The sequence below is a fragment of the Equus caballus genome, chromosome 7 (assembly GCF_041296265.1).
Source record: "Equus caballus isolate H_3958 breed thoroughbred chromosome 7, TB-T2T, whole genome shotgun sequence".
NCBI classification, from domain to species: Eukaryota; Metazoa; Chordata; class Mammalia; order Perissodactyla; family Equidae; genus Equus; species Equus caballus.
The window spans coordinates 38,984,523-39,115,124 of record NC_091690.1 but is presented as its reverse complement, the minus strand read 5'-3'; the positions used below and the strand labels follow the sequence as shown (position 1 = coordinate 39,115,124).

Genomic DNA, 130,602 nt, shown 5'->3' with positions numbered 1-130,602 from the left:
AACAAGATCAAATAAAATACCTTACATTAAAAAAAAGAAGAAAAAGAATCAGACTTTCTCATAAAAGAGTTATCTTCTTCTATCAGTACACTCTTAAGATGTGTACATTTCAGTGTTAGGAAAAAATGTACAGTTTATGTCCCTAAATGTATACCTATATGAGCAGCACTCACTCATTCATTTGGCCTATTTATTCAACCCTAATTCAGGTGAGGTCAACCGGCTAGAGTAGTTGCACCCAAATCATGACGCTTTTCTGAATCAACTAAGAAGTTTTATTAGAAGGCAAATTCCTGAGCTCCTACCTCAGAAATTCTGAATTACTAAGGCTAAGGTGTCATAAAGAGTCAGTTTACTATACTTTTTTAAAGCTCTGAAGGGGGGCTAGCCAGGTGTTGTAGCACTTAAATTCGTGTGTTCTACTTCAGCAGCCTGGGGGTTTGCCAGTTCGGATCCCAGGCACAGCTTATCAAGCCATGCTGTGGCAGGCATCCCACATGTAAAGTAGAGGAAGATGGGCACAGGTGTTAGCCCAGGGCCAGTCTTCCTCAGCAAAAGGAGGAGGATTGTTGGTGGATGTTAGCTCAGGTCCAATCTTCCTCAAAAAAAAAAAAGCTCTGCAGGGAATTCTAATGCACTAATACTTTTTCTTTTTTTTAAAGAGTGGCACCTGAGGGGCTGGTCCGCTGGAGCAGTGGTTAAGTGCACATGTTCCGCTTCTCGGCAGCCCAGGGGTCACAGCCCAGGGTTCACCGGTTTGGATCCCTGGTGCGGACGTGGCACCACTTGGCAAAAAGCCATGCTGTGGTAGGCGTCCCACATGTAAAGTAGAGGAAGATGGGCATGGATGTTAGCTCGGGGCCAGTCTTCCTCAGCAAAAAGAGGAGAATTGGCAGCAGTTAGCTCAGGGCTAATCTTCCTAAAAAAAATAAAAAATAAAATGACCAGTGTTTTGGTTTTCCAAATAAAACATTAAATTCAGACACAGCTGTGTATTATCACCACCGTTTCATTAAAGAAAGAACATTTAACAACAAAAGAAGTAAGAATGATCATAATTTTAAAATGTAAAAGTTGGATACAACTCACTACATTGCCTTTGTTTTCCCCGTTACAAATCAGAACGGGGAACACTTCACAATGGAACGGTCCTGGTCTAAGACAGGTGTTGGAACATTACCGTATGGGAAATAAACATGAATCGGTTATACACCTCGGTCCTGGCCTATAACTGTGCCGTTCCCAGAATGCATCCCTCCCCTGCCCCCAACCTACCACCCCGTCCAGGACTGACTTAGTGCGTAAGGCTTGATTCAAGTATCACGTGCTCACAGAATTTTTCTGCTCTTCCTTCTTCTCCAAGGCTGAGTTGCTGTACCTCCTTTCTGTCCCCAAAAACATTCTGTACGCACCTCTGACACACTATTTGTAAACCAAATATTAATTACTTATTTTCTTTACTGTCTCCTTAATTATACCCTACACTATTTGTAAACCGAATATTAATTACTTATTTTCTTTACTGTCTCCTTAATTATACCCTGAGTCCCTTGAGGGGAGGAACCACGTTTTGCTTATTTTTCATTCATTTCTGTACCTACAATCTGGCATAGTGGTTCTACTCAACAGGCATTCAAAAAATACTTGCTGAATGAACATGTAACTACATGAGCTTTACAATCCGGCAGAGAGGATAAGACTTGTGCATGCCTAAATAAAGTACTGGGTGGAAAGTCATAAATGGCCTAAGAGAAGAACTGCCTACATATTTTAGAAGTAAAACAAAGCAGGAAGTTAGGTACACCTGACTGGGGACTGCGGCAAGGATCATAGAGGAGATTATATCTGAGGTTTCCTGGGAACATACACCGCATGTGCATATACGGTGTCAGGAGAGGACAAGAAGCACGGAAGGAACAATGTGAGCAAAGGCACTGGAAAAACATGACACGTACGAGAGTATGTGAGTATTTCACTTAACTGCAGCAGAGGGTTTGTAAAAAATAGCAAAAGCAGGATGATTGGTGGGTTTACCTAAAGGATACTGAGGAGCCATAGAACTCTTTGGACAGAGATGTCATTGGAGTTGGCTTTTAGACAAATTGAGTGTGACAGCCATATGAGGGATGAACCAGAGGCTAGAGGCAAGGAGGCGAACTAGAAACCTCTTGTGATACTGGGGGAAAAGTCATATGGACAGAACTAAGAGAGATGCAGTGGGACTAGAAAGGAAACAGGTGCAAAAGGAAAGCCACTAGCCCCAGGCATCAGTGGAGGAGAAGGGGAGGAGGAATTAAAAGAACCTCGGGTGTTCAAACATCGTGCCAAACATAGTGGAGAATATGGTGATGACAATGCCATTGGCAGAAAGAGAGAAGAATAAGAAGATTATAGGGATGGGAGGAGAGTGCAGATGATGAAATGTCAGCAAAATCTCCAACACGAGATGCAGACTGGTTACTTGGGGAAAAGCTCAGAGAGAGGTTGGCATTAGAATTAGAATTTGGGGAATTACCTACCCAAAAGCTACTAGTTAAATCCATGAGATAGCCAGTGGGGACAGCAACAAGAGACATAGAAAGAAACCTAGAAGGCTACATTATTTTTCTGTATAACCAATGTTTATCATCACAGCATAGAGTTAAAAGCTAGAAAAGGCCAAGTAGGATGAGGAGTAAGAAAGGAACATTGAACTTCGAGACCGTTGAACTTGATCGTTAGTCGTTTCTTTGTAAAGATAAAATCTACTTGCGGGAAGTAAAGGTTTACGTGGCTCGTTGGGAAGAGCTCACAAGTACTGTCGTCTCTTCCAAGACGTGTCTTGTTAAGAGTGAACTAATAGAGTAGTCTTGTCGGGTATGGGTGGAGAGTTTTGTTGTCATTGTCGTTGCTGTTTGTCGTGGATAAGAAGGCACTGGGGGGAAGGGAAGAAATGGAAAATGCAAGAGAGACCATTGAGATTTGTAAGATGAGTATTATCTTCATTTTACAGATGAGAAAACAGGCTCAGAGAGGTTAAATAACTTGCCCCCAGCCTGAAGCCAGTAACTAACAGGCAAGGAAATTGAATCTTGTTTGTGTAACTCAGAGACTTAACATCTTCTGCTTACATCATGCTAACAGACTCCCCACCAGCTATTGGAAAATAATAGTCTAATAAATCCCTCGGTGGATGCATGGAAAAATGTATCAGTGGCTGGCCATTCTCTTTGCTTGCATTTTAATGTAACTTTGTAATATTCTGTAAAATCACACTTCTAGTAATAAATAGAGAAGCCACGCTATAAAAATGTGACACGAGGAGTTAGACAGTTACCTATTTTTCCCATATTTCTGTCCCGTACTTCCCTCCTGCCTAGAAGGCTTCCCTGTTCCCTCTGCCGCTGATGGTGAACAGGTGGAACCACTTCTCAGAGGAACGCCCTGCTCGAAGCAGAACAAGTTTAACTTTACATGATTTACACCTGTAGAACATAACGAAGTAATTAACATCTGACTTTCAAACAAGTCAAATAGACAAAAATATCAAGTACTTAATACAGAGCCTCCAAATTCGATATTGCCAGAGCAGGGTCTAGACATGAGAAAGAATTTGGCCCTAGAGCATACGTGTAAATATCTTTTGTTTTCAAAGATAATATTGATTTAACTGATTGCAATCTTGGTATGTAAGCGTGTCTGAAATACAATGCTTGAAAAACAACTTTAAACACACTACATCTATGCTAAGTTTTGTTTTGCTGGTAAACTGGTTTACAGGCTTGAAGCAAACAAGTTTTGTAACACCTAACACTTAAACAATCTTGGGTACCCTCCTAATGATGAACACGCAAGATTATTAGGGTCCCTGCCAGGGCCTTGGAGGAGACTGGAGCAGCGAGCAGCCCTGAAGCTTAATCTTCAACAGCTCTGCAGAAAAGCTGCTTCTGGCTGCACATCACTTTTGGAGGAGCTGTTGTTCCCTGTGGCCCAGCTTGTTTACCTTCCTTCGCTTGTTGTTATCCCTGAGTCTTCATTTGAACGACGCCATTCCATTCCTTGATCTGTTCTGCCTGGCTATGGCTATTTTCTCAGTGGCCCATAATGATACCACATTTTTTAGTACTCTTATTGGGTGCTACTTTGAATGATTTCTTCTGCCTTTAGTGCAGAAAATATAAAATGATGATAAAAACCTCAGTGCTAGGAACTACTTGCACTATAAGTTCTTATTTTTGGTGATTTCTACCTGGTACTTACTTTTCAGAAAAACTGATGTGAAATTACACAGCTTGAGAAGCCCCAAATCAAAGAGTTTGAAGATATTCAGATCATCTTTATACCCTGTGTAGAAGTCCGTTCTGCAACATCCATGATGGAAGAATGGAGAAACTCGTAGCTCTGAGGTTAGAAATTTTGTCTTTTTACTGAGCTTATCTTCATCCCATATTTAAAGATGGCTGTCATATGCCGTTCTGCCTTCTCTTCTCAGTCCTTTATTAAATGTAAACAGACTCATTCTATAACCATTTTACTTGTGATATTGTTTTCAGACCTTCTTACCATCTTCATACCTCTGTATACATTCCAATTTAACAATCAGCCTCTAAAAATGTGGACTCCAAAACTGAGCACAATGTTTCACATGCTATGTGGGATAATGGCCTTTTTCAAAACAGTGTGTATTTTATTAATACAACCTAACATTTGCTGATGAGACATCAATATGAAAGTCACATAATAATTCATTCAACAGATATTCATTTAGCACCTACAGTGTGCCATGTACTTTACTTGGGATATAAGGTGAAAAAAGATATGCTTCTTGTTCTCAATTTCCTTAATAAAGGCTCTTTGTTCAATGTTAAAAAAGTGTTATGGGGGCTGGCCTGGTGGTGCAGTGGTTAAGTTCGAACATTGCACTTCAACGGCGCAGGGTTTGCTGGTTCAAATCCCAAGTGTGGACATGGGACCGCTTGTCAAGCCATGCTGTGGTAGGCATCCCACATATAAAGTGGAGGAAGATGGGCACAGATGTTAGCTCAGGGCCAGTCTTCCTCAGCAAAAAGAGGAGGACTGGCAGCAGATGTTAGCTCAAGGCTAATCTTCCTTAAAAAAAAAAAAAAAAAAGTGTTATGATAACAAGGAAAACTTACCAGAGGAAAAGATGCTTTAACTGAGTTTGAAAAGCTAGCGGTAACTTAGACAAAGAAGGTGCCTGTGGCTAGCAGGTGTCAGCCAAGTCCAGGCATTGGGCTGGGTATGGACAGGGAAGCATGAAGCAGTGTGACACCACGTGGAAACAACAGAGAAAAGAGGGAGCATGAGAAATAAAGGTGCTCAGTTTTTGAGCACTATCTTGACTGCTATGGGGAACCACTAAATGTTGGTCAGATTTGCATTTTAGGAACATCACTGTTGGCGGTTTGAGGAACTAAGAGGTCATGGATAATGTGTAAAGGAGATGGATGGCTGAGAGCTGACTTGGTTTGTTTTTCATCAGACACCTCTGAACTCAAATTAGAATCGACTTATAGCTGAGTGATAGAAAACAGCAGAACTCAGGAATAAACCTTCAAAACATTTTTATAAAGAACTAACATGGTAGTTCTTGACTTTGCAGATCAGAAATTTGATCTTATCAGAACACACGAAGTACCATCCTAAGGTAACCAAACTCAGAAGAGATTGCCATGTAGAATGAAAAGATCGTACATCCGTTGTCAATGGGTTCCAGATTTCAGGAGACCAGAACACTCATACTAGCTATTTTGGGAACATCATTTCCAATATCGAGGGATATGAAAAACTGAAAATTATTTCATTTAATTTTTAATTTAATAGTCACAACTCTCTGAGGCTCAGAGAGACTACATAATTTGTTCCAGGTTACCTAGAAAATAGGTGGAAACAACAGGATTTGAACCCAGGCTGCCTCTTTCCAGAACTGTCTCTCTTAAGTACTAGACTTGACACATACTGCTTAAACACCACTAAATATTTTACTGTCCATTTGTTGGAAACGAGTGTTTCCAATATTTTCACCCACAACACTATTTCTTCTGCAGATGGCTACCCGAAATAAGTTTATGCTAACGCTCAGTAGCTTTGCTCTCAAAAGGTGACCTGGTACCCAAATTCTGAAGGCAACTTAATGTGGCACTGTCTCTGCTGACTCCTTATGAGAAGTTGTTCTGATCACATTTTCTGGCACACCTCCTTAAAAGCACAGTCAGCAGCATTCAAAGCAGCTCCCGGATGCCTGCCCTACTGAGACTTTTGATGATGTCTGTACAATTTTGAGATAAAAAGGGTTCTGCATCCAGCAGTCCAGAAACATATTCTAAATCAGCTTTTAAACCCCTCGTTACATTGTACTTGATGAAAGTGCTGAAGACTTGAGTTGTTTCCAAATGTGCTGTTGTAAACCAGATCTCGCTCCTTTTGGGGATTGGTTGCAGACCAGACAGGGCACTAATCACCACGTGATGACTAACCCCGCCATCATGCCATCAGATGTTGCTAGTGTCAGAATGACCAGATTTGCTCCAGCTCTTTTCAGAAAACCAGGATGGTACCATCTGTACTTTGCTGGTATTCACACACTAAATTACATAGCCATGATACAATATTATGAAACGAAAATTCATTTTGAGACATTTTGTTAAATTTGTTAGACATGACAATGGCATTATGGTTATGTGAGAAAAATATATATTTTTTCCTTTGAGATGTATGCTAAAAAGTATCTAGGGGTGAAACTGAAGAGTAAGAGATTGCCATTAAAAGAAGGACCCATGAAAAAATAAAAATAACATAAAATAAGAAACTGTGAGAGGCAGACAGAATTGAATATTTGATACAAGTAATTTGAAAAATGTATAACTGTTACTTGAATCTTTGAGATTTGACTACGTATGCAACCTTTCAGATCTGATAGAAATCATTTACACTGAACTGCGCAGAGAACAGTAAAGATAAACTACGCATAAGGCAAATGTATCAACTGACATATTTGGTGAGGATAAATGATACTTGAATATCACAAAATCAAGTTGACATCACCAAATAAAAAGATTGTAACAGTTTCAAGTCATAAAGACTGATGTATGGGGCAATAACCCATCCTTGCAAGAGAAGTTATTCTTGTAGTGGTTGTTTTTAATCTTTTGCTCTTGGCTGCTGCCCTATAGAGATTAAGCTTGAAGCTTTCAGGATCTGTGAGGCTGAATTTACAGTGACCAAGGGTGCAGATTGGTTTAAAGATTCTCGCTTTCAAAAATAGGTAAAGAATGGCTTTCTATCTAATTCTTCATCATGCCATTTGCTTAGTTCTTTATAAAAATTTTTTGAAGGTTCATTCCTAAATTCTATTGTTTTCTATTGCTAGCTGTAAGTCAATTCTTATTCTGAGTTCAGAGGTGTCTGATGAAAACCAAACCAAGTCAGCTCTCAACTATCCATCTACTTTACATGTTATCCATGACCTCTTAGTTCCTCAAACTGTTACCTCCATTTTTAGCCATTCCCTTGAGGAAATGCAAGGACTTTTTTTTTTTTTTTTTTTTTGTGCTGGGGAAGATTCATCCTGAGCTAACATCTGTTACCAATCTTCCTCTTTTTGCTTGAGGAAAAATCACCCTGGGCTAATATCTGTGCCAGTCTTCCCCTATTTTGAATGTGGGTTGCCGCCACAACATAGCCTCTGACGAGTGGTGTAGGTCTATGCCTGGGAACTGAACCTGGGCCACAGAAGTGGAGCACACTGAACTTAACCACTAGGCCATGGGACTGGCCCCAAGGACTTATTTTTTTTAAGTCATTTTACCCCTGCTTGAGAAATTCTGGCAAAGGAAGATTTGGGAGTGGGGCTGGCCCCATGGCATATTGGTTAAGTTCAGTGTGCTCTACTTCAGTGGCCCGGGTTTGTGGGTTTGGATCCCAGGCATGGACCTACACCACTTGTCAGCCATGCTGTGACAGTGACCCATCTATAAAGTGGAGGAAGATTGGCACAGATGTTAGCTCAGGGCTAATCTTCCTCAGCAAGAAAAAAAAAATTGGGGAGTGAGGAAAGCAAAGAAAGGGGCAGGTAAGACAGAAAAATCATGGTGAGACAATTAGTTAAAGTGAACTTTGGGGATTGTGGCTTTCCCTTAAAGTTCCACTTCTTATCGAAAATGAATGTAGTGCTGTTTAGCTTGTATATGCTTAACAAATACCTCAAAACCTCCTTAGAGTTAGTAGCTCTTTCTGCCACTGAGTCACTTTGAATCGTGGAGCATTAATTAACATTAAGGAAACTGAGGGGGCTGGCCTGGTGGTGTAGCAGTTAAGTTCAGACGTTCCACTTCGGTGGCCCCAGCTTTGACAGTTCAGATCACAGGGATAGACGTGACATTGCTTGACAAGCCATGCTGTGGTAGGCGTCCCACATATAAAGTAGAGGAAGATGGGCACGGGTGTTAGCTCAGGACCAGTCTTCCTCAGCAAAAAGAGGAGGATTGGCGGCAGATGTTAGCTCAGGGCTAATCGTCCTCTAAATAAACAAACAAACAAACAAACAAACAAATAAATACATAAAAAGGAAAACTGAAATTCTCAAGCAATTGCTGACACCTTAAACATTGACAGGTGATAGCTACTGAATTACTGGGCCTAAGATATTCTATATTTGCATGCTGATTATATTTTCTAAAACCGAGATTGAGACATGATCAGACAGTGAGATGAAATATTTTAAATCAGAACATTTAGCCACCACACATACTTGACAGTTAAAATAGTATTTTCCCTTCTCCCTCTTCTTAATTGCTTTTATTGTCGTGTGTTGGGCAGCCTTGACCTTAATCAAACCCTTCCATTAAGACAGAAAACAAAACAAAGAACAAGGGTTAAAGAGGGAAAAATGTGTAAAAATAAATAGCAGTAAAATAACTGGAAATCATGGTGCTTAGATATTTAATTTCTTCAGTAAGGCTAGGTCATTGCTTTTAATAGTCTTTCTTTTTTGGAACGTTGTTAGGCCATTTTTAACAACTGGTTTACAATTCTGGCAGGTCTGATTTGCAAGAACAAAAGAGAGAAGGGCAATCCTGCTATCTTCGGCACTGGGAAGATTATTCTTAGAGTATTGTGCACAATTTCAGTTTCCCTAATTGCAGAAAGATGTGCACAATTTGGGAGTAGTCCCAAAAAATCAACCAAAACATTAGAAAATAAGCCATATGGAATTTATCTTCCAGATATACTCACACAAATGGAAAATAATGAATGTTCAAGTTTATTCATTGTAGCATTCTTTATAATGACAAAAAAATTGGAAACCACCTAAAATTTTATCAGTAGGAGATTCGTTAGATGAATCATAGCACAGCCATACAAAAGAATTTACTGTAGCTGTAAAAATGATTGAGGAAACGCTTATATTGTGTTAGCCAAAGATCTCCAGGATATATTGTTAAGTGAAGCAGCAAATACAGAGCCGTGTCTGGAGTATGCTGCCATCACGTTACAAAGTAAAAGGAGGAGTAAAACGATAAAAATAGAAAAGCATAGAAAATATACTATGTATACTAAATATTATGTAATATAACATTTATATACAGATATAAAAGTATATATTTATATCTGCTCGTGTATGCATAAAAATAATCTCTGGAAGTATGCACAAGAACTCAGGGACGTTGACTGCTGGCAAAGGGTAGGTGGGAATTGGTTGGGAGATGGAGGGCTAAAGGGACTCTTTATATTATAGCTTTTTATACTTTTTGATTTTTGCAAATGTATTACTTAGTAAAAAACTAAATAGATACTTTTAAACCAACAGCAAAAAAGAAAAGAAACGATATGAAGGATGGAGAGAAGGATGAGAATTTAAATTGTGTCTACATTTGTGAAGAGCCCTAAGCAACACTTCTTAGCTATCTCCATAATTGCTGTGAATTACCAAATGTTAACTCAATTGCAAAGACAAACAATGAATGAATTGATTGTGCCATAATAGAGTTCACTCATGATTCAAAGACATAGCCCTAATTCACAGAAGATAAGATTGAATTAGTAACTGATTTTTCCAAAATGACAAAGAATTAGTCAATGAGAGAAGAATACAATTCACTATTCCCTGGACCTAATAATGTTTGTAAAGCACTTTATAGTTTGTAAACTGCTTTCACGTATATTATCTCATTTGATCCATCTTTACAAAAACATTATGTGGTATGTAGGACAAAAATTTCTATTTCTCATTTCACAAATGAGAAATGGAAATAAAGAGAAGATGAACACTTGCTGATGGTCTCATGCAATAGGACAGGATACTTGAAACCGGAACTAGCTTAAAAAATGAGGGACATATGATCACTAAGGGATTCCAAGTCATTGGACTCCTTAGAAGTACTCATAGCTTTAAAATTCTTCTACTTCTGCTTTTTGCCCAGAGTAATTTCTCAATTATTAATTTTTCCTTGTTCTGGTTCAGAGATTTAGCTGAATTTCTGACTCATCTTGTTTCTTCATAGTAAAAGGCATAGAAAACCTTTTCATCTTCCATCCACTCAGTCTTAAATTATAATGTGAGAATCATGGAAGAAAGTGAGTAGGAATGCAGATTTCTGGCACCCCTCTCCAAAGATTCTGAGTCGTTGGGTCTCAGGTGGAGCCTAGGGACATGCTTTTTTGTAAGCATGTGGCTGTACTTAACACAGGTGGTCTGCACGTTCCCATCAACAAGGACTGAGATTATCTGTAACTAGTAACTCTGTGTGGCTGATTGAAACCAAGGAGGTTTCTCAGATCCTCTCTCCAAGCTCATCACTGTTACTGCAAAGAGGCAAAGGTGAGGAGCTGGCAGCGACGATCAGCCTCCAGTGAGTTGAAGAGAAGTTAATGGTGACGACACACAGGGCTAATATTTGCCTACTATTCAGGGAAAGATTTACAACATTAAATGAAAACTCATCAGATGTATTTCTTTTGCCTCAGAAACTCTGAAGGAAGGAGATCGAACCTGTCTCGGAGGCTCTGAAACAAGCTGCCTGCTTGCTTCTAAGGAGAATTTTAAGTGTTGACCACGTCTATTAGAGACCTAAGTGGTTTGAGATTTGGTACCCTAGTGACGGCCTCTCTCCCTCTGCAGCGCTGCAGCACCTTGATATCCAGCAGGGCACCTCCTCTGACGGGCCCCAAAGTCTGTTTAGAGAAGAGGACCTGGAGCCAACAGAGACCTCATCCTGGAAGACCCTTGTTTACATAACTTCCTCCCCGCTCCAATCCTGGGGAAGCCCCTCCTTTGGCTTCCTTTGGAGTTTGGACCAACGTTTATCTTTCTTCAGCTGGCTCTCCATAAGAGTTTGTGAAAACTGCTTTAAAATTATTTAAAATGGCATAATGCCTGAAGTGCACATTTGTCATCAGCTGAAAGCTTTTATAGTTTTACAAAACTTTCTGAGTGTTTTTAACTTTATGCTCATGTCCCAAGGTAATTATTGCAAATGACATACTTCTGTTAATTAAAATAATAAATACTTTATAGGGATTTTAATAAAATGTGGTGATTTAAAGTTTAAATGGTATATTGAGTCATTCTAGAATTGCCAGAGAGCACACTTCTGTAAAAGCCAAATGCAAAAATACAGAGGGAGATTAAATCCAATGAAAAATTAAACAATGGTGCACTATGTGAGATGACGGAAAGAGTGGAGAGAATTGTTAAGAAAAATCTTCTCGTGAGTTTTGGGAAGACGTATGCACCAGAAATTTCACTTGCTAATGATTTTTCCTTGCTTCAAAGAGTAGCAGGTGCGAGCTTATCTTGTTGCCCTGCCAGTAGAGCATGTCCTCTACAAAAAGAAGAGTCATTATGAGCTACTGACTGCTTATTGACCTTGTGGAGCCACTGAATTGGCCAATTTCCTGCTCTCCCTACTCTGCATCTATTAGTTGACCATTAGTCTGATTTCCAAGAAGGAAATAGGTAGATGCAGTGACTAGAAGTTTGCCTGAGGATGAAACTGGATTACCTATTACATTTGCCTCAAATCCTCAAACTCTCTTTCACAAATAAACGTAACAAGGAGCCTTAGATGGGTGGATCCTCTTCTGTCTCTTGGTAAGATCTTCATCTGAAAATCTTCCAGCAGCTCGAAGGCGTGGGCCAGGACAGAGTGGCAGTCTCTAGGGGAGGGGAAGAGGCCTCTCGCCGGGTAGTTTTGTCTTCCTCATTCATCTATCACCCACTGTTTCCTCATTAGGAGTTGCATCTGCAGAAGTTTTTCAAAGCTAGGAAGATGAAAGTGGGAAATTTGGAAAGTGCAGGAAATGACCACAGCTGCTGCCCAGTGATTCCAGACCAGCACGATCCAGCAAGCTTTCTGAGATATGGACGTGTTCCGTGTCTGCGCTGTCCAACGCAGGAGTCACCAGCCACCTGTGACTACTGAGAACTTGGAAATGTGCCTAGTGTGACTGAGGAACTGAATTTTGTTTAATTTTAATAAATCTAACCTTGAAGAGCCACGTGTGGCCAGTGGCTGCTATATTGGACAGCGCAGTTTTAAACTTTCAGGAGGCTTTTTCAGATGTTAGAGGCCAAATCCAAATTTCTTGACTGGTTGAGTATTGAAGCCTTAACCTTAACCAACTCCTGAGTTTGAACCCAAACTAAAAAAAGTAGATAGCTGAAAAGGGAAAGGGTGGAAAGGGAAAAAGTACCCTTATCTACCATTGACATAGAAGGAGAGCACATGTGCGATTCTAAACCAAGTAGATAAAAAAGAAAAATTCGTTGATTGCCTAAACATTTGGTATCTATACAACACCAACAACCTACTTTGCCTTTTTTTTTTTAACTGAATCGGCAGACGAATTTGGCATTATGTAACATGGTGAAATATAAATGAAAAACAAACACCAGGCAGGCCTAAGTGGATGTGGATTAAATTAAATATTTACAGTCTACACAACAGATCTTTTGTCTTCGAAGAGAAGTTTTATAAACCAGAGTTTCAATAATAAAAGGGTGGTGGGAGTGGTTTTATTCATATAAAACCAGCCGTTTGACACATAGGCCAAAGGCGACCCAATCCAGCTGCCAGCAGGCGACTTAGGTATCACGAAATAAAGTAACTCAGTTGTGTTTAACTGTATAAATGAATAAAAAAGATGGGAGGCACAGATACCAATAAAGGTTGATAGTGATTATTTTGGTTAGGTTTTTGTTGTGGTTACTGCCTTTTTTCTTTTCTGTTTTCTACAGATTTTCAGCATTGAACAGAAACATTTTTTAAGGATTTTTGTTTTTCAAAAGAGAAATGTACAGGGGCCAGCCCAGTGGTGTAGTGGTTAAGTTCCCACTCTCCACTTCAGTGACCCAGGGTTTAAGGGTTTGGATCCCAGGTGCAGACCTACACACTGCTCATCAAGCTGTGCTGTAGCAGCGTCCCACACATGAAATAGAAGAAGACTGGCACAGATGTTAGCTCAGAGACAATCTTTCTCAAGCAAAAAGAGGAAGATTCGCAATGGATGCTAACTCTGGGCCAAACTTCCTCACCGAAAAAAAAAGAAAAAAGCATAGAGAATAATTATAATAAACATTCATGTGCCTGCCACCCAGATTGAACAATTGTTCGTAATTTGTTATATTTGCTTTGAATATTTCTTTTTTGGAAGGAATAGAACACCAGAGCTACAGCTGAAGCCCCTGTGTACCCTTCCGCAGTCCCTCTGCCCCTTTCTCCCCAGGAGCAACTATTAGCATGAGTTTAATGTGTTTTCTCACACATTTGAAGTACAGACAGGTGTCATTTAATGACAGGGACACATTCTCAGAAACGCGTTGTTAGGTGATTTCATCATTATGTGAACATCATAGAGTGCACTTACACAAATTTAGATAGTAGCCTACTACACACCTAGGCTATATGGTGCTAATCTTACGAGACCACTGTCGTATATGTGGTCCATCCTTGACTGAAACATCATTATGTGGTACATGGCTGTGCTCTTCCTATAAATGTATATATTCATGAATAACACATAGCACTGTTTTGTGTATTTTAAAATTCACAATATTTTCCCAAAAAGACATACAAATGGGCAACAGGTACATGAAAAGATGCTCAGCACCACTAATCACCAGGGAAATGCGAATCAAAACCACAAGGAGATATTGCTTCACACCTGTTGCAATGGCTGTTATCAAAAAGACAAGAGATAAGTGTTGGAGAGGATGTGGAGCAAAGGGAACCCTTGTGCACTGTTGGTGGGAATGTAAAGTGCACAGCCACTATGGAAAGCATATGGAGGTCCCTCAAAAAACCAAAAATAGAGACGCCATATGATCCAGTAATTCCATTTCTGGGTATATATCCAAAGAAAATGAAATCACTATCTCAGAGAGACATCTGCACCTCCACATTAATTGCAGCATTATTCACAATAGCCAAGACATGGAAACAACTTACGTGTCCATCCATGGATGAACGGATCAAAAAAAAGTAGGATACATATACAATGAAATATTATTCAGACATTAAAAAGAAGCAAATCCTGCCTTTTGTGATAACGTGGATAGACCTTGAGGGCATTATGTTAAATGAAATAAGTTAGACAAAGAAAGGCAAACACTGTATGATCTCACTTACACATAGAATCTAAAAATCTGAACTTATAGAAACAGAGAGTAGAGTGGTGGTTTCCAGGGACTTGGGGTGGGGAAATGGGATGTTGGTCAAAGGGTACAAACTTCCACTTATAAGATGAATAAGTTCTGGGTATCTAATGTACAACATGGTGACTATAGTTAACAATACTGTATTATATAATTGATTATATAATTTGAAGTTGCAAAAAGCAACCTCTGGTGTCTCTGTGGCGCAATTGGTTAGCGCGTTTGGTTGTTAATCGAAAGATTGGTGGTTCAAGCCCACCTAGAGATGAATGATGTGCTTTTGGGGCCGGCCCGGTGGCGCAGTGCTTAAGTGCGCATGTTCTGCTTCGGCGGCCTGGGGTTCGCCGGTTCGGATCCCAGGTGCGGACATGGCACCACTTGGCAAGCCATGCTGTGGTAGGCATCCCACATATAAAGTAGAGGAAGATGGGCACAGATGTTAGCTCAGGGCCAGTCTTCCTCAGCAAAAAGAGGAGGAATGGCAGCAGTTAGCTCAGGGCTAATCTTCCTCAAAAAAATAAAAAAGTTGCTAAGAAAGTGATCTTAAATTTTCTCACCACAAGAAAGAAATGGTAATTATGAGGTGATAGGCATGGTAAGTAACCCAACTGTAGTCATCATTTCACAATATGTAAGGGTATCAAATCATCACATCGTATACCTTAAATTTACACAGTGATGTATGTCAACTATATCTCAATAAAGCTAGAAAAATAAAATTCATAATGAATTACAATGTATATGTTTCTATAAATTACTCTTTTCATTCAATTTTATGTTTCTAAGAGACATTGAAACATACAAACATAACTTGATTAAACAAATTATTTTTTAAAAGGTGCTCCTTTAAAAACCACCACCAAGGTAATAAAAAGTAACGTTTTTTGCAGAATTGTATGGCATGTATTTTCAAGTTACCATGTTGAGCTTCACAACAACCTGGGAAGTGGATATTATTATCAATCCCATTTAACAGATAAAGAAACATAACTCAAGAAGTTCAGGAATTTGCTTAAGGCTCGATAGCTAACAAGAGGCAGAACCTGAATTCAGACCTTGGCTGCTGCAGGCAGGAGTTTTTGCCTCCCTTGTGCCTTGGGATGCTTGAGCCCTGGATTCTCATTTAGCCCAGCAGAGAGTGCAGAATGCTGGGCAGAATCCTCCCTTACTGATCAAGAAAAAGCAAGAGCAGAGAATCAATAAGGGGGAAAAAAAAATAGGGCAAGTGAGAAAAACAGAAAGAAGGGAGAAAAGGAGAGAAAAATGGTCATTTGGGTCAGGTATGCAGCGTTTCTAAATTTTGCTGTGAATGTGTGTAGCGTGGAAAAGACAGGCCGAGGTTTATGAAGATGGAGGGAAGCAGCCTTGAGGTCATTCCACCGGGGTTCGGTGCCCGGTTGACAGCCCCAGGGTTGGAGGCCGTGGCTGAAGGCAGCCCTTCAGCTCCCAGCATGGTGTTTCCCAAACTGCAGCAGATGCCAAAGATAATTGTAGACCTTACAGTGTAGATATTAGTTGAATGGCAGAGTGTGAAGGTGAGATCTTTTTAAGTTGTTTTAATTTTTATCCAGTTTATGGAACAGTCTGAGTCAAGTGGAGTACAAACATGAATGTTTTATTTTTCCCTTCCGCGATGCTCACTTGAATCTCTTTTTCTCATTATTTTGGGAAAGAAGGGAGAGGGGAGAAATGTCTCCTCCTTAAATGATGTCCAGCTCTCTCTTGGCTGCATTTCCGCTCTGGCTAAAAACTGATTGATCACTGATGCCCCTTGTTCTGGGCATCCGAGTTTTGATTCTCTCATTAGTGTGAGGGGAGTCCTGCGGTGGGCCCTGCGTAGTTCCCTTACATCGGAGGGTCACTCTGGCCTGACTGCTTCAACTGTCCCTCAGCATCCATTCCCAGGGATCGAGACTAGGGTCACGTCCTCATCCAAACTGCCAGGGGCACACCCAGGCTCCTGCGAGGTCTCTGTCTCTACACATGTTGGGTAGCAGCTCCAGGCAGGGAGACTGATTCCAACCTCCAGGGAGGTGGGGAGATGCCATCTCCTTCTTACTGTGCCCTGCTCTCGGTGGGTAATTCTCTTAGGCCCCCCACTGCCTGGGGGGAGGTAGCACTCCTCATCAGCTGAGTCACACACCTCACATCTGACCAGGCCTGGGGAGTCCCCAGCCCCTCTCCCCCCTCTCTCCCCGGGTATCTGCTTTGATGCACTTACAGGGGCATAGTGATAAAGGACAGGAGTGCCTCTGCCCCCTGAGAAGCCCTAAGAAGTTATCCAGCCTCAGTTGTTTTCAACTCTGTATAGATGCCGGGGGAAAAAAACCCTTCTTTGTTCTCAGCCTAGGATCCCAGGCGCCAGTTCTGCTCACAGGACATTCTCCCTTGGTGCTGGCATGTCTAAGTCACCTCTCTAACAATTCAGTCTCCTTTTCAAGTAGAGAGAGCATGCTTTCTTTAGACAACAACTTCTGCCTGCAAACTAAAATCAGTTGGATTTCCTTGTGTTTATTTTTAAAGTATATTTTATTTGACAAATGATACTGGTTTTCCATTGACCATAGTGATATAATGTTTTACTTTTAAGTAAAAACATGTTTTTTTAAAGTAATTTTGCTTAAAGAAAAATATTCAGTTGATAATTGTAACAGATGGTTAAATGGATACAGAAAAAATAGTGAAAGTTATATTTGAAAGGCCAAAGTTTGTGAAACTCAGACATGTGCCTTATAAGGGTTAAATGAGCCTAAATAGGAGTTAAACTGAGCTAAGCATGTAATGTGTTTCAAGTAGGTTACCAGGAAATGCTTGGTAAACGTTAGTGATTCGTTACAGCGCTGAGTATCTACTACATGCCTGACGGGTTTTTTGAAGCAGGTTTATTGACGTATAATTTATATACCATAAAATTCCACCACTTAAAATGTGTTTATTCAATAACTTTAGTGAATTTACAGAGTCATTCATCCATCCCCACAATCCAATTTCAGAGCATTTCCAGCACCTGGGAAAGACCCCCCCCCCTGCCCCGGCTCTCCCTCCCTGCCCCCAGCCCCAGGCAGCTCTAACCCTCTAAGTCCCCACGGCTGTGTCTTTTCTGGCCTTGCCTTTCCTCGTGTGAATGGACTTACATAATACGTGATCTTTTTTTGTCTGGCTTCTTTCACTTAGCATGAATAATGCTGCTATGAACATTCACACAGAAGTCTTTGTGGGGACATGTTTTCATTTCTCTTGGGTAGATGCCTAGGAGTAGAACTGCTGAGTTGTAGGGTAAATTTACATTTAACTTTTTAAGAAAGTCGAGCTGTTTTGCAAAGAGGCAGCGCCACTTTACATTCCTCCCCGCAGATCGTGAGAGCGCCAGGTGTTGTACATACATTATTTTGCATCGATATGTGTGGTCATATCATAACCACTATGTTATAGGTGGGAAACCTGAGGCCGAAAGAGGTTAACTGACTTTAGGAGGTCGCACAGCCTTGCCAAAGTCAGTACGTAACCGTATCTGACTCCAAATGCCATCGTTTTTCTACTGTGGGACTAGGCTCTGTGCTGGGGGTTGTTTTCCCTGGCAGAGAAGGGGGAGTGCTTCAGCGGATCTGCTTTTGGCTCACTCTGTGGAGCCACACAAGAGAGCAGGTGAGTAATGGAGCCCTGGGCTAGAGAAGGAGGTCTGGTCTTTTTGCCACCTGGTCCTGGATACCCAGCCCCGGAAGTGATTTACATGACTCACTTGTTTCTTTAACTTTAGGATGAAGCTTCACTCCTGCTTAATGGATGACACAGCAAATGAGCAAGCTGGGCAATAGAAAGAGGTCCCCATCACGGTGGACTTTGACAGTCTCGTAATTGCTTGGCTGGCCACAGAGCAGGGAGAGATTTCTGCTTTCCTCTTGTCTCTGAGTCAGCAAGTAGTTAGTTACTGAAATCATATCCGCTAACAGGTCCAGGCAACTGCTGACTGCATTGTTCTCGTTGCCTTGCTTTGTGGGATTGATCAAAACACAAACAGCAGGGTGTATAAGTTGATTACACAAAGACATGGGAGACAGCATAGTCAAATTGAAACCATCAAGCAAGAATTATTGCTTTCTCTAATCTTTACCTTCAGCAGGATTTTAATAAAAGTCTAACTTCTCTTATTCCTATCTTTCTACATCACTTTCGCCAGGGGCATTACGTTGGGGTAAACAAGCATGGAGTTTGGCATTTTCTTTCATTCATCCTTCACGGCAGGGGCCACGTCTTATTCAGCTTGGTGTCCCCTGCAGTGCTTAACATGATGTCCTATAACATCAGACCTTCATCATATGTCACCTGGACTATTGCAATCAATCTCCCAATGGTCACCCTCCTCTCATGTCTCCTCTGTGCAGTCCATTTTCCACACAGTCGCCTGAATTATGTTTCTAAAACACATTTTTTTATTCAACGAGAAATGATGACATTTTGTTATTTAATTAGATTCATGGTGTCACAAATATGGCAAAGGTTGTGCCATACATTTCTGTGCATTTGAAGATGCCCATGGATTTGTGGTATGGCCAAAAGAAAAGAAAAAAATACTTGAAAGCTGTCAATTGCTGTGGATAGTCCGTATTCTTTAGCAGGTTATAAGAGACCATTTGTAACCTGACTTAGCAACATGCAGCTTGATTTCTCATTATTCTCTTTCCATCTCTGCTCTATGTAAAAGGACCACATTCATCCTCCTTATATTTCTAGCACCTGTAGCAGACTGGAACATAAAGTAGTGTTCAATAAATACTTCTTGGTAGATTGATAGTTGTTTTGACCTGTTAAGAGCTATGTTAATTCTCTAAGGCTTCAAAGGAGACTTCTACTATTTCCTATGACGTTCTTCATAACAGATGAGGTATAAGAATGGTAAATAAATGGCGCTCTATTTTTTCTTCTCCTCCTAGTGGAACAACTGATTTGATCAATGCCTTAAGTTTTTTAAAGGTCAAATCTTTATTTTAAAATTGCAGAAGTGTCCTCCCCTCAAAGTAGAAGAAACTCATAAAGAAATAGTAAGAGGGCCAGTCCGTGGCCGAGTGGTTAAGTTCTCGCACTCTGCTTCGGTGGCCCAGTGTTTCGCTAGTTCGAATCCTGGGAGTAGACATGGCACATCTCATCAGGCCACGCTGAGGCGGCATCCCACATGCCACAACTAGAAGGACCCACAGCTAAAAATACACAACTATGTACTGGTGGGCTTTGGGAGAAAAAGAAAAAAAAAATTCTTTAAAAAAAAAAAAGAAATAGCAGAATGCTAATTTTCCTAACATTAGACAGTTTAGTGAAATGTAATTTGAGAGGCTTTAATGGTCATTTAAAGTTGAACTGCTAATTATTTTCATAAAAATAAATAAGAGAAAGAAAACGTAAATGAAAGTTCTCTATAGGATATTGAAGATTGCTCACACTTTACAAACTACATGGGAGTCAACATTTAATGATATATTAATGATTTTACCACCTAAATGTCCTATTCTGTGTATGACCACCCACATAAGCAAGTTGACTTATAATAGAATTAATGATCAATTTTTTAAAATTATATACATATAGGCATTATTTAAAAACTAAACCATGTACAAAAAAACTAGAAAAATTTGCAGCAAAATTTGACAACAAATTAATATATTGTTATATAAAAAGCTAGTAAGATGAGATAAAACACTGTCTCCAACAGTGTTGATGGGCAAAAGTCATTAAAGATACATTATAAAAGAGGTAACATGATTAATATATGTGGAAGAGTTACTCAATTTCAACTTCACCAGAAATCAAGATGCCACATTTTGTTGACCAAACTAGCCAAAGTTAAAGAAAAAATTAGTAATATCATCCATGGCTGGTGAATTTGTGATAAAACAAGGAACTAATATATTTCCTGTGGCAATACAAAATTGGGACAACCTTTTTGGAAAGCTATTTGGCGATATGTGTCAAGGATCTTAAAAATGCTCATGCTTTTCCGTAATTTTACTTTTGGGATCTATACTAAGGGAATAATCCTACATGAGGAAAGAAATAAATACGATATACAGAAAGGTATCTGTCAAAACATTATCTGTGGTTGCAAGCCACCAAATATTTAACAGTAGGAAAAAGCAAGAGAAATTATTGTATATTTATTTGATGAAATATAAGGCAAATATGAATTGACATGGATGACTCCCATAAACACAATATTGAGAAGAAAATAAGCAAGTTACAGAATATATAGTGTATGATGCTGATAATGTAAAGTTGGAGACGTGCAAATCGTACTACCTATTACTTAGGGATACATATGTGTGTGGTAAAAGAATAGAGAAATGCATGGACTGAGAGACAGGAAGCTGCTAGTGAGGACAATTACACAAAAGGTATCAATTGCCTTGGCAATAGTTTAGTTCTTAAGCTCTATCTGTGAAGATACATGGATTTTCATTTTACTATTTCTTATATCTTTTTGTCTTAAAAATTTCAGGATAAATTTAAAATATTGTGTTACTATCAAAAAGTTGCATATAAAGCCAATACAATAACATGGAAAATATTTGTGCTATAACATTAGGTCAAACAAATTACATATTGAAAATGATTGCAGCTATGCAAAAGCCTCCAAAAAAACTGACAAAGGAGTATTCCAAAAAGTTAACACCTTTCCCTTCGAATGGTGGTGGTATTACTACCTTATTCGTTTAAAATACTTTGTCTATTTTCTTCTATGATTGACATTGTACTATAACTGAAAAGTAATAAACCTATATGTAAAAACAAGCAGAGTCCACTTATTAGGCATTAAACCATTGGCACTGTTACATCGCGTTTGATTTGTAAGTTAAGGTTCTGCTTAGCCTGGAATCTAGCATCACGTGTGAGAGGTAGAAGGATGGAGAAAGCCGACTGGGGAGGGCTGAGGTTGACAGGTACCCAAGTTAGTCGACAAAGGGATGTGAAAGCTGGGTGGACCAAGGGTTGCTGCCACAGACTCCTGAAGTTTCTGAGGAGATTATTCTGATGGCTATGCATAATTGAGGCTGGCTTCCAGTGAGACTTGAGGTACCAGTAAGTTTCCTCATGTGCCAAGTGTACAATGTAAATTAACTTTGTTGAAAGAAAGAATAAATGAATGGAAGAATAAGTCGTGGTTAATACTGAAATTGAGGCTCTTAACCTCAGCTTAGACTTTAGAATATTTTCATTATTTCCAATGAACCTTAGGATTTTAAAATGGTCACGGGTCTTCGAGAGCGTCTGCTTTAACCTCCTCATGCTATATTTGAGCTAACTAAATTCCAGCCAAGTAAGCAAAAGAATCGAGTATTCTGACTTCTTTAATTGTATTAGTTCCTGTTGTCAAAACAAAAACAGTGCCCTCAAATTTCCACAGGAAAATAGACCCCAAATTCCTTGGCCTGCTCCTTTGGCAGTCAAAGAAAACCCTTGACAAGCCGGCTCCAACCTATCTTTCTACCTTATGTCCCACTAACCCTCCAGAAAAGCTTGGAGTTTCTGCTAGGCTCTGCTTTCTAGCTCTGCACCCGGGTGGACACCATTTTCTCCCTCACCAATAAGACCCTTGTCCCATCTCTTTAACTACCTAAAACAATTCATCTTTCAAGGTACAGCTAAAACAGTTGGTGGGTTGATATAATCCAGATGTAACGTAATGAGTGCCTTGATTTGACAGACAGATGTGGAAATAGAGTAGAATACAAAAGCTTGTGCTTCAGATGGGGAAGAATGAAGGAGCCATGGAGAATAACAATAATGATGATATTCACAATAACAACTACTAACATTTATTGCATGCTGACTAGTGTTAGACTCTGTGCTAACATTACTACACTTAATTATCACGCTTAATAATTACACTCATTATTACACTTAATAATACTCTCAATAACTGTGAAATAGTGTATCAGCTAGAATTGCATTATATGTAGTAGAAAACCCTATTATAAGAATTTGAAGAAGTCAGGTTTCTTTTCTTTCTTCTTCCATTCAATAAGGAGCCCAGTCCAGTTTTATGTGTGACTAAATGAGGTCACTAAGAATCCAGGCTCAGACAGAGAAAGACAAATACCGCATGATTTCACTCATACGTGGAAAATAAACAAACACATGGACAAAGAGAACAGATCAGCGGTTACCAGAGGGGAAGGGGTTGGAGGGTGGACATAAGGGGTAAAAGGGCACGTATATACGGTGACTGACAAATAATAATGTACAACTGAAATTTCACAATGTTATAAACTACTATGACCTCAATTAAAAAAAAAAAAGGAATCCAGCCTCCTTCTCATCTATTCTTCACTGTTCTTAGCATGTGTCTTTCATTTTCATGGCCATAATATCACTGATACTTCAGACACTGCACCTGCCTGCCAGAAAGAGGCCAATGGCTATCTCTTCTCGAGGACCTCCAGCAGGATGGAAGTCAGAACCATGTCTCATGGTCACCTTTAGTTTCAAGGGAGACTATGAGATCACCAAATAAAATTTTGTTAATAAAAGGAGGAATGGACATTTTGGTAGACAACCCACAACATTATCCTCATTTTATGGATGAGGGACATAAGGCATAAGAAGCTAAGAAACAGCAGAAGGAGGTCTGAGAGCAGAGCCCATGTTCTTAACTGTTTACACTACATGGCACTGTTTTAAAAATGGCTCTGGCCCCACTTATATGGTGATGGACAAGCAATAATGTACAATTGAATTTCACCAATGTTGCAAACTATTATGAACTCAATTTAAAAAAATGGCTCTGGCCCTACTCTCCACTTAAGAAGGGGTATAAACAACATGAGAACACACTTATGCTCTCTTCCCCTTCTTTGCTAGCTGCTCTTCTCTTTGCTGCTGTCTTTGCCCCTCAGATCTCAGAGAAGAGGCTGCAGTTTCTGGTTAGGGTTGGAGGGAAGAAAACTGATGTAGTTCTTTATTTTCTTTCCCCTTTAAATCCTGGATAACTTTATTATTTAAAAATAATTTTTTTCTTAAAGATTGGTCCTGAGCTAACACCTGTTGCCAATCTTCCTTTTTTTTTCTTCTTCTCCCCAAAGCACCGCCCCGCCTCCATACATAGTTGTATATTCTAGTTGTAGGTCCTGCTGGTTGTGGCATGTGGGACTTCGCCTCAGCATGGCCTGATGAGTGGTCCCATGTCCATGGCCAGGATCTGAACCAGTCAAACCCTGGGCCACCGAAGCGGAGTGTGTGAACTTAACCACTTGGCCACGGGGCCGCCCCAGTCTTAAGGTTTTGATCACAAGGTTGTTTGGGTCGTGGAAGATACATATTGATGCGGGATTGGTGAGCCGAGGAGTCGAAAGAAAGATTTCTTAGACTCTCAAGATCTGGCAGTAGCGCTCTTTTATTTAGAGAATAGTGTGGAATAGCATAGGGACAGGACCCATGGGCAGTCAGAGCTTCTGCTGCCGCCGCTTCTGCTGCCCCCGCTGGCATGGGGACAGGGCCCATGGGCAGGCAGAGCTGGTGCGTGGGGACAGGACCCACGGGCGGTCAGAGCTCCTGCTGCTGCCGCATGGGGACAGGACCCATGGGCAGTCAGAGCTCCTGCTGCCCTGAGTTGAGGGTTAGGGCTAATTTTATAAGGCATGGGTATGTGACTTATTTTTACTGGAAAAAAGAAAAGATGATGTAAAAAGTCATTAAATGATTTCAGTGCAGATGGGGTCTGGTTATTGTGCGGTCATATAACTTTAGATACGAATCTGGCCATATAGATCAGCATGCAGGTGAGGATGCCCTGGACTTCTCTCCCTGGGGCAGTCCTAATTCATACCATAAAAAAAGTCCACTGGGTCCTATAGTTTGGCATGTAGGCCAGGTCACCTTGGGCTTCTCTAGCTGGGGCAGCCTTAATCCAAATCACATATTAATAATAACAAAGTTTAACTTTCTGTGTTAAGTTTCAGATGTTGGCAAAACTCCCAGATAGGCATTGATAATCTTGGGTAAATCAGTCATAATAAGCAGATGAGAAGAAAAACAAGGTGAATGTATAAGAAAGAGATGATCCTGTCCCTATTGGAATAATAAAATGTATTGTTTGCCTATTTCTTAACCTGTTTATAACAAGGCTTTGTATGCCTGGGGATGAAAAAGCGAGGGCAATATTTCACAGTCTTGAAGATAGTGAAATGATGATAATTTTCTTCTTTTTAGTGGCCAGGAGCATCTTCAATTTATATCTATGTCTGCACTTGAAGAACAGACAGCATCTTATTAAACTCTTTCTATGGAACCAATTCTATGGTCTCGGGGTCGGGTAGGGGGGTGGAAGAAACACAAAAATAGAGAATTCAGTCAGAGAGTTTTCATGATGTATGACATCTGCAAAAATCAGCTTCAGACCTCTCAGTACTGGGGAATGGTATAACTTTTCACCACATGAATGCACCCTTTATTCCAAATATGGCAAAAGTCAATGTTGGTAAGTGTTTACTCTCCTGTCTTTGTTGGACATGAGGGTATATTGACAAACACAGTATTAGAATCTTCTTAATGGGTGAAATTTTCTGAACTCTACATAGGGCCCTCTTTAGGTGCGTCATATTTTTTGCTATTACTCAGACTGTGGTCCATGAACCAAATGTCCCCTTGGAATTTGTGGAAATGTAGAACCCCACTCCAGAACTTCTGAATCATAACCTGCATTTTAAATAGGATCCCTACTTCATTCCAATGCGAATTAAAATTTGAGAAGCACCGATGTAGCCAATTAAGAAAGTCTATGGAATTCAACATAAAAGTCCCTTGGTTTTCAGTAATTATTATAAGGCAATGATTCCTAGTCTTTGTGGTGAGGGGGAGCAGAATACACGACCCCAAAATGTGCCCCTTTGGCATATGGGTCATTTTAGGCTGAAGGCAATCAAGACCCAGCAGACGCAAGGAAAATTTCACCTCTCCCTTAACTACCTGAACAAAGTTTAGATAGGGAGCCTGGCCCAGAAAGAAGGCTATTACCAGGGATAGCTTTTCATCTGAGAGACCTGCCTGTGCGGCAGGGCAAGCATCCAGTTACCAGACATCTGCTCTTCTTACTGTGTGTGAATCGTCCTCCTCCCCTCTGAAGCCCAGGCCCCATCCCGATCCTTACCTCAGGGTGGCATATAAGCCTCAACCGCCCAACTTGCCCTTGAGTCTCATATCTTTGGGGCTCCCACACACACAAAATTAAATTTGTTTTTCTCCTGTTAATTTGTCTTAAGTCAATTTGACTATCAGACCAGCCAAGCAACCTAGAAGGGTAGAGGAAAAAATTTTCTACCCCTACAAAGTGATGTTGGACTCCTTGGAACATGCTGGAAACTATTGAATCTGCCCTCGAATGAAACACACAAGTGAATCTGAACACAGTACTTTGCATAAAAGTTGTAGAAGGTGTCACAGTCTCAAGGTTAAAAGCCAGGTCTTACTTTTCTTCTCTAACCTGGAAGAAGACTTTTCAACAATTCACATATTAATGGACTGAACAACTAGGGCATGAATACAACCTGAATAGTTGAGATGTTTGGTGTGGATGTAACTTTTGTGTGAAGAAATAAACAAAACTAAAAAGCCTTTTTTTTCCAGAAATCTTGTCACCAGCAATGGCGGCATTTGTAGGTATTAGTGATTAATGTTTCTTCCTGGAGATGAAATAACAAAATTTAAACTTAATTTTGATTTTGTCTTGACTAAAATGAAAAGAAATGTGATGCCTTGCTGGAATTTGAAAAGAATCCTTTCGGGGGAAGAATCCTGCTTAATTCTCAAGCTCTCTGTTATTTTAATACGATAAGGAAGAGAAGTTAAGAGCACATTTACATTCCAGGACCACAGGAGTAGAGTAAATAAAAAACACTGTTAAGGAGGAGAAAAGGTCTTACGTAAATTGAAATCTATGCAGGACTTGTCTCTCGTTAATGTTTCCTGAGAAAGAGCAAAAAGCTCAGGCAGTTAAAAATCCAAACACGAAGCACCATGGAAGTCGACAAAGTACAACGTGGTTTTCCCCTCATTTCTTACTCTCTCCTACTTTTAATAATCAGAGAAATGTAGTCCTCACTAACAGAAGATTGTTTCTCTAACTGATGGCACTTAGTGTCCTCTCCATCTTTGAAATCATGCATCCATGGCCTTGTTAACAACATCACAGTGTTTTACTCTTCTTTATTGCCACGTGTGCTAGAAAATCCATCCAAATTTTTTTCATCTGATTTGCATCAGCAATATCTACTTCTGAGGATTGTTCATGGATTACTCATAAATATTCAGTGCAATGTTTCTGTGGGTCTTAATCTTTGCTATATTTGGCTTAGGGTTTTGTTTTCTAAAAAAAATCTCCCATTTCCTTTCTCCCATCAGAATAAGACTGACCCCAGTTTACTGTCTGGTCAGCCCATAGATTTGCAGTCTCACTTAGATCACACGGGCCACGCGTGTGAAAGACTCAGCAGGCTGTAGGCACCATACAGAAAGGGGGGTTTAAGGCAAAGTGGAAATTGCCCTGCATTGATTTTTAAAATTAAGTGTAAGGTAAACCAAAAAAGGTACTCTGAAGGTTTCATTGGTAAAAATTCTTAGAAAGTATTTTAATGTTTTCTGGCAGCTATCTTTTTGAAAACTGGTCATTTACATCTCCTTAGTGTACTCCACTAAAGTTTTGTTTTTTCCATTTTACTCCATAATGCTACTTTTCCTACCACTGGCTTAAAATCTGCAGCTATCTTTATCTTCTATCCACTATGTCCTTCTGTCATTTTCCGCATCACTGCTCAGCTAGAGGTGAAGCCAAATCAAACACAGGAGGAAAAAGTTGGCAAAAGGCCACAGTTTTGGCCAAACAGTCTACACTGAACAGAGCCCTCGGCCTCTGCCTGGAAAGTCACCTTCTCTAATAACAACCAGCCACCCAGCTACTCCAGGAGTTTACCCACAGGAGACAGCAGACAGGGGCCACCATCTACAAACCACTTTGGAACCAAGCGGTGTGATCAGAAAAAAAGGAATCCTAGATTGCCCAGTTGTGTTCCCTGCTGTCAGAGCGGGGGTTCAGAGAGGATCAATAGTCACCTTGGCAAGAGAGCAGACCACAGGCAACGTGGTAAAGCAGGTCAAGTGTGCCTGGAGCAGAAGCCTGGACGCCTGGGACTCCAGAAAATCCTTTTGAATAATTGAGTCATGGCACACATCTCATTTCTTGAAAGACAAAGCTAAGTACATAATAGCCTCTCCATATCTATGTATTTTTCTGTGGTATTTCCTATGATTATCGTTACTATTTAGGAAAACTGTTAGTTCGTATTTAATTATTTCATGTCTAGTCGTCATTTCAAACTCTTCTAGGCTCAATTATAACACATCTCCTTTGGATTTCTGCAGATAACACTAACTTTGTTTTCTCCTTTCCAAAAATTATCTTTTATTTTTGTTTTATATTTTATTTCCTTGGTTTGAACTTCCAGAGCAGTGTTAAATAATTGCAATAAACGTGACATCGTTATCTCCTTTTAATAGAAATGCTTCAGTTGATTATTACAAGTTGGATACCGTAGTGGGTTGAATTATGTTCCCCAAAAAGATACGTTAAAGTCCTAACCTTTGGAACTTGTGGATGTGATGTTACTTGGGCATAAGGTCTTTGCAGACGTAATCAAGTTAAGGTGAGGTCACACGGGATTAGAGTGGGTCCTAAAGCCAATGATTGTTGTCCTTAAAAGGAGAGGGAGACTTGGGGACACACACATGCACACAGAAGGAAGACAGCCATGTCAAGATGGAGGCAGAAACTGGAGTAATAACAAGCCCAGGAATGCCAAGGATTGCCAGCCACCACCAGAAGCTGGAAGAGGCAAGGAAGGATTCACCCCAGAGCCTTCAGAGGGAGCATGACCTTGCCAATACCTTGGTTTTGGACTTCTAGCCTCCAGAACTGTAAAAGAATAGTTGTCTATCGTTTTAAGCCATTCAGTTTATGGTAATTTGTTCCTAGGAAATTAATACAGATAGTGTTCGTGTTTTTTTTTTAAAATGCATGTAATATTTTTATTATCACTAAGAGATTTCCTTTTATTTTATTTTATTTTTTGAGGAAGATTAGCTCTGAGCTAACATCTGCTGCCAATCCTCCTCTTTTTGCTGAGGAAGACTGGCCCTGAGCCAACATCCATGCCCATCTTCCTCTACATTATATGTGGGGTGCCTACCACAGCATGGCTTGACCAGCAGTGCATAGGTCCGCACCCAGGATCTGAACCAGTGAACCCCAGAGCACCGAAGCAGAACGTGCACACTTAACCGCTGTGCCACTGGGCTGGCCCCTGTTCATGTTTTAAAAGAGATATTTAAGAAGAACAATTCCACTTCTCCTTGATTATGATATATTAGAAAATTAACAAGCAATGAGCACTCTTTTATCTATTGAATACTTGCTAAATATTTATGTATTTTAGTTTTTAAATGTCTTCATATATATGCACATAGATTATTTTATATAAATCTATAAATATGATGATATGATATATCCTGGATTTTATGATTTTTTTATATTGCAGTCTTTTCTTTTTTTTTTTTAAAGATTTTATTTTTTCCTTTTTCTCCCCAAAGCCCCCCAGTACATAGTTGTATATTCTTCGTTGTGGATCCTTCTAGTTGTGGCATGTGGGACGCTGCCTCAGCGTGGTCTGATGAGCAGTGCCATGTCCGCGCCCAGGATTCGAACCAACGAAACACCGGGCCACCTGCAGCGGAGCACGCGAACTTAACCACTCGGCCACCGGGCCAGCCCCTTTTTTTTCTTTTTTTGCTTGGCACTCTCCTCCTCTTCTCCTGCCCTTCACCTGCCTCACCCTAACCCACATACCGAGATAACTATTAAATAGTTTTTCTCCTTGCTCAACCATATGCACAACACGTATGTGTTAAGCATATATTCACAAATGTACAGATATTTTCATATACATATAAAGTACAAACATAAATATACTAGGGTTTTCTCATTATATATTTTTCAAAATGAAATATTACACATGTGATGGTCAGTTATATGTGTCAACTTGGTTACTCCATCAACACTAATCTAGGCGTTGCTAAGAAGGTATTTTATAGATGTTATTAAAAGCCATAATCAGGGGCCGGCTCCGTGGCTGAGTGGTTAAGTTCGCGTGCTCTGCTGCGGCGGCCCAGGGTTCGGATCCTGGGCACGGACATGGCACCGCTCGTCAGGCCACGTTGAGGCGGCATCTCACATCCTACAACTAGAAGGACCTGCAACTAAGATATACAACTGTGTGTGTGGGGGGGGGGGGGGTGGGGGGTGGGGGGGGTTTGGGGAGATAAAGCAGTAAAAAAAAAAAAAAAAGATTGGCAAGAGTTGTTAGCGCAGGTGCCAATCCTTAAAAAAAAACAAAAAAAGCCATAATCAGTGACTTTAAGGAATATCCTAGATGATCTGGGTGGGCCTCATCCAATCAGTTGAAAGACCTTAAGAGCAGAACTGGGACTTCCAGGAAAAAGAAGAAATTCTCCGAGACTGAAGCTTCCCCCTGTTCCAGAGAGTTCCAGCCTGCCCTTCCGACAGCCTGCCCTGTGGACTTGCTTAGCGGCCCCCACAATCCTGTAAGCCAATTCCTGCCATAAATCCCTTAAGAGATGTTCCCACTGGTTCTGTTTCTCTAGTTGATTCCTGGCACAACACAATTTCTTCATGTTGGCTTTTTAATTCAACAATATTTCTTGGAAATCCCTCCAAGCCCACTGATAAATTTATCGTTCATTCTCTTTAATTGCTTCATACTGTTCTATGTGTAGATGTACCATTATGTTTTGATTGCTTCCAGTTTTATGACTTTATGAAAAATACTACATTAAACACCTTATATTGGTGCTTTTCTTTCTTCTGGAAAGAATCTCAGAATGGGGACTGCTGAATTAAACAATTATACAGGTATTACCTATAATATGTATCTACTTATATACATATTTAATTTTAATGGATGTTACTACCTTGCTTTCCAAAAAGACTGGAATGATTCATAAAGCCACTAACATCATAAGAAAGTGCTCTAACAGTAGGTGCTACTGTTCTTTTAAATTTTTTTCTGATGAATATAAAGTAATATCTAATAATTATTTTAATTTCCATTTCCCTGATGCTTAACGTTTGTGTATCTTGTAATATGGTTTTGGGCATTTGGATTTGCCCTTCCCTGAAGTTTTCTTTTCTTTTGGCTGGGAAAGATTCACTCTGAGCTAACATCTGTTGCCAATCTTCCTCTCTCTTCTTTTTTTCTCTCCAAAGCCCCAGTGCATAGTTGTATATCCTAGTTATAAGTCCTTCTAGTTCTTCTATGTGAGCCACCGCCACAGCATGGCTACTGACAGACGAGTGGTGTGGTTCCATGACTGGGAACTGACCCTGGGCCACCAAAGTGGAGCAGGCTGACCTTTAACCTATAGGCCATCAGGGCTACCTCTCCCTGAAGTTTTCTTAATACCCTTTGTCTGTTTTACCTTTGGGTTGTTTGCTTCTTATAAATTTCTAAGAAATTACTCCGTAATTGCTCTTTGTATAGCAAAAATTCTGATGTGTTGTTTATTGGCTTTGTTTATAGTATATATAGCCAAGGTTTTTATTTACATGTAATTAAAACATGTCTATTGTCTCCATTATAGTTTTTCTTCTTTTTTTTGGTGAGGAAGATCAGCCCTGAGCTAACATCTGTGCCAATCTTCCTCTGTTTTGTATGTGAGATGCCTCCACAGTCTGGCTCGATGAGTGGTGTGTAGGTCTGTGTCCAAGATCTGAACCTGTGACCTCCAGGACACTGAAATGAAGCATGCAAACTTAACCACTACGCCACTGGGCTAGCCCCTAGCTTTTTCTCCATTACAGCTTCTTGGTTTTTCAAGTCTTGGTGGAGAAGGTCACCAGTGTCCCTAGAAGAGACGGTATATATAGTATCCCAGATTGTTTTAGGAGATTTTTATTGTTTTATTGTTCTATTTAAGTCTTTCAGTATTTTTGTTTATATTATGTTTACCTAAAAAACCTTTGAGGGGCTAGCCCCATGGCTGAGTGGTCAAGTTTGCATGCTCCACTTCGGTGGCCCAGGGTTTTGCCGGTTTGGATCCTGGGCGAGGACAGGGCACCACTCATCAGGCCATGCTGAAGCAGCATCCCATATGTCATAACTGGAAGGACCCACAACTAAAAATACACAACTTTGTACCAGGGGGCTTTGGGGAGAAAAAGGAAAAATAAAACCTTAAAATAAACAAATAAAATAAAATAAAAATCCTTTGAGACTTTGGTAAATCCTAACCACATTATAAATAAATAGAGATTAAATTCTCCTTTTCAAATTCTTAACCAGTTAAAAAATTTTCTTGACTTATAATGGTTAGAAGTTCCAAAAACAATCTTAGCAGCTTTATTGAGCTATAACTGACACACATTAAACTGCACATGTTTAAGGTGGGCAGCTTAACAAGATTCAAAATATGTACACATCCATAACTCCATCACCACAATCAAGAAAAGGAACATAGTCATCATCTTCAGAAATTTCCTTTTGAACCTTTGTAATCCCTTCCCCTTCCCCCGCCCCACACTATCACTGATCTGCTTCCTACCTCTACAGATTAGTTGGCATTTTCTAGAATTTTATATAAATGGAATCATGAAGTATATACCTTTTTTTGGTCTGGCTTATTTTACTCAGCATAACTATTCTGATACTAATTTACATTGTTGCACGTGCTAATAGGTCATTTCTTTTTATTGCTGCATAGTACTCCGGAGCATTGTTTGAAACCGAGAGCAGGCTTTCCATACATTTTACGTTCATGTTACCTGTAGAGGTTCTTACATGTACAATAAGCAGCGTAATTTGAGAGAAGGTTTTTCCACCCTTAGTACATATATAGGGTGTCTCTCCTGTCTGAAGGTTATAATATTTAATGAAGTATAGTTTCTGCCTGAAGATTTTTGCACATTCATTGTACAGTCATGCGCTGCATAACAACATTTAGGTCAACAGACCACATATATAACAGTGGTCCCGTGAGATTAGTACCATACAGCCTAGGTGTGTAGTAGGCTACACCAGCTAGGTGTGTGTAAGTGCACCGTATGATGCTCACACATGATGAAATCGCCTAAAGATGCATTTCTCAGAACACGTTCCTGTCATTAAGCCACGCATGACTGTATTTATAGGGCATCTCTCAAACGGGAATTTTCATTTGCCACTGAATGCTTTCCCACCTTCCTTACAGGCATAGGGTTTATCTCCAGGATGACTTCTTTAGTGTCTAACGAGGCTTGATTTCTGAATAAAAGCTTTCTCACACCTACGACATTCACAAGATTTCTCTCTTGTATGGATTATTTGATGAATAATAAGGTTGTCCTTTAAGCTGAAGATTGTCCACGTTCTTTGCATTTATAGAGTTTCTTTCCAGGATGAATGTTTTGATCTTTAAGGAGGTTCTAGCTGAAGACACTTACACACTGATTACATTCAGGGGTTTCTTTCCAGTATGAATTTCCTCATGCTCTGTGAGATTTGATTTGCTCCTGAAGGCTTTCTCACTTTCCTTCCGCATGAACGGTTTCTCTTCAGCATGTCTTCTTTGGTGTCTACCAGTCTTGATATTTGAATAGAAGCTTTCCCACATTCATAAGGTTTCTCCCTAGAACAACGAGAATAAGTTTTTTCTGTTACAGCTGAAGGCTTTTCCACTGTTACACAGTTTTCTTCCTATATGGCTTCTTAAACGTAGGGCGAGGGAAGAGTCAAGAGAACACTTGAAAAAAAAAACACTTGACTACAGCAGCACATGCATGAATGCACACTCTCCATGACGGGTTTTCTCGTGATCTCTTAGGCATTGTGTCAGGCTAAAGGTTTTCCACATTTATTATCTGCATGACTTTTTCTCCAGTATGACCTTTTTTATGCTTAAGGAGATCTGATTTGGCTGGAGGCTTTCCAACATTCCTTACATGCTATAGTTCCTCTTTCATATTAATTCTCGGGTATCTGTTGACATTATATTTCTGAGAAGACTTTTCTCACGACAATTACCCTTAAATGAGATTACTACAAATAGGATGAACCATAGCATACTCATTACATTCATGATAATTCTTGCCTCCACAGCTTCCCTCATACTGAAATCTAAAATAGGGTCCAAATCTTTCAAACTAAGTCACATTCATAAAGGTGTTTTCTTGAAGTAACAACGTTTGGTGGAAAGTACTTTTCCATTTCACACACATCCTGTCTTTTTCCTTGACTGTATTTCATGGAGAAAGATGTAACTTAATTCAATCTTCATGCTGCTTTTCCCTCTGCTTATTAACTGTCCAGGCTTCTCCTGCACATCACCTCCTCTACGGTCCTTTCTCCAACATCCGTTACTCTAAGTGTTTGAACTGAAGATGATATCCAGTTTTGTGACTCAAGATTTCTAGGAGTCTGGGACACAATCAAAAGCAGATACACCATAACAGCAAGTTCTTCTGCAGTCATCTTATCTACATTTTTTTTTTAAAAGCTGATTTTATTTTCCACTCCACAATAAGTGTGTCTGATTTTATATAAAAATCACATTTTAAAATAATTACCTGCTCAATTCCTTAGGCTTTTCCTTTCAAATCTTTAAAAAAAAGCCAAACTGGTGCCGGCCCTGTGGCCGAGTGGTTGAGTTTGCATGCTCCACTTTGGTAGCCCAGGGTTTCCTCCGTTCGGATCCTGGGCACGGACATGGTATCGCTTATCAAGCCAGGCTGAGGCGGCATCCCACATAGCAGAACCAGAAGGACTTGCATGTAGTGTATACAACCACGTACTGGGGGGATTTGGAGAGAAGAAGAGAAGAAAGAAGAAGAAGAAGAAAAAAGATTGGCAACAGTTGTTAGCTCAAGTGCCAATCTTAAAAAAAATTATTGTTTAAATGCCCCCCAAACTGTTGCTATCTCATAAATGCTCATAATCCCAGCCATTCACATTCAGATACCCTGCCCACCCCCCTAGGATTTCATCTGCATAGAGTCTCACCCGCTTTATGATGTTGTCTTAGTTTCCTATGGCTGTCATAACAAAGCACCATAAACTAGGGAGCTTAAAACAATAGAAATTGACTCTCTCTCAGTTCTGAAGGCCAGGTGTCCGAAATGAAGGTGCTGGCAGGGCATGCTCCGGCTGAAGGCTCTAGGCAACCATCCTTCTCCTCTTCAAGCTTTTGGTGGTTGCTGGCAATCTTTGGTTTTCCTTGGCTTGTAGATGCATCATACTCCATTTCTGCCTCTGCCTTCATATGTCCTCCCCTTGTGTATCTGAGTCTTTGTTTTCTCTTCTTTTAAGAACACAAGTCATCGGGCTGGGCTCAACCTATTCAGTTTGACCTCATCTGAGCTAATTATATCTTCAAAGATCCTATTTCCAAATAAGGTCAGAGTCACAGGTCCCAGATATAAACTTTGGAGGATACTATTCAACCCAGTACAAACTCACACAGCCAGTTACACTCATAGTTACCCGCACTTGGACCCCGTTAGGCTTCTTCCTCAACCACCCTACCTAAGCGTGAAGCTCTGAACAACCCTGGCCTGGTCACCAACTCCTTGACTGTGTCTCTGCAGCCCACCCAGTTCCTATATGGGTCACCCCCTTTCGTCACAGGGCAGACCTGGAGCCAAATGACTGGCCTGTTTGTTTTTTTGACTATTATCTTGTTTTATTATTTTAAATTTGCAGAAAAGTTGCAAAAATATAACAAGAATTCTCATACACCTGCTATGCAGTTTCCGCATATGTTAACATTTTAATCATATGTATACATATTTTTTCTTTTTCTGTACTGTGTGAGAATAAGTTGCAGATACATTTCTCCTTTACTCTGTGTATATTTCCTAAAAGCAAGGATATACCTTTATAAATCCACAGTACAATCATCAAAATCAGGAAATTAACATTTATATAATATTATTACCTAATCTACAGATTTTATTCCAACGTGACCAACTGTCCCACTAATGTCCTTGATATATGTAAAAATGTTTTTTCCTGTTCCAGGATGCAATTCAGAGCATATATTGCACTTAGTTGTCATGTTTTTTTAGTCTCCTTTAGTCTGCAACAGTTTCTCAGGCTTTCTTTGTTTTTCATGACAATATTTCTTTTTTTTTTTTGAGGAAGATCAGCCCTGAGCTAACATCTGCTGCCGATCCTCCTCTTTTTGCTGAGGAAGACTGGCCCTGAGCTAACATCTGTGTCCATCTTCCTCTACTTTATATGGGGGACGCCTACTACAGCATGGCTTGCCAAGCGGTGCCATGTCCACACCTGGGATCCGAACCGGTGAACCCTGGGCAGCCAAAACAGAATGTGGGAACTTAACCGCTGTGCCACTGGGCCGGCCCCCATGACAATATTTTTAAGGTGATTACAGGCCCGTTATTTCGTAGAATGTTCCCCAATTTGGGTTTGCCTCTTGTTTCCTTATAATTAGATCCAGGTTGTTCATTTTTGGCAGCCATATTGCAGAGATGAAGTTGTGTCCTTTTCCGTGTATCATATGCAGAGGCACGTAGTATCTACTGTCCTATTCCTAAGCACGGTAACTTTGATCGCTATGATGGCATCTGCCAAATTTCTCTATGTAAAGTTATTATATTTTTCCTTTGTAATTAATAAGTATATTTTGTAGAGATATTTCAAGACCATGTTGATATCAAACCATCACATTCTCATCCATTAGTTTTAGCATCCATTGGTAATTCTTGCTTGAAAAAATTATATAACTGTTATAGTTGCTGCCAAATTATGTATTTTCTTTTTCTAGAATTCCTTTTTCTTTTATTAGATTGCTTTCCTCTGTAATTATGAGCTTTCCCTTTTTACTTTGTTTTTAACTTTTGTAGCTTCTTCTCTCTGCTGCCTGCTCTGTGATGCACTAAAGAAAAAGTCTCTTACAAATAGCGTATACAATATTTCAGTTTTTATTGGCCTATCTTATCTGCTATACTATTGGCAACAGATGTCACTCTTTGCCTCCCATTCTTTTTTCAGGCAACTCTTAATAAGTTTCCTAACGTTCCCCTGAAGCTGCCATTGACAAGTTACCAGCTCCTTCCACCTCCATCTTCCCAGACCCACAGGTTATCTGTCTTTATCTTTACCTCCCAGCAACAGTAGCTGCTGCATCCTTTTGAAACCCTTTCTTCCTTTGGATTCTCAGAGCCACCCTCGTCTGTGCTCCTCCTGTTTCACTGGCCTTCACAGTCTCTTTTGTTGGCTTCCCTGCTATCTCTCACCTCCAAATTCAGCAGCTCTCAAGAGCTCAGTCCCGGACCTTCTTGTCTTCTCCATATACACTCTCTCCATCATCTAATCCTCATTAGAAGGCCTTATCTCATTAGAATTCATGTAATCCTATGTATTTAAATACAATTTATAGTCTGATGAATCCTAAAATTGTATTGTAGCCCTGATCTCTCTTTGAATTCCAACTGCTGATACAGTAGGTCCAATTGGATTTCTAAGAGATATTAGAAACTTAACATGACTACAATAGAACTCTCAATTTTCTAACCCTTTCTTTCCCAGTCTTCCCAATCTCAGTTAAGGCAGCAACATTTACGTCACTCAAGTCTCAACTTCATAAGACACTCTTGATCATTCTCTTGTCATCACTAGAAACCCCTACTCTGTCCCATTATCTTCTCCATTTGCAAGTTCTGTGGCTTTATCTCCAACACATAGCTGGTGTCCATATACTTCTCTCCAATTACACTACTAGTTTAGTCAAGATCACTCTCATTTTGTGATTAGAGCATACTACAAGAGACCCCTAACTATCCTCCTTGTCTCTCGTTTCTTGTCCCCTCTCCCAACAGAATAAGCTTCCTACAGCAGCCAGAGTTATCTTTAAAAAAAAAAAAAAGTTGTGAGGCGGGCCCCATGGCTGAGTTGGTTAAGTTCGTGCACCTTGCTTCAGCGCTGGGTGTCGCCGGTCCAGATCTGGGGTGCAGACCTGGCACCGCTTGTCGGGTCGTGCTGAGGTGGCATCCCACATAGCAGAAATAGAAGGACCTACAACTAGAATATATAACTATGTCCTGGGGGGCTTTGGGGAGAAGAAGAAAAAAGAAAAACAAAACAAACAAACAAACAAAAAGATTGGCAACAGATGTTAACACAGGTGCCAATCTTAAAAAAAAAAAAAAGTTATATCATACCTCTGCTTAAAAATTCCAACTAGGGGTCAGCACGGTCGCGCAGTGGCTAAGTTCCCATGTTCCGCTTAAGTGGTCCAGGGTTCGCCGGTTCAGATTCTGGGTGCAGACATGGCACCGCTTGTCAAGCCATGCTGTGGCAGGCGTCCCACATATAAAGTAGAGGAAGATGGGCACGATGTTAGCTCTGGGCCAGTCTTCCTCAGCAAAAAGAGGAGGATTGGCGGCAGATGTTAGCTCAGGGCTAATCTTCCTCGAACAAACAAACAAAAGTCCAACTACTTTAAACTGCACTTAAAATACAATAACCACTCCCATACCATAGCCCTCAAAGCTTTAGGTGATCTGGCCCTTGCCTACTCCCCCAAGTTTTCTTGGATCACTATACTCCTTGTCCTGTGTTCCAGCAACTCTGGGCTTCTTACTGTTTTTCAGCGTGTTAGAGTGAAAGCTCCATGAAGGCAGGAATTTTTATGTGTTGTGTTTTTCCTTTTGTCTACAGGGTTAATTGACAAATCCCGAAGCACCTGGGACAGTGCCTGGAATATCACAAGCATTCAGTGAGTACTTTTTCAATGGAAGAAGAGATGAATATTTGTATGCCATGCTTCTTTTTCCCCCTCATGCCTTTTCATTTGCCATTCTCTCAGACTACAATGTTCTCCAAATCTTAGCACGGCTGGCTTTCTTTTTCATCACTCAGCTCAAATGTTAGTATCTTAGAAAGAACTTCTTTGGTCCCCTATTTAAATTGCCAGAATTTTCCTCTCTTTTGCATTTTCCTGCTTTATTTTCTTCATAGCACTTATTATCACCTGGAATTATTTTATTAATTTTCTTCTGTTGCCTTCACTAGAATGTAAGCTCCAAGATAGCAGAGACTTTGTTTTTGGTTCCCATTCTATCCTCATTGTTCAGAACAGTGATTGGTACACAGCACATATTCAAAAAATACTTGTATACTGAATGGAGTGAATTTTACTGTGTGAATTTAAGAATTAATTTAAAATTACATATAAAATGCAGATTCCTGAGGTTCACTCCAGCCTTCTGAATGAGAAAAATCTCTGGGGTGGTGTCCACCTGCAATATTTGTGCACTGGAAAGTTTTAGATCATTTCTCTAAGTCCAGGAGGGTAACGTGGGCTCTCCAGTCCAGATGGCCCTAGTCCTCATGTCAAGTTCTCCTTTTGGGGGTTCCTTGGTATCATTTGTTGTCAGCAGACCTCAGCTGGGACATCCTGCTCGAGATCTAGTTGCCGTTCGTATTAGGGCGGCTAACTGGAGCTGGGCGTCTGCCCCAAAGCTTGAGCTCATTTCTACGAGCACTTGGCTGCCCTTTGAGACGGCAATTTTAAGGGACGGTAGATGTGGAAGCCTGAGTGAGTTAAGAAATAAGCAAGTTAAGTCATTTGGTTAACCAGTGTTTAATAATACTTCTTCACGTTCCTGAAAACCATTTTTTTTTTTGGAAAATCATTTTTTTTTTTTTCAGAATGGTAAAAGGGAAAGCATCTTCCTTGGAGTAAGGCACACCCGGGTTTGGCAAGGACTGAGCAAAGACAAAGTCCGCCGGATCAGAGGTGGGGGGAAGCGCCGTCAGCCCCAGGAGGAGCGCTCGGGCTACGGTGCATGGCGAGGCTTGAACCTGAGGCCCGGGGAGACCTGGTGACCCCGGGGGCCTGCGGGGCGTTGGGGTTCCGTGGTAGCATCGGTCGGTTGAGCGCTCCGCAGGCAAGCAGGCCGCTCCAGGTGCAGACAGAGCGGGGCGCAGCTTCTCAAGGCTCGGGGCCTCTCGGCTGTGCGCGGGGCTGGCTCGGAACCCCGGCCGGCAGTCCACCTGGCGCGCCTGGGCCACACGTTTCCCCACCTTGGCGGCAGCGGGTCCTCGGAGCGGGCTAGACCCTGAATCCGAAGAGTCGGCTTTTCTGATTGGCTTAGAATACAAACGCAGCCGAGCGCCGCCTGAGACCCGCTCTTTGATTGGGTTTTACATGAACTGCAGAGCACGAAATAAAGAGGCCTTCAGTCATTGGGCCATTGTATGAATCTCCTTTTGGCTTCTCTGCCGCCTGAATAAGCGTCTCAGGATCTTCGTCATGACTCTTAAATCTGGGCCTGTCAGTTTGCCCCAGCCTTACTCGTCTCTAAGCAGGGCATGGGGTTTACAGAGTTCAACCAATCATATAACGCCGAGATCAGGTTGCCAGGCAGATTATGCTAACGAGACCCCGCCTTTTATGCTGCTCCCACTCTGCGGCGGGAAGAACCACCTGGAGGTGGCGGGGGGGGTTTGATTTCCATCACCCCTAGGGAGAGAGGACCGGGGACCCGCTGATCTTCCAGCTCCCCTCACCCAACGTCGTGTAAGTACCTAAAGGATTAAGGGAACCGGATAAGTCAGCGTCCAGAGTACCCCATCGACTGGGAGGGTGTTTCGTCTTTGCTTAGTCCCACCCAAAATGGCGCCAAGCTCTTTCCGCGTCTCAGAGCCCGGCCGGGGCCAACCGACCGCGGACCCGGGTGGGGGGGGAATTGATGGTGGTGGTGGGGGGGAGAAATCCCGGCGGCACCGCCCGATGGTACAGTCCAGCCGGGGCTGGGACAAGGCACCTCACTCGGGGTGGGGGGTCAAACCATCTGCACCTTCCAAGGGGAAAGGGGCAAAACCCCCTAATGGAGCCCCTTCTGGCGCTGCGTTCAGCGCCGGCCGCGGAGCCTCTTCGCCCCTGCCTTCCCCACGCGCGGCCTGCCCCTGCGCCCCCCGAGCGGCCCGCACGCTCCGCCGGCCGCGCGCTCCTCGCCTCCCCTGCCCGCGTTGGTTGGGCCGGGACGGCGGTTGGGCGCCTTGCGCGTCCCTGCTGCGGCGGTTGGGCCGGCGCTCGCGGCGCTGCGGGCCGTCTCCGTCGGCCGGGCGCGCGGGGCGGCGCGGGGGTGGCGGCGCGGCCCGGCCCGCGCGGCGGGGGCTCGGTCGGATGGGGCGCCCTGCTTTGTCGTGGGAGGCCGCGCCACCCCGTGCCATTGACTGCTGGTCCCCCCGCCCCGTCCCTTATTTACAAGGTGGCGTCGCCGGGACCCGGGAGGCCCCGCTCGCAGGGGCGTGGGCAGGGCACGTTGTGTCGGGCTCGGTAAACAGTCGGGGAGGCCGGGCCGAGTGCACAGGCGGGAGCCAGAGGCCTTTGGGAGCCGCTTGATGGTGTATGGTTTCCAGCCGATCATCAGCTTTCATGAAGCATTTTTCAGTCGGTAGCCAAGTCTTCGGTGCTCGATTAAGGAAAATGAGCGCAGCGCTGTTGAATTTTGTGTGCGTGCGTGTTTAGCCTTGCTTGGCGGATTTGTCGGATTTCAGTCAATTTTCAGTCAATGTTTGTGCACGCCTAAGCCCCAGGTGGGCTGGTTTTGGGGCTGTCAACGAGGATTAAATGTGTGATGAGTCCCACCCAGCTCAGCCCTGGGCTTAATTCTGCGCTTTCACCTGTTCAAATCTTGCCAGGCTCATCACCCTCAAAAGTTCTTTAGACTCAGCAGTTACTTAACTTTCATTAAAAAACAGCAAAATCACACGTGACTGTTTGTGGCCTCTTTTTTGAGCCGCTCTTTTGTTACCCCTCCACCTTTGGCTGTAAGCTCTGTGAAGGCAGGAAGGTGCGCCGGCTGCTTTGGGGCTCTCTTGCGCGCTGCACCCCAGCACCGCGGGGGCTTCTCCGGTGATGAACCGTACTTGCCGGTTGCTCTAGAATTGAGAAAACAAAATTAGAGGGGGAAAAAAAAAGGATTGGGGCAAAGCCGTGTTTAAGGCAGTGTTCATTCAATCTGGTATATTTAGAAAGTAACTTCTAGGTTTACTTTTTGAATTAATTGAGGTGAAATCGACAAAATGAACCACTTGAAAGTGAACAATTTAGTAGTAGATTTACGTTTTAACATTTTGGACCAAGACATTTTTCCCACTTGTGACTTCTCTTTATTCATTTATTCCTTGAGACCCATTCTTGTCTCTGCTCTGTTATTTGTTTTGCAAGGGTACTAAACTGCTCTGTTTTTCTAAAAAAGCCATTTTTTAGTTTTTAGCGTTTTGTAGTGTGCCCACCACGTATTAATGTGCGCGTCGAATATTGCACATGTCAATGTCATTCACTGGGCGCGTGTGATCGATAAGGTGGAGTCCGGTCTTCACCTGGCTGCTGCTTACTTAGAGGTTCCGGTGGTACAAAGGGTAGCATTTTAATCCAATATGATCCTAAATCGATTGGCACCGCCTTGATTTCCACTTGTCTAAATTTATTTTTTCTTCTAGTTTTAACTATAATAAATGATCATTGTAGAAACATAGAAAATATGGGAACAGTATAAAAGGTAAAAGTTACCCAAGAACAATTACCAGAGACCATACCTGCTGATGTTTTGGTGTGCTTCAAATCTTTGTGTGTGTATAAAACATTTTTACAGACTTGGCATCCTGATACGTGGTTTTCACATCTAGTTTTTTTCTTTTTTAAATGTAGATAGGTACCTAATGACTTCGCTGAAAATTTGCCACTTTTAGTAGTTTTCCCCATTACTAGAAGGAGGCATCATGAAATCCTCTGAAGTAAAAGAATTATATTTTATTTATTTCACTTTTAAAAGGCATAACCTAATGGAATATTTCTGAGTAACAAGCAGAATTGATCAGTGTTGAGAAGTATTGAGCCATAATTTTGGTTTCCTTAATTTTACATTTTATGCACTGGTAAACACATGGTAACTGCATACTTTCATTTGGTAAAAATGATAAACTATTAAACATCCTGTCATTGCAATATTTGAATTGTTTAGTCAGAGTTTGTTTTAAAGTGGAATGTTGATGGACTTTGACCTATTGCCACTAAAATACACAGGCTTCCCCCACCCAACCTCCATCCCGAAGAGTGTAATAGACACACCTTGTCCAGCAATTTGTATCTTTTTCACAAGTGGAATTTATTGATTACTGTTTAAATTTATCACAGATACTTTAGTATTAGCAAATGAGAATTTGGTCTGGAGTCTAGAAGGAGCCAGTAGTTAAGAAATAGGAAATGTTTGCTACCAAGTTTGCAGAATGGTCCCACTCAAATTCTCCTGGGGTATGGGGTAGGGGCAGGAAGGTGAAGGCGGAGCTTTTTCTGACTTTATTATTTTGGTCATTCTCTGTTGAAACCTTCCTCTCCCTCTTCTGGCATTACACTGTTTACATGATTTAGTTCAATCACTGCTAAAGGGTATCTGGCCTCTGTCCCTTTTTTATTCTCAGTGTTGTAACCCTAGTTCAAGACTTACATGGAACATTCTGAACTGGTGCCTTTCCAGTTTATTTCTTACAGCTCCTTCTGTAACACTGATACTTCACTATTAGTACTGAAACATTATTTCCATTCCCTTTCCAAAATCATTCAGTGGCTTCCCATTGCCCATAAATCTGTAGACTTTAAATTTGTTCTAGTTGTGGAAAGCACCTGGAAACAGGCTCTTTTTGGAAAACTTTGAAATAGTTTAGAGATTTCAGGGATAAGGAGAGAGCTTACGGATAATCCCAAGTCACAATTATAGCAAGACTAGTTAAAATGTGGTGAAAACAATCATTATAAAATCAGTACTGTCAGTGCTTTAAGAACCTCAAGTGTGTAGCTTGCTGAAAGATTACTGTCTGCTAAAATAGTCTATTATTGTTTGTTATTCATTTCTTGGTCGCACTCTCATTTATTTCAATGTTAGAATATTGGAGCTAAACGCTCTCTTTCTTTACCCATGTCTTTCACTTTGTCGGTGTGACTCTTCGGTTGCAATCCGTAGCCTCTTTCCTGCCGTAATCTTTGGAAGAGCAGTCCCTCACATCTCTGCTGTCTAGTGTGAGAGCCAGTGGCCACATGCGGCTGTGGAGCACTTGAAATATGGCTAGTGCTGTAAGGGTAAAATATGTGCCAAATTTGAGATTTAGTATGAAGAAATAAAATACTTCAATTTCTGAAATATTGATTACATGTTGAAATGATAATATGTTGCATATACTAGGTTAAATAAAATATATTGTTACAATTAATTTCACCTGTTTCTACTTTTAAAAAATGTGGCAACTAGAAGATTTAAAATTACATATGTGGCTTACATGTGTGGCTTGCAGGATATTTCTATTGACCAGTGCAGCTTTAGACTTAGTCGTGGGGTGGGGTGTTTGCAAATAGCAGGAAGTCATCGACAATGTATTATCTTTTTGTTTCTACAGTTTCAGCTAATAGATATTGCTACTATGTAGATATGTCTGATTTTTCTTAGTGCTTATGATAGTTCTCACAGAAACATCATTCTTTGGAAGAATATCTTACTTTTAAAACCACTTTCAGATAATTGAGTTAACTGTTATTGAATTAATATATTCAATTAATCATTTGAACTTAAAATAGTAAAATGACATCTGTTGAGTACATAATCCATTAAAAAAAATTGAACTAAGCATAATCAGCTGAATTTTCCCAAACTTGGTCTGCTACTTACTCATTGATTTTTATAATGTGCCATTTTTCAAAGATTTAAGAAATATTTTTGGGAGAAACTCGAAATTGAGAAAATCAAGCTCACAATTTTTTCTCCTGTGATTTAACGAAAGGCCACAATAGTCTGATTCTAAGTGTGGAACACTTTGGACCAGCTCATGGGACAGCTCTCCTTTTAAAAGCTGTTAAGGAATCAAAGCCTACACATAAAATCATATTCTTTTTACACCTATATTTGGAAACCTTGACAGTTTTGCCCTAAATGACCTTTGTAGATGTATTTCTCTCTCTTTTTTTTAGATTTACTTTTTTACTTTTTTGAGGAAGATTAGCCCTGAGCTAACATCTGCCACAAATCCTCCTCTTTTTGCTGAGGAAGACTGGCCCTGAGCTAACTTAACATCCGTGCCCATCTTCCTCTACTTTATATGTGGGACACCTGCCACAGCATGGCTTTCCAAAGGGTACCATGTCTGCACCTGGGATCCAAACCCGCGAACCCTGGACCGCCGAGAAGTGGAACGTGTACACTTAACCAGTGCGCCACCAGGCCAGCCCCTAGATGTGCTCTTTTTACTACCTGGTATGGAGGTTCGATATGGTGTAGCGGTTAACAGCATGGGCTCTACGGGCAAAGGGACCTTGATTCACGGGTCAGCTCAATTGACTGGCTGTGATCTTGGCGGTTAGTTAACTTCCATAAGCCTTAGTTTCGTTATCAAATCATTTAACTATTTTCTTAATTATTAATGGGGATAATAACAGTACCGATTTCACAGACTTGGTATGAGAATGCTTGTAATTACTCTCTCCAATAGTATAAATGACCCAGTAACAAAGCACATAGTAATCAGTGGCTCAGTATCTGTTTACCGATTTTAGACCTTCTGCTTCAGCCACATTGGTCTTCCCATTGTCCCTGTAATATTCTGGGGTTTTCCTTCATGTTTTCACTCCTTCATTTCTCAGATGGAATGTTTGTCTCTCTCTGCCCACCCCTCCCTCTTCCTCTAGTTCTGCCCACCAAAATCTCATCCATCCTCCTAGAGCAGTGGTCGATAAACTTTCTTTGTAAAGAACCAGATAGTAAATATTTGCGGCTTTGTGGGTCACACGGTCCCTGTTGCAACTGCTCTTCTCTTACCCCTGGAGTGTGAAAGCACGGTTCTGTTCCAGTGAGACTTTATTTATGGACCCTGAAATTTGAAATAGAATGGCACCCCCTTATCCGTGGGGTGTACGTTCCAAGACCCACAGTGGATGCCTGCAACTGAGATCGTACTGAACCCTATATAAACCATGATTTTTCCTATACACACATACCTATGATAAAGTTTAATTTATAAATTAGGCACAGTAAGAGATTAACGATAACTAATAATAAAATAGAACGATTACAACAATATACTGTAATAAAAGTGACCTTAGATCTTAGCCGCCTCAGCATATGATTTTTTTCCCTTCCTTATTAAGTCAAGAACTTTCACCTTTTCACTTAAAGGAAGCACTTTATGGCTTTTCTTTGGCACATCTGAATTGCCAGCATCACTACTCTTGTGCTTTGGGGACGTTATTAAGTGAAATAGGGGTTACTTGAACACTAGCACTGTGATACCTAGCAGGTAAATATACAAAGTGGATTCGGGGGACAAAGGGATGATTCACGTCCTGGGCGGACAGAGCAGGACAGTGCAAGATTTCATCACAGAGCTGCTCAGTATGGCGGGCAATTTAAAACATGAATTGTTCATTTCTGGAATTTTCCATTTAATATTTTGGTCTGCTGTTAACCATGAGTAAGGAAACCTCCAGAAAGTGAAACTGCGGATAAGGACCGCCCCTGTCCTACGGGATTTTTATGCTGCTTTGTAATAATAGTAACATTTATTGAGTGCTACGTTGTATTGTGTAGCAATCATTTGTGCTTATTTCTTGCTTCCTAAACATATTGTAAATTTCTAGAAGCTGTGGATCTTTTTCAGCCCCTAATATAGAATGCAGTACAAGAATGCCTTTTAAAGGAGTGAAAACAATTAACTTAAGGTGTTCAAAATGATTTCTGAAGTTTTCCTCCCTTTTCTTCAAAATTCTTAGTTTTGTATGCAAATCCTACCATTTTCTTAGCATTGCTTTAAGATTTTGAGACCAGGGGCTGGCCCCGTGACCCAGTGGTTAAGTTTGCGCACTCTGCTTCCTTGGCCCAGGGTTTCGCCAGTTCGAATCCTGGGCGCAGACATGGCATTGCTCATCAGGCCATGCTGAAGCAGCATCCCACATGCCACAACTGGAAGGACCTACAACTAAAATATACAACTATGTACTGGGGGGCTTTGGGGAGAAAAAGGAAAAATAAAAATCTTTAAAACATTAAGAAAAAAAGATTTTGAGGCCAATCTATTGGGGATTATTTTCAGTCTTGCCACAAACCGTGATTACAGGCAACTGTTTTATAATGCCCTTCTGATAGAAGAGTAGCTGTAACTCCTTTGACCCAGTAATGCTTTGTGTTTGACTAACTTTTTGTGTCCTTTCTAAGGCACTGTTTATATTTAATCCTTGATATGTGACACTGACAGAACAGTGTTGTAACTACTTTAAAAATGAGAGAAAAGAGAGACAGAAGTTCAGTGAATTATATAAGAGGAGTGGGAGCTGAGGCTAGGAGCAGGTGTCTGGATTCTCAGTCCCAGCACATGACGTGTATATTAATGAGATTTCGGTCTCTTACCCATCGTTTATTCATCTTCTATTTTATTTTTTTTCTTTTTAGGTTAGTGAATTAAAATTATTCTGGATTTTAAGTACTTCATAATTTGATAAATATAAGGACCTACAACCAATAGATGTTTAGCACACTTATTTGTGTGACATGCAAGTTTTCTCAAGTATGTTAAACCTTTTGAGGTGAGATATAGCTACAAAACAATAATTCTGGAATTAAAACTAAATTGTATAGCATAATTGTGCTTTAATGAACTTTGCTCCATTAAAAAATTTTGAGAAAGATGTTATTCATATTTATATGTACTTATCCCAAACTCTAGATGTCACATCAAAAAATTATATCTTTTTATACATCATTTAAAAAATCATATCTTGGGGCCGGCCCTGTGGCTGAGTGGTTAGATTTGCTCACTCTGCTGTGGCAGCCCAGGGTTTTGCCGGTTTGGATCCTGGGCGTGGACATGGCACCGCTAGTCAGGCCATGCTGAGGTGGCATCCCACATGCCATAACTGGAAGGACCCACAGCTAGGAAGATACAGCTATGTACCGGGGGCTTTGGGGAGAAAAAGGAAAAAAATAAAATCTTAAAAAAAAAATCTTTTTTTCAGATTCCTGATTTTTCAACTGTTATAAACTATAGGAGATATATTTTAAGTCTAACAAATATGTGTAAGACCTTTACAGAAAAACTTCTAAGACTTTATTGGATGACTTTAAATAAAACCTAAATAAATGGAGAGACACACTGGTCCAAGGATTGGAAGATTCAATATTGTTAGGTATCAATTCTTTTGAAACTGACTTATAGATTTCATGTAATCCCGGCAAATTTGAAAAAGCTAGACAAGCTGATACTAAAACTTTTGCCAAGGCTCAAGCAAAGGCAAGAAACTCTTGAAAAAGAAGTTGGAGAGACTTCTCTACTAAAGATGAAGAAGAGCTGTAATAATTAGACCATGTGATATTGGCAGCAGGATAGACTAATAGATCAATAGAACACCATACAGAAACAGTCCCACACAGATTCCAACACTTGACTTATGACCCAGGTAGCGGGGTAGGTGAAAGGCAAAGCAATAAAGCTTTTAGAAATGCATATAGGAGAGTATATCCATGACCTCAGTATAGAGAAGGGTTTCTTAAATAAGATGTTACCTGCACTAATAGAATAATGGGCAAAAGTCTTGCACAGGCACTGCAGAAAAGGAGAAATCCACATGTCTAATAAACATGTGAAAACGTGTTCAACCTTGTTGATAACCAAGGAAATATAAATTACTGCAACCACAGTGCCATGTTACTGTGCGCCTAGGGTAAATTGGCAGCACCGAAGCCTGGAGCTGTTGAGCGATAGGAACGTTCCTACCTGGCTGGTAGGAATAGAGGTTGGTTTGACTTCTTTGGAAAACAGTTTGGCATTACCTAGGAAGTCAAAGATATGCAGACTCTCAAGCCCAGCAATTCCACAGTTAGAGAAATGCATACATGAGAGAACCAAAAAGAAAAGGAAAGTTTGGAGTAATTTTCCTGATATGAATTGATTCAGTTAATATTTGAGGGCTACTCTGTTCTTTTCTGTAGACATGGGTAGCTTTTTTTTGGCACAACTGTGAATAAATGCTATGTATATTTTCCTTCTCTGCTGAATATTTTAATAAAATATTCCATCCAATCTATTTTTTGTTTCCTAAATCAATGCTGGGCACAGAAAGGTGTTTAATAAATATTGTTGTTTTTAAAAATTATTTGAGTTTTTGGGGCTGGCCCCGTGGCCGAGTGGTTAAGTTCGCGCGCTCCGCTGCAGGCGGCCCAGTGTTTCGTTGGTTCAAATCCTGGGCGCGGACATGGCACTGCTCATCAAACCACACTGAGGCAGCGTCCCACATGCCACAACTAGAAGGACCCACAGCGAAGAATATACAACTATGTACCGGGGGGCTTTGGGGAGAAAAAGGAAAAAAATAAAATCTTTAAAAAAAAAAAATTATTTGAGTTTTTATAATGGGTATCCTTCACTAAAGCTTTGTAGCTACCTCAACTGTCTGGCTATTGACTCATTTGCTCAATTAATTCTGTTTGTGGGTTTGGTAAATTGTAACCTCCCTCGATTCCTTTGGGATCAAGCCTAGCCTACTGACTGCATCGTCTGGTGGGAGACCAAGGAGCGAGCAGCAGGTCCAAGCCGCGCCTGGGCTCTGGCAGCTTTGCCCAGGAGGAAAGCTGTGCAGCAGAGAAGGGGGAAGATGTCTAAGCACTGTGGGAAGAGGGATCTGGTTTCAAAGGCCTCTTATCAGCACTGTGACCTCGGACAGTGCCTGCCATGTGACAGGAGCTCAGTAAATGGTAATAGCTGTAATTATTACATTTCCCTACTTACTTAAGTAACATTGAATTCCCAGTATGCATTTTCAACCAGATGAACTGTGATTATGCAGATTTTTAAAATAAAGAGCTACATTCGTTAGGGGATTCTAATTTTGTGGTCTCATTTAACTCCACTGGATTTGCAAATGAATCCACCTTGTTACAGGTTACATCTGAACGAAATGGTCCAGCTAAGTGTTTGCAAGAAGTAGATAAGGCTGAGATTTCTAAACAGGAATGCGATGCCACTATTTTGTCTCTCCTTATAGAACAAAATGCTAACCAGTTTTAAAATTCTATCAATTTTAATTTGACATATACATATTTTCTAGTGAAATACATTAGTTGGGAGAACCCTTGCCTACGGTTGAGATATGTATTCCCAAATCAATTGTTTAATAATGAAAATGTATTAAAATATCTGTTAATTGGAAATAAGACTTTTCTGGATAAGATACCTTCCTGATCTATCACTTAGGCTGTGGTAATCATAATTTGCATAGTTGTTAACATTTGTAGCATGCTCCATACCACTGTGCTATACTGTAACACACATCTTGCTCTGTCTTAGTGAGCCTGGGAGTTAGGTGAGGTAGGTGGTATTACTCCTGTTGTCAAGGGAAAGAAGGGTTGCTTGCCTTCACATCCAGTGTTTTCCCACAGTGTGTACTGTGTGCAGTCGGAATTGGCCACCCCAAGTGTGTCTCTCTGGCTTGATTATTTTTAAGAACAAAAGACTCTGAAAGAAACTTGGACCTTCCTCCTAGCTGCCTTAAAGAATTTAAGATAGAAGGCCCATCCCAGGACAGGCCATAGATAACTCTGGGTGTCGATAGACTGTGGGGGTCCTTGCTAAGCCCATTCTTATCAAAGTTCTGTCTACCAAACAGTTGCTTTTCCATCTCCATGTGAATTGCCTTCCGCCCCTTTGAAGTTCCAAACCTCTACTCCCAATACCGTCCTTTGTCTTTAGCTGAAGATGGTATTTAAGGTGGCAGCTTTGGCCATTCTGCTGAGTTGCTCAGTTTTCCTGGGTTTCTCCATGTATACATGTTATAAAGATTTGTTTGATTTTCTCCTGTTATTCTGTCTCATGTCAATTTAATTTGTAGACCAGCCAGAAGGAATATTCTTCCTCCCCTGCAGGACTGAGAAAACACTTTAAGAAATGTCCAGGCTTGTAAAAGACACCTCTGAATACTAAACAGTAGATGCTAGTCTTCTACTGTAGTTTTATTAAGATGGAAGAGGTTGAAATTTGGAGGAGGTTGAATTTAGATTACAAGTTTTAATTATATGCCAGTAAGATAGAGTTTTTATGAAGGCCGTAACTGCCTCGCTCGCTATGTCATCTGTCTGGGCTTACCATCTTGATAATCAAATGCTTATTTTTGACCATTCTGTGTTTCATATTTAACTTTGCAAACAAAGGACTGAGGTTGAGGAATGAGAATTTGAAAATGAACAGAAGGTGAAGCCCACATTCACCTGTTCACAGGGCACGTGAATTGGATGTAAAGGGACTTACTTCAGACCAGTATCAATTTACTTCTTAGTCCTGGGTCAGTGCCTGGTTCAGTCTATCAACAAAAGGTTGTGTATGTTTCAGGAGTTGAGATAGACCGAAGAGATAGTTACACTGTTTTCTCTTGTATTATATACAGTGTTAAGTTATGAAAATTGTGCTCTAGAATAATTTCTTCTAAGCAATTTCTTTATTCTTTTTTTTTCCAGTTAAAACATTTTAAAGTGCTTGAAGTTATTGAGGAAACAGTTTAGTACTTAAGTTTATGCCTCTTTACCTTATCCAGTATTTTATCCTAACAATTTGGATTTGTGATTGTCAAGTCATAGTTACCACCCAGAACCATCTGTGAAACAGGCTTTCAGGGCCCCAGAAGACCCACCTGCAAGTCTCCTATTTAGTTACTGCAATTGCTAATGCAGCGAAGGAGCATGAGATGTGTGGGCCACAGAGCCTCCTGTGTGCAGGTGTGCCAGGGCTGCAGATTGGATTTGTACCCCTGCCAGTGGCCTTGCAAATGAATGCTGCTGTTCAAAAAGGAAGCTGGAGGGATTGTGCTTGGAGCCGTGTAAATCCATTATCCAGAGTCAGAAGACTTGGATGCACGGTATTATTTGATGAGTCATTTGTATCAGTCTTTCAGCTTGAATGTTTCTCATGAACCCATGTTTACATACAGAGCTTATTTCAAATATTCCTAAGTGTGTGGAACAGATTTGCTTGTTATTGTGTGGCGAAGGAAAGCTGGAAAATCGATTACCATGAGAGTAATCTGGTTGGCAGGGAAGACCACCTAAATTAACAACCACTCAGCCTTTTCAGAATCCTGAGATACAAATACCACAGACATATTAGGGAAGCTGGTAAGTTGCATATTTTGAAGAAAGGTGTAAGGATCTTCTAAGTTTTTGTTTAGTAATAAAAAAGTCTTTTTTATTAAGGTGATGCCTTTGAGGACTGGAAGTTTGTGTATGAATGTCTATTAATATCGTTACGTTGGAGTAGAAATTCTAATCTTTGCCCAGTCCGCACTAAAGGCAGTTCTTGGCCTAATTATAATCAGTCCCTCCTATTACTTCTAGAACGATTTTCCAAAAGTGTTAATACCATGATAAAAGATTTTTCTTTCCTTTTGTAAGAGTTAGCCAGGTCTGCCTGCCATCAGAATCACCTGGGGAGGTTTATAAATTAATATGCCTGCTCTTCCCCTCCACCTCTGCAATTGATTGCATCAAAATTTTCAGGGGTGAGACTCTGAAATTTGTCTTTTCATCTGGGTCCCTAGGTGATTCTGATAAAACCAGTTCATGAACTTTGGGAATTGTAATTCTTCAACTTGAAGTCTTTCTAGGCCTGTCCTAGCTACTGTCTGAGGCTTTCTCTCTCATAGTTATAGTCTCTGAGCACGTCTTCAATTTCTCTTGGTTCTGGAACTTTCTCAAGCTGTTTACATCAGAAATGCTGTTATAGGGACCAGCCCAGTGGCGTAGGGGTTAAGTTTGCACACTCTACTTTGGTGGACCAGGGTTCATGGGTTTGGATCTCGGATGAGGACCTACACCACTCATCAAGCTGCAGAAGTGTCCCACGTACAAAATAGAGGAAGATTGGCATAGATGTTAGCTCAGGGCCAATCTTCCTCACCACCCCCCCAAAAAAAAGAAAAAAGAAAAAAAGAAATGCCCTTGTATTTACTCTAGTAGCAAATATTATTGTCTCTCTGTCTTTTTCTCTGTCTGTCTGGCTCTCTATATTGTTACCGAACCTGAAGTGAGTTCGCTCACCCGTTGCGCAGCAAGCCAATCTCTGACACCGGATGTGGTGGAAGAAAGTAGGAACTTTATTTTTGCACAGCGCTGAGCAAGGAGAGAGGGCAGCTAACGCTCAAATCCCAAACTTCCCGAAAAGCTAAAAGGAAGGGTTTTTATTTGGGGCTTTAGGTAGGGGAGGGGGAGCATATGGCCTTGCTGGTCGGAGCTTTCCCACCAGCCTGTCTTTGGCCTTGAGACACTTGCAGAGAGGAGGGAGCTCATGACCTTGCTGGTCAGCAGCTTTCCCACCAGCTCGCATCTCTTTGTGGGGAGGAGATGGTCCAGGTGCTTGTCCTTGACGGTGTCTGTCTCCATGGAGGATAGTGGATTCTGGAGCCAGGAAGCCAGAGAGTAAGCAGGGAATGAGTGTTTTAGTTTTAACCCCATATATGCTGGGTTTAATGTGGGGAAACTGATACCAGGGTCGGTATCAATATGAAGTTTCTTGATGTTTATTGCCAAATTGCTTCCTAGAAGATTTGCATCAATTTAAATGCCCATTTTTTCTTTTTTAAAAACAGCTTTATTGAGATATAATTCACATAGCATACAATTCACTTATTTAAAATGTACAATTCAGTGGCTTTAGTATATTCACAGCAACTGTCACAATTTTAGAATATTTTCATAACCCCAAAAGAAACTCCACACTTCTTAAACGTCACTCTTAATTCATCCCAATCCCTAGGCAACCACTTATCTACTTTCTATCTCTATTGATTTGCCTCTTCTGCATATTTCATGTAAATGGATTCATTTAACATGTGGTGACTTGCATCTTTCACTTAGAGCTAAATTTTCAAGGTTTGTTCTTGTAGCATGTATCGGAATTTCATCTCCTTTTTTCTTGTCGAATAACGTTCCGTTCTGTGGACAGACCACATTTTGTGTGTCCGTTCATCAGTTGATGGACGTTTGGCTTGATTCCACTCTATAGCCGTTTGAGCAGTACTGCCACGAACAGTCGTGTACGTGTTTTATGGGCATATGTTTTTGTTCCCTCGGGTTTATTATCCCCGGTGAGCAATCACAGGGTTGTCTGGGAACTGTGCATTTAGCCTTGGAGGAAATGCCAGACCGTACTCCACTGCGTCAGCACTGTTTGCATTCTCACCAGCGTGTATGGAGGGCTCCAGTTTTTCTACGTCCTCACCAACGCTTGCTATTATCTGTTGCTATATTAGAATTTTGAAAGAGATTGAGAAGATTAAAATATACTACAAAAGTGAGCGTAACAGAAACTAGAATATCCTTGACAAAGGCAGTTTTGGATAGATTGTTGACATGTCATGAAAGATGTTGCCTCGTGTTGTGTTTGGTGCTCTCTGAACAGTAAAAGATACAGACTAATATTTTGCTGAAATCGAGGCTACAAAAGCTTTGTTCAACTATTATTGTGAAGCCACGCTATACCGCACATTTTCTTAGCTGGACGAGCTTTGCGGTTAGTGGAGTTGACCATCTGATTGATTTCAGGTCTGTCCTGCTGACACAGTAGCAGGCAGAGAACCTGAGGGGCTCGCTCCTTTTGACCCTGGGAATGAACACGAAGTTAGGGTGTAGTAACAATTACATTAGTAACCACTATGCGCCAGGTATGGTGTCTTAGTTCACAGTTTCACCCTATTATTTCCTAGTTCTACCTTAGGGAGTAGATTATTATTGCTGTGCCCATTTTATGGATGAGGGAATTAAGGCCTGAGAAGTAAAGTAACCTGCCCCCGGTCGTGTAGCGAGTGGACAGTGGCTGGAGTCTGAATCCAGGCCGTCTGATTCTGGAGCTTTGTTGCCTCTCGTCCAGATTCCTGCAGCAGCCTGGATGTGAGAGAGCAGGAAGCTGCTCAGTAGTAGGCTGCGAGAGGCCATGCCAAGAACCAGGTTGGTACAGAAGGATTTACCACGGGCGCGTGACACGAGGGGATACTGTTGATGTGTGACTTCTGACAGATCTCATTGTCAGCCCGGAACCCCTGCCCAGCCTGTTAGCTAAGGCAGGTTGGTGGCCCTGGGGAAGGAGTGAGAAGACGTTGGTTCCAGTCGGAGAACTGCCTTGCCACTGACTTGGCTGTGCCAGCTTGAGGAGGCTTTTAATCACTGTGAGCGCCACTCCTCTGTGTATAATTGGGAGCAGTATCTGAACCAATCTTACGGTGTTGTCCTCGGCATGGCACAAGGTCGTGAAATGAAAACTTCAGAAATTATAGTCACACATCAAGATTTACACATTGGGTCATAATAATTGGACTTCTCAGAGAATTTCTTTTAACACCATATTTGGCTGACAGTGTGTTCTTTGCATTTATAGCGACCGATTTTGATTTTGATTTTGTGTAACTCGGGGGCAGCTGAGTTCCAGGTACCTTTGCAGCTGTATAGTTGGCGTGAGTTCAAGTTCCCTTAGAATATTCGAATTAGCTAATTTACTAGATCATGTCGTGTCTAATTTCCTTGTCTCCCTCTTCGTGTTTTGTTCTTCCCAGCTCACTAAATTTCCCTTATAAACATTGGTATCGTATGTATACCTAGTTTCTTAGCTGTGGAAGCAGTCGTGCACCATCATTCTTAATAGTAGTACATTTTTATTAGAATTCATCCTCTGAGGATTTTTGTTAAGTAGCGCATTCCCTCCTAAGGCAGAGAAGACGGTGCCACACACTCATTCAAGCAGCCACTGGTGAGGCGGTGGCGTCAGGCCCGGTCTAGGTGCTGAGGGGAGGGTGCGCTCACGCAGCCACATCCCGGGGTGAGGGACAGACATGCACAAGTATATATGTCACTTAATTGATGACACATGCTTTGCAGAGCATTAAAGGAGAGTAATGTGAGGGAGGGTGAACAGGAGAGCCTACCGAGGTGGCAGCGCTGCCCCCGAGAGTCTGAGTACAGAGGAGGTGGGCATTCAGAGAGGCTGGTGACAAGCTTCCAGGCAGAGCTACTGGAAAAGCCCTAAAGGCCGGAAGGAGCCTCAGGAGAGGATGCAGCTAGGAAGAAGGAGAGCTGGGAGGGAGCCTGGCATCGCCGCCCTCAGAGGTCAGGCCACCGAATGCGGTTGTGAAGGAGCCGTCAGAGAGATGGGGGAAACCAGGGAAGTTTCCAGCATCAGAAGACCAAGAGAAGAAGAGTGGGAAGTGGTGGGGATCAACGCCCTGTTAGGGTGGGCCAGGGGATGTGAGGTGAGGACGTGGGGGCAAACTGTAGACAGACAGCTCTTCAGAGTTTGTACTGTGTGTGACAATGAGCAGACAGTGTGGGAGGGGAGCAGGAAAGTGGGAGAGTTTCGTTTAATGTAAACATTTTAGTGAAATATAACATGTTCAGGAAAGTGCATACTTTTAAATTTTTTTTTTTAAGATTTTGTTTTTTTCCTTTTTCTCCCCAAAGCCCCCAGGTACGTAGTTGTATATTCTTTGTTGTGGGTCCTTCTAGTTGTGGCATGTGGGACGCTGCCTCAGCATGGTTGGATGAGCAGTGCCATGTCCGTGCCCGGGATTTGAACCAATGAAACACTGGGCCACCTGCAGCAGAGCGCGCGAACTTAACCACTTGGACACGGGGCCAGCCCCGCATACTTTTAAATTTTAATAAATAAATACTACTATAAATAAATCTCCTGTTTTTATTGTCATAAAGATGAGAGGTGCTGGGGCCGGCCCCGTGGCCGAGTGGTTAACTTTGCGCACTCCACTTTGGGGCCCAGGGTTTCGCCGGTTCAGATCCTGGGCGAGGACATGGCACCACACTTCAAGCCATGCTGAGGCGGCGTCCCACATGCCATAACTGGAAGGACCCACAACTAAAAATATACAACCATATACTAGGGGTCTTTGGGGAGAAAAAGGAAAAAAAATCTTAAAAAAAACCCAAAACCATGAGAAGTGCTATGCATAGTTGCTGATGTGACTGATCCAGGAGGCAGGGAGGAAGTGATGCTGCGAGGACTCAAGGCTGAAGCCCTGGAGGGTCCAGGAAGGACCAGAGCAGTGAAGTGGAGAGGCTGGTCCTTGGTAGGACTGGGGGGCATTTCCTCCACTGTAATGTGTGTAGAAGGAATATTTAATTGAATACATTTAATTTCTAAGTTTGGAGAATTACATTTTAATAACAATGCAATATTTTTAGATACTGCTTCTATTTAAAGCTTTCACATTGCTTTCGTGCTCCTTGATAAAGAACTAACATATTCTGGTTGGGTCTTGATTACACTTTGTCATATCAGATATGCCATATGACACTGCTTTTCTTACCAGGGTCTACCAATTACTGGTGTCCACAAGTTCTTAAATGTTTGAGAAACACAGCCATAAGGTAAAAGGGGAAACATTTTCCACAGTCTTGCACCTTTGGGATTGCCCTCGGTTTCCCACCAAGGAGGCCAGGTCTCGAGGGGTCTGATCCTGGAGGGAGGGGATGCTTTTTGAAATGAGACCAGCTTTCTGCACCTGCTTTTCCTATGGGAGCATTTTCTGATTCTTGTGGTGGATCAGGAGGCTGGGAAGCTTGTCAGAAGCGGGCTGCTGAGAGGCAGAGAACCCTGGGGAGATAAAAAGTTAGAGTTGAAGGGCTGCAAAGGCAGGCAGAGTGCAGGGCCACCATCCCAGACGCAAGGGAGATACAGAGAAGCGAGCCTGAAGTCGGGCACTGTTTTCCCCTCGATGTACTCGCTGACTAAATGTGCTGGTCAAGAGGCCAACAAATCAAGCAAAACGTAGCTCAGCCAGAGTAGGGGTTTTGGGAATCCCACGTTGCTGGGAAGACCAAAACTGGAATTCAGGGCCCAGCCAAGAAGAGACTCCCTAGGAAACACCTCAAAATCTCCGTTGCAACCTGTGGAGGGCACCCTAGGGGAAGACCCAGTCTTAGAGTCTTACAGCAACTGCAGACCAGCCTGGAGTCAGCTCGTTGGCCTCGAGGTGCCTGCCCGAGGGTGGTTGGAGCGCTGGGCAGGCCGGCTGTTACCTTGGGCAGAGGGCGCCATGAGGCTTTGCGGCGCTGGTGGTATTCTGTTCCTTGATCCACACGCATTTACTTTGTGAACATCCTTTGAGTCAGACACTAACGGTTTGTGCGGTTTTCTGGAGGCCTGTGGTACACTCTGCTGCTTTGAGGTTTCCACCTGAAACCTCGTGAGAGTGGAATAGAGGACTCCTGGTAGATTTCTCTTTGAAATTGCCTTCACATTTTACCAGCCAACCAGCTGTTCTTCGTAAAAAGGAAAAGGCAAACATCAAGGTTTGTCATTCTTTAGAACTCGTACTGCGTGCTGGTTCCTTTTGAACTCTCAGATTCTAATGTAGGACCGTCAGGCTAAGACCCCCAGCCAAGTCTCCCGGCCTAGGTTTTTCTTTTCTTTGTGTGAATGGTGTGAGTTCTTTTGAATGACTTGATGGGGTTCTAATGCATTGCTAACAAACTGTCAGATGGGATGGGAGGATCTGTCTTTGTTTTTTGGTACATGAAAAGTTCTTATCTGAACTAGGGAGAAAAAGCCCACATTTCTTGGGTTGACATGAAGAGAGATTTGCTTGCATGCCTCTTTTGAGGCATGAAGAAAGGAGCGCTACAACCCTGACTGGAAGAAAGAAACTTTCAAAGAAGAAAACCCTTAGTTGACAGTCTCCAAAGCCCTTTTTGTGCACTAGAATCATGGGGGGAGTCATTGCCTATTTCTGCACGGGAAGTGGAAGGGCAAAGGGACACATACATGGAGGGGAAAAGAAGGCCAAGGCCATTGTTTCAGACCTGCTCCATACTCTTCATTTTTGTCATCTTATGCTTTTTAACCATTTTTTTTAAGAACCTGAGTTCAATTCTCTTCTGGTTACAAAGTATTGTCCTTGATGATAGTCAGAAACAGGTTAATGAAAATTTCTTTAGGATGTAGTCTGCAATAGTTTTTAGATTTAACAGATAGCTCAGTCTCATAATATTAAAAGTACTGCTTATTCTGAAATTTATCTGCTCTTGTCTGCTCACTTATCCAGTTTCTGAAAGTTTTTCTGGAGTTTCTTTTCCAATGGCATAAAACCTTTTCCCCCTAAAGATTGGTCCTGAGCTGAGATCTGTTGCCAATCTTATTTTTTTTTCTTCTTCTCCTCCCCAAAGCTCCCCAGGACATGGTTGTATACCCTAGTTGTGGTTCCTTCTGGTTCTGCTGTGTGGGATGCTGCCCCAGCGTGGCTTGATTAGTAATGCCAAGTCTGTGCCCAGGATCCAAAGCAGCAAAATCCCGGACCGTGAAAGTGGAGCACGTGAACTTAACCACTCGGCCTCGGGGCTGGCCCCTTCCCATGGCATTAAGTTTTATCTGGAGGAATTTTTCTGCAGTCTTGGTCATTTCATTGCTTGCTTCATTCTTAACATTTATAATAAGTGTTACATGGGAATGGTGTCAGTAGAAACACCTAGAGGACCCCATTATTATTACTTTCTCATTCTTTATCTTTACCCTTAGACTTCTCTGTTTATATGGAAATATCCCAAATCCATAGCAGCTTAATTAATAACACTTTTCATTTGGAACCTAGTCAAAGGCTTATTGTTATAATTTTATTTTATTTTCTGTTCAGGAGGATTGACCCTGAGCTAACGTCTGTGCCAGTCTTCCTCTATTTTGTGTGTGGGTCACCGCCACAGCATGGCCGCAGACGAGTGGTGTGGGTCTGTGCCTGGGTACTGAACCTGGGCTTCCGAAGTGGAGCATGCCAACCTTAACCACTAGGCCACAAGGCCAGCCACTGTTACTATGTTTTTAATTTGTTGAAAGCCTTTATGACAGCCTGGTTTCCCTGCTTATTTACTTTCCCAGAAACTTGTTGTTCCTTAGGCATATTACTTATACTAAAATTGTGTTTATTTTAGTTCCTAGTGGAATTAAAAAATATTGTAGTCCTGTTACTCTGCCCGAACTTGTGGGTTTCCAGTAGCTCCTTAGCTGGGGTTGGAGGGTGCAATCAGATGGGACCGAGCTCTGACAAACGGAGGGAACTCCGCTGGCCAGACCTCTGGCTGCGGGAAGGGTGCATCCCCGCTCCCTGCGGGCACTGCCTCTGTGAGCGCTGGAGAGCACCGCAGCGTGTCACCCTCTCACAGGGGTGAGGGCAGGCGTGAGTCACAGTGTCTGAGGCCCTTGGAAAACCTCGCTGGGCTGGGTTAGAGTATGGTGGTTGTGTTTAACAACGCATTTCCGTTGTTTGTCAATGTTAATAATTTGTTGTGGATTTTTAAAATTGTGAAACTTATGTGTTAGATTATTTGGGCTTCCCCTTTCAGCAAGAATGGGAAATTTGTGCTGAAATTTGTGTAGTTTTGTTATTCTCTATTGCTGCTTCCACTGCCTGTTCCTGTTCACTATTTAGAACTAAGTGCAGTATTTTTTCTCTTCTCTTGAGTTCTAAAACTATTTGTTCCGGAAATCAGTTAAATATGAAATTCTGCTTGCCATTCCAAATGAGTGTACGTAACAGGAACTCTTTTTTTCATTCTCCTTGGTCTAATTTTCAGCCCTCACATTTACTGTAACCCCTCAGTCATGCGGTGGTTATCAGCTGTTCAGAGCAGAGCACTCGTTTATGATTCTGTGCTAAGTTTCCTAAATTGTGAGGATATGAGTTTTAAACAACTTTGTTGGGTTGTTGTGGACATTAAATTAATTGAACGAATTGGTGCGTGTTAATTGCTTAGACTGGTGTCTGGCACATGGTGGGCATCCCATACTGTTAGCGTGTCCTGCCCCCGTGACTGGCGGTGTGCGCACCGTCTTCCCTCGTGTGCCCAGTGGCTCAGTGCCGCAACTGGAGGACTGCACGTGATGCTTGGTTCTCCGGTGGCCAACGGGGTAGGCAGTTTCCTACCTTGCATTAGAAAGTGTGGCGTGAAACCCGAGACGGATCAAGTCGGGAGTCAGAGATCCAAGAAATAAATCCGGAGCCAGAGCTGGAGAATTTGTGAGTTAGGAAACTGGAGGTCGGGCAAAAGGAGCGGTTGAAATAGGTCCAATGACCCACAACTAAAAATATATACAACTATGTACTGGGGGGATTTTGGGAGAAAAAGCAGAGAGGAAGAAAAAAACCGAAATAGGTCCATAGGGCAGCGTGTGTGACTGGGCCTTTAACAGGAAAGTGCACTGGCCAAGGGCCTTCTTTGTCCCCTTCCATCTCCTCTCTTCTCACCCCCTAGAAACATCTTAGAGGGATCCTGCGTAGTGAGGTATCCGTACCTCAGAAGTAGGAAGAATGAGACTGAGGTTTGACAGGACGCTGGCAGTGATAGCAATCCCCGTGTTTGCTGTTCCCCTACCGTGTGCCGGCGCCTCGGCAGGTGCTTTTCGTGGTGGCTGCCCTGCTGCGGGAAAAGAACAGCTGGTCGGCGCCCAGGCCTCCAGGAGGGCGTATGCTGGAGACCAGCTCCTTTGGCCTGAGCTGGGGGCGACTGCAGTGATGACAGGGGGAGCGCAGTTTCCATTTGGCTGAGCAGAGGAAGGACTAGTGGAGGTCAGGGTGCATCCTGCATGTGAGGAGGAGGGGCCCTGAGTGGCCCTGGCGTCTATTCATGATTGCGGTCGGAAAGGGACCAGTGAAGTCCCCTTCCCACTGTGGCCGAGTAGGTTGGCGATTACTACTGAGGTCGTCTATAGCATGTTTTTATTTTAATTTTTTTTATTGTGGTAAAGTATGTGTAAAATAAAATTTGCCATGGGGCTGGCCCCGTGGCCGAGTGGTTGAGTTCGCGCGCTCCGCTGCAGGCGGCCCAGTGTTTCGTCGGTTCGAATCCTGGGCGCGGACATGGCACTGCTCGTCAGACCACGCTGAGGCAGCGTCCCACATGCCACAACTAGAGGAACCCACAACGAGGAATGCACAACTATGTACCGGGGGGCTTTGGGGAGAAAAAGGAAAAAATAAAAAATCTTAAAAAAAAAAATAAATAAATAAAATTTGCCATTTGACTATTGTTAAGTGGTATTAAGCATATTCGCAATATTGTACAGCCGTCACCTCTGTTCATTTTCAGAGCTCTTTAACACCCCAGGTAGTCTATACCATTAAACAGTAACTCCCCAGCCCCTGGTAACTTCTGGTCTACTTCCTGTCTCTATGAATTTGACTTCTCTAGGGACCTTGTATAAGTGATGTCATACAATATTTGTCCTTTTGTGACGGGCTTATTTCACTGAGCATAATGTCTTCAAGGTTCATCCCCGTTGGAGCAGTTATCAGAGTTTCCTTCCTTCCTAAGGCTGAGTGACAGACAGCTCCTTTACTTTGCTGCGCTATTGTGATGGCTGGTGATGCTGTTTTCCTTGATTTGGGCTACAAAGTGCAAGACTGTTTCTCTAACCGGGGAGTCAAGGACAATAAGCTTAAAGAAATAAGACAAAGCTAAGATAAACAGCTTTAGGCAATGCAAGGAATCTCTGGTTAAGACTCATCTCAGTCCTTTCCACAGTCAGTCGGTGGTGGCAGTGTGGTGTAGGGGTGAGGGTGCTGAAGTCTCAGGCTCTGATTTTTGTACTGTGTCTCATTTGCTGTGTGACTTGAAGTGATTCATTTAATCTCTCTGGTTCTTGAGGTTTGTCATCTATAAAACAGAAGCTGCTCTAGATGAGTGGTTCTCAGATTGTCTTCCCCCACACACTAGTGTTCTAGAGCTGGACCAAGGTATTCTTCCATTTAAAGAAAAGTAAAGGATAGAATTTTCTTAATTTTGAGATTTTAATCCCACTAAATTTCATTAATCTGTCAGTCATCTTAGCCAGCACTAGGAGGTGACAAATGAACAAGTAGCAAAAAAAGTTAGTGGAAAACTTGGGAGCACCTTGTCTTGCTTAATTTATAGCTTAAAAAAATTATAAGGTGGGGCCAGCTCCATGGCACAGCGGTGAAGTTCGCATCTTCCGCCTCTCAGTGGCCCAGGGTTCGCTGGTTCAGATCCCAGGTATGGACATGGCACCACTCATCAAGCCATGCCGTGGTAGGCGTCCCACATATAAAGCAGAGGAAGATGGGCACCGATGTTAGCTCAGGGCCAGTCTTCCTCAGGAAAAAAAAAATTATAAGGTGAGGTTGGATGTGATTTTTTATAGTTCATATAATGGAATTATTTGTGCTGGAGTGATGACACAGGTCAATGTTCTTCATTTGTGGGAGTAGAGGCAGTGTAGGAGAGTGGCTAAACACCAGGCTTCACGGCCTGACTGCCTGAGCTCCCAGTGCAGTTCTGCCATTGCTTGCTCTGTTACCCTGGGCAGGTCGGTTAACCTCTCTCTTTCAGTCCCTCACCTGTAGAGGGAGGTGATAATCTACCTGCTTTATCAGTTATTGTGAGGATTAAATAAATCAATACACGTAAAGTACTTAGAACATGACTGGCACATAGTAAGTGCCGTACAAATGTTAGTTATTATTATTTTGTGATGTAAAGAAATATATTAATATTTTATGGTGCTCAGCAAAGAACACTGTGACTTCAGAGGTCCTGTCTTCTGAGCATGTTTGAGACCATGGGCCTGGAATTTCTCTTCTAGTTCTGAAATTCTATTATTGTGTCATAGAATTAGATTCCCCGTAGTCTTTCTTCTCCCTTTTTATGACTCAGTGCCTTAATGAACATGTTGTTTCTCTCTACAAAGAGTGAAATCACTTATTTCATTTACCAAGTGGAGTTAATCTTTTTTTTTTTTAAGATTTTTTTTTTAAAAAATTTTTTTCCTTTTTCTCCCCAAAGCCCCCCGGTACATGGTTGTATATTCTTAGTTGTGGGTCCTTCTAGTTGTAGTGTGTGGGACGCTACCTCAGCATGGCTTGATGAGTAGTGCCATGTCCACGCCCAGGCTTCCAACCGACGAAACACCTGGCCGCCTGCAGTGGAGCGCGTGAACTTAACCACTCGGCCCCCGGGCCAGCCCCTGGAGTTAATCTCAAATATGACTTCAGAAGAGTTACCTTTCTGTTTCTCAACATGAAGGTGTTTTTGTATTAGGTGCATTAGTTACAATTCTTATGTGTTGTTAAATACCTGATATGCTTTGGTTCTTTAGCCTTATGGATGAAGAAACTGAAACTCAGAGAGAGTAACAAATTGTCAAGAGCTGTGAGTGGCAGATCCAAGATTTTAAGCCAGGCTGTCTGAGCCCAAAGCCTGCTCTAACATGAGGATGGCAAACCAAGTCCTGTTGCAGTGGCTGCAGTGTTTCTGGTAACTAGTTTAAAGCAAACTCAAGCAGTCCTCCTTTAAATGGAGACTAATTTTTCTGTAAGTGTTCCTGACGATGCTCTTCGTATACTTGGGTCAGCCAAAGTCACCATGTAGCTGTACATGTTCATTCAAAGAAAGACGGAAGATTAAACAAACAAATGAAAAATACGCAATTGCTTGTACACCAGGCCAGAGGGCCTCTGGGCCCAGCCACACCTGTTTGCCCCAGAGGAAACTTCCTGTACTGCACACTTCTGCCCTGGCTCTGGGGGAGGCAGCTAGCTAGTCTCCTCGCCTTGGCATCTGCTCCCCGCCCAGCCTCTGTGGGCTGCCTTGAGGTTTCCTCACTGCCAGCAGCACTAGGCTGGCTGCTGGCTTCCTCATTGCAGTGATGATGGTGCAAGCCTGGGCAGTGGGAGCTCAGGGAAATATCAGGGAAAGACCAGCAGAAGAATTCTGCCCCCTCCTCCCCACTGTGGTGCCTGGCTCCCTTCTGTCTCACATCCTGAGCCTATCCACAGCTCCCTCTGTAGATTGGAATTCAACCTCCATGTTCTTTCCCATGGTTTTTATGTTCATTTCGCGGGTCCATTAGTCTTCCTCTAACTTCTTTCTTTTTTTTTGAGGAAGATTAGCCCTGAGCTAACTACTGCCAGTCCTCCTCTTTTTTGCTGAGGAAGCCTGGCCCTGAGCTAACATCCGTGCCCACCTTCCTCTACTTTATATGTGGGACACCTACCACAGCATGGTGTGCCAAGCAGTGCTATGTCTGCACCCGGGATCCAAACCGGTGAACCCCAGGCCGCTGAGAAGCGGAACATGCGAACTTAACTGCTGCGCCACCCGGCCGGGCCCTAACTTCTTTCTGTAGCATATCTAGTGTTGGATTTCAGGCAGGGAGCCAGCAGTTTAGGCTAGTTAGTCAGTCTGTAATGAGCTAGAAAAGTTTATTTGTACGTACACTGTTTGGAATGTGGTACACTTCTTTCCATATAAATGATGATGTATCTGGCATATAGGGAGGGGGCCAGACCAGTACAGAAACCTCTGTTTTAATAATATACCAATAATCCTGTGGAACTTAATCACTATGTATAACAACATTTTAAAATAAAATTGGGGCCGGCCCGGTGGCGCAGTGGCTAAGTTTGCACGTTCCACTTCAGTGGCCTGGGGTTCGCCGGTTTGGATCCCGGGTGCAGACATGGCACCGCTTGGCAAAAGCCATGCTGTGGTGGGCGTCCCACATATAAAATAGAGGAAGATGGGCACCGATGTTAGCTCAGGGCCAGTCTTCCTCAGCAAAAAGAGGAGGCTTGACAGCAGAGAGCTCAGGGCTAATCTTCCTCCAAAAAAAAGTAAAATTCTATTTATAGTCTAACTTGTTATCCCAGGTACACATCTACCTTTTGAAGGTGGTTCTGGGCTTCTTCTTTCACCTCTACATGCTGGTGATGAAACAGGAGCTTCTCAGTTGTAAGTCCTGAGTGGTTCTGAAGTAGTGGCTTCATTCAGCAGACAAGACTCAGCAATGGTAGGGGCCAGGCTGGTGGGTGAAGGGCTATGGCTCTGGGGTGAGTGGCAGGACGGGAGCTGTTGGACTTGTGAGGAGGGCAGGCTGAGGGCACTAGGATTCTCCGTTGTCTGGTTCATCCAGCCTGATTAGTGAACTGGCTGAAAAAGTAGGAGTTATCTTTCCTTCTTCCTTCCCCTGCGCCTTCATTGCTGTCTGTCTTACCATGCAGGTGTCTCTGTGGAGTGAGCTGGCAGGTGGGCTGTCCATCTCTCCCACTGGGTGTGAGTCCACGGGGGCAGGAGGTTTGCCCACCTTTCTATGCTTGATGTTCACAAAGCAAGAAAAAAACTGCTACCATTTCTTGACTGTTCATCATTATGCTATGTGATCCCAAATGTAACCGTGTTTTATTGAATCCTAGATGTTGATGGTAAGATACACAATTATTTTATGTATCATTACAGAAGAAAAAAGCCTTGCCAATTATACTTGAGACAAATGCTTTTGGCCACTTAGAATTTTTATTATATACTTACTGAAAGAGCTTTTAGATTTATTTAGACATAGATTTTTATCACACCACTCTTGTGCATTCATCAAAGGAAAATATAAGTGAAATAAATGAAGATATTCCTAAAATTTCGCCACTTTCAGAATCTGACTCTTTAGAATCACTTTTGACTCAGAGTCATTGATGTGTCTCTGTGCCACAAGAGTGTTGGTGGTGCAGCATTTCTTTCTTTCTTTGTTTTTTTTGGCATCCCTGCGTGGGCTCAAATGATGCAGTGTTTCCTAAAAGAGGGCACAGTACTGTCACCAAGAATCTCCTCCAAGCGCTTGCTAGTACCCATTCTGGGAGTTTTGCTCCTGCCGTTTTCTTACTCAGCCTGTGGCAGGCCAGTCTTTCCACATATCTCAGTAATAACACTGCATAATGCAGCTTCATCCACATCACTGTCTTTTAGACCCAGGGCCCGGAGGTTTGGTTGTTAAGGTCATTTTTCCAGTGTTGGATATTTGCTTCCCTAAGCAAATTTATGCCCAGCTGCTGTTCCCATGCCTTTCAGTTTTAATGCCAATTATAGTGTAATCTTTTTTTCTTTTTTAAAGATTTTATTTTTTTCCTTTTTCTCCCCAAAGCCTCCTGGTACATAGTTGTGTATTCTTCGTTGTGGGTTCCTCTAGTTGTGGCATGTGGGACGCTGCCTCAGCGTGGTCTGACGAGCAGTGCCATGTCCGCGCCCAGGATTCGAACCGACGAAACACTGGGCCGCCTGCAGCGGAGCGCGCGAACGTAACCACTCGGCCACGGGGCCAGCCCCTATAGTGTAATCTTTTTGAAGACATTTAAAATGGCAGTTAGACTTGGGGTGTCTACTGCTGACAATACACGTGACTCAGTGAAGTGAAGACAGAGCAAGGTCACACACAACAGCAGTGGCATCCACATCCTGACTGCCACCTGGATGATAGCAACTGCAGGACACCACTGTTGTAAAACTAGATCCCTAGTTCAGAAATGTTAAAATGTGAAAAAAAGTGCATTATAGACTTGATGAAATACAGATCGTTAATTCTGACAACAACCATGTTGGGCAGATAATTTGGATTTTCAAATGAGGAGACTGAGGACCATAAGTGGCTTACTAATATCATCACACCTACTAAGCACATGCTAGATTTGGGAGCATAGAACTCAGCTTTGTCTGATTCTAAAACTGATACTTTCAACTAAACAACACTATTCAAGAAGAAATAGCTAGACTGGAAGCTTCAAAAAGGCATTTTGTTTTTGTTTGGTGAGGAAGATTGGCTCTGAGCTAACCTCTGTTGCCAATCTTCCCCTTTTTGCTTGAGGAAGATTGTTTCTGAGCTAACATCTATGCCAGTCTTCCTCTATTTTATGTGGGACGCTGCCACAGCATGGCTTGAGGAGTGGTGCTAGGTCTGCGCCTGGGATCCAAACCTGTGAACCCTGGGCCACCAAAGCGGAGTACACAAACTTAACCACTACACCACTGGCCTGTCCCTGTTTTTTTTTTTTTCATATACACTGATGTTTCTTAAGGACCTAGAATGGTACCTGGCATGTACTAAGTACTTAGTAAATATTTGTTGGATAAAGTCATTAGAGAGGATAGAAACGCAAGTGTGTCCTTCTCTTCCTGGAAATGAAGTGTGTAACATTTTGGACAATGGGTAAAAGGAGGGAAGATGGGTGACCATTTTCTAGACATGGTTAGTTTGTGTTGCTCCTATTCTTTCAGGTCTGTAGAAGAGGCAAAGGGTGAGGCGTGAAGGAAGTGCGTCCCTAGCTAGAGAGCCTGTCAGCACCTACCTGTTGGACAGCGCCAAAGTAGCTACTGGAATTCTTCTTTCCCATCGCTTATAGATCAAGATTGACTGGGCTCTATAAATTGTACAGTTAAAAAAAAATAAATAAAAACAGGAAAACAAATGTGACAAGCCTTACTATCAAGGAAGTTCACATACAGGGCATTTGCTGTTTGATAAATTGCTAGGTATGAAAGAAATATGAAATGTTTTGAAAAATTCTGAAGCTCTTCTAGCTCATCTGTAAAATGTGAAAGGTGATCTATCTGAGTGCTACGTGTGCTAGATCTTGTGCCTAGAATTTGTACATATATCATGTAACCCTCACAATAACGCTAGGAGGTAATTACTATCTTAGTTTACATACATACATATTGAGGCCCAGGGAATTTCAGTGACTTGGCCAAAATGGTCCAACTAGCGAGCAGGTGAGCCAGTATCAAAACCAGGATGTTCAGTTCAGAGTCTATGGATTTTCTGTTTTACTTTGCTGCTTCTCATCTAAGTTTAAGGCTAGAATAGACTTTAGAAACCATTTTATACTCTCATTTTACAGATGAGAACACTGTGCTAGAGGATTTAAAGTGACTGACTTAGTGGTGGAGTTATGCTTAGAATTCAATTTTCTTGAACAATTTTTTAAAGAATAAATAATTGCAGAATGTTACACTGGTGTTTTAAATAGCCTAGTAATTACAGAAGCTCAATAGGTCTTAGAACCATATCTTAAAGAATAAGAACTACTAACTGGGTATTCTGTGTCACTGTTTTGGATTCCAGACACTTTTTGAATTAAAGAGTTTTCGCCACCTTGGGCTTCTTTATTTGCTAGCTGTATTCTGAAATTATTTTGGAACTGCCATTTTGGGCAGTATTTCACATCCTAATTGCTAAATTTTACTATCAAACTTTCCTCTGTGCAGATTAACTGTTTTGTTATTTTGCTCCACATCTGCTAAATAGTTATTTCCTCCCCCAACACTCCTTATCCTTGCCTTTTGCCGTTTACTGGTGTTTTATGTCATGTAATTTCTACTTCCTTATTTTGGTAAGATTAGAAGAACAATATTTCAGTTGGGAGTAAATGTCCTGTGCCTTCCCGTTTCTCCTTACTTGTTCCTATGCATCCTTAAGCTTCGTCTTCTCCCAGAAGTCATCTCTGAATAACCCACTTGGGATAGGTGTCCTCTTTTTTTCTCACTGCACACTGTGATATTTTTAAACCTTTCCATACAAATTATGGATTACCTGCCACATGCCAGATCTAGTTACTCTCGTGAACAAATGCATTCCTTGACCTGAAGGAACTTAGAGTGGAGATGGGGAGGCAGACAATTAGACAGACAGGTGCAATCTGATTGAATACCTTTTTTTAAAGCTCACATGTGAGTGTTTATTATGTAGCAGGCATTGTGCTAAGCACTTTACATGCATTATTTCATGTCATTCTCTCAATAACCTTATCATCCCCATTTTACAGAGAAGGAAGAGGAAGTTAGAGAACTTCTGTGCTTTGCCCAAGGTCTGTTAAGTCTCTCAGAATTGCTACCCAAATCCAGGTCTAGCTCAAACCTCTTAATCACTACGCCTTTTGTACTAACTGCTGCCTCTTCACAGGTCAGAGGCGCTTTTGCCTGTCTCTCCCTGGTGCCCTCATACACAAGGCACAGGGAGATGAATGCCAGTGTTGGGATTCAGAAACTAATAATGCCTTTACAGTTGGACAGTCACTTTAACTGATCAGGATCTTCCCTCAGAGACTTCATAAGTATTCATTATACTAACACGTGTAAAACAATGTATATCCAAAGTTATTCATCACAGTGTTTCTTATTATAACAGAAGATTAGAAATAACCAAATGTTTATCAACAAAAGATTGATTAGGTAAATTCTGATATATTCATACAATGAAATGATGCAGCTGTAATAAAGAATGAGGAGATGATATATGGATAGGGAACAATGTAAAAGGTGTAGTGTTATGTGGAATAAACAAGATTTAGAAAAGATGCTATTTTGTATAGAATCAGTAGTATGTTGCTATTTGTGGTTGGAGAGGCAGAGAGTATGTTTTTGTTTGTATGTGCATAAAGTATCTTTGGAAGAGTAGACAAGAAGTTGATAATTCAGGTTGCTTCTGAAGAGTGGCTACGGGACTCCAGGTAGGGTGATTGTCCACTGTGTACCTTTTTTGTGCCTTTTGAATTTTGAGCCAACTGAATTTACTACCTATTACAAAAGATATAAATAAAATTAAAAGAAATAATAAGCACCTTTCTAGAAATGAAAACAAATGCAGAAAGGCCTTCTGGGCTGTGTATGTTTCCTGAGTACATAAGATGAGCCTGGCTTGATCCTGGCTGCATCCCAGTGCCTAGCATAGTATGTACTTGAGTGTTTGTGCAACCGATGAACCAAGGTGAAAAAAAAATATATCAAATTCCTGTATAGGAAGGACACAACATCTCTTTTGTGGTATTCCTGGTAAAAATACATATCCTGAATCTAACCATGAAGAAACGTCAGACAAACTCAAACTGAGGGACATTCTGAAAAATAAATGGCCTATGCATTTCAAAAATGTCAAGGTCAGGGAGGACTATGAAAGACTGGGGACTGTTCCAGTCCAAGGGAAGTGAAGGGACAGGAAGCTAATGCACGGTGTGCGATGCCAGATTGGATCCTGGGCCAGAAAAAAAGTTGTTTCTTTTTCTATAAAGGACATTAATTAGACAATCAGCAAAATTGGAATGAGGTCTGTAAATTAGCTAATAGTATTGTTTCAATGTTAACTTCCTAATTTTGATAGCAGTACTGTGGTTATGTTATGAGAAAATGTCTTGTTTTTAGGAATAGGCACTTAAGAATTTAGAGTAAAGGGGCATTGTGTCTGCAGCTTGCTCTTCAATGATTCAGATAAAAAGAGAGAAAGAATAATAAAGTAAACATGGTGAAATGTTAACTTTGGAGGAATTTGAGTGAAAAAATACAGGAATTCTTTGTACTATTTTTCCTGCTTTTCTATAAAAATTATTTCAAAATAAAAAATTTTAAAAAATGCTTCTTGTGTGAGACATTTTATGATTTTGTAATACGGAGCCATCTATGTCCTTTTGTACAATTTTGTGGTTTTCTTCATATAGATCTTTATATTCTTAGTGACATTTATTCTTAGGTTTCTTTTTTTTTTTGGTGAAGAAGATTGCGCCTGAGCTAACATCTGTTGCCAATCTTCCTCTTTTTTGCTTGAGGAAGATTGTCCCTGAGCTAACATCTGTGCTAATCTTCCTCTATTTTGTATGTAGGATGCTGCCACAGCATAGCTTGATGAGTGGTGTGTAGGTCTGCGCCCAGGATCTGAACCAGCAAACCCCGGGCCGCCGAAGTGGAGTGTGTGAATTTAACCATTACTCCACTGGGCCAGCCCCTTTTCCTAGGTTTCTTAATATTTTTGTTTCTTTTTAAAAACTATAAAGGCTTTGTTGAGTTATAATTCACATACTGTGTAACTCACCCTGAATATTTTTTTGTTTTTGCGTAAATAGTACTGTTACACAAGGAAGATGTACTTTTAAAAAAAAATGAACTTTATTATAGTTCACACGTGATAAAATTCACGTATTTTAATTGAATAGGTGGATGACTTTTGGCATATGTTTTCCCTGTCTAACCACCACCCCAGTCCACGTACAAGATATAAATAGAACATTTCCACTTCTCCAGAAAGTTCCACCATGCCCCTTTGTTTGTAGTCCCCTATTGGTGGGCATGGGCATTGTTTCCAGTGCCGTCTGATGGAGGGAAGAAGGGTAGGGTGTCTGCAGGGTGAGTGTGGGTGGTGGGGGCGGTTTCTGGCGGGGTGGGGACGGTAGTGTGGAGGTGAGGCAGGAGCAGGCTCCTTAGCCGCTCGGGAGAAGCTCCCGCACAGTGTGGACGTGCCAGTTCCTGTGTTCCAGAGTAAGGCCCAGACGTTGGGTCTTCCACTGTCTTTTCTTTCTTTCTTCTTTGGGTTTTATTCTGGTTCGGAGGTTGGAGCATGTGTAGTCTAAGAATGTGCTTCTCAGCTTATTTCCATTAATAATGGAGAACATTCTGGCTGGATCTTGGCCAGTGGTCTTTCTTAGCTTTAGGGTAGTGGGGTTCTGAGCCGTTGTACCTTTCCTGTCTCTGTGTGCCCCTTTGATGGGGTGGCAGGAGGTAGTCTTTCACGCAGGCTGCCCTGCTGTCCTATTAAAGGGCACGTCTCATGTGACTTTAAAGATGTCAACATGTTATCATTATCAAAAGGGAACATTGATTACCTTAAAAACACTATTTTGGAAAAGAATAAGGTTTCAGGATGTAGATTTCGTGCACGTGGATGCTTACCTAGGCTTTTGCTTTGTTCCCGAATCACTGCTGTACTGGCCAAGGGGAAACAAAGGTTATATTTTTATTCACCAAATTGTGGCCCAGAAAATTCAGCCCCCCGCTGCCATTTTTTCTTGGTTTTGTGTCTTTGATTATTTTGCTGTTCGTTTCAAGTAGGGGGTACAGAAAGTCAGTGTCTAAGCCTTTGTGCAGAGAAAGATGAGCTGGGGCTGTGCAGCCATCGCACTGCCTTGTGAACCATCACTGGCCTGCACTGATCATCTGGGGACCTCATTCTCAGCAGGAGGGCTGAGAAAACTGCCTTCAGGATTTCTGATGAGCGTTCACCTACCTACTGTGTGTCTAGAACATAGCGAGCCTGCAATACATTGTATTACCACAAATAGCTTCTCCATTTTTACCTTTTTGCCAGGTGTATTATCTTTTACAAAGACTGTTTTTTCTCTGTGGTTGAAACTGTAATCTGTTAAAATGTATCCACCTGTCTAAAGTCTGGGTTCCCTTGCTCTCTTTTTCAGGCACATTGCAGAGAGGTCTTCTGTCCTTCATGAACACTCACGTGGTAGACAGATGACTGTGCTCCACCCTCTCCTGCCCTAGGTGCCCTGGACGTGGAGCTGCCCAGTAGGGAAAAGATGGATTCCAAAGATGAAAGCTCACACGTGTGGCCTCCGTCTGCGGAACACGAAGAGAATGCTGCGCAGGTGAAGAGGGCTTTCCAGCTTGTGTCGGCAGTGGTGTTCTAGCTGGGCACAGTTTGCGGACAGCTGCAGAGATAGCAGCTTCCGCACAGTGGTGAGGAGCTGGGAGGCAGCTGACGCGCAGACCTGGTCCGTGGGGCATAGGCGGTGTTTCAACACTGCGCATGCTCCCTCAGTCTGCGTTAGTGGGATTCAGAACCACTCGCAGGCTTTTCTGCCTTCCCCCAACTTACCGTGGGAATGTTTCACTACCCTGGTTCGTTTTACGTCTTTGGTGCTGAAAGCCTCAAATTGTGCTGTGTTTCTTTTATATTATCCAGTATAGGGTTTTGATTCTTCGTGTGAAACAAAGTATAAGATATGTTTATAAAGTGAGTGGCTTTTTCTTTTCTTTTCAACTTCAGAAGGAAACCCTCTAATTGAAAGTTGTCCCACGGATGGTCAGCAGCTCTGGAGGTCAGTCGCTTATTCAGATGCTGCTCTAATCCATGACCTCTGCCTTCCAAATTGCTGTCATACCAGCTACACATTCTTTTGACTGTTCTTAGCAAAAGCAAATTTCTGCATTTTTGGTATGGATTTGAATTTTGAGAAGAGTCAGCAGTAACATGGGGCCACGTTTTCATATGTGACCAAAGTATAAAACTTAATTTTTAAGCATTGTAATAAATATGTAATTTAAATGTAATTTTTCATTAAATTACATAACCACGGTATTATTATCCAAACCAGGAAGTTAACATTTAAACATTTAAATAAATACACATTTTATTTAATTTAAGCAATATAAGAAGTATTACAATAAATAAAGTTGATCATCTGGTATAATTTAAAAGTCTGAGCCTGAATACTTAAAGAAAAAAAGTTCCAGAGATGCTCCCGGCAGAACCATCAAGAATGCTGTTTGGTCTCATGGAAACCATGAGCTGGCTGCTCAGAAAGCGTTTTACAGAATTCAGTTTCCGCTTTAGTTCTTGGGGCATAGAAAATGACTCACCCTGGTGACAACTGAAATAGTTGTCCAAAACCCCTGAAAAGTACTTTATTCGAATTTTCTGTATCTTTCCCTAGCTGGTGAGGAATTCTGTTACCTTTACTGGTTTCAGCAAAGATTAACTGAAAAGCCTCCCGTGTGGCTTTGGAGTACGAAAGAACTTGTAGGAAAGGAAGTGATCCTATTTTAGTGTGTTTGCTGAAAGGCACTATTAGTTATAAAGTAGAATTTTTATGATATGTCAAGAGCAATTGGCTTTTGAGTCTTGACATATTTTTTCACATTGCAGAATAATTTGTATTTTGTAACCTAGTGATATTTCAACCAGAAATCTTCAGTCACACTCCCAGGACCAGTTAACCACTCCCTCATTACTCCCCAAAGGGCTATCTGCATTGGACATCTGAGGCAGAGGGGAATTTAATCAGTTGCCTAATATTAAGCAGTGACTCAGTGACGTGGTCCTTGGATCCTGTCTCCGAGTCGCCATCTCAGTGAAGATGGGGTGTGTCAGTCCCCGTTCTCCTTTCTCTGGGGTACTTTAGAACTGCAAATGTGTGCTGTGCTCAGTCGGCCACCTGTCTGCGTGAGATTTGCTTTGTTCTATGTGGACAGTTGCTACATACTTGCTGCTTTTTGCCCCAGGTACACTTTGTTCCAGACGCTGGTACTGTGGCTCAGATCGTCTACACTGATGACCAGGTTCGCCCGCCCCAGCAGGTGGTGTACACGGCAGATGGTGCCTCCTACACTTCAGTGGACGGTCCGGAGCATACACTGGTGTACATCCATCCTGTGGAGGCCGCGCAGGCATGTGAAGGATTATTGTGTATAACTCGTTTATTAACCAGTGAATTCACCAATTAAGTATGTTTACTCTCTGCCAGTCACTGTGTGAGGGGCTGGTGACGTAGGAAATATTCAGATAAGATTTGTGCTCTCCAGGGGCTTATAACCAACTTGGCGGAGGAAAATATGGTTTATTTATTTAAATTAAACATAAGAAGGAGTTAGAGCAGTTCTTCTCTTGACTGACCATTGATGAGATTATCAACTTGCGACTTTCCCGAAGTATCAAGAACCAGGCCAAAAATGGCATTTGGTTTTGTATAGCTTAATCAAAGATGACTCATCAAAAAAATACAGATTATAAGCCAGATAGAGAAGGACAATCTCTGTATGACTCCACTCATATGAGGAATTTATTTGTTTATTTATTTTGAGGAAGGTTAGCCCTGAGCTAACTACTGGCAATCCTCTTCTTTTTGCTGAGGAAGACTGGCCCTGAGCTAACATCCGTGCCCATCTTCCTCTATTTTATATGTGGGACGCCTACCATAGCATGGCTTGCCAAATGGTGCCATGTCCGCACCTGGGATCCGAACCGGCGAACCCCGGGCTGCTGAGAAGTGGAACAGGCGCACTTAACCACTGCGCCACTGGGCCAGCCCCAATATGAGGAATTTAAACATGTGGACAAAGAGAACAGATTAGTGGTTACTAGGGGAAAGGGGGGTGGGGGGTGGGCACAAAGGGTGAAAGGGTGCACCTACAACATGACTGACAAACAATAATGTACAACTGAAATTTCACAAGATTGTAAACTATCATAAACTCAATAAAAAAATACAGATTATTTCAGTTATACGTGTAAGCAAAGGGTCCTACTAGCTTATTAACTCTATTTGTTAATAACTGACTGATATGTAGGACTGTAATAGAGGCGAGGGTGAAAGCTGTACAGCTAGAGCCACTTGTATTCTTTTGCCAGTGAATTGGAGTATTAATTTCCAAATGCTTGACGTGCACATTCCCCAATATATAAATGTTTGTTTCGATTGTTAGTGCTTTACAATGTACAAAGCACTTAAAAAAAATTTTTTTTTATTATTGTTATATTTTTTTGTGAGGAAGATTGGCCCTGAGCTAACATCTGTTGCCAGTCTTCCTCATTTTGCTTGAGGAAGGTTGTTGCTGAGCTAACATCTGTACCAATATTCCTCTGTTTTCTGTGGGATGCCATCACAGTGCGGCTTGATGAGTGGTGCTAAGTCTGTGCCTGGGATCTGAACCTGCAAACTCCGGGCCACTGAAGTGGAGTGCGCAAACCCAACCACCAGGCCACCAGACTAGCCCCTACAAAGCACTTTTAAATACATTAAAAAAAAAGTTCCATACTTTTATAGTAGGATCCTGGTAATAAAAATTTGCACTTGGGCCAGCCTGGTGGTGCAGAGGTTAAGTTTACACGTTCTGCTTTGTTAGCCTTGGGTTCACTGGTTTGGATCCCAGGCAGGGACCTACACACCACTAATCAAGCCATGCTGTGATAGGCGTCCCACATATAAGAGAGGAAGATGGGCACAGATGTTAGCTCATGGCCAATCTTCCTCAGCAAAAAGAGGAGGATTGGCAGCAGATGTTAGATCAGGGCTAATCTTCCTCAAAAATAAATAAATAAATAATAAATAAATAAAATAAAAACATAAAAAAAAATTGCCCTCATGCAGTATTTAATCAAGAGGCTCAAATCACTTCCAAGAAGAAAATAGGGCCCACTTAATTAATCCCTTTCAAATCTGTATAAAGGTGAAGTTGCCAAATAGTCAGATGGTACTTTTGGAATGCCTCTGCTTGGTTTTAGTGTCCAAACTATATTAAAATAAGGTCACATCGTTTATGTTAAGACTGTCCTGTGCCCAACTTTTAGTTTATTACCATGTTACTAAATGTCTGGCTTATATTTTTCTAATGTCAAATCTAAGCAATCCGACACTGGCTGGAATCTGACACCTCTGGAATAAAAACTTAACTATAGTTGGACAAATTAGTCTTTTAAAAGCTTTAGAGGAAAGAAGATTTTTCTGGATGGGAGATTTTCTGTGGTGCCCTGGCTAAAATAATTTTGAAGGTTTTCCTTCTCTGGTTAGCTTTGCTGCATCATGACCCAAATTATTGTGTGTTTACAATCAGAGCTTTTTAAAAATTGTGATTTTACTGGCTTTATCCAAAAAGGAACCTATGGAACATTAAGTTCGATTTCTTTTCCTTCTGCTTCTCTTCTGATAATGAGTGTGCGTTTGTATTTGAAAGAGTTGTAATATGATATTCTCGTGCATGTCTGTGTATCCATCCATTTTCGGTTAATTGCAAGTCTGCTGCTGTGATAATGCACGCAGTGTAGGCTCTCGTTCATGGGCTGTCTTTTACCTCTTCATGACATGCCTTTTAAGTAGCTGTGACATTTGACCTCAAGAGAGCCTTTGCTTAAGAGTAAAGTTGTGAACTTGTTAGCCAATCTAGATGGTTAGCTTATACAGTCTCTTTGGAGCCATCTGAATGAAAGGCTTTAGCTAAATGTAAGATTCCTGTCTCTATCTTCTTTATTAGTGAAGGATTATTACTAGCTATCTGGGAGTTAACTCTCACAAGAATTCGTGTTTAGCAGTAGGATAATTTTTCCAGTGTAGGCGAGCCATCTAAAGATCTATTGATAAGTTGGTGTTTTTTGTTTTTTTTTTGGTCTAGACTCTGTTTACAGACCCAGGCCAGGTAGCTTATGTCCAGCAGGATGCTGCAGCTCAGCAGGTAATAAGTTGCCTTTTTGTCGTTTGGGGTGATATGATGAATGCTGCTGTTCCCTGGCTGCCCCCTCACCCTCTGCACTGTGCATTCTCCGGATGTCTGCTTCTTATATGTTAAGAATGCTCTCCACTTCCTTTAATAAAAACAAAGCAGAACATAACATAACACTCTCCAGTCAGTATATATTGGAATAGCCTGGTCATAAAAGGTGATTTGTCAGGGAAGTTTAAAAAAATACGCATATCGTCTGGATATTGGTTCAAGTTCCAAAGAATAATCCTGAGTTTTAAAAGTGTCTCTTTTTGGAAATTTGGAAACATTTTAGTACTTGTTCTATTTTGAAATATTGGGAAAAATTCCTGCTTAAATTACATATAAATTTGGTGGCAACTTTCCTCATTCTAGTTTCTGAAATATTGAGATTCTTTTTGGTTTTCTTTTAAAACATTTCTTTCCTTTTATCCATATTTCTAACGTATCCTATTTGACTTTGAGGGACTTCTTTCTTATTTTATTCTGGGTTGTAAAAGTGATAAGGTGCGAAAGCGAGATATTGTCAGTCTTACTTTCAAGGGAATATGAATCCAAATACTTTTATTTTCACGTTGGCTAGTATGACTCTTATTTAGCTGAGCCACTGAGTGTCATGAGTCATTATCAAGTAAATTCTCATTAGTAAGCTCTTTTCTGCTTTTTAAATTTTTTGGTAGATGATTTGGATTACTTCCATTTTAAATTTGAAAAATAAACAGTAGCTGTATTAATATTACTTATGGAATCTAGAGAATTCTTAGGAGTCTTTGTCATATCAGTTATGGTTGGATTTATTCCTGATTGGTAGTGATCTACAATTTTGTGGGGTCTGTGAACTTGAATGAGAATTTGTCTTAATCCACTCAGGCTGCTTTAACAGAATACTATAGACTGAGTGGCTTATAAACAACAGAAATTTCTCACGGTTCTGGAGGCTGGGAAGTCTAAGATCAAGGTGCTGGCAGATTCCATGTCTGGTGAGGGCCCCCTTCCTGGTTCATGGAGGGCCACCTTCTCCCTGTGTCCTCATACGGTGGGAGGGGCAAGGGAGCTCTCTGGGGTCGGTCGCTTTTATGAGGGCACTAATCCTACTCATGAGGGCCCACCCGCATGATCTAATCACCGCTCAGAGGCCCCACCTCCTAGTATCATGACATTGGGGATTATGTTTCAACATATATTTTGGGCAGATGCAAACATTCAGTCTGTAGCAGTTATTTTATTTTAATAATTCTGTAATAATTAGGTATATTCTTGACAAAATGAACCGTGTCCATTTCTGTGGATATTTATTGATTCCATCAAGGAAGCAACGGATAGATTTAATTAGTCTTTACAAGTTGGTAGGAAAAATGAAATGAAATGCCTTTGGCTGTCTTTCATAGATGATTAATTCATTCACTCATTTTTGGAGTAATATTTTTTTTCATAAAAAGTTGAAGCAATAGAAAAAGGAAGTACATTAAAAAAACCCAAGCAAGCAATTCTGCCCAGAAACATCCTCATTAATTTAACAGTTGGTAACTGTTATTCCAGACTTCTTCCACACATACAGACAAAGATAAACAAACAGGGGAAAATGGCATTGTGCCCTAAATGCTGTTATTAATCTAAATACTTTAAACTTAAATTTACTTGAGTTTAGCAGATGAAAAAGAAACAGGTGAAACTGAAAGAGGTTGGTGCCATCAGGTTTTCCTAAACTGTACTCGAGCTTCAGTCCGTCTGTCTTTGGCTCCAGCCGTGGTGACACGGACGTCAGCACACTGACACTTCCTCCCACCTTCTCTCCACTGTTCGTGTTAGTTGCATTATTATTGTAACTAATAGATTTATGTTCTGTTAGTAACCACACTTATGGAGAATTTTGCTTCATTGTTTACTGGCGTTTAAATTTGTAGAAATCTTGAGTCTATTTTGATTATTTTTCTCATTCCTTGTCTATTTTTTTTTAAAGATTAGCCCTGAGCTAACATCTGCCGCCAACCCTCCTCTTTTTGCTGAGGAAGATTGGCCCTGAGCTAGCATCCATGCCCATCTTCCTCTATTTTATGTATGAGATGGCTGCCACAGCACGGCTTGATAAGTGGTGTGTAGGTCTGCACCTGGGATCCAAGCTGGCGAACCCTGGGCCACGGAAGCAGAAGTGCAAACTTAACCAATGCGCCACTTGGCTGGCCCCATTGGGTGTGTCTTTTTGATGTATAGGTTAAGACTTTATTTCGGGAACATTTTCATCTGTTAGGCCTTTGAAAACGTTTTCAGTTTCATTTGATCTGTTCACTTTTCAGAAACATTCGTCTGACTATATTGACTCTTCTTTGCATTCCATATCTAACATGTTCTCTATAATCATTTTTATATCTGTTCTTTTCCAAGTTATTTGAGTAATTTCCTTTATGTCCACCATATTTCCTTACTGCGTGGGTTTTTTTTTTTTACTTTTTAATTATATTATTACATACATATAGAAAAGCGATTTGTAAGCTTATAGTGCAATGATATATCATGAAGTGAACATACCCTATAACCAATACTCAGATTAAACAACAGAACATTGCCAGATCCTAAAAACCATCCTCATGCTCCCTCTTAATCACTTCTCCTTCCCTTTTCCTCAAAGATAACTACTCTCCTGCCTGCTAACACCATAGATTAGTTTTCCCTGGTTTTGAACTTTATGTAAATGGAGTTACTTAGTAGGGTTTCCTTTTTGTCTAGTGTCTTTTGTTCAATGTTCTGCTTGGGAGATTTCTTCATGTTGTTACGTGTAGCTTTGGGTTTTTTTCCTTCTATTTTGCTTGCTAGGTAGTATTCAGTTTTATGAATATACCAAATATATCCAGGAGCATGATCCTTCTGCCACTTGGTTAGTCTGCAAGAGTTTCTGGGCCCTTTGCTTTTCCATGTATGTTTTAGGATCAACCTGGAAGTTTCCACCAAAGTCCTGCCGGATTTTCATTGCATCTCCGGATCAGTCTGTGAAGAGCTGACATCTTTATAATCTCCAGTCTTCCAGTCTGTGAACATGACGTATTCCTGATTTAAAATCAAAGTTGAAGGTTGTCCTCTGGGTAGAGGTCTCACACATCTCTCAGTAGATTTCCTCCTGGATATTTGGTGTGTTTTGATGGTATTATAAATGGTCTGATGTTTAAAATTTTTATTTTCTAACTCTTATTTTTTATTTTCTTGATAGTCATGTTGTCTGTGAATACTGACAGTTTTCTTTCATCACAATCCTTCTATCTTTTATTTTTAATTCTTCTTTTGTTCCCCCTTGTCTGCTGGCTGGGATCTCTAATACATTTTCCAATAGAATGGGTGCTAGTAGGTTTCCTTTTTTCCTTCCTGCTCTCAGAGCAAAAACTTTCACTATTAAGAATGATGTTTAGTGCAGAATTTTTATAAAAAGAACACCCTTTATCAGATTAAGAAAGTTCTCTTTATTTCTAGTCTTTAGTGAGTGTTTATTATTAATTGATGTTGATTATTATTCATGGATCTTGATTTTTATCAAATGCTTTTTCTGAATCTGTTGAGATTTTTCTCCTTTTTTCTGTTAATATGGTGAATTATATTAATTGATATTTAAAAATTAAGCCAGGCTTGAATTCTGGAATAAACTCTACTTGATCCTTTTCATATATGTCTGGATTTGGATTTGGTTTATAAATATTTTGTTTGGAGTTTTGCGTATTTATTCAATAGTCCATTGTATATTCAGCCAAAGTATTTGATTTCTTTTTTCTTTTAAAGTAACTTTCTACAAATATTGAATCATTATTCTGTACACCTAAAACTAATATGGTGTTATATTTCAATTATATCTCAGTCAAAAAGAACAGAAAAAAAAGTAGCTTTCATCTTTCATCTTGATGATATATATTTGTTTCTTTTCATAGTATCCTGAAAAGCTACATCATCATTTTTATTGACTGTATAGTATTGTATTATAGGGATGTGCTATTATTTATATTCTCCATTGTTATTTTATATGGAAATTATTTGCTTTTTTTGTTGTTGTTGCTACTATAAAGAACACTGTCATAGATGTCATATCAGATTCTTTCCTTAGAATAAATTCCCCAAAGAGAAATGATAGAGACTAAAGATATTCACATTTAAAGTTATTTAAGAACTAAGATTTTTTGTGAAGTGGAAAAAGATACACATATAAAAACTAAATAAATTAAATAAAAACTCAGAACCCTAATTTTGAATTAGAACATCAGTATGAACTCATAATATATTTTCTCTTAAAAAATATGTTTTCTAGTTGTGGCCACCGAAAAGGTTTAGATACAGTAATCAATCCAGTAGCAATGAGCCAATGTGGTCTCTAAATAGAATTTTCCAGTAAAAGGAATCAGGGCTACTTAGAGAAATAGATTCTAGCTCAGATTCTAGCTCTGGGGCAGGAAATGTATAAGATGTGCCTGAAACGTCGTGTCTTATCAGAATGCAAAGAAGCTACTAAAACTTCTGGGGTCCTGGGGAGAGAACTCATAATCTAAATTGAAGGGGCCAAAATAGGACAATTTGACCCATAAAAAAAGGAAAATGCCATTAATAGATTCAAATACATTAAATATATTTAAAATCCACAAGTCGATACTGATATTAAAAGAAATAACTCATTGGTCACTATTTGAGGATGCTAGGGGACCACCACATTTTTAAAAAAACTGGCAAATGATGGGAAAGAGTCCAGCCTTTCTCCTTGAATGTACGCAGGTAAACAATTACTTGATGAGGGAAATTTCTTTATGGAAGCATTCCAACTAATAAATAAAGAGCGGGTGATTGGCTTAGAATATCACCATTTTTCATCTACTAATGAAATATGGATCTAGGCAATGATTATCAACAGTAGTCTGAAACCATCAGGAAAAAGCTGATGAGGCACTTTCTAATGGATGGATCAACTTAACCCTCTGAACGCTGTTAATATCACTAAAAAGAGAGAACCATTCATTATAGGCCTCCCGGTATTGTGTACCTCCCATTGCATTTTATCACGTAATGAAGTATTTCTCCCCCCCAAATTGAACCTGAACCTGATTGAGTCTCTAGATTCCACTGCCAACTTATGGGAAGCATGCTGGACAAAATGGAACAAGTTAAAAGACACACAGGATGCAATCAGCAAAATCCAGACTTTGGGAAACTCTGTAGGACATATGGCCTAGCTTCCTTCACAAATAAATGCAAAGAAAAAGAAGAGGAATGGGGGTTTGCAGATTAAAGGAGACTTCAGACACGCATGTCAGATGCAGTATGCGGACCTTGTTGGGTCCTGATCTAAACAAACCAATCGTAAAAAAAATTATGTGACAGTTGGGGAAATCCTAACACTAACTGGATATTTGATGATGTTAAGGAATGAGTAATTTTTTAGGCATGATAACATATAAAATACAAAAGTCCTTTTCTTTTAGAGATATCTACTGAAATATTTACAGATGAAAATGTATAGTGTCTGAGGTTTGCTTCAAAATAATCTGGTGAGGGGGAGAGTGGGTGGGAGAAGACTTGAAATACAGTTAGCCATGAGTCGATAAATTGTTGAACCTGTGTGATGGGTACGTGAGGTTTATTATATTCTTCTCTCTATTTGATACATGTTTGAAATTTCTCATTATAAATGGAAAGTTATTTTGATAGGACTTTTTCAATTGCTTTTCAGCTGCTGAAAAAATTTACATTCCCACCAATAATATATGAAAATGCCCATTTCCACACACCCTTGCCACGTTGGGTATTTGCATTCTTTTAAAATTTTGCCAATCTGACAGGCAAAATGGTATTTTATTGTTTTAATATTAAGGCATAGCTTTAATTAGAAGTTTTGTTGCCATTTGCACCCAGAATGGCCCTTCATCTTCTCCAGCCTCCAGAAAGAATCTGCTTGTTTCATGTTTTGTACAAAAGGAAAGTTGTTCTCAGATAGCTCTATGAACCCTGGCATTACAAGGCAATTATTATAACTATTGGCTTCTAGCATCTTTCTTGATTGCAGTTTCCTTTCAACCAGCACGATTTTTATTTCTGGCTGTAACACCTCAGTGACTGTCAGTTTACTCTGTGACCTGGATAAATTCTGGAAAGAAAATTGGAGTGAGGATTTAACACAGATGATAGATGCATTGTTTTTTTCTTAGCAAAAAGATTCCTATTTTCAATTGTTTTCAGTGATGGCAAAATCCATTTGAAGCTTTTTTCATATATTATTCCCTCCTCTTTAAGAAAGGCACCGATGCTCTCCAGACCTGGAAGCTCAGTCTCCTCCTCGTTTCTGAAGATGAGCATGTGTGGCTCCCCACACACTGAGAAGGGAATGTGCTGCACTGGTAATTGGTCTCAGCAGGAACCCTGGAGCATTCTGTTGTGTTTGCTGCTGTCCAATGTAGTTTCATATTTTACTTCTCAGATAAATCGTATCCTGAAATGCATTACGTAGTTTCAGAAATAATTAGAGAGTGATATTAAGTGGGAAGGAGAAAGGGTACCGTAGGTTTAACAAATTCTTTTTCCTCTTACTGTGTCTTGTTGTGTATGACAAAGTACACAGGATTAAAATATTTTCATTTCTTATTCTTTTCCTTTAAGTAAAATTGGCACGCATTGCTCTCCACCTTGCTGCCTGGCCCTCGCCTCGGGAGCAGGTGTGGTTGCCTTGTTGCTCTGGCATTCGAAGTGTGTGGTGTTTAGCTCCTCTTCTGCTCTCCTTGAATAGACTTAACTCCACGGGGGCCATTGTGACATAGTGGACAAAGCTGGGCAGTGTCAGAATCCAAATTTCAAATTTCGTCACTGGCCCCGTAGGAGTTGTATAGTAACATTACCTGGCCTCAAAGGAATTTAAATATATGCCTAGCTCTCTGTAAATGTCAGTTCAATTTGAATTGTTAATTAAACAAATTTGTAATGCATGCCTACTGTGTGTTGAGGTCTCTGCTATCCAGAAATATACAGTTCTTACCTAGAAACGATTATCACAGTTTCTTTTCATCCCTTTTCGACAGTATCTGCCTGATTCTGGAATACGTTCAGCCTCTGCTTTAGCATCAGCCCTTCAAGATAATGCTGAAGTGTTCAAGTCTTGTCTTTGCCGCATTCTTCTAGGAGAGTGTCAGCACAAGGGAGGAGAAGCTTGTGGGTACTATTTTAATGTCAGGTTCCTCAGCGGTGGCGAGAAGCCAGCAGTAACCTTGCCTAACCACAGGCTTTCTAGCAGCATCTGTTGGGAAAACATACATCGCAGGTTCGCTGAAATAACTCTTAATTGCCAAATTCATTCTTTTAGGTTGGCTCTGCCAAGAGATAAAGAATTTATGAGGAGTAGAGGTGGATATTTGCTTTTGTTTGTTCACTGTGTGATAACATCCCTACTAATGCGGGCATGAAATTTAAGTAGCTTAGAGTAAAGGCTGCTATCGAAACTGCGCTCTGAGAGCAAGTGGGAACAAAGTAGCTTCATTGCAGGATGGGGGAGGATGCAGAGGGCAGGTGGCGAATGTGGTTTCGTTCCCAGGAGCCCCCTGCTCTTCTCCTTGCTGAGTCCTCACCTCAGTGGGCGTTTTATTCTGTTGTTGTTGAAGCTGAAGCAGGAGCACCTCCCAGAATTTTGTCCTCCCAAATAAAGCTTCTACAAGGCCCTGAGCTACAGAGATGGAATGTCACATAAAAGTCTGGGCTCCCGGGTTAAATGAATGCATGTTAAAACATGCATATGCTATTTGAGGTAACTGATTTGATCTTCTGGAGCCTGAGTGTTTCAAATGCTGGGCAGTGATCTCACACTGCCGTTGCAGTCAGGCTCTGTGAACACGCACAATACTGTTTCTTTGGAGAGTTTAAGAAATTCTTAGACTTAGATGCTCAACTGAAAAAGGATGTTTCTGTGAATAGCAGCAGAGTTCCTTTAGATGCCTAAAGAGATTGATGTCATTTCCCAAAGGGCCAAATATTTTCACAGACTAATCCTCACTGAATACCTACCACATGCTCAGCAGTCTCTTAACGTTGTAGAGGAAGTATGTGATGTCATGTCAGTCCTTAAAGGACTTGTGATAATAGGAATCTATTATTATTAGTACTAAGCACTTACTAAGAGCCAGACACTCTATTACTGGCCTCATAAACATCATTTCATTTAATCCTGACAACAACCTATGAGGTACGTGTTCCTATGCCCATTTTACAGATAAGGAAACTGAGGTTCCGAGGAGTTTATTAACTTGCTAAGTTGTCGGGCCAGGATTTTACTCTAAATCTGTCTGACTCCAAAGCCCGTGCTCTGTTTCCCTGAGATGCAGTTGGAGAGGCAAGATGGACTCACGTGAAAATGCGTACTCACTGAAAAGTGGATAGTGTTTGTCAGCGGACAGAGCTGTGAGGGACAGCAATGGGTGAGATGTCAGAATCAAGATTCTAGAAGATCTTGGCAGACTGGAAGAACAAAGAAAGTAATAAAATGATAGTTACTGGAGATAAATGCAAAATCTCCCATTTAAGTAAAATCAGCTATTTAAGTCCTGAAGAGGGGAAAAATGGTTTGATAGTGCTCTATGAGGGGAGAAAGAACCAGAGATTTTAGTTATTTGCAAATTCAAAGTGGGTCAGCAGTAGAACAGCGGTTGTTGTAAATGCTAGTGCAATCTGAAGCTAGATTCATAAAAAATGTGGGATCCACTGAGGAATAAATGAAGACAACAGGATGCTTGAGGGGTCTGGAAGGTTGGCCATGTGGAAGATGATGGAACGAATTAGGGGTGCTTGGTTTGAAATATTTGAAGCACTGTCTTCATGTGGTGGGAGGGTTAGACTTATTTCATGTCACTGGAGAGGAAGCTCGTAGGTCCTGACCAATGCATGGAATTACGTATGGGGAGATCTTTACTTCACAGAAAACCACCACCGAGCTGTTGGGAACTGACTCCAGCTGTCCTGTGTGGTGATGAAATGTTGGTGCAGAGGCTGAATGATGTTGTAGACTGATTCTCTGTTTCCATTGCTGGAGGAGATCGGAGCAGGGGAGAGTCAGGGAGGCTCGAGCAGTCAGAGATGGAGCATGGAGAGACGGGAACATGATACGGTTTGGGAGATTGGCGAGGGAACAGCTTTCTGGGTGAGGATAACAACATAGGTGAAGACAAAGAAAAGGAGTAGGCCTTTAAAAAACCTTGCTTTATGTATTGAACAGGAAGGGGAGGAAGGGAATGTGGCTTGAGTGTGTCTTATGGTGCTAAACTGGGCAGGAGAAGTAAGATTGGGTAAAAGGAGTCTGGAGTATCATGTAACCCCATGACACTGATTTAGGAGATGAGAGAACTTTTTAAGGTACTATTTATTTTCTGCCACCATATTTGGTAAGGTAGCATTAACCCAATATGTGACCCAAGCTTTGTCTTACTTGCAAGACACTAACTTCAGCATAATGAAACAAATAGGCATCTCTTTCATTCTTCCTTAAAAATCTCAGCCTCTCTGAAGCATGTAAAAAGAGAGCTGTTGATCGTGGAATTTTACCAACTGCGTGTTGCACCGCAGCGTGTTTAGTTTAAAAGTGTGGTGGTTGAAGGTAGGTCGGATTGTTACCGACCCTATGTTGTGGCCACCCTGGAAGGGCAGGAGGGACCCCCGCCCAAGGCTGAGTTCAGACATTGAGACTGATGATGCCACACATGCACCAGGAGGGTGTGAAGAGGCTTATTACTCGCCTGTTTGAAGCCTCTGGGGAGACAGGGCAGGCCTCTGACGCAGGTTTGAAGTGGTTGGAGAGAGCAAGGAATGGAGACTGTCGGGGTTTCATGGAGGTTAAGGAATGGGGTCCGTGAGGGTTCCTGAGCACACGGTCAGGGGCTTGTGCGCTTTGAACTCTTGCCGGCGCTAAGGAGGGAGCACCCAGCCTTTCTTGTCTGCTCACCTAGGTAAGAAAGGGGCAGAAAGAGCAAAAGTGAAGACAGACTCCTCATTACAGCTCATAGAGGAAATCATTTCTCCAGGGCCCTGAAAGGAGCTAGTGTGAAGAATGCCATCCAAACCTTGCCTTTTGTGTGCGTGCACATGTGCCAGCTAACTAAAGGGGTGTGTGTGCCGACTTTCTGGTTAAACTTTGTCCAGGCCTCGTTACCGGTGCATAACCAGGGGTTACCTTCAATCGAGAGTGTGGATGGGTCAGACCCTTTGGCAACTCTGCAGAACCCTATGGGCAGACTGGAGGCCAAAGAGGAAGAGGATGAGGATGAGGATGAGGATACTGAGGAAGATGAGGAAGAAGATGGTGAAGACACGGACCTGGATGATTGGGAACCAGATCCACCCCGGCCTTTTGACCCGCACGACTTGTGTAAGTTGGAGCTGTTTCTTGTGAGTGTGTAAGTGTGTGAGTGTGGGAATGTAGGTAACGTTTACTGAGGGCTTCCTGCGTGCAGACACTATGCTCCCTGCTCCGCACGCATCGTCTCACTCCGTCCTCGCAGCAGCCTGTCAGGGAGGCGCTGCCGCTGCCGTTAGTACTGATTTTACTGATGAAAGAACTGAAGCTCAGAAGAATTTCGCTAGGCAGCCTGCTCGGTGTCTCTAGGGGTGAGTGGTGGATCAGCCGTCGAGGCCGAGTTTCTCTGATACCAGAGCTCGAGCTGCCAAACCACCGTGGTAGGTTTGCCCAGTCCTAGAGTGGTCAGCCATGTCAGCTTTAGCGGTTTTGCTCTGCTGCTTTACCTTTCTTCCTAACACCCTTTCAAACATGCCTACTATATTCCTGGCACTAGTGCGTTACGTTTTCTAATGTGTTTAGCGCTCTCCACAGTCTCATGAGGTAGGTAGCTTTCCCAAGGTCACGCTTAGTTGTTGCAAGAGTCAGGATTCAGACTCAGGGTCTGGCTCCAGGGTGTCCATGGTTAACCACAGCGCTGACTGCCTCTCTGTACTGCCTGCTTGGGGGTGGGGGTGGGGTCCTGCTTCCACCCACCAAATCATTGCATCTTTCCATCGATTTTCATGTTTCTATAGCAAAGTTCTTAGCTCATTTATCTGAGATGCCGAGGCTATTCAGAGCTTTGTGGTCTCACCATGTTTCTCCTGGGACCTTCTGGGTGGTGGTGGTAAAGCCTATTTGCATGGGGCCAGTGTTTAGCTCTGTATTCAACAGAGAACTTCCTCATCTTGTTTTTCCTTGAATTCATAAGTTTTCAAGGCAACTCCTTAGTCAGATACACATGAAATCACTTTATCTTATAAATATGATTACAAAGTAGTGCCCCATTATTGGAGAATTGTAGACATTGAAAATACCTATTTCCTAAGCCAGGTCGTCACACAGCCAGAGTTGGGTAAAATATGACTGGTTAATTAAATTTGTCAAGGATCGTGAGTATGATCTCTGTGTGGTCCAGTCGCTTTCTCTGTTCTGTGGCTATATGCATCTAATTCTGTCAGGTAGCCTACAGATGAGTCCTGCTGGGAAAGAGGGATGAATTGGATGGTTACTGCAAACTGGTCACTCCTCGTGATCAACTGAAAATATATGTCCTGTCAGGGCTAGGCTAATTGTGTCATCCAAGTAAATGAAGGGTGGGATGCTAAATTCATTCATTTTAGTATTATCTTCACACAATGTGCATTGAAATCTCAACCAGTACAGCACTTTTTCTGTTTGAATTACATATACCCAGACAATAATGAGGCTTATGTAACTCCCTTTGAGGAAACTGATTAAATAGTGCTGTCAGCCTTTTTTAAATAGCTTTATTGAGATATGATTTACATACTATAAAATTAATCTATTTTGTCTCATCAGATTTTGCAACATTTAGCCTGATAAGCTCTTCTTTTTTCTTTTCAGACATGTTATAATTGATTTGTAAATTTAGTGGCCACTTTTCAAATTAATATCAATAGAGAAATAAGTCACAGCCTGTATATTATTTTTGGTAGGCATAAACTAATTCTGCTTGATTTTAGAGGGAAAGTACAGGATTTTTTTGGTCTATGAAAGCTAGTATATTACAATTGAACAGGTAGTGTAATTGTAGGAGTGCATTGAATTTTGACTTGAAAACTTAGATTGGGGATTCTCTCTGGTTAGACCTTTTTACCTGAGATCAAGTTATGTTGAGGAATTTGACTTCAAGGTTTCCTTTCTTTTGCAGGGTGTGAGGAGTGTAATAATGCACATTCTTCGGTGTGCCCGAAGCATGGCCCCCTGCATCCGATCCCCAACCGGCCGGTGCTCACGAGGGCGAGGGCCAGCCTCCCGCTGGTCCTGTACATCGACAGGTTCCTTGGCGGGGTGTTCTCCAAAAGGCGCATCCCCAAGCGCACCCAGTTTGGCCCTGTGGAGGGCCCCCTCGTCAGGGAGTCCGAGCTGAAAGACTGCTATATTCACTTAAAGGTAATTTACGCTTTCTCCTGATTCACTCTTGTTCTTAATAATTTTTAAAGGGGCGCACATTTTCTTACTGAGTCCTAATTCAGTTTCAGAGCAGTTGTTTGCTGGTATTTGTCTTTTTTTTTTTAAAGATTTTATTTTTCCTTTTTCTCCCCAAAGCCCCCCAGTACATAGTTGTATATTTTTAGTTGTGTCTCCTTCTAGTTGTGGCATGTGGGACGCTGCCTCAGTGTGGCTTGATGACCGGTGCCATGTTGGTGCCCAGGATCCGAACCGGTGAAACCCTGGGCAGCTGAAGTGGAGCGTGCGAACTTAACCACTGGGCCACGGGGCTGGCCCCTGTATTTGTCTTTCTGTGCTGAAATTGTTTTAAATGGAAACTTTCTCTCTTTCACCAGTAAAGCGGAGGTTGTGGTTTCTGTGAGTAATTGAGTAATTATATGAGTAATTCTGAGCGGAACCCGTCTTAGGGGCTGCAGTAGTTGCTGGGGCTGCCCTAACAACTGCTGCAGTCCAGGGGCTTAAGCAACAGACATATAGTCACATTCAGAGCCGCTGGGGGCTTGGGCTTCAGCGTATGAATCTGGAGGGGACACCATTCAGCTCACAATAGGGGATTTGATGCTTTATTTTTTGGTAACTAATTTTCACTGGAATACAAAGAGAATTATGTAGACTCATGTAATCTGCTAGGAGCCAATAATATTTTCAGGAAAACACTTTTCAATTTTTGAAATAGGTCTGTCCCATCAAATCTTTGGTTAAAGCGCTCACTGTGTGTTAAAGCATCTCTCTGCTGATCTCTACCCCTACATTTGACACTTTGCCTCTCTCCACCTGCTCTGCTGTCTGCTCCTTGGAGAGCCGCTCTGGAGGACCAGGAAAGGGCGTTGGGAAGGGATGGGTTTGGAACGTGTTTTTTGAGAACTCAGCTGCTGTCATGGGGAAGTTTTGTTCGGTGAATGCTCAAGATCTCTAAGAAAGAATATTACTTTGTAAAGAGAAATACCTATCGCCAGGCTACACATTATAAATGAATGCAGTTGACTCCCAAACGGAAACAAGTTGTAATGAACTAGAGCGTATTTTGCTTGCCTTTTTCTGGCTTATTTCTAGCATTTTTTGATGTATTAGTTAATGGTGAAACATCAACTGAAGCTATGCAGTTAGGTTGCTTATTTTAGGTTTTCCAGGTAATTCTCTGACAAGTGAGTCTTCAGAAAGTATCCTTTCCCATTTACATTTGGCAAGACACAATTCCAATGTCTTTCTAGATACAAAGAGAAGAACCAGGATACGTATATGGTTAATTTAAGGAGTGGTATTTTGTATATTATGAAATTAATTCATGTTATGTTGAAGGTTTTGTTTGTTTTTGATGTGGCTTTTTACTTTCTCTTTGGTTGCAGGTTTCTCTTGATAAAGGGGACAGGAAGGACAGGGATCTGCATGAAGACCTCTGGTTTGAGTTGTCTGATGAGACCCTTTGTAACTGGATGATGTTTGTGCGTCCGGCCCAGAATCACCTGGAGCAGAACCTGGTGGCTTACCAATACGGCCACCATGTGTATTACACAACCATAAAGAACGTGGAACCCAAGCAGGAGCTCAAGGTACAGTGCTGGGTCAGTGGTGCCTTCGCTGGGATTAGCAATCATTTAATGCTTTTCCTACTTTTTTTTTTCCTGAAGTAAGATTCTTACAAAAATGGTCCTTTCCTTGTAATTCACTTACTTAGTGAGCTATGTGCTGTACACCTATAGTAATCCCATAAATAAAACGGAATGAAAAGTGTATGACTTTGGAGTCTATCAAACAGCTGCACGAAGGCATTAGGCTCAGGGGTAAGGAAGTAGTTGTTTTGGGTGATAGACTGATATTTGTGATGGAGTGATTAAAGATGGGGTCACATAACATCATTCACACACTCCAAAGAAGAATTAGTTGGGAAACAGGAGATCTTGTAAAATGGAGTTCAGAATTCTTTATCTGAATACTTCATTTTTCCCAAAGAATTCTAGGCAGTGACTTCTGATGTCAGAATGTATTTTTCTGGGATAACTCTCTGTAGGAATTTGTCTAAATATTAATAGATAATATTTAATATTATGTTAATAGGTAATATAATATTATTATGTAACTAATAATAACTCTTGATGACATAATGAAAATTCTGCTGTGATCCTCAGGGAAAATTCCTTTTTTTCTTTTAAAGCTATGTTAGGAACATGGCCAAAAGAGGGGATCAAAATACTCTATGGCTTCCTGATATAAATGAAAAATAGGTGAGAAATGATTGTATCAGTACATGAGCGCTGAATTGCAGAGTGCCTCAGTGTGGTAAAAGTGAGAAATAGATTCCTCTCTCAGGGGAGAACAAAGACCTGGACTTGGTTCAAAAGCTGTACTAAACCTGTGTCTTTGAAACCATCAATTAGACAGTCCACGAACCCTGAAGAAAATACGTAAAAGGAGATTCATATTTCACACCATCTATCCCAATTAATTCTTGATAAGAAAAAACTGAAGTGAATATTTCTTAACTGTGGAGAAGAGATGATTTTCTCTTTTAAATAAGCAGTAGATAGAACTGTGGAGATAAAGACAGACAGAAAAAATTAAATAAGAATACAATAGTTCAATATAATGAACAACCAAAACAGTAGATAAAGAAGAAGCAACAGAATCAGGGGAATATTTGTAATACACGTTCGAGGTTTAAGTATAAACGCTGAGAGAAAGTCGTGCACTTCTTACCTCACTACATCCAGATGGACAAATGAACAAATACTGGGAATAGACCTTATTTAGAGGACGAATCAAATAGTAAAGAAACGTTAAAAATTTTTTTCATGTTGATAATTTAAAAACCCAAGACAACTATGAGTTGCTATTTTTGTCAATTTAAATTAGCAAAAAGTATGTGTATAGTACAATGAATGTGAGGGTTTAAAAAGTAGGGACATTTGTTACAGAATTACAATATTTTCTAGAATATTTCTGGCAGTAGATGGCAAAAATGTTCTTGGCCGAGTAAAGCTAAACTTTGAAAATTAGTCTGAGAAAATAATTATAAACAAAGATAGAGCTGGATACATTAGAATTTTGTAATGCAGGGTTTTACTGACTCTCAGACACCATTGACTCTGAGATGCACCATTACTGTTTTACACACCATTAAGAAAAAGTATGCTGCCAGTCAAGGTTTATTACAGTGCTTATTTTTATTAACAAATAGTTATTTTACATTTATTGCAGGAGCTATTTGACACTTATTTAGACGTAATTTTGAAAACCCATCACGCTTACGCATGTTTAAAAAGGCACATGTAGGCAAAATAAATTGGGTAAGGTATAAACTGCTTTGTGTGCAGTCTGACTTTGTTTCAGTAAAACTGAATCACTGTTTAACTTCATCATGAATGTTTGTGCTTTTCTATATCTGTCATCTTCTGTGCCATCAAGGTGCTGATGATGATACAGGATTTTTAATATAAGTGCTCCACTATGACCTCTGGGATATTTTTCTGAGCCAGTGATAGCCTTTCTGCACGTTTTGATGTTATGCTTTCCCATTGATTGAACCCATGTGTGTCTTTTTCTTCAACTGAAACACATGTCCTTGGAAGTGAAGTGGTTTTTGATCAGGTCATTAGGAGTCTCTGACAATTTGCTGTCTGATACCTTAATGAGAGGCCCAGCAGGATGATCATGCCAACCTTGCATTGCTTTGAAATTTCTTTTATTTATTCTGAGGGAGATGACAGTTTTTTTTGCCTTCATTTGCATTGCTTGGCAAGTGTTAATAACTCTTGGAGTTCCAGTGGGGCATGTAACTGAATGAGATGAGAACAGTACAAGGAGCTTGGCCAGGCTTGTGCAGGAGTAATGAGCAGGCAGTGACAGCGACATCACGGCAGCCATCGTAGGATGCCCTGGATTCTGAGACACATTCTGATTTCTGCATGTTAAAATATGAAAAATATACATCTTGGAATTGATAGAATAGGGTAGAATTTATAACAGCAAAATGATAAACCACCTAAAAATCCAACCATAGAGTCATGGTTAAGTAAATTATAGAATACAGGCTCTGTGGCATATTATTCCACAGTTAAAAATGAAGTCTCTCAATATAATATTTCCAGAATTAAAATAACATTCCATAAGAATTATACATGATTGATTCATTTAGTGACTAATATTTTGAACTCCTACTATGTTTCAGACACTAGAATAGAGACAGACTGGTGCCCTGTGTTCAGGGAACTTGTATTCTAGAGGGGAGGTGGGCAGGAAGATGTAAATAAGCAAATAATACCAAGTAGTGGTAAGGGCCGTGAAGGAAACAGGATGCAAAAGAGCAAAAAGCAGGAAAGGGACCAGTGTAGCTATGATACATAGGGAAGGCTTGCTGAAGAGACGATATTTAGGCTAACTGTGAATGAGAGGGGCCTGCAGTGTAGAAGGGTTGGGAAGGGGAAGGGGAAGAGCTCAACAGTCCTGGTGGTGAAACAGCCAGAGCAGAGGTCAGGGCGGGAAAGAACTCTGGGTATGTTTGAGGAACTAAAAGCAGGCCCTCTTGCAGAAGGGCAGGTAAGGCAGAGTGGTAGGAGCTGGGACTAGACCCTGGATCCCTTTGGAGCATTGAGCATTTCAGGTTTATTTTGAAACAAGAAGTTGTACTGGCTTTTAAGCATGGGAATGATGAAATCTGATTGTGTTTTAAGAAGACCACTGTGGCTCCCGTGTGGAGAATGGATTGGAGAGAGCAAGATAGAAAAGAGGAGACTCATTAGAAGGCCAGGTTGAAGCCCAGACAAGAGCTCATCTGGGCGTGCAAGTAGGTGGGAGGAGGGGAGGTGGAGAACATCTGGGCAATCAATAGTTCTTGCTAAAGGATTACAGAAGAAAACTGCGAAATCAAAGACACCTTTTAGGTGTCAGGTCTGAGCAGTTGGCTGGAATGTAGGGTATTTATGGCGATGGGGAAATAGGCAGTGGTGGGAGTGTGAGTAGGGAAGTATCTAGAATTCAGTTCTGGACATGCTAAGTTTGAGCTGATCCAAAAATGTCAGGTAGGCAGTAGGATGTGCATAGCGGGAGGAGAGAGGGAAAGTCTGGGATGGAGATATTAATTTGGGAGTCATTAGCACAGAGTTAGCTGGAAATGGATATGATCACCTTAGGAAAAAATAAGAAGGCCCCGAACTTGTACTAAGCTTTGAGAAACACTAATATTGAGAAGTTGAGGAGAGAAAGAAGAGCCAGACAGGGAGACTGAGCAGCCTGTGGGGTGGGGGGGAGGAGGAGACTCAGGAGGGCGTGGGAGCATTTGAAACAGTCACTGATGACCCTAGTAAGAGCTGTGTGGTGTCATCTTGGGGTGGAAGCCACTATGGTTACAGCTGTGTAAAAACCTGTGTTTAAATACAGATAAAGAATCAAAAGGGGATATGTTTTATTTAGATAAGAGACTATTGATATTATCTCTTGTGAAGTTGTTCTAATAACGAAAACAATTTTTTAACAAGGAAAAAGAAAACACGCAGTGTGTCTTGGCAAGTGGACTTCCTGACTGACCACCTGCAGACTGGTGTGAAAGGGTCCGTTGGCTCACAGTGGGATTTTTTTGTTGTCTGTTTTTTGTGGGTGTGGGTCATGGCAAAGCCTGAATTGCTTTACGTAAGCAGGAGAAAGAATTTAAGCATGGAAAGGACACCTGGTGGCGTCCCTTGGTTCTTGACGATGTGCCTGCTTCTTGTAGGTGTGGTATGCTGCGTCCTATGCTGAGTTTGTGAACCAGAAAATTCACGACATTTCTGAGGAAGAGAGGAAAGGTGGTTGGACTTTTTAATATTTTCTATATGAATTCTACATTGTATATAGAACATCTTTATGCAACCTCTAACTTTTTCATCTCAATATATTTAAGAACATATTCCAGTAGGTTCTTTTAGAGCTACATCTCTAATTCTAGGATCAAATGACGATGACATATTTACATGTCTTTCATGGGTGCTGGAAAATAGTATTTAATATAATGAAAACCTCCAAATCCTAAATTAGAACCTAGATCAGAGGATGATCCCTATCTAGTTTTAATCACCTTTGAGGACATTGCAAGGCAGGTACTGACTTTGTTTTTAATGTAAATGTTCCTGAAGTATAATCTACATACAGAAAAATGCACAAATTATAAGTTTATATAGCTCAATGAATTTTCACAAAGTGAACATACCTGTGTAACCTGCACCCAGATCAAGGAACAGAACATGACCAGTGCCCCAGATGTCCCCTTGTGGCTTCTTCCATCTCCTCCTCACTCCCAAGTGTAACTAATCTCTTGACATCCAATATGACAGATACAATATGCTTGTTACTGAACTTTATATAAATAGAATTATATGATATGTATACTTTTGGTGTCTGGGCATCTCTTGCTCAACATTTCGTTTGTGAGATTCATCCATATTGTTGTGTGTAATTGCAATTTGTTCATTCTCATTGCTATTTGGTATTCTACTGTATGAATGTGCCACAGTTAATTTATCTATTTTACTGTGGATGGAAATTTGGGTTGTACAATGCAATTCAGACACTAAACTGCCTGGAGTTAGGTCACATTTCACAGGTTAAGAGCAGACTCTTCCACAAGACTCTTCTCACCAGTCACAAGCTCGTGGATTCCCGTGCCACCTGCACTTCTGACCAACTAGCTACAATTTAGGGAGTTCCCACTACCCACTTAGGTTTGATCATTCACTAGAATGACTCACAGAACTCAGAAAAGTGCTTATGATTACAGTTTTATTATAAAGGACACACATCAGGACCAGCCAAATGAAGAGACACTTAGGGCAAGGTTTAGGAGGGTCTCACGTGTCCTTAGTCACCTCCCTGGCACACTGAAGTATGATTACCAAGCAAAGAAGCTCAGCTGAGCTTCAGTGTCTAGCATTTTTATTGAGGCATCATTACATAGGCACGATTGATTGAATCATTGGCCACATGATTGAACGTACTCTCCAGCTCCCGCTCCCCTCCCTGACTCATATCACCTGGCTCAAAGCCCCAGTCCTGTAAGCAGATGGTTGGGCTTTCTGACTCAGGCTGCCCTCCTCCTGAGTCATCTCATTAGCATAAGCTTAGGTATGATCAGAGACCGCCCTGAATAACAAAGACACTCCTATTACTTGGGACATTCCAAAGATTTAGAGGTTATTTCCCAGGAACCAGGGACAAAAGCCAACCAGGTTCTTTGTTATACAGCAGGGTTTGCAGTTTTGGGCAGTTAGGAAGAGTGCCCCTGTGAACATTCTTAGACATGTCTTTTAGCAAACGTGTGTATTTCTGTTGGATGCACATGTAGGAGTGGAATTGCCGGGTAATAGGGTGTGCATATAATCAGCTTTAGTAGATACTTCTGAACATTTTGCTAAAGTGATTATATTGGGCAGTGATTTTAAAGTTATTTGTGATGAAATATATTCTCAGATTATGAAACTTGGATCTGAATCACTAGGTTATCTGAACACAGATTTCCATCGTAGCACTGTCTTTCCAGTGTGGTGAGGCTGTGTGTGTCTGTGTGGATTGGGGGTGGGGAAGGGTGGTATGAGGGTGTTTTTCCCCTTGATGTCTTATATGAATATAACTGAAAATAAGATGCTAAAAAGCACCTCTCTGTCAAACTTCAGCCTTTGATTTTATAGCAAAACAGTAATGCAAATTGGAGGCACTGCATGTTTATGAACTCTGGGCTACTGGGTGATGAGAATGGTGGGGATGCTGGACATTTGAGTTTTGTTGGTGTCTGTTGATCATCAGCCTTTATGATTTCTCTCCTGTGACTGCAGTTCTTCGAGAGCAAGAGAAGAATTGGCCCTGCTATGAATGTAACCGCCGATTTATAAGCTCAGAGCAGTTGCAACAGCATCTCAATTCCCACGATGAGAAACTGGATGTGTTTAGCAGGTATAATGAGGGCGACGTTTTCACAAACTTAGTTTTTAAAGGTTCAGAATCATTTCTGTATTGTCTATAAACTAATGAGTGTTTCTGTGTGTATGCATGTCTGTGTGTGTGTGTAGACAGGTAGGTAACCAGGTAGGCTGCTGAGGGAAATCTCTAATCTGTCATTTCCTGTCTTCTCCTGGGTCCTCATTTACTATTTACACCTTTTCCAACATAGCACCTTAGTTAAATCTCTCTTAACTAGAGATTCTGAAATAGGAATTCTTGAGATACATACATCTTTGAAATAATCTGCCTCTCTGATTTTCAAACATTTTTCAGTAGTAGGATTCCTTTATCAAACTAAATCATGTTTAATTCCATTATATAAAAAAGATAGATGAGGGACAATCATATAGGAATTGTACAGAGTTCTAGGCAGGGGCAGATCAGTAGGGCCTTTTATGGGTAATGGTAAGAGATTTGGATTTTATTTAAGTGTGATAAGAAGTCTGTAGAGGGTTCTGATCAGGGAGTATTGTGATGTCAATTATATTTTTAAATGGCACTCTGGATAAAAATGAAAAATAGCACTTTAGCTTATATTTGATCGAGAGTGAAGACGGGGAGTCAGTTAGAAGCTATTTCAATAGTTCAGGTGAAGAAAGAGAGTGGTTTGGAATAGGGTGGTATCAATGCGACAGATGCAGGGTTGCCAACTTTTATGGGGTTTGAAGAGAGAGGAGATGGTGTGAAATGGCATTTAGGAAAGTGGGAAAGTAAAAGTTCTAGGGGAAGTCCAGTATAATTGCCTGCAACGTGAAGAGCTCACTTGAGGTTTGTGGTTGTGAAATTTAAGTGAGACCACTGCCATGGCTGTGTGTTGTCTCCAGCAGGAGAACACTGCAAGAGTTCTCTGCAAGAGCGCCAGTACAGAGCAGGCAGGGAACTGGTGTACAGGGTCGGGGTTTTGCTGAGAGCGTACAACATAGCAAGATTGATGAAACAGCAGTGGGGATGGGAAACGAGCATACACAAGGGAGTGAGTACAACGAATCAGTTTGGAGTTTATGTGTGGAAGAAGGGAGAGAAAACATCAAGAGGATGTCGGACTGCAAAGAGGTGACGGAAGGATTGGGGTGGAGATGCCAGGGAGGTTGAAGGATGTATATATAAATACACGTACGTGAGTCCTTATGTTTTAGAGATTCATACTGAAGTATTTACAGATGAAATGATATCTGGGATTTGCTTCAAAATAATCTAATGGGTCTGTGTGTGGGTGAAGTAGTGGGGATAGAGATGGAATAAAATTGGCCATGAGTTGACAAATGTTGAAGTTGGGTAATGAGTACATTAGGCTCATTATGTTATTCTCTGCATTTGCCTAAGTTCAGAATTTTCTATAATAAAGAATCTTTTGAAAGTTTCTGGAAAAAATATATAATTTTTGTTAAAGTGTTAAATAGATGAGTGGAAGATTAATTTTATACACATTCCCACACACATCTTCTAAAAGAGGTTTTCATGACATACTTTCTGAATCCCTTTTATTAAGGAATTTTTGTATGTTAAAATCTATTAAAGGGGATAATTTATTTGGTGTTTACCAGGCATGTTATAGAACAGTTGAATTAGAAATTTGATCTGACCTTCCAGAAGCTTATAGGAGAACAAGAAAGTTCTTTTAAATCCAGCCAGAGTTCTTAGAAGGAGTAAGTGGTGAGGCAAGGGGAAAAAAGGGGAAGAATGGAATCTGGTCTCCAGAAACACACTCCGAGGCTTAGTGCGTTCTGTCCTGTCTGCATTTCTCACGTCATTTCCAAGATGTGTTCATGCTTTCAGAATTTTCAGTAGCAAAATGGTGTTAGTGTTTGGCATATTTATAGCTCCTTTTTTTCTGAATAATTTAAGACATCTCTTTGAGCTATGTACAGGGCAAAGATGAGAAATTTAGGAAGTGTGTATTAGCGAAACAATAGTTTCCACTAGAGGAAAGAATCAGGGAAAAGTAATAAAGTGAGAGGAAATCAAGACCTGGGGTTAGTCGGGATTGTTTTGGGAAATACTTGTTAAGGAGTATTATGTAACCATGACTATTTATAATCCAATCTCTTGTCCCCAGAACAAGAGGCAGAGGAAGGGGACGAGGCAAGAGGCGATTTGGCCCAGGTCGACGGCCAGGGCGTCCTCCAAAATTTATCCGCTTGGAAATAACCAGCGAAAACGGGGAGAAGTGTGATGACGGGACACAGGTACTGGGAGGACGGGGAACAGGGACTTCTGTGACGCTCGCTTAGACGGCTTAACAGAACCGTTACTGGATGTAAATACGAGGACCTTTCAGAGGTGGACAGTCCTGTCATGTCTGTGCCTTGCTGTCTGTTAATTAAACTATGACTAGAGAAAGGCAAAAAGAATGTGTTTTCAAATGTTACTTAGAACAAAAACCCAACTTTGCTGCCCTAATGGTTTGAAATTGTCCAGAGATATTACTGGGGACTCTGTTTAATTAGTTAAAATAATTAAAATGATTACAGTAGTCCAGGAGAGTCCTGTCACCGTCTTTTCCTTATGAAGTGATCTGGAATATCTCTTGTTTTTACATTCTGTGCATCGTCACCTAATTAACCTTCCAAGAAGGAGAATAGTTTTTCTGAGCTTGACTCTAGTCATTTAAAAAATAAGCAGCAATTCTAAACCTTAGCTGGCAGACTTTCTAGCACTCGTCTCTCTCTAGTAGGTGAGGAAATAATGCCTGATTGTTGCAATTTCAGGAGTTGCTCCATTTTTCCACCAAGGAGCAGTTTGACGAGGCTGAACCAGCTGCTCTGAATGGGCTGGATCAGCCAGAGCAGACCACTCTCCCAATCCCACAGCTGCCACAGGAAACCCAGTCTTCTCTGGAGCACGAGCCAGAAACTCACAGCCTCCATCTGCAGCCGCAGCACGAGGAGAGTGTGCTGCCCACCCAGAGCACTCTGACGGCCGATGACATGCGCAGAGCCAAACGCATCCGAGTAAGTGGGACGCAGAGCTCCTCCCTCATAGGTGCTGACCCTTCTCTAGTCAGCCAGCTTTTTAGGTGCTATGTTTCCAACCTACTCACCACCCACTTTGAAATCCTGCATCTAGCTTATCACATACTCAGTCCCTTTAATGCGGAAGAGAGTATTAACTATTTCTCAGTGTTTTTGTGTCCTATGGCAGGCTGGAATGGCTGGTCCTAGATTCGATCAAGTTAGTAATGACACAGAAGGCTGGCTTGTGGCAGCTCCTGGACTAGTATATTCAAAATAGGATAGGGGCCGGCCCTGTGGCATAGTGGTTAAGTTTGGAGTGCTCTGCTTTGGTGGCCTGGGTTTGTGGTTTCAGATCCTGGGTGTGGACCTACAGCACTCGTCAGCCATGCTATGGTGGTGATCCACATATAAAGTGGAGGAAGATTGGCACAGATGTTAGCTCAGGGCTAATCTTCCTCAGCAAAAATAAAATAAAATGAAATGAAATAAAATAGTATAGCTCTCTGGATCCCTAAACTCACAGATTGGAAATGAAGAAATAAGTACATTTAATTATAATAATTATTTACATTTAAGGCAGGCTAATCTGTGCCTAATCGTAGTTCTCAGGTTAATTTTGGGTAACTGAATTGGTTATCTACAATTTCCAAGGGGAGACTGGCAAACGTCATTACTTATCAACGCAAAGGGACCTGTGTCCAAGTTGAGGTGGCAGGTACAACCCACCCATCTGGGGACAGCTGGAAGTTAAGCTCTAGATTCAGGAGTAGGCCAGTGGCTCCCTGCATGGCCTGCGTCTTGTCTGTCGGCCACCTGGCTGCCTGACCTCCATGGCTCCCAGGTCAGATGTGGTTTTCGCTTATTTTACAGAGAGCCTTTGAGTCTGAGTTCAGAGCTGCGGGACATGCATGTGGAGAACAATATGGTTGTATGGGCTAAGTGCCTGTGCTGACAATTTCCGTCTAGAAAATAATTACTTAAACCCATGTTTGTGGCAGCAGGGCATATCAAGACTTTTATTAGTACTTTATGTGTAGATGAAAGACGTTTTTCATATAACTTCCCAGGCTTTACAATTTCTAGGTGGATGACCATTTTAGCTTATGTTTCTTTTGGTCTAAGTCTTATATGCTTATAGGCTAGAAGGGACCTTGAAAAATAGTTTAGTCCATGCCTTCATGTAAAAATACATGTAAACATTCCTAGCTGTATGGTAGCACTGAAGGGCTCTAAGTACTCGGGGCTAAATAGCCTTTAGGAGGGTCCTTTATGGAAACATATAAAACTTTTGGCTCCATGTATATTATTTCAAAAGGATATGTAAACATACGTAGATATAGACCAGAAAGGCAAAAAGCTATAAATTAATACCTTTCCATCCATCATTCTACATTATTTCCCAGTCTGCATTTCACTTTCTTGCCCAGTTACTGTCTCTTCTGTGTTGGCCATTCTGATTTTTCACTAAGTCCAGGGAGAGGCTTAGATTTAATTTTTTTGAAGGGAAAAACTAGAGCCCACATGTGTCGTGAAGTTGTGGATGCACGAGCATCATCTCGCTGTAATTGTACTTGTATTCTCGAGTGAGTTCAGTTACTGGTTTTGGTACAGAGTTCCAGGTGTCAAAGCAAAAGCCATGTGCGTGTGGCTTTTGGAGGTCAGTCTTAGTTGAGCTGTTTTTCTTTTTTCCTCTCACACATTCTAAAAAGTAGGGCTATGTATTTTTTCATCTTTTTCTATCCAGATTGGTAATGACCAACTGAAGGCAAGTCTTCCAATCCAATTGGTAATGTAACTATTTTTCTCTCCTCTAACGCTGCCTGCTCAGCTGGAGCTGCAGGTAGGTTTGTTTCCTGTGTTTCACATAACAGAATGTTATTTCAGTGTTTGCCTGACCTGCTGTTCTTTGCAACCTGTACTTACTAAATCCTGGTGGACACTACAATTTGGTTGCCACTGTAAATGCAAATTAGTTAATGAATAATGGTAATTTATTTTCCAATAGATCAGTGAGTAAACTGTGGGCTGCAGATTGCTCATACACAAAATGAAGGGCAGGACTAAGTGCTCTCCAAGGTCCCTTCCAGCTCTAGAACAGTTTGAGTGACTTATGGAATAGCACTGAGTTCCAACTATACCTTCAGCACCGTGCTATGTACACAGTAGAATTTTCACTTGAGTTGTGTCTAATGGGAGCTTACAGTGTAACTAGGGAGGCACTGCTGATGTAAGCTGGCTTATCGTTAAGTGCTAAATTTAAAAGTATAGCCTATAATTGCTATAGGACCTGGGAAGAGCAAAAGGCGAAAAAAAGATGGAGTCAGGGAATAATTCATAGAGGAGGTGAGACTTGAACTGATTCTTGAAAGAGAGACAGGAGAAAGGTAGACCGTTTCAGAGGAAGGCAGCTAGAAAATCAAAGGGTGAGACACAGGAACGTGCTTGGCGTGGTCTTGGGACAGAGTTTGTACTGGCTTGACCCCAGCATAGGCTGCCAGCTGAAGGACAGTGCAGAGTGAGATACACTGGGCAGGATTAGCCCACCAAAGGCTTTGAAAGCTGGGCAGAAAACAGGCCAGAGAAAAGTTGTTTACAAAAAACAAAAAAAGCCAAAACTGAACATGGTTGATTTCCTTTTAGGGTCAGGATCAAAATAATATGAAAATTGATCAATAATTTAGGTTCTTTTACCTATTAATATCAAACTTTAGAAACTTTTTATGGTCTTTGTCTGCAAAGAATCTTTTGTTTCAGAATTCATTTCAATGTGAGTTGAACCCCTCATCACAGATTTTAGCAACAATGCCATTTTGGCACTGCAGAGTAGCTTAGGTTCCGTGCAGTATGGTGTGGTTGCTGGCTGCACCTCAGGGATCAGAAGATCCAAAATGGATCCATCTTTGTTGTATCCACCATTTTTCATGATTTCTTCCAGAAATGTGTACCAGTTGTAGCTCTGAACTGCAGAAGATACCTTAGCAGTAGAAATCCTGTAAGTGGGTCAGTGGGTGGGAACAGTTGCAGCACTTTCACTGCCTTGTAACATGAGGATGGCATTAGGATCATTAGATCAGAGAAACGCAATCTCGTTCTTGAGTACTTAGACGATATTCAGGGCTCCATGGAAATTAAAAAGATGATAAGAACAAGGTTTGTTGATAGAACTAAGAAAGTGGAGCCAGGTGGCTGCTCGGTTTAAATCAAGAGTCTGAGGACACTCATACTAATCAGAAATGACAGAAGGCTTATTAGCATAATGGACCAAAACAAAACTGAGTTCTAGATGTGGCGCCCGAGGAGAAATGGAATCCCCAGCGGGACCACGAGCAATTGTTGTACATCGTGTCTGCCCGTGGAAACTTCTGTGCTTGGGCGAGGGAAATGACTCTTACATGCCAAAAGCACTCTCACTGTTGAACCTCTGAGCCTCAGGATAGCATTTGTTTATCTGCAATATTTCCATCAAGTATTGAAAGTAGCCAAAACAGTGAGAGCTTTTATGTAAGATAAGTATCTGTCCAGATAGAGTAGAAGGATTAGGTAACTGCTAAGCTCTGTGGCTGATTTGAAGAAGGTCTCTGTTCTTAAAGATCTCTGCAGAGGCCATAGAGAAGATCTTGAAAGAATTCTTTTTGATTTTTATATGTAATGTATTTCATTAATTCTCAAACTTTCATCGAACACTTCCTATGAGCTAAGCAGTTTTTTAAGGAATCTACATACAAAGGAGAATAAAATATGATGCAAGCCTGAAGCAGCCCAGTCACCTTAGGAAAATAACACAATTGCTACATACCTACTCACGATAACTGAGCAGGTGAAATCTCTCTTCCAGCCCTGTGAGAGAAGCCTGAGAAGGAAGTGTCCTGTCGCATAGTAACTATGTTCAGAATTTTCACTAAATCAAAAATAACTATTTTGCTTCCCCCAGATGATTATTTCACATTAAATTTAGTTTAGAAGTTGCTGCTTGTAAGTAATTTGAAATTGAGTTTAAGCATTATTCACTGTACTTTTTTCATTGCACAAATAATGCCTTAAGATGTCCATTAATCCTTCAGTTCCTTTTCTCTTATAGTTACATAAACGTACCCATTCACAGATATATTTTTTTGAGGGATTTCCTCCCCTAATAGCTATCTAGAGCTTTCCCCCTGGTGTTTTGAGGAACTTATGAATGAGTCTTCATTACAGCATAACTAAAATATTGATTCTGGTATTCTCTGCCTGAAAGATGGTTGTATCGGTCTGCTCTCTGTAGAGCATGAGTTGTGTTTCCAGTAGTCGTGATGAGTTTGCACTGAGTATCGATATTCTCTCACTTGAATTCCCTGTAACAATTGCATGAATTTACAAGACGGTTAATCAGCATTAGAAGTGCAGTCTGTGACTGAAAATAAAAAAGAGCATAATTGACTGGTCTAGACAGGGAACAGAGCAATAAACTTAACCTTGTTAGCATGGCATTCTAACCAATGGAACTAACTAGTTGCACTGAGACCTTGTTGTCTGCATTCCCTAAGTAGGACGTGATTAAACGCACGTTCCGTGTATGATGTGTGCTCATACGTCTTGTCTCATGAACAAACGCATTCACATAAATTCATGTCCTTCGTTTGCAGTTATTTTTATTAAATTGAGATATAATTCACATACCATAAAATTCACCATTTTATAGTGGTTTTAGAATATTCTCAAAGTTCTGCAACCATCACCACTATCTAATTTCAGAACACTTTCATCACCCTCAAAGAAACCACATATCCATTGCCCCAGCCCCTGAGAAGTACTACCCTTCACTTCTTTTTATTACCTTTTTTTTGGCTAAACAGTTTAATCAAGCTTAGTTCTTTTTCTCAAGGACTTCAAGAAATAACGTCTGCTGACTTGCTCCAACCTCCTTCATGCATGTGTGACTCATCCCAAGTCATTCCTTCCAGACCTTCAGTTTTGATGTTACTCCACTCTGGTCTTTGTTTTATTCTGCAAATCCTCTACTGGGAATACTTTTTGAATGTGACTTGAATCCTTTCGAAAGAAAACGTACATACATAGACATAAAACGAAACATGAAAAAGTTTGTCTTTTCAACATGACTTTCTTTGGGATGGCTTATTTTTAATATGTTCACCAGAGAAACCTCCCTTCAGCTGTGTCCTAGAGTTTAATTTCTTTGGAAAGTCTGTGATTGCAGAGGTCATCCTCTTTCTCTAATTTGTGAGCGCTTGCACGTTTAATTTCCTAACTAAACTATCGTATTTGTGTGTGTCTTTCAGAATGCAGCTCTTCAGCATCTGTTTATTCGGAAGTCCTTCCGGCCTTTTAAATGTTTGCAGTGTGGGAAGGCCTTCCGTGAAAAGGACAAGCTGGACCAACATGTGCGCTTCCACGGGCGGGAGGGGAACTGCCCGTTGACCTGTGACCTCTGTAACAAGGGCTTCATCAGCAGTGCGTCCTTAGAGAGCCACATGAAGCTCCATTCGGACCAGAAGACTTACTCTTGCATTTTTTGCCCAGAATCCTTTGACCGCCTTGATTTGTTGAAAGATCATGTGGCCATTCATATCAATGATGGCTACTTCACCTGCCCAACTTGTAAGAAACGGTTCCCAGATTTTATCCAGGTAAGTGTCTACCACTGAGATTCTCGTATCTCTCCTTTTGGTAAAAGAAATTTCAACTTTTTGAAAATCAAGACTGCCTATCACCTGCATTTTCATCCCTTCTTTGAAACAACTTTACAGTTGAGAATGATATTTTTTTAGTCAAACTACTTTTGATAAACAAAAGGTTATTATGACCCTTAATTGTCCAAATCAGACATCGGCATTTAAACATTTAAATTCTATTACAAGTAGTAAACACCTAGATCTGGTTATAATTTTAAAAAAGTCTTTCTTAGTCCTTGCCAAAACCCACTACTCATAAAATATATAGAGCCTGTAGAAGATGTGTTCCCATTTGCTGGCCTGGAAACATTTCCTCTCACTACGGTTACCTGACTTGCTTTACTAAGGTTATACATTTTGGAAGAAAACAAAGAGAAAGTTGGCATGTAATATACTTTTATATCAAGCACTGACCTCCTCTCCTGTACTATATTCTGGAGCAAAATGGGTGAGGATAAATTCCAGAATATTCATGATTTCATGTGGACTTCAAGTGATGATATTATTATATGCTAGTCGATGAATAATTAAATCTAAATATCTAGTCAAAATATCCTCTCTTTTTTTTAAATTGCCAAAGCAAAAGGAGACTAGGGTTTAATCATAGTTCTGCTAGTGTTGGGAGTGTTGGTAATTTTCTCACTTCACACAAATAATTAGAAAAGTTGCTTTAAGGCAGATTCTAGTGGCAAAAGAGACTCCAAAAATAATGCAGCAAAATGTCCTATAGGACTAGTTTGATGTGACTCACTCCTCAGCTCCCATCCGTAGCTCTTCTTCATTGGATGTTTATGGCTGGGAGAGTTCAGAGGCCGTGTTCCTTTATTTAAGTTATTTAAAAGTACAGGGAAAAGGTCCCAATTAAGGGGAAATGACACTGGTGGTGTTCTCATAAGTGGGTAATGGGTTTTATATCATCTAATTCATGTCTTTAATTCTTCAGATATAAAAGGACTAATTACTAAAAGGGGCTAAATTGCTTCTATATATGTTGGGAGCAGGAAAAAGTGAGAAAGAATTATTTTTTGTCTTCCTATAGATAACTTTTAGCAAGATTCATTTAAATCCAAAGGGACTCTGCTTTTAATCTTAAAGAAAAATGGGTTCCATGTGATCAGGGCTTTGAGGGAGCTAGCCCTGGTCTTTCTCCCGTTCAGGTCCTAGGGCGGCTGAGACCTGTGAGGCCTCTGGCTGCTTGTTCTGTTCCTTTGTGACTGGGGTAGCATTGTCGGTGAGGCCAAGTTTCAGTCACATCTGGTTGATTGCACCACCAGGTGGAAGAAAAGCTGTGGGAATGCATTTGGCTCCCTCTGGTGGTGACGAACTGCCTCTTGTCATTTCCTTTGCGGCCTGAGTCCCCTGACTTTTCCTGTCTTCCCTGCCAGGTGAAAAAACACGTGCGAAGCTTCCACTCGGAGAAGATCTACCAGTGCACAGAGTGCGACAAGGCCTTCTGTCGTCCTGACAAACTGCGACTCCACATGCTCCGACACTCAGACCGCAAAGACTTCCTGTGTTCCACGTGTGGGAAGCAGTTTAAGGTATGTAACCAGGGAGCAGCCCACGGTTGTCCTCGTGGCCGCTGAAATGATGTCAGGCTAAGGACAAGTGCCTGTTTGTTCCATCCGTTTATCACCTGCCTACGAAGAACTGGACTTGAGATGCGTTTTGTGCCTCAGGTTTGATTTAGTAATTACAATAAAGTTAAGGAAAAAACTCACCTTAATTTCCCAAAATAATTAATTCAGATCCCCAAACAGAGTAATAATGCATCTTCTAAAGGAACCCAAATGTAAAATGAGTAGAAGTAAATTGCTATTGAGGAATTCCTAAGAGAACAATACATTTACTTATCAAGTCAAGAGTTTTTTATGTTTTTTTTTGCTGAGGAAGATTCACCCTGAGCTAACATCTGTTGCCAACCTTCCTCTTTTTTTTTTTGCTTGAGAAAGACTGTCCCTGAGCTAACGTCTGTGCCAGTCTTCCTCTATTTTGTATGTGGGTCACCACCACAGCATGGCTGACAAGTGGTATAGGTCTGTGCCTGGGATCTGAACCTGTGAACCCTGGGCCGCCAAAGCAGAATGTGCGATCTTAACCACTACACCACTGGGCTGGCCCCCTCAAATCAAGAGATTTTTATTGAGCACTTACTAAGCATAAGCCCCGAGGGCAGCAGGACTGCCATCTAATCGAGGTGGGAAATCTGCAGAATGTTAGGAGGGCTTGGACTACTTTGGGGAATGTTAATGACTTCGAGGATTAAAATAAAAAATAATGAGTATTAGTAATCTGCCTGGAATTTAGAAGAAGCAAAAGAAAAACCCATGAGAGACTCAGAGATAAGACTCAAACAAATAAATGTGAAAACAATAAAATGTGTTTTGTTGGGAAGTCAAATGGTTCTGCGAAGATGTCACGGAGAGATACTCTGCTGAGTATGATTTTAGGTCATTCTGTCCTAGAAACTGGAAAAGAGTCAGAAATGGATTTGGGGGGAAACTAATTGTAAAAGGTTGTATTTATATAGAATATGGAGGCATTAAAGAGAAATAGAAAGTAGTTTTCCAAGCTTAAGTTTTGTGGTGTGTCTCTTATGGAATAGACTCTTGATGGCTTTCTATATATAAGAGCGTGATCGAGAACTCTGTAGAGAACTCTGATGTGGAAAGTATAAATGGGTCTAGGTGTTTTTCTGTTTCTTAATTTAAAAAAACCCCAATATGTGTAAAAAGATCTCTTGCGATGTTAACTGGTTGGCCATCTACCCTACCTATTCAGCATTTTGATTGCCTGTTTTGTGCCAGATATCATTTTAGCACCTAGGCATATAAAAAACACCTTTCTGCTTCCATTTTCTCCTTTACTTTCACCCAGTATTTTAGACAGGGTTCAATCAGGGAAGCATACCCACTATGAGCGTTACGGGATTTTCTTATAGGAGTAAGAACTTAGTTACAGGAGGAGATGGAAAAGTAAGTTCTGAAAGGAGAAGTGGGAGGATCAGAGAAAGGTCACTACTGCACCCTCTGAAGCCCTGGCTGGGATGGCCGAATGAGAACTTACCCGGAAGTCTGGGAGCCCAGGCCCCTCCCGCTGCAGGGTGGGCTGCTGAGGGAGAACTGGCGCTTTCTATGGGAGACTGTGTGGCTGCATGTGTGGTGCACGCGGAGTCGGCCAGCAGGCCGGCAGTCAGGAAGACCATGAGGATAGGATAAGCAGGGGTGCACTGGCCCCTGCATCCGACCCGCAGAGCGTCGCGGCTGCTGCCTCGTTTCTCCCTTCCAATCTGTGCGAATCTCTCTGTCGGCGACTGACTTGGAACCACACTGGGCAGGGCGTCTGTGTAAATGTGGTTCTCCTTAGCTGAGCTGACACAGGACAAAACCACCACACACTCTGAATCCATTTTTCAGATTATAACCAGAAGAATAATGTCTAGAGGACAAATCTGATGTGGTGTCCCTTCTGAAAAACCCTTCAATGGCTCTTCACATAGACAGATCCCAAAGTGCTTATCACTTAAAAGACACTACAGGACCTGGCCCCCAGCGACCTCCCCAGTCCTGCTTCCGCCTTGTGCTCTGGCTGTACTGAATGGCTTGGGTTTACTTAAGTGTGTGTATGGTCTGTCCTGGGCCTTCGCACTGGCTCTCCTTCCCACCCCCCTCCTGAAATAGACTTTCAGACTCTCTCATCATTCCACCTGGCTCATGTCATTTCGTTTGGGGGCATTTCTTGATCCCCCACACTGGGTTACGTGCTTCTCCTATGTGTTCCCATAGGACCTTTCACCTGTGACCCTGTCATAGTGCTTATTATACTCAATTGTAAGTGTCCTGCTAACTGAGGGCAGCATATGTAAAGACAAGGTGGGGTCTTCTGACTTTAAGGAGCTCACAATTTAATGGGAAAATCAGACATGTGCAGTAAGTGAGTATTATTGCTACCACTGTAGAGAAAAGAGTAAAATGCCATGAGAAGAATTACCTCCGATTAAGGGTTTGTGGAGACTTCACAGATGAAGTGACACTTGTGAATTCACTAAGGGGTGGGGAAGAGAGAGCTGCTAGAGAAAGGGAGAGGATGAGGAATGAGGGAGGGCTAAAGATGTCCCAAGCAGAGGGAGTGGCAGAGACTAAGGTGATTCCATATTTAGGAGATGGTGAGAGGGGAGGATGGAGGGCACGGTGAGAGGCCAGTGGTGAGGTGAAGCCAGAGAAGTAGGTTCAGCCAGCTTGTTAGGCTCAGTAATTAGACTTCTGGTGAAGTGACTCCTGGGTGTTTAGAGCTGGGCTGAAACGGAGGCACAGGCAGTGGGCGTGGAGAAGAGGGCACGTGTGCAAGGCAAGCGTCCGAGGGAGAGCCGATAGGACCTTGAGTGTGGATGAAAGGGTGAGGGGTGGGCGTGAGGACCTGAGGTTTGCGGCTCACAGGCTAGATATTTGGGAACACTACTGATACTGGAGCAAGACTTAGGCAAGAGAAGAGAGAGCGGGGGGATAAGGAATTTGGTGTGGAGATGTTAGGATGGAGAGGCCTTGTGGAGGTTTGGCATTCAATAGACGAGTCTGTCACTGCGTGCACTGCATGCTGCAGTGTCAGTATGAGACTTTGGGATTTATGTAACGATTCAGTTAAATAAATTGGTCTGTTTAAAGGGAATAGGTGGGAGGAAATTAGGAATACTGATGCTTAGAAAAAAGTACAAATGCAACAGAGGTCTGAGGTGGAGAACTTTATCACTGTATCTGGACTAAAGACAAATACTGTCATTTTGGGCAGGTTTTTTTTTTTTGAGGAAGATTGGTCCTAAGCTAACATCTGTGCCAATCTTCCTCTATTTTATGTGGGAGGCTGCCACAGCATGGCTTGATGGGCAGTGCTAGGTCTGTGCCCGGGATGTGAACCTGTGAACCCTGAGCTGCCCTAGCGGAGCCACACACTCAACCACTATGCCACATAGGGCAGTGTTTGTAGTCCAAATTTTACTGCAGAGTAGGAACTTATGAAATTCTCTCCTGGGCTTTCCAGGAATGAGGGTGGGTGGGGGTAGGAAGGAAAAACAGTTGGGTCATAACCACTTCGCAGAAGAGGGAGTTGGGTGGGGGGGCCTGGCATTGGAACTCTAAACTTAGGATGGTTCTGATACTAGGTAGGCACTCAAGAAATAGTCTTAAATAAGTGTGCTGAAAAATTAAGGGGTTAAAAAAAAGTCCCTGTATGAAAAGATGGGAAGGACTGGTCTGGTAGAAAGGTTCAAAGTCTTTATAAGACCAGAAACAGTTTAATCCTATGTCCAAGAGCAGAGCCTCCCTGGATAAGGGAGCTGGGAGTTTCTGTGTTTGGTTTTATTCAGGATGGGCTCCGCCTCATTTTCTCTCTATGGATTCACGGCAACATGTATCACTAGTTTTGATCATCAAACTAAGAGCTGTGGCCTAGACCATACGCTCCATCCAGTGGACAGTGTAATTGTTTACGTGAACTTCTAAGTCCATCAGATGAGAGGTACTTAAATTCATTTGGGATTTAGAGGAAGATCATTATGTTTGTGAAAATGTGTGGGAATTGAGTATTACACATGGCTTTGTGAAGCCAGTATTACCTATCATTCATTATTGATTTGTCTTGTATTAATACCAAACTATTCCATGTACCTTTGATCTCCTCTACATAAAAGTAAACTTTTTCTTCTCAAAATTCAGTCTGTAACTTGCAAATTGAATGGCCGCTCTAAAGCAGGGCTCGCCGGGAGGCCCTTTGTGCTAGTGGACAGAGTGATCCCCTGACTTCTGCCGTGCCTTTGTGTGTCCCAGCACTCTAGCAACCGGATGTGTCGTGGCAGGTGTGTTACTGCCAACTTGTATTGATTTCTTTTTTATCCCTTCAATTAAAATTTTTCTACCCCTACTCCTCACCCCCCTCCCTTTTCGAAAATTCTCTCTAAATAGCGAAAAGACAAACTCCGGGAACATATGCAAAGGATGCATAATCCTGAGAGGGAGGCCAAGAAAGCTGACCGCATCAGCCGCTCCAAGACGTTCAAGCCTCGCATCACGTCCACGGACTACGACAGCTTCACCTTCAAGTGCCGCCTGTGCATGATGGGCTTCCGCAGGCGAGGCATGCTGGTCAGTGCGAGCGGCTCCGCTTCTGCCTTCTTCCAGACCCACCTGTCTCTCTTCATGGCCACCGCTTTGTGCTGTTTTCTGTACTAAACTGGTCAATAGGTTTTGTCAATGGCTAGGGGATAAAACGGAGGCAAACAATTCCCAATTTGGGATTCTCTCCTTTCCAGGTTCCCTTTGCCCTCCTTCTCTGGTGACCTCTTGGAAGAGGTCTTTCTCTGTCACTTTCACTACTGCTTTTGTTTTGCTTTACCCTTCTCAACGTCCGCTCTTATCATGTTTTATTTCCCTCTTCTCTTTTGTGTTCTTATTCAGGAACGCAGTACTTTCTGGTGGGGTCTTTTGCCTTCTCCTCATTGTTCTCTTGAATGCCTCCCTTTTTCATACATGAAGTGGCAGTGGAGGGGAACTTTCCACGAGGGCGGGTCGCGTGAACCCCGGTGAGCTGCAACACCGGATGGCCAGTTCACTGCTCTCAATTCGTTTTGACCTTGTTACAGTTTTTGCAGAATGTATTTCTGCCAGGAGCTAAAGTCATAGAGAATTATTTAAAATTCAGAATCTTAGTTTGTATCTCATTCACTGTCCTCTGTGAGGCCAGGGCACTAAATGACGAAAGGCAGGTTTACATCAGGAGGATTCACCAAAGAAAGTCACGCTAGTGTAATTTTCCTCTTCCCAGCAGCACTTCTTTCAGCGGAAGACTGTGAATGGGATCCACGGTGACCCGATTCACCTTCAGCAGTTGGCTGAATTACTGTTAACTCCCGTTGACAGTGACTGTTAATGCTTCAGTTCAGCTGGGTCTGGCGACGCTGGTTCTGGCCAGATGCCTTATTGTTTGGGGCATTGCTTCAGAGAAGTTCCGCTTCTCACAGTCAATATTAGAGGCATTTGTTGGTGATGGGGGTCTCGTCCTCATTTTATTTTTTCCCTTTAGGTAAATCATTTATCAAAGAGGCACCCAGACATGAAGATAGAGGAGGTGCCGGAGCTGACTCTGCCCATCATCAAGCCCAACCGCGATTACTTCTGTCAGTACTGCGATAAGGTAAGGGAGGCTCCTCGCTCTGCGCGCTCCGTGGGAGCCCAGCTCGGAGCCAGTTTGTCTGCGTGGATAAATATATATTAGGACCCTGCAGTTCCTCTTAACAGATGGCTCCTTGTCTCTCAGTAGTTTTCCATTCAGACAAGAAAGCGCTAGAAGTGCAGCCTCATTTTAAGCCAAAATTTTTTTCTTAAGAATTAGCTGGCTTTGTTTTTCTTGTTGTTCCTTCTCTCTGTGATTTTTGTTACAAAAGAAGAGGCTGTTACCAAGAGCTTAGTATATGAATTCATTTTAAATTCCTAAGCTCTGAAATGAGAGTGTTTATCATCCTACTTGTAAAATATTTGGTAGATTTTGGGTTTCTAGAAGGTTGAGGAGGATGTGAAAAAGTTTTGTGGTGGAGTACTCTATTTGTACTATTCCATTCTTTATTTTGGGGCAGTTAGAAAAAAGACGGAAAGGAAATACACATTTATTGTTTCACTGTAATATTGTTTCCTTTTACAATGTAGCTGTGTCAGCTTAAAAGTAAGAAATATTTTTTAAGCATAGATTCACCACTACAGGCACTAGTTGCTATTAGATTTGCCATTTTGGAAGACTCTTTGGCATCTAGTAGTCAACGACATATGTCATGAGAGCTTTCACAGATAGACTAAAGGGTGAACTGACCTTGGAAACAGTTCTCTTTCTATGACTGTATATCCACCGTTTAAACTGTAGGGTAAAGGGTATTTTTACGATTACTATGTTAGATATATAAATTCAAGGAAGATGCCTAGCGTATGTATATTATATTATTATTTTATTCTAATTTATGTTATATCCTTATTCTTCAATATATCTGTTAATATATTTTATTTTTGCCTACATGAATACTTTTTCTCATTTTCTTGTAATGAAATTGTTGATAGTTTGCTTTAAGTAAGAAAGTGGAACTGTGTACTCCTTTCATGGCAAAGCGTTTGAATTTGCAGGTTTATAAAAGTGCCAGCAAGCGGAAAGCTCATATTCTGAAGAACCATCCGGGGGCTGAGCTCCCACCAAGCATTCGGAAACTTCGTCCTGCCGGCCCCGGAGAGCCAGACCCCATGCTGAGCACCCACACCCAGCTCACGGGCACCATAGCTACCCCTCCCGTCTGCTGCCCTCACTGCTCCAAACAGTACAGCAGCAAGGTATGGGAAAGGCTTCTGAGCTAATCTCACTCAGGACCGCCATTTCAGGAACCTCGTAAGAGAAGATGGCGTCTCATCCAGACGCTCTGATGGCTTCTTCTGAATTGATGGGGGACTAGTGGAGGTGTGTTCCTAGTGCAGGTGGCTAAGGAGCTGTTTCCTGAGAACAGGGACCGGAAGCACAGACAGAATGGGAGGAGAATAGAGTGACTTTCCCCAGAATTAGCGCCATCTGATAGCCTGAGCACTCCACTGGTTTCCTGTTTCCTTGGCCTGCTGAGGGTCTCACGTCTGAATATTCTGTGCTCACAGTCTATGAGCGCAGGCGTACGGAAGTACTACAGGAAGTGCAACGATGGTTCTTGAGAAGGGGTCTTGTTGTAGGGAGGTCCCTGTGATTGCTTGCTGCAGGTGTGGTGGGTTAGGGGATGCTGGGAGGTGTTCTGAACTTGCCTGATGGCGTGGGCTCACATAAGTCTTTACATTCTTTTCAGCCTCTTCTTTTTTCCTTTTTATAGCATCGTGCTGCTTTAGGAAGGGTGGGCACAGAGTCAGTGTAGCTCTGATTTTTTTTTTTAAGGCATAACATAAAAGAGAGGGTTTTTACATTTGAGAAAGATTGAAAATAACTAATTCTAGTAATTATTCCTGGTTTTGCCATAATTTTTCAGACCAAGATGGTACAACACATTCGAAAGAAGCATCCAGAGTATGCCCAGCTCCCTAACACCCTGCATACACCACTGACAACAGCGGTGATCAGTGCTACGCCAGCTGTTTTAACTACAGATAGTGCTACTGGAGAGACCGTGGTGGTAAGTGTGAGACTGGTAAGAGCATCTCATCTCCTTCAGGAGCCTTCAGTGTCAACGCCACGTCTGTCTTGTCATTTTGTTGGCGGTGAATGTAGCCCATTATCCTTCAGTTTTCTATACAAGGCATTATGCTTCTGATTGGGTCTCCTAGTCAGTGTTTTCCAAAGCTCTCTGTAAAAGGGTAGCAAGAAATTTTCGGTGCTGCTCATTCGCTATGAGATCGTCAGAACCTCTAGGGTAACTCCACTGTGCCTGACACAGACAGACAGATATCGATGGAGATATAGGTAATCTTCTAACATCTTCTCAACTTTGGATTTTTTCTATCTAATTTGTAGTTCCATGATCCACCAGTGAGATAAACTAAATTTTTGTAGGATTTAAGAGCACTGAAATAGCTGCAGGCAGTAGTGGTACCAACTAATGTGTTTTTTGTGATTTTTCTAGACAACAGACCTACTAACCCAAGCCATGACAGAACTGTCCCAGACCTTGACAACAGATTACCGAACGCCACAAGGGGACTACCAGAGAATTCAGTATATCCCTGTGTCGCAGTCCACATCTGGTCTTCAGCAGCCTCAGCATATACAGCTGCAAGTGGTGCAGGTGGCTCCGGTACCGTATTGCGTTTGTTTCTCTTGACCTTCCTGAATGCTGTATTGCCACTGGCCAGTATGGCAGCTGGGGCCATCAGAGCACCCAGTGCTCAGTGCTGGAGCTGGACCCTATATAATGTGCTCCTGCATGTAAGTTCTGAGTCTAAGGCATTCGTCAAACTTCCCCCCACCCCCAGGCTGTCGAGGGTCTGGATTTAGCAGTGTAAGCGATTTCTGTCGGTAGTAGTCAAGGGATTTTAGGCTCCAGCGTATACTGTGCTCCTCTGCTATTGCAGGACACTGTTAGCGTGAGCTTCCTCCAGCCTCTTCTGAATCCTTCTCCTTGAGCACCCAGGTTGACTACTTGGTGAGGAGCCAGTTTGATAAGTCCCTACCTGGGCGTCCAATGACTTCTGTCCGTGGGAGGTTGTAGGGAATAATTTTGATTCGATCTCTGAGTATCAGTCAGTACCTTATTAGTATAGAGGTATGACTATCTTCCTTCTACCAGGTGATTAGTAGCTCATTCCTACTGATTAGGGAGCTAAAAGAATGACTCCTCCCAGAACTATTGTTTCATTTAATTATGCTGAGGAAGTGTACTCAAGGCACAAGTGAACAAACTTGTTGTTCTGAAATAATTTGGTCTCTGAAAATTTAAAACTAATACGAAAGCAGGAAGTTGGAAGTTGCCACTGTTATTGACTCTTTATTTTGGTTTTCCTATGGGAAGGTTCTTAATTTTAGGCTTTGGAAGAACCTATGAATCCCTGAAGTTCCCTGTAAAATGTGATGTATACGTACATCCTTCTGGTAAAAGGGTCTGTACTTGAGCCATATTTTCAAAGATGTCTGTGATACATAAAAGCTTAGGAATCACTGTTCTAGTGGGTTAATAGTGACAAGCTAAAAGCAAATTCTCTTCTTTGATCTCTTTTAATTGATAACGGTTATGTCATTAAATTTCACTGAATTTTAAGGGATGAAGAGTTCTGATCCCTGAGAGCTTCTCCTTCAGCGTGTCACCAGGAGCTATATTCCCTCTATTTCCTTCTCTTCCAGAATTTAATAGCATTAGTGACTCATGTTTAGAAGGATAATTTTTCTTCTTTTGCCTGGAACGTTCCTAAATGTTTAGTTAGTGGTTATTATTATTATTAATATCTAATGACATTGGGCAGTGATCACGTAATTTTTTTATTGAGATATAATTGCCATATAACATTATGTAGGTTTAAGATGTACAAATGTGTTGGTTTGATACATTTATATTACTGTAGGGTTAGCTAACACCTTTATCATGTCACATATTTATCATTTCTTTTTTTGTGTTAAGAACAATTAAGATTTTTGTCTCTCAGGATCTTTAAAAGTCCTCATCACAAGAAAAAAAATTTGTAACTATGTATGGTGATGGATGTTAATTAGACTTACTGTGGTGATCATTTTGCAATGTATACAAATGTTGAATTATTAGGTTATACACCTGAAACTAATATGTCAACAACACCACCAACAAAACAACAAAAAATTTAATGGCTGAATAATATTCCATTGTGTATATGCCACATATTCTCTATCCATTCGTCCATTGATGGGCACTTAGGTTTCCATATCTTGGCTATTGTGAATACTGCTGCCGTGAACATGGAGGTGCAGATAGCTGTTCGAGATACTGATTTCAATTCCTTTGGAAATACACCCAGGAGTGGGATTGCTGGATCATATGGTAGTTTAATTTTTAATTTTTTGAGGAACCGCCATACTGTTTTCCGTATGGCTGTACCAATTTACATTCCTACCAAGAGTGTATAAGGGTTCCCTTTCCTCCACATCCTCATCAACATTTTTTATCTATTGTCTTTTTGATAAAAGCCATCCTAACAGGTGTGGGGTGATATCTCATTGCGATTTTGGTTTGCATTTCCCTATCAGCATAATTTTTAAAACTACCTTTTTCTCTAATTTGTGCTAGTTTGGCTTAGGTATGGGCTCTCTGGGGGGTGAAGCATTGGATCTGAAGTTTCATCTATTGTTATATTTCTGTTAGAATATTGTTTTGGCTGAACTTTTTCTCTGGAAATATTTCTCATAACCTCAGTCAGTATGCATTTGGTTTTCTTATCCCTCAGGCCACTTCCCCTCACCAGTCTCAGCAGTCCACTGTGGATGTTGGCCAGCTCCACGATCCTCAGACCTACACCCAGCATGCCATCCAGGTGCAGCACATCCAGGTCACTGAGCCCACGGCCTCAGCGCCATCGTCATCCCAGGTACGCGTCACCATTCACTATTCACAGAGGTTACTATGGTCTCAGGGAGCCCGGAGATTAATAAGAGTGAAGAGACATTGTCTTCAGACCTAGTCTCCTTGACTATTGAAATTATACTGTTATTTTTGGGCCTTAATTACAGAGTCTTACCTTCCCCTCCAATTGTTATATTTGTGTTATGGACATACTTACATCAAGGGATTAGCTTCTCTGTCTAAATGGAGCCCTGTGAGATGATTCCTAGAGACAACGCTGGCCTTTGCTTCCTATTCTAAATGGCTGTGTGATAGTATGCAATTACTAACTTGTTTCTATAATTTTATTTTATTTTATTTTTTTTAAGATTTTATTTTTCCTTTTTCTCCCAAAGCCTCCCGGTACATAGGTATTTTTAGTTGTGGGTCCTTCTAGTTGTGGCATATGGGATGCCGCTTCAGCGTGGCTTGACGAGCGGTGCCATGTCTGTGCCCAGGATTCGAGCCGGCAAAACCCTGGGCTACCAAAGCAGAGCGCATGAACTTAACCACTCGGCCACGGGGCTGGCCCCTGGTTCTATAATTTTAGAACAGTGACTTTGTGGAGTACTACTGTGTTTGTATGATCGAGTCTATTATTGAGATAGCATAGCTATATCCATTCAAAAAAACTATTAAAGTTTTACCCTTCGCGTGAAACTTTTCTAGGTCTTGCCTTCAAGGAGCTTGGAGTGTAGTAGGGAGGTGACACGTGTACAAGTAAATAGGATATGAAGTGAAGGCATCTCTACCATGAAAGATGCATGTAGGCCCACCTCTGATATTCAGAGGTTCCAGGACAAGCGTACAAATCAAGGTCTGCATGCCATAAGTCTGAGTAGTTGAAAGTTTCTAATCGAGCTAACAAACTGTTGAATAAAATGTTTTATCTTCCTACTTGGCACATACTTTTGTAATGACAAAATTGAAAGATATATGTAAAGTAGCAATTGATGCTAAAGAATATGGATAGTGCCAATTCAAAATTAATTGCATTTTTTGCCAAACACCATGGATAGCACTGACAGCCACCAGACTGGGGCGAGAAGAAGCCGAGAGAAAGGATTTCTCCCTCCTTGGCTGTCTCTGAGCCCTTCCAATTGCTGTAGAAATCCATAGGGTAAACATGCACTTTCTCTACCTTCCTGTTTATTGGAGGTTTTTGGTGGGGTTTGGGGTGAGAGGCTCTGCTGCCTGCCATCTGCCATGGCTGTGAGGTTTCTCATTACTTCTCCCAGACCAAGACAGGCAGTTTTTATCCATGAGGGGGCCCAAGTTTCCCACCTCCACTAGCATCACAATTTTTTTGTTTTTGGAAGATTAACCCTGAGCTAACATCCCCTGCCAATCCTCCTCTTTTTGCTGAGGAAGATGGCTCTGAGCTAACATCTGTGTCCATCTTCCTCTACTTTATATGTGGGACACCTGCCATAGCATGGCTTGACAAGCGGTGCATAGCTCTGCACCTGGGATCTGAACTGGTGAACCCTAGGCCGCCGAAGTGCACAAACTTAACCGCTGTGCCACTGAGCCGGCCCTATTTTTTTGGGGGGCGGTGAGGAAGATTGGCCCTGAGCTAACACCTGTGCCCATCTTCCTCTATTTTTTTGCATGTGGGATGCTGCCACAGCATGCTTTAATGAGTGGTGTAGGTCTACACCCAAGATCTGAACCCGCGAACCCGGGCTGCTGAAGTGGAGCACGCCGAACTTAACCACTACACCACCGGGCCAGCCCAGCATCACACTTTTAAGTTTGTCAAAGGAACCTGAGGCTGGAGGGCCAGGAAGGACTCCTCAGAGTTCTTTCTCAGAATGTGGAGGCACAGGGACAGGCTTCCTAAAGACTGCTTCCCCTATCTTCTCCCCTAGGCTCTATCCTGCACCCTGCGGGGCCTTGTGTGTATCCACATGGACACCCTGACCCGCATGTCTCAGCTTCGTCCACACTCCTGTGAATGGTGATCCCTTAGCCACCCCCTTAGTCCCAGGTGCCCAAATCCCTTTAGAGGAGCCCATCTGTAGAAGACAGGACCCCTGCAAGAGGACCGACCCAGGAAAGGGTACAGGGCCATTTCCATAGGGAATGGGAGGGCTGTGGTCCCCAGAGTGTGGCCTAGAAGGGGACGCACATTCCAGGTGGGCACATCCATTTGCCTCATATGAGTAGGGGCACAGCTAGAGAAGGGCTGACCAAGACGCCTGCAGGAGTCTGACGGTGTGTGGGTATATAGATAAGGTACAGGCATTCAGAAGAGGGAAGGGTTATGGTTAGCAGGGAAACAAGGATGTTTTTGTGGAATTGGTGTTTGAATTAGGTCTTGAAGGAGGGATATGATTTTGAGAGGGTAGTTGGGGAAGGCGTTATGATCTGAATATGCTCTCCTTGTGAGTAAAGACACAGAGATGGGAAATTATGGTATGTGTATGGAAAACTATTAGGTTAGGAACAGGAAGTGATATTTGGGAAAAAGTTGGGAAGGTAGTTTGGAGTGGAGTGTGGAGCATTTGGGTGGCACTCTGCAGCTTGGGCTTTATCCAGAGATGGGAATGAGTTGTGTGCGGGCTGTCTGCGCATTCACCTGGGTTTTCTCCGCCCAGCGGCTGGGGTTATCCAGTGCACCTCAAGCGAAGCCATCACTGCTGGTTCCCGCTTCAGTTTGTGTTACAGATTAGCTTTGTGACATAGGCACGTTATTTAGCTTCTCAATTCTTTTAACCTTTTATAATGTAGGCAATTATACTTTCATTCATTTATCTTTCAAACAAGCTTATTGAAATTAAGTTTTTGGATACTCTTGTAGATAATCCTTTGAAAACTAATTAGGGCTTAATTGTTTTGATTGCTTCTTATTAATTCTATTCTTGTTTACAATATTATTTTAGCAACAATACTGTGAGTATCATAATTCATATTAGCCTGATTTGTTTTCTTCAGTTATTTGTGAGCCTTTAATTATGTCGGAAATTTGTAATTTCCTCTTCTTTTTTTCGCTTTCTCTTGGTTGCCGTGCAGCCTCTGAGCCCCTCTTCCCAGCAGTCGCAGCAGGGGCTCAGCCCCTCCCACATACCAGGCGGGTCTTCTGCACAAGGTCAGACCCTCCAGCAGCAGCCGCAGAGCTCCTCTGTACAACACACATACCTACCCAATGCTTGGAATTCCTTCCGCGGCTATTGTAAGTAAGAAATGGGGATAATGTTACAGGTCATGGGTGGGGAATCTGCAGCCATGGGTCATAATTTCATCAGCTTTATAATAGATTTTCTGGACTAAATTATCACTGGCCATTTTGTACACTCTGTAGTACATGTATTGAAAGAGTTTCATGACAAAATTCAAGGCAGTGTGTTCATCTTACAGAGCCACCCGTTTCAGAGACATTAGGAATATCGCTGGAGGAAGTGTAAGCAGGTGGTTTAAATAGTAGAATAGATGGACGTAAGATATGTTGATGGTAATAATTCACCTCTTCTACCAATATTTATTGAATTCCCACATATCAATCACTGTGCTAGACCCTAGGTATACAAAAGATTAATATTGACATTCATATCAGTAATACCACACAATAATAATGTTAGCCAACTTTCGTTAAGCTCTTACTGTGTGCCAGTAATGATTCTAAACCACATATATATCACCTTCAGTACTCACAACACCGCATGAGATAAGCACAATTGTTATTTGCTTTTTACAGATAAGGCAATTTAGACATAGAGTAACTTGTCTCAGGAACAGAGCGAGTAAATGGAGGATTGGAACCCAGGCAGGATGGCTCCAGAGAGTACACTCTGAACCAACCCAGTAGGCTGCCTCTCCTAATAAGATAGTCTTTGGCTCAAAGACATTATCCAGTAGAGAGAGAGAGATGAGTAGTTGTTTTCAAAACCCTGAGATAGTGCTACAGAAGCAGTAAGAGGCTGGCTGCCGAAGGTCAGGAAAGCTAACAGTCTTGGTGGGGACAACGGCCTTGAGTATGAGCTGGAAAGTGTGAGACTTTTATGACTGAAGAGGTGGAAGAAATAGGAATAGAGGTAACAGTTAGACCTAATAGTAGGAACTAGGAGGAATAGGGACCGAGAAGTTAGGAAGGCCAGCGTTGATCTTTCTCTTACTATTAATTTCTTTATTTTATTTATTTATTTTTTTATTTTTAAAGATGTTGTTTTTCCTTTTTCTCCCAAAGCCCCTGAGTACATAGGTGTGTATTTTTAGTTGTGGATCCTTCTAGTTGTGGCATATGGGATGCCACCTCAGCATGGCCTGATGAGTGGTGCCATGTCTGTGCCCAGGATTCGAACCAGCGAAACCCTGGGCCGCCGAAGCAGAACACACGAACTTAACCACTCGGCCATGGGGCTGGCCCCAAATTTTATTTTATTTTTTTGAGGAAGATTAGCCCTGAGCTAACGTCTGCCACCAATCCTCCTCTTTTTGCTGAGGAAGACTGGCCCTGAGCTAACATCCATGCCCGTCTTCTTCTATTTTATGTGGGATGCCTGCCACAGCATGGCTTGACAAGCAGTGCTTCCGTCCACATCCGCGATCCGAACCGGCAAACCCTGGGCGCCGAAGTGGAACATGCGAACTTAATCACTGTGCCATGGGGACAGCCCCTTAATTTCTTTTTTTGAGTCCGTCTCTGTTGTGATTGATCTTTGGCTATATATGTAGATTTGGTATGGAATCAGGCTCAAACTCTACCATTTAGTTATTTTTACAATCTGTTCTCTTAAATATTGGTGGTCCTGGGGCGGCTGAATCTAGTTTCCGGTCAGGGAAAGGCTCCTGCTCATGGTAAATACCAGTAGAATCCTGTAAATAGACTGATGTTTATACTAAGTTTAATTCTGTGAGAGAAATGTGGAATGATGCAGATAACCATGGTAATAATAGTATGAGCTAGCATTCTAATGTGAGGAAAGATTCTAGAATGGAAATTTTTTATTAGGGAAAAAATTTAAAATGTACAAAAATAGAATGGTATAATGAACACCCCCATACCCATTATTAGCTTCAACAGCTTCGACTCAAGGCCAGTCTCGTCTAGTCTGTACCCTACTGTCATTCTCTCCCAGCCTTCCAACTGTATAACAATCCATAGCATTTCATCCGTAAATATTTTATATCTCTAAAACCAAAGGAATATTTTTTTAAAAACAGAACTCCAGTACCATTATCACACCTAAAAAGTAAATGACAGTAATTCTTTAATACTATCAAATATCCAGTCAGTGTTCATATTTCCGAGATTGTCTCCTAAATGTTTAATGGGTTTGTTCAAATTGGGTTCCAAATAAAGGCCATACATTGCAACTGATTATGTTTTTTGAGTTTCTTTTTTTTTAAATTTAAATTTAAAATTTTTTAATGAAGATTAGCCCTGAGCTAACATCCTCCACCAATCCTCCTCTTTTTGCTGAGGGAGATTGGCCCTGAGCTAACATTTGTGCCCATGTTCCTCTATTTTATCTGTGGGACACCTGCCACAGCATGGCTTGATAGGTGGTGTGTAAGTCTGTGCCCAGGATCTGAACTGGAAAACCCCGGGCTGCTGAAGCGGAGTGCGCAAACTTAACTGCTATGCCACCAGGCCGACCCCTCTTTTTTTTTTTTTTTTCCTGAGGAAGATTTGCCCTGAGCTAACATCTACTGCCAATCTTCCTCTTTTTATATATGAGCAGCCACCACAGCATGGCCACTGACAGACAAGTGGTGTAGGTCTGCGCCTGGGAACAGAACCTGGGCTGCCAAAGTGGAGCATGCTGAACTTAACCACTAGGCAACCAGGGCTGGCCCATGAGTTTCTTTTAATATATGTGTTCTCTCTCTCTCTTTTCAGTTGCAATTTATGTATTGAAGAAACTGGGTCATTTGTGCTGTAGAATTTCCCACAGTCTTGATTTTGCTGTTGGCATCGCTATATTATCATTTAAGATGCTTTTTCCTGTCCCTTTTATTTCCTGTAGACTGGCAATTAGATCTACAGGCTTGATCAGATTCAGGTTCTCACCGTCGCCCCCCCCCCCCCCCCCCCCCCCCCCCCCGGCCCCCAGACACTCACAGCTGTGGTGTGTACTCCCATCAGGAGGGACATAATGTTTGCTTGTGTCTCTTTTTCCTTTGCTCCACTCTTTCATTACAGATTGCATAGTTGTCATATTCTGACTCTATCAGTCTTTATTCACTAATTAGCTAGAAGACTTTAACTACCAGGTTGCTCTGAGGCACAGTTTGTGCAGGAATGGCAGGATAAATGCTTTAAATATCTGGTTCATCCCCTTTATTTACCACTTGTCAAAACAATGACTTGTTTCCTGGTATTATTCAAGGTGATCCATGAGAGGTGTGTGTGTCCTAGTGTCATTATATACTCAGGAATTTCAACACATTTGGCGAGTTTCAAACCATTGCAGTTATAATTCTCTTTGAGGCTCAGATTATACTGTCTTTGGCTAATGGGAGCGTCTTCAAATTGGCGCCTGTATCTTTTCCACACGTCCCTGTCATCTTTTATAGCATCTCGCATGCTGGTATGACACTATGTTCTGGGCTCATCTTATATATTTTCTGCCTCAGGTCTGGAATCAGCCATTTTCCCAAAAAGCTCTGGTCCCTTTTAGTAGAAAATATTATTTAGAGACTATCAACTGGGTGCTAGAGAGAACTTTGTTTTTAATTTGCTTTAATAATACTGATGGTGAAATAAAATTTAAGTTGTGATTGCTAGGCAGGAGTGGACACATTGTGCTACTAATTCACATCTGAATATAAAAGATAAAAATACTGAGCTAACATGTAAATCTTTGTAGTTTATCTTAAGGTTTTAAAAAATTGTTGCATATTTGTCTTTAATATTCAGAAGCCACATTTGAGGGAGATGTGTTGTTTCCAGTATTTGGTAACTCTCTACTAACCTCATATAATTAATTCTTATCAGAGATGCTTTCACTGCATCAAAAAGTCATATCATCGTAAGATTCTCACAGCAAGCAAATCCATGGAAAATGTCTGAGTGGGGAATGTGGTCACTGGTTAGGTATTTGTTTCTACAACTTGTATGAAAGTCTGAGACCACTGGACTATGAATATTTCCTGTTTTTCAGCATCCGAGATTCAAATGATGACACTTCCCCCAGGTCAGTTTGTGATTACAGATAGTGGTGTGGCAACTCCTGTCACCACTGGTCAAGTGAAGGCCGTTACTCCGGTAAGCTGTGCTGCTCAGGAGCGTTTTCCTGTTCACCATACTGCCCCACCCTCCCTGCCCCTATCTTCTACTCCTCAACTCTCCAAATCTGAGTTGGAAGTACCTTCTCTGTATTCCCAAAACACTTTGTGGTGCTAGATTATAACCCTTATTACAGTTTATCTTAATTATTGGTTTACTGTCTATCTTTTCCCAGTAGACAGTGAACTCCTGGGTCTCTTTATCCTCAGTGCCTTGCACAGGTGGCTGGGCTATAGCAAATGATCAATAAATATCTATTTAATTAATAACTGAATGAACCTCCTAGATCCATATACATATAGATTTGTAATTGATCACCTTTTTATATGCTTCTTGGAAAGTATATGAATCTTCATGACTATTGGTCCTTAACTGGTTTGGGAGAGAATAATATAATGAATCTATTATGGAGCTCTTTTAAACTATTTTAAACAATTCACCCACCCCAGGGTGAAAACCCTTGCCATAAATTATCTTGTTATATTTAGGTCAGGCAGGTCAATGTAGATTGCATCTGCCCCCTCTGTGTTTATCGTCACTGGTTTGTTCTGGCCTGCCTCTAAGTTGTTAGAAGTGGGTACGTTTAAATTAAGAAAAATACTCTTAAGTGGCGAGGGATAGTGGGATGTTCCCAGGGGAAGATCATTTGTTTCCCAAGAGGCTTCAAAGAGGAGCAGGATAGTCTAGTGGCCTCAAAAACTTGATTTTTTATTTTTCAAAGCATACTAAAAGCTCACTCGTTTCTTAGCACACAAACTCACATTAACTAGACTTAGGAGAGATGTATAAATCCAGAGTAACACTTTGTCAATGAAAATAATAACTAATGTAAAATGGAATAGTCTTGGCATGATCAGTGGAATTTTTGCTCCCTGTTGGACCCATTAACTCTCCCTATTTTTTGGCCAGGAACTCATTTGGGAATCTGCTTATAGCCAATGATGGTTCCCGTCCCCCTGCCACAATATATATACGCACAAATTTAATGTACATTTTCAGGGGTTTGTACATGCTCTGAAACCTATCTATGGACTGCCCAGGGGTCCATGGACCCTAGGTAGAGAACCAGCCCCTCCTGTTAGAGAAAGACCCATATGAGAAACCACATCATAATCAGAAAGTTGCCTGATGAGTGTGGACTCAGAACATGTGGCCCTGGATAGATCCCGTGGGTATTTAGCTATGGCTTCTTTCTGGACAGTGCTTGGAAAGGCTACTGTCTGAGTTTTCCTCTGTGGCTTCTCTTTTTCTCAGCCTATGTAGCTGACCAATCCTTCTTCTGACACATTCTTTCTTTAAAAATGTTAACATAAGGAAATAGTTTTCACAATCAGAGGAAAAATGAGGAAAAATAGGACAATGTATGTTTTCATAAAGCTAAATTTATTCTGTGTAAGGGATTTATTCTAAGGTTGTGCTCTTCCTAGGCTTTTGAGTGTTAAAATGTCTCTCATTTGAGAAAGACGAACTCTATATGACTCCACTCATAGGTGGAAGTTAGTATATTGATAAGGAGATCAGATCGATGGTTACCAGGGAAAAGGGGGGGTGGGGGGAGGGCACAAAGGGGGAAGTGGTGTACCCACAACATGACTAACAATAATGTACAACTGAAATCTCACAAGGTTGTAATCTATCATAACATTAATAAAAAAAAAAAAAGTCTCTCATTTGACAGTAGCATTTTAAAAATGACTTTACTTGACAAAATAAAATTTGGGAACATTTATTATTACTTTTAATTTTGCTGGTCTTTGAAATTCTGAAGTCTGGGAACCACTGATTTTGCCTGCCTTTCTTGGGGGCCATTCTGCTTCCTTAAGGAGACTTCAAAGATCTCTTCTTTGATCCATTTTATATTAATCTTAAACATTAATTGACAGATAGCAATGTTATTTTATGAATTTCTAAATTCTTAAGAGCAGTGCAATAGTACATGTTTCCTTTCCTACGTAAATTACCATCATGACGCAAATTTCTATACCTAAAGTTCTTTACTCTTATCATTTGGTAGAACTAAGGTGCTCCCTTAAATTACCTCTGTAGTCTTATTATTGTGATTGATCCATCCTCTCTGAAGGACATAGGTAAAGCATCTCCCATAGGTGCCTTTTTTGGTGTCCCCTGGTAACATTTCTTTGCATATTCCTTCCCCCTCACCCCAAGAACCCCCACCTCAGACTTCTAAAGATCCTTTTTCTGCTCTAGGGTCATTTTGTGTTATCAGAAAGTCAACCAGAATTGGAGGAAAAGCAAGCTGCTGCTCTCTCCGGGGGAGTCCAGGTTCAGACAACTGCACACAGTGACTTGGACCCCCAGACCACCAGCCAACAGCAGCCCACACAGTACATCATTACAACCACCACCAACGGGAACGGAAGCAGTGAAGTGCATATCACTAAACCTTAACTTCTGTCCTTGAGCTAGAATGGAGCAGTCACATCATGTGTTTTCTCATTCATACGTCCAAAAGCTTCTGACAATTAGAACTCTTTTTAAGATATATCCTTCATCAAGAGTTTGGAAACCACAGTTTTGACACTCATACATACACTGGGACTTATTTTATCAAGGTCATATTTACCAAACTGACTCTTCAAACCTTAGGAGTTTCTGCCACAGAGTGGAGGTCTTTCAGGGGAAAGTAGATTTCAAGATGGAGAAAATTTGCCTTGCTCTTGAGTTGGTTTTTTAACACATTGTTAAGCCTTACTTTTCCTTTGTGGAAATATTATGTGGTGTTTTGTGTTTGTACCAAAGGTGGAGAAAGGATGTGCCAAGTCCACGGCCACTAGACTTCTTAATTCCAAGCCATGGCACCAAAGGAGACGAGGCATTTTATGGGCATGTTTAGGTCAGAACTGCTTCATCTTGTGAGTTTGTGTTTTCAGTAATTTAACAAAGGGAGCCTATTGAATATGAAAATAACAATGATGAAACAAAGCTTTGACAGTGATGTTCTGAAAGAACAGCTGTCATCTAAATTTTTCTTATTGCTGATTTAAAAAAAAAAATCACCTTTTTTGGAAATCTGTTGTTGGGCTATTGGTAGTGCTTTCCATAGATGCTAGCCATCAGCGGATTAGGCTAGAACCTCATGTTCTGACAGATCTGACTTTACTACTCCACAACGCTGGACTCCTCAGTAAGAGAAAAGGTTGCTTGATGTCAGCAGAATTTAAACTCCTACATTAAAGCATTGCCTCCTCTTCTCTGGTTGGGGTTATATTAAGGAGATATTGGAGATATTGGTACCAATAAAAATCACTAAAGCAATTTTATATATATATATATATATATGTAAAGTTAAAAGCACTGAAACCTTGTCTTGCCTTGCAGGAGCCATTTATCATTCATTGGTAAAGGATGAATTCCTTGCTCTTACCAGGTGTACATTCAACTCTTGCTCACAGCATTCAGTGTATTTTAGTACTTCTAATACTATCCTAAAATGAACATTCTTTAAGGTTGGATGAAAAGGTGGCCTTCTTTATTTCTTAATATTTTTAACTTAAACATAATGCAACTCATCTGGACCTTTTGGTAAGATGACCAACTTTACACTTAGGGGAAAAATAAAAATGTGGGGACCATTTATAATATGTTAAGGTAATTACAAGGAGTCTGGAAGAAATCCATATTTAAGAATATTACACTGTTAGTTGAGAGAGGAGAAAACATCTGCCTCAATGATAGTTTTCCTGAAGTGTGTGTTCCTGTTTAGAGTCTTGTTAGCTTATGAATTCAATGGGGAAAAATATTTCCTTTCTTTTTACTGTGCATTCCAGTTGTACACATAAAACATTACAAAAATCAGTATGTATTTTAACAACTTTTTGTGACGTGCTAACACATTTTTAGAGTAATTATTGCATGGTAGAATTTATCACTCCAGAACAGAAAGACCTAACTTCAGTTTCAAATGAAGTTAACTAATTTATTTTATTTACATTTCTGGGTAAAAACTGGTTCTATAAATTAAGAAGTATAGTCGCTTCTCTATGGTAAAGATATCTTTCTGAAAAGTAAACAATTCTGTTGAAATAACTTTACTAATATGTAGATTTTGCACTTTATTTTTGAGACCTCATTCATTTAGTTATCCTTGAAAATTTGGACACTAAAAGAACTTGAGAAAGTTACTTGGTAAATGTGTAGAAACTGAAAATGGACTCTGTCTTTGGTAACGAAGAGGTAACGTCAATATTTTTAATAGAAAACCTTGACCCTTAGTCACAAAATAGAGACTCTGGGTCCTAAAGTCCCATAATGTAATGACTGTAAATATCCTAGTGTCCAGTCTACAAAGACTTGCTAGGTGAAGAATATTAGACTTTCCTAAAGGTCCAGTTTAATTTTTATACCTTAAATTTGGCCCTATTTTGTCCTTTTTAATTTGAACCAACAAGGTACTCCCCCTCCCCTCAGGAATAACTTATTATCACTGAGTGGAATGTTCATTTTATGCCAGTTATTTCAAGTTTTAAAATACACAGAACAAAATATTGTGGAAGGACCTCTTTGTCTTTTTCCCATCTAAGTTTTTTTTTATTTGTCCTTATGTGGAATAAGTAAAACTAATTTGTCTATTATTCACCAGAGATGCAGGTGGCGGTCAAGCCAAACAACACTGTGTTAAGATCAGGTATCCTGCACATTCATTCCAAGGTAATAGATTTTCAA

The 130,602-nt window shown here is 41.4% G+C and overlaps 1 protein-coding gene, 2 long non-coding RNA genes and 1 other non-coding gene across 5 annotated transcripts; 3 read left to right on the top strand and 1 right to left on the bottom strand.

The window, feature by feature from the left end:
• Positions 1-1,799: 1,799 nt before the first annotated feature.
• Positions 1,800-11,547, top strand: LOC138925284 (uncharacterized). Its single transcript, XR_011441213.1, has 3 exons — positions 1,800-1,963; positions 4,247-4,385; positions 11,120-11,547. It is a non-coding gene; the product is annotated as an uncharacterized lncRNA (long non-coding RNA).
• A 3,300-nt stretch (positions 11,548-14,847) lies between these two features.
• On the top strand, positions 14,848-14,921 carry TRNAN-GUU (transfer RNA asparagine (anticodon GUU)). Its single transcript has one exon. It is a non-coding gene; the product is annotated as a tRNA-Asn (tRNA).
• A 17,152-nt stretch (positions 14,922-32,073) lies between these two features.
• Positions 32,074-35,006, bottom strand: LOC138924999 (uncharacterized). The gene is made up of 3 exons (XR_011440565.1): positions 34,738-35,006; positions 34,305-34,528; positions 32,074-33,367 (listed from the first exon to the last, which is right to left on the bottom strand). It is a non-coding gene; the product is annotated as an uncharacterized lncRNA (long non-coding RNA).
• A 4,952-nt stretch (positions 35,007-39,958) lies between these two features.
• Positions 39,959-129,130, top strand: PRDM10 (PR/SET domain 10). 2 transcript variants are annotated; one of them, XM_070272967.1, is made up of 22 exons: positions 39,959-40,282; positions 72,873-72,976; positions 74,613-74,777; positions 77,496-77,555; positions 87,714-87,939; positions 89,744-89,985; positions 91,392-91,595; positions 95,750-95,822; positions 97,842-97,959; positions 100,064-100,193; positions 100,716-100,958; positions 106,238-106,585; positions 108,016-108,171; positions 112,585-112,764; positions 113,702-113,812; positions 114,787-114,987; positions 115,659-115,802; positions 116,250-116,420; positions 118,534-118,674; positions 121,704-121,863; positions 125,795-125,898; positions 128,128-129,130. In XM_070272967.1, exons 2-22 carry the CDS (start codon positions 72,908-72,910, stop codon positions 128,326-128,328), a joined length of 3,447 nt encoding a protein of 1,148 aa, XP_070129068.1. In that variant the 5' UTR covers positions 39,959-40,282; positions 72,873-72,907; the 3' UTR covers positions 128,329-129,130. The 2 variants fall into 2 exon arrangements, with proteins under 2 accessions (XP_070129068.1, XP_070129067.1); XM_070272966.1 differs by having other exon boundaries at positions 40,004-40,282; positions 72,791-72,976.
• The last annotated feature ends 1,472 nt before the right edge of the window (positions 129,131-130,602 follow it).

Excerpts from the sequence above, each read along its gene's own strand:
- PRDM10 (XM_070272967.1), top strand. The coding sequence starts at position 72,908 with ATGGATTCCAAAGATGAAAGCTCACACGTGTGGCCTCCGTCTGCGGAA. Across the intron at positions 72,977-74,612 it reads ACGAAGAGAATGCTGCGCAG|GTACACTTTGTTCCAGACGC; the intron begins GTGAAGAGGGCT and ends TTTTTGCCCCAG. Across the intron at positions 118,675-121,703 it reads CAGCGCCATCGTCATCCCAG|CCTCTGAGCCCCTCTTCCCA; the intron begins GTACGCGTCACC and ends GTTGCCGTGCAG.